Here is a 124,547-nt window from a genome sequence, read left to right as displayed (position 1 = left end):
TTTTCTACAGTAGCATTTCAAAGGTTTTTGATATAATAGAAAAACTCAACTTAGATACTGTTACTAGAAAAACTGAATCAGCTGTAAGTTTTATTGTTTCAGGATTTTAACTTATTCAGATAATAAAAGTTCAATTGTATAATATGGTATAAGAATGCTAACACGGAGATCTGTTCTGTTTTAATGAATTATAGTCTGCATTATCATTTCAGGTTAAGAAATATGTGTTGCTTTCATCCTATTTTACAGGCGTTTCTTCCTTTTTATACTCTGTTAAATGCAAAAAAAGAAGAAAAAAACAAATGTTGATTCGATTCATTTGTCTTTTTTATCGCACTTTGGCAGCCGATTCCTGTGTAGATCCAGATCTGAGTTGTCTTATTAGTAAGCCTAATTTATACTTTTGTAGCAACACTATTTTTATATTATATAATGGCGAAGAAAGGGTTCAGTGTCTTTTTTTTTGGTTTTGTTTTCCTGTGTCATATATGGCAGCGCTGTTCAATGTTTCTTGAATACATTACCCACTGTAGTATGTGATGTGTGAATAAACTCCAAATCTGTGTCAAAAGCGTGTACTTGTATTTGGAGGAACGGTTGGCGAGAGAGAGGAGGAGCGCTGGAGGGAAAGTATTTAGATACCATAAAAGTTGAGTTTATTCCTGCTGAAATGTGTACACAAGGGCTTTAGAGTGAAACTAAAATTAAGTGTGTGCCCCCCTTCACCCCCCCCCCCCCCCGCATTCTGGGATGGAAGTAGTTTTCATTCGAGGCGTAGTTTAGAAAAACTGTTTCTCTATTTATTTCAAGAGGTTATTTGACCACTTTTCCTGTAAAAGTGAGACTGCTTGCTTATTTGAGATTGGAAGAGGACTCCCACCCAGAGAGAAATGAAGCAGAGCTTTCCACAGTGGCTGAGAGGTCAAAAATGTAGGGCCTCGTGTGTGTGTGTGTGTGTGTGTGTGTGTGTGTGTGTGTGGTGGTGGTGGTGGTGGTGGGGGCTTACATAAGGGCAGTGCGATTAAAGACCCACAAATGGAGAGTGAATACACAGGGCCTGCTTTGAGGTGCGTGCAGTTGCTCCCCAGGGGCCACGGACAGGGCGACATCGAAAGACAAAGAGGGAAGGAAGCAAGTGTTCATCACAGCCTGCTGTTATTTTTTTTCCCTTCCCTCCCCTCGTACCCGGGTCAGTCGGCCCCCAAGGTGCAACTGTTTGCAGCCATGCAGAAACGCTCTCTTCTCTGCCACCAGTGCCTCCACAAGAGCTACGTAGCACAGCCTCAATTTCAGCATGTGTCTCAAGTGTGCTTCCTGCAGAGCCCCACCAACCTCTATACACACACACACACACACAAACTTCATCTGTCCACCGCACCCCGCCTCTGAAGGTGACGTTTTTCTAGGAGCTATGACGAAAGCGAGATGCTAAGTTTGTTTTTGCTCATAGCTCCAAGTGTTTGTGAGCTGGCACTCATCACAGTTATTTATGTAAGCAAAAAGTGGGGAAAACAACTCACCCACTGGACAAGCGTTTATGGAAAAGTTGCAGATTTGCTTTTCATGGAGGAAATTAAGATAATAGGAAGCATTTTGGGACTGTAGAACAACATAGGAAACATGGGCTGTTTTGTGTAAATAGATTTTCTGAATGCCATTGTCCAAATTCTTGATTTTTGTCTCAAACATAGATGAAGAGAAGGATTCCCTGTATGTACAGGTAGAAGAACACTAGGTGGCAGTGTCTGGCTTTTTATCAACTGCAGTATCACCTGTGCAGTATTGAGCTGCACACTACATAAAAGTTCTAGTAGATTCAAGGAGCAGCTTGGACAAGAATATAAGTACGTTTTTAACTTCTCCTCACCAGCAGTTGTTTTTGACTCAAAAACCATTAGGAAGACATAACTGGAAGTCCTGGAGTCCAACTCAACAATGAGAGAAGGCTTTGTGTTCATCACCTCACTTCTGTTGTCCAAGACGTAGAGACCACAATTTCCCGCTAAGATTCACACCAAAGCGCATGGCAGCAGGTGGTATAGGTTAGGATTTCCTCTAAATGGATAGCAGACAAACATTTAGATGAATATATACTGGTTCTTTTATAGTTTACGAACTGAAGGATTTGTAAGTTTGGATTTCCCAGAGCACCGCAGGAAATCACTGACAGCTGGGAAACATAAAACATTAAAAAAAAAAACCCAAAGTGAGTCAAGGTGACAGCTGTAAATCAATGAGCTACTATGTAGCCCTGTAATGTATGTTCATTTACTCAGCTACTTGTGCTCCTTCACCATTTCAAAAAAGAAGCCTGAAACTGGCTGTTAAGCTTAGCGGCCCACTCGTAGCCGTCCAGCTCAATTTACAGCTACAGAGAAAGTTCTGTAGACTTCCCTTCGCCCTTGGCTGTTACTCAACTAAAACAGGCATCCAGGTTTCGTTTTCCAAGCCCAAATCAGGTGGTGTCATGCAGCTTTGCTCCCACCTCTGGCACTGACAAGGTTGGCACCTTCACCCCTGTCCAACCAGTAGCCATCACAGCTGTCCTGACTTGTCTGCTCAGTGAGCGATAGAGGGACAAGGAAGGACAGGCGGAAGGAAGTGTTCTCATCCTCTCCTTGTCCTGTATGGAGGACCCGACGGCACCGGTGCTGTAGTTTCTCCTGCTCAGCAGGTGCTGACTTTTATCAGGAGTGACGTGAATGTACAGAACTGCCAGGGTGCATCCACCCAGTTGCTGTCAGGTGTCGTTCCTGCTAACACTCCACCTAGCCCCTGACCTCACAGGCACCCAGTGCATCTGTCTGTTCACCTGCCTGCTCGGCTCCCTCTGCACATCTGCGCAGGCACGCATATATATCCACACACACGCACACCATACACTGATTCACTCTTCTCTCAGAAAATCGTGCATCTCTCAGAGTTTCTGCCCAAAGCCACAGAAGATGAAATATGATTTGCACAATGACGCTTTCACTGGCACGAAGGATGAGTGTCCAGGTGTTTTTGCACTCCCCCTATGTACTAGCACACAGGTGCTGCCAACATCCTCCCCGAATCAAAGCGCACGCATTCTGTGAAGTATGTGATGAGGAATTTCCGAGGTAGAGCAGCATTTGAATATTTCATATCCAAGTCCGAGTTATGGAATGACGGGGAAGTGTGAAAATATGATGTTTGACTCTTGGCTTCAGGAGGGCAAGTGTGGTCACTGTGGAAAAGGAGGTCAAGGTTAAATTTGTTCTGTGGATATAAATAGCCCTTCAGCGATGTCCCCCTGATCTCTCACCGTTATTATTTATTTAACGCTGTCATGATCCGGCCAGCGCATCCAAGCCTGACAATGCAATTTCAGCCAGCTGAAGACAACGATGAGGGAGGAAGACATATCCGAGCTGAACTATACACCCTTGCAATGTATTGTGGGATTTAGGGATTCATTTCTGCATGTTTCTTCCTTTTTCATTTGTTTTTGGGTTGTTGTTTTTTTTGGCACAAATTCTGCATGAAACTGTGTTATTGGCTGATAAATCTCTAAGAAAAAAGAAACTATTTCTGCTCCTTCTATCATTCCTCCTCCAAAGAGTCTGCACAGTCTTCCTTTTACTCAAATTTCTGTTTTTTTCCCCCTAGCACAAGAGTTGTCGTCCCTACGGCTGAGTTGACATCTCACTAAGCTGTCTATCATGTACTTGTAAATGTAGTAAATCTAAATCCAGTTCATGACCTGTTTGTTCTTCTATTTCCTCTCTCTTCTCTCTATTTTTACTGTGAGAAGACGTATTAACACCTCTTCGGGGACTTCAAACAGTTATTCTTTCCTGTTCCTTTTTTTTGATAAATCTAAAAAGGTGTGAATTCAGATTTTGGCTCATTGAATTAAAATAAGTCATATTTTTCTTGCTAAAACGTGTATAAGATGTTTTGGAATTGAAGCATCTGTATTTTCTTTGGTGAACACAGACATGAAATGGCAGCAGTTTTTTTTACGAGTGATTTATTTCTTCTGGCAGTCCAAGTGTCATCACTTAAGTATATTGCTCCGCCTGATTTTAGAGCATTCAAATTGTGTTACAAACCTTTTAAATCTGTTTTATTGCCACATGTCATGACTGTATTGTTAGGATATTGCCCTTTAGTTTTAAAAGAATGATCTTTTTACCACAGACCAGCCCTGGTCATGTCTTTATGCTTGGATCTCAGCCAACTAATATAATGTAAGGCGTGTCTCCGGAGCGGAGGTAAAGAAAGTACATTTTTAATGATTTAGCATTGAGTGCTGCTCTATTCTATATTCCATCATCTCATTTCCATGATTTGTAACTACTTTGTGGCTGGAATTATTCCTCAGGGAGAATAATTCCTTGGCACAGAAGCCGCCACTCAATTGAAAATACACACTGGGCAATTTTAATTTGAGGGGATACTGAGAAATGACCCATTTATTAAGTTTGATAATCAAAGCTAATGGATAATTTCAATTTCCTTAACTATACAATTGCTAAAAGGAAATGAAGCCAGACTGTTTGTGTCTTGTAATTTGGATATATGAAATGAGGTGTTTTATAACTAAATGGCTTTTGTAATCATAAAGCTTAATTCCCCCCCCCCCCAGCTGATTCAATTTATACTTTTTACAATACTTAAAAAGATCACTGCTACTAAAGAAGATGGTCTGTGTGTGTGTGTGTGTGTGTGTGTGTGTGTGTGTGTGTGTGTGTGTGTGTGTGTGTACTATCGGGAACTGATCCCCTACGCCAGCTAGAGATCTAAATCTCTCACAAGGTGTCTCAGATCTGGAGCAAACACAGCAGGACCCAAGGGCATTACAGGTGAATCACCATGACGCACTCCCCTCATCAGTGTCCTAGTCCTTGACAATGTCATTCTGAACGAATGAAAATGAAGTCACTTCTGGGATCTGCTCAGCAAGGTGGGCTTGTTTCCTTCTGTTCTTCCCCCTCCTAATTATTTCTGGCATTATTTGTCTCATCTCCCTTCTTCTAATTGGTGGAAATGGAAAGACATTGATCGGGCAAGGGGTGTATTGATCAAGTTGATCCTCTGCCATGACCCTTGACCTACTGATTGACAGCAGACCCTATAATGAGGTTTCAGAACAGAGACCGTAGGACAAGGGGTTTTGGGAAGGGCATCTGCAGGGAAAAAGAAACCCGAGGGAATGAGTAGCTTACACACACGGGCACACACACACACACACACACACACACACACATACATACACACAGCCCAGCTCAATAAACTTGGTGCCATTGTTACATTGCAGTGCCCTCGATAACCCCAATTTGCATAATCGGCTTTTGCATTGTTTGGCCCAGACACATTAAGGTGCGGCATTGCATTGTTGACTGCAAATCAGCATGTTCCCATTGTTTGCTCATCTCGATGTAGCATTATGCATTGTTTACTTGTGCTGTAGCATGTGTTTTTCTGCTTACTGACTTTACCATTGCGCTAAACACATTAGGGTTTCTTTCCCAGCCAGAGTAAAATATACACTACATCCTACGCGACACAGTGTGTCAACAAATATGTTGTTTGAATACTCCACATGGAGGACTTTGATTATTTACGACACGCCCAAAGAGCGCAGGTTCTTTAGAAAGTCCTCCGCATTAATGCTGTTTACCGACCAAATGCTAGACATTCCACCCATTTTTCTCTGGGTCGTAGTCATTTCGAACTGCACCTCTACTTTCTCATGCTGCACCATGAGGCGATTCATGCGAAGGAGGGAAGTTAAAATTCAGACTGAGACACCAGGAGAAACACTGCATTCCATCTGTGAGGCTAATCAACATACTTTAACACACAGTTGCTTAAAAACTTATAGGAACACATCAACCTTTTGAGAAATACTTTTTTTTTTTTTGCAAGAAGATAGTTACCCATCACTCTTCTGGGGAGCCCAGACCTACAGAGACCCACAAACTGCTAGTTAGCTTAGCATAATGAAAGTTAGTGGACGGGCAGGCTAGCATAACTCTATCTTGCCTGCTCAGCTTCGAAACCTGCGTAATTCAGTTCAGAAAGCTAAGGTTTTGGATCTTTGTATATCTAGAAGTAACCCTCATCATCCTCTAACAAAGTCAGCCATGTTTAGTAGCATCAGTTGCGCTTCACAACCATTTTGTTAAGGCTAGCTAAAATTTTTAGGTGCTGTGTCATGTTATTCGTGGCAATTCCAAAATTATATTTTACATTTTTATAACAATGCTGTTTCTATTGATGTACGGTAGGCAAAGACCATTACAGAGAAGAACTGTTGATTTCTTTTGGAGCTGCATTACACAGCCCATCCGCTATTCATTACGCTAAGCTACCTAGCTCACTATGCGTTTCAGCTCCCTAATACGAGCACGGAGCACAGGGTCTGTCCTCTTGTATTGCTCTGAGGAGGATGGCATACAAGCATATTTCCCAAAATGCTGGTGTGGTCCCTTAAACACAGTCTCCCTCCTAACTTGCGTGGGTATTTCCATGCCTGCTTACAGGTAAACACACCTCCATCAACCATCTCCTTGTGTCACTCATACACAGTGTCACTCATTGTGAATGCCACTCTCTGCTTGGGGAAAATTTGTCGCATATTTGACCTTTGATTCTTAAGATGAGTGTAAATATGCTTTGTGAATTAAACACATGACATCAAAGCTATTGAGCGATGAGGTTTGGTTGTATCAATAAAGGGTAAACTTTAATAATGCTGAAGCTTTCAGATATGAGTACAAAGAATACTTGAGGGAATGTTGACAGACTCTTTTGTTGGGTTTGTCCAACATTGTGGATGTAGTTTGAGTTCAGCTCAGTAGCAAATACAGAACTATATATGACATGGACATCCAGTGGTAATTGTCCTCCTCTTGCTATAATTTCAAAATGTCCAATGTACATGATACGCTGACTTCCTGACCTCCTCGTTGCAGGTGTTTCCTGTAGGAGAAAGTGAGCTAAAGGATGAGGCAACGTTTATGTCCACTTTGAGACCAATTAAATGGTGGTGTACTGTTGTTCTCTATCTCTCATCTGGAATGTTTGTGGTTTTTGGTCTGTAGTGCTTCACTGTATAACTGCGCTACTCTGTGGTCACTGCTGTCAAATTTGATTCATCCCCAAACAGCATCTGCGCAGCTTCATGCAGCCGGTGTATGTGTGCAGAGTGTTTTAATTCATCTCATATCATGCATGAAATATGAGTAGGGGGTTGTCATCGTTGTCGAGGTGATAGATGTCATTTTGACCCACCATCGTCATTTTCAAATAATAGTTTTGTTTTTGTTTTTTGGCCGCTGAGGGTGTGAGAAAAAACCTGTGAAACTTGCCTTCAAAATCACTTTCTCTTTAGATCTGTTTTTCTCTCCACCAATTCTGGGGGGGGGGGGGGGGGTGTCTCTGACTCGTTAGCTGCTAAATGCTCCCTCAAGCACATAAACTAGTGGCTAACTGCTAATTTGCACTTGGTAGACAGTGTGCAGTGGATTTGGTGAGTGTTTTTGCTGTAAACGTCTGCCTGATGCATCTGGAAACAAGGTTGAGAGCGGTGAGAGTGAAGCATTTGTTGTGAAATCAAAACAATTAGTAAAGAGATGCTAAAGCTACGTAGCACCGTGCCACTGCAGATTTAGGTGATGATTCTACAGTGGTTTTCTACACTTTTGACAAACATTAGGTTATTGGATCCATGATTAATGTAAAATATTGATTATAGCATGTAACATTAAATTGAGGGGCGGCATGGTGGTGCAGTGGTCAGCACTGTCGCCTCACAGCAAGAAGGTTCTGGGTTCAAGCCTGCATGTTCTCCCTGTTCCTGTGTGGGTTCTCTCTGGTACTCCAGCTTCCACCCACAGTCCAAAGACATCAAGAGGGGATGAGGCTGATTGATACTCTAAATTGACCGTAGGTGTGGCTGTGAGTGTGAATGGTTGTCTGTCTCTATGTCTTGGCCCTGTGATGGACTGGTGACTCGTCCAGGGTGAACCCCACCTCTTGCCCGAAAGCTGCTGGGATAGGCTCCAGAACTTAGGAGGTTTTGGTGTGCTTACGTAAATGGAGAACGTGCTTTATTTTGTGCAAATGTTCCTGTTGTTCTCTCATGCCAGCATAGAGCTGGACTTGCCTCTACAGTAGGTGTTGGATGTGTATGGACATATTTTAAGTCTACACCTTTATTTATCAGCTGAGTTTGTTGCAAGTCAGGGAAGGAGGGTATTAGTTTAAGTTCAACGAGTTCAACAACTTAAAAATTCAGTTCTAACACACAGGGAATGACATTCCCTGCCCCAAAGCAAGCCTTGGGTCACCTTCATTCTTTTAAATGAGACCAAACCATTTTTCTTCCAATGGGCCATATCCCATTCACCTTACCAGACATTTTTCCACTCTTCCTTACCCAGATGGATCAGACTACCTCAAGGAATAGATTCCAAAAATCCTCTAAGAAATAATTTCTTTCCTCATTCCTTTTTTGGAACGTATACGCAGTTTCAGTCATCCTTGGTGAATTGAAGGCTTGTGCCAAATGGTTGTGAGTCCTGGGGGCTCGATGCCTCAACCTGGTTTATACCACTGCAGAAACCACTCTACTTTGTGTTTTTATGGACAAGCGTCACTGCAACTGTATTTCAAGTAGGCCGGCTAATGAGCTTTTTAAACATCTCCATATGGACATGCTCTAACGTCTAGACGGAGGGGCAGTAGTGGTCGCGAGCAGCGGTGTGCTGACTGTGCCGTACTTTGCACCCCTGCACGTATAATTCTTCCCCACAAGTAGCAAAATTAAACCGAGGGCAAACCTCAGTTGTGGTTGGGGAACTATAATGGATTATTATTATTTACCACGTTTACTCACAACAGCAACCAAAATCCAGGATGTGACGAAGATAACAACTTAGAGCCTCCTTTTTAAACTATTTTATTCTTTATAATTGTCTGTTTTGGGTTTTTGTTTTTGTTTTCTTTGGTAAAATAATTGCTCCAAGAACTCCAACAATGCAAAAACACTTGCAAAGTTGGTGTTACTTCCAGTTATTAAGAGGCAAAGCTTGAGATCCAAACAGGAAAAGTATAATTCCCACACCATTTAGGGAAAATTGTAAGTCTTGAGAAGAAATTCAAAAAGTATATCAACCATGCAGGAGTGACAAGAGACTGAAGTGTTGTTTTTGTGATTTGGGGCCCTTTTGTCCCCAGCTACAAACTCTTTCTCGCGCTTTTCAATTTTAGAGGTCTTGCATTGATTGCAAACTTAAACTCTGAAGAATAATTTCGATGTGAGACTTCTTCTTACCAAAAACACCATGAGTTCACATTTGAACCACGTCTGCTACCTGGACTTTGGTGCCAGTACCCAAATGTCTCTTTTTTTTTTTTTTGGGCTACTTAATTTTCTCAATAATAAAAAGAATGTAATTTCACTTGTGAAAAACAAGTCCAACTCCATTTCCAGGCCTGTTGCTAAGATGAGCTGCAGCTGCTTCAGGGTACTCGTCTTTCAGGCTGTCATATACAGCTCATTATTCAACTAGATATATATTTTGTGTTTGATCTGGCGTTTCCTCAGCTTAGATGTGTTGCCAGGATCAAGTTTGCATTTCACATCAAAAATATTGCAGACAGCATGGCCTGCATAAAGTTTTGAAAAGCACAACTACATTTTTTGACTTGGCATCGTCGTTTGTTGGGCACGAACGCGTTGCAGGAGTGACGTCATTGCTCCTCTGCAGATGTTTCTTTTACACACTAAAATTTTGGACTGATTGATTTTAGGTCCATAATTCACACCAAACCCTTAAAAGTACTTAGGTTGGCAAACAATCCTTAGCATCAAGACTTGCTTGTATTTATTTAACTCAAATGAGCACTGTAACCTGGTGAAACCATCAAGATCCCAAAGTTGCATCTGGGTCACTTCCTATTTACAGCTATGGGAGGGTACGACCAGCTCCTTCAGCCAATCGGTGTAACCAAATATGTGACGCCTTCACTCGCCATATCCAATCAGAAGACTGCCACGGAGAAACGTCTCCATTCCTGTTCCATCTCCAACACTGTTAATTCTCCTTACGGCTGTATTTACTCCACAAAAGTTAACATGAGTTCTTCAGCAGCAAGTCAGGAGCTACTAAACTTTGTCTTCACCAGGTTACCGTAGACTGCAGACGGTATGGTTATTTGTTAGTCCATGTCGCAAGAACCGAGCCTGGGCGGACAAGTTGTGGGCTGCGTTGTCAGGGTTGTCCATCCACGTCCTTCTGTGACAGCAACACAGGTGATCAAGACATTACAGTGTGGGTGCGACTCCTTTTCTATCTGCGCATCTGCGATTTTGTTTCTTACTGGAAACTTTGAAGGGAACGTAACCGTATATGTTACTTTGGTTTGCTTTCACGAGCTGTTACATAACTTTGTGAGGTGTTGTGTGATTAAGTGTATAACCATTGAAGTAAGAATGCATTTTACATTGCAATATTCCAAAGATTAAATGAAGGAGGCCTGCACGTATAACCACACGATGACTCGAAAAATACAAATTAAAACGCGATGTTCCAAACGTTCCTGTTATAGTATGCAGCAAAAAAAAAAACAACAAATAAATAAATAAATCTGTCTAAAAGGTGCAGATGAGACGATAATCTAAGAATGGAAGGATTTTCTGGCGTGAAAAGATAGAAGGAGGAGTATTACATAGTCACATCCTGCCTCCTCATGCTTTCTGTTTCTCTGCAGCTGGAGGCTATGACTAATAAATGATGCAGCACGTGGAGAAGGCAAGATGAAGTGGCAGACTTTCAGGGAGCGATACGTATAGAAAAAAACACGAAAATAGGAAATAACATGATTGTATGTTGGACATGTTATTGAATAGGTGCTAATTAGGGGCGAACGATACAGCATTTTTGGGACCGATAGCGATATGACATGAGGAATAATCAATCAAGGTATCATCCAAAATATGTATTTGATTTTTTTTTTTTTTTTTTGAAGAAATGTGCTGGCAGGACAGTTTGCAAAGCAGTATCACCTTACATGGTAACCAGAGCTCGACTGATACTAGGTGTTTTGGGGCTGATCCGGGTACAAATATAAAGGAATCAAAATAACAAGAAAAATTCTAAAATTGCTGTATCAGCCAATATTATATCTGCAATGATCCCACAAATGTAGTTATTAAAAACACTTACCAAAAATATATATGTAAGGGAACGCTATTTTATGATTTAAAAAATAAACTTTATCATCCAAAATGCATTCAGTGCATCGAAATAATAAAAATTCCTGTGAATTTGATCATTTAGAATGATCAAAAGTCTCTTTCCCCCCCCAAAAAAAATGATGTGAAAGGAAATAAAAAGTAGAAAATACAACGTTTTAATATTGGCACAAATCAGACAACAGATACGGTGACACCTGTATATCTATGATCGGCTGAAGTATCGGTGGATATTATCAGTCAGGCTCTTGCGCCGTGCTTCACAGCGTTCCTCCGTCTGACACGATTGAATTTCTCCTGATAGATGAACGTGAATTTGAAGACATTTCACAGATTTGCTGTCAGATCAATAATCTCTATCTGATGCACCGTTCTGCCTCCTACTCAGACTGTTTTTGATGATCAAACCTTGACACAATAGCCGTCTCTGTCTCCGTCACAGTCCGCCACTGTCCAGTTGAACTGGCTGCCCTTCCATGCTAAGCGCATATAAATGACAGCTGTCAAAAGTATTAGAAAAGATTAAACCCGATTTATGCGAATGTATACGTTTTCTGTAATCTTTGCGATTTGTTTAAAAGTAACAAACAACACCTCCGTTTCATTTCTCTTATCGGGAGGTGGTTTCTTTTTCTTTTTTTAAATAAATAAATAAAAATTATCATTATTACCAGAAAGTGCCTGCGTGACAGTTTTCATGGAAGCTCTGAAAGTTCGACCTGGCATGATTTTGTAGGTAGGATTATACTCTTAAGGGCTTTAATGCGTATTCTCTAACGGCATTATATTTAGAAAGAGCCACCCTTACAAGGTTCTGGCTACAAGCATGGAATCCTATTGTGGCTACTGCTTTGCATAACTGCTTTTTTAAAAAAGATGTCTCTTTAAAAAAAACAACATCCAGAACAGCTCAATATTTATTGTAAACCATCATCTGATTTATTTGCTCCTGTGTTAACATTGTTGACACTGTATCTTTTTTTATTCCCCAGATCACACACACACACACACACACACGCACGCAGGCACGCACGCACGCACGCACACACACACACACACACACACACACACACACACAAATGAGGCAAAAGCATTTAGGTTTGCACTTTAGAACCGCCACAGTCACAGATTAAGCTCGGTGCATTAATGGATTATCGGACAATGTTTTTTTCCTATTTATCTCGTACTGCTCCGCTGTCACTCACATGACGTCGTGGGATTATTGTACTATACTGCAACCACTTTTCTCTCTAAACAGAAGTGATCAGCAACGGCGCGTCTACAGTTACATGCCAACTTCAAAATATCTTGATTTATGATTACAAAATAAAAGAAATTCCCGTTTTCTTATTAGATTCGTCGCTGCTGCGCGTCTTCCTTTTTTTTCCGAGCCTTGATTCTGATTTTGAGGCGTTGGTGGTTTGTTTTATTCGCTGTTGACGCCTGAATGTGGCTGAATTCTGCTGATGAACTCAGATTTGTAGACTTGCACAGAGGCCCGATGACACCAAGCACCACAGGTCATCGGGTTAAGACGGGATGTTGTCTTCCTGGACCATCAAATCCTGGAATAACTGGGAATCAGCTTGTTTTGATGAGGAGAGATATTGTGACACTCAGAGCCGGGCAGTTTGAACTTTGAGCATGTTGATTGGTCCGTGCCCCGAGGGGTCGGATGGTGGGTGCAAGACTACACTAAAACAATTAAACTCAATCTCCTTGCATAACAGAGGGATGGTGGATGACCTTTATGTAGGCATGTTTCAGAGAAGGTTTTCTTTTCTTTTTTTGTTCCTCTCTCTCCTCTTCAGTCTGTACATAATGTACCAACCTGAGCAGATCCTGACTGTAAGACATTAGGTCATCTTTTCTACCTTCAGCACTCATGTTCCTTCAGAGAGAGAGAGAGAGAGCGAGGGAGGGAAAGAGAGAGAGTGAGAGTGACAGTCGTCGGTGAAAAAGCGAAGAATGTAATTACAGGATGGGAGAAGTCTTTCATCTTCTGTCATGAAACTCTGGCACCTTCATTTTCCTTCAGCGTTAACTCCTGATATCATGTTAGTTTTATGAGTTTCCAGGTGAACGGAACATGACAACATTTGAATATAAATCCCATCAACAGGAAAAAAAAGAGAGAAATGTACACGTCGTTTGGGAACAGGAAGTATTTATGGAGGGAAACAAAAATTAATCGAATGAATGCAATAGTTTCAGTCTGACTGGATTTGTGTAGGAAAACAATTCCAAGAACTCACGGATGTTTTTTCCCCTCCTGCATCGCTTCTCTTTGACTCCAGAATGCAGAGAGAGCCGGCCGTGCATACATTTAACCCGGAGCTGACGGTGATTGACAGCTAACAACAGGAAAACTGTGGACCCAGTAAGATGAGCAATAAGGATTACGTGCACTTTTGAGTTCGTAAAGTGGCATTTTTGGAGAGTTTTTCTGGCGTTAGCCTTCAGTATGCGTTCGCTCCAACATAAATATACGTGGCTGGCTCCTGCTGCATTCTGGAGTAACAGAGAAGTATGGAAGGAGGTTTTAAAAAAAAAAAAACACCCCCTACTTGTGAGTACTTGAGAGGCAGAAATATTGCTTTAATCTTAACTGGAAGCACATTCCTTCAAAAGCCTGGTATTGGACCAGGACTGGCCTCCAAACTGTGACGTCACTAATCGCGCCTGTAGGGCCGCCTCTTGAAATTGCAACAAGCACAGAGAAAATATTTTCTTTCATCGCTGAACGTGGAAAAAAAAAAAAAAGCCTTTAAGAGTCAAACCGCATCATTTAAGACAGCGAAGCTCAAACATTCAAGCGTGGCAACAATGCTTTTCACCTCTTACCTTTGTAGTTTACATCAAAAGCAACACATTCAATCGGGAGCGAGCAGCTCCGGACAAAAACTCCTCCAGAGAGTCGCAAGTCTTGCCACTGAACTGAATCTGAAAGTGTTTTTATCCACCTGCCATGGGAAGTTTTGGAGACACAAAGTCCACTGTCTCCTTTTTTAAATTTGTTTTCCATGTGCTCCCTTCAAGGTTATACACCTTTCAATATGTCACCCCCACCCCCAACCCCCGGGGCTCAAGACAAAAGGAAATATGTGGCTCTAAGTCGCAACACCATATGAAGAAGAAGGAAGCAAATAGTTAACGTTTGTTCCCTCTGTCCTTTATGGTAGGTGGCAGGTTTTGGCTCTTTGAACACACATTTACACCAAACAAGCACAGAGGAGCTGAGGACATTCCAGATGAGTGTCCCTAAAGCCACTCTGATCAATTCTGTCTCAAAAATGATTATGAGAGTAACAGGCTCGGTTCATCTCCTTCACTCAGCCGCTCAGACCCATGGAGACTTTGTCACCGGTGTCCTCAGTACGGAGGTTTTTGAACTTTTACATCAATCCGAAGTGGCGTGTGGGTAAACATCAGGAAGCGTGAGTCAACCTGAAACCTAAATACTTCCCTTAAATGTTCATGGAATTCATTTCATACCTGAAGAACCCCCCCCCACACACACACACACACACACACACACACACATAGGTAGGCCACGCACAATTCTACATCTCAGAAGAAGAAAAGACATATGATCCATCAAATTAAGTTCTGTCAAGAACGGACCAAAACTGCTATGACTTTGCCGTGGCTCTGCCATTACCTCTGTGATCGACTGCTTATTTCATTTGGAAAGGACATTAATGGGAGGCATGACTTTGACTTGGTGCAGTTACCTTCATATTATAGGCTATCATACTCTGTCAAAGTTAAAATGGAGGACTTTGGACATAATCTTAAAGTTGTTTTTCATTGGTATTTGAAGCTTATATATTGAAGCCTGGGCAATAAAATAAAACACGCAGGGAAATGACGCCGTGACAGAGACAATACTGATAGTTGTGTTTGAGGGGAGAAATGCAACGTTCGCCTGCATCCACTTGTGAGGCGGCAGAAAGTTTGTGGTTGAAGCGAACTTTTTTTTTCCCCCTTGTGATCTTTATTGTTTAAAAGTATATTTTAGCTTTTTAATTTTTTTTAACCCCTATAACACACACACACACAGATCTTTTTATAATCTATAAATATAAACATCAAGGAGATGGCAGTCCATCCATTTAACCTCTGCAGTAAATTCTAAGTCCTGTCAAAGTCAGAGCCAAAATCTATCACTTTAAAAATGATAGACACTGTAAAAGCTTCTTTCTTTCTTTCTTTCTTTCTTTCTTTCTTTCTTTCTTTCTTTCTTTCTTTAAAAAAAAAACTCCAATAAGTCGACGGGTCCTTTCATGTCCTCAGACTGTCTGATTGTGCTGGATTGTTTAAATTGTAACCACTAGAGGGATACACACACACCTTCCAAATTCACTAAACACCATCCTATCGCTACATGCCGCCGAGAGAATTGCCGTCAGTGAGACTTACCTACCTGTGTGACTTCCCACTTTAAAAGAAAAAAAAAAGAAAAAGAAAAAACAACCCTGGAACATTTGAAACATGAGTTGTTCTTAAAAAGACTTGGGGGGGGGGGAGGGGGGAGGGGGTGAGGGGGGGGGGGAACTGGCAGCTCTAAAGCGGACGGCGAGCAGCGACTCCTCCAAGTGTTTCTGCTCCAGGCAATCAATGAGGACCGCGATGCTTCCTCCTGCAGCTCTCTGCCCCTCTTCCTCTCCTTCGCCTCACCAGATATTATAGTCCTATTTCAACTTTTCTGCAGGCATAGTCAAAGGGAAGTTTGGATGCATATTTTTTTCCCTAAATATTTTATTTTATTTTAAAAAATTTTTCTCTCTCTTTTTGTGGTCCACAATTTACCTCTTATTCCCTGTAATAAATATGAGAGGTGGATTTGTTGTCACTTTTCTTTGGAATTTAATATGTGAAATTTCTTATGCTGTTTTACGGGTAGGATAAGGAAACAACAAAAAGGTGTGACAAGAGCTTGGCGGACAACTGTGGATTTCTGCGAGTAACTCCTACCGTCCAAAGGGGATGAGGGGGGCATCGGCCGGACCCCCCTCTTGATTGATTACTTATTAGTCATCCCTTTGGCTAAATGGGACCCATTGAAAAGGCACCGTGGAACACACACATGAATCAAATATGCCTGTGTCCCCTGAATGTCTCCAGAGTAGTTTTGCTTAAGAGAGGGGGTCGTGGCTTAGCAATATAAAGAGAGAAAAACAGCATAGCTTTATGGGTTTATTTAGAGAGTTTGTACGGTTTGACATTGTACCGCTGTAAAAACAGAGAAGGGAAAACTCGAGAGGATTCCAAAGAGAAGAACACTCTGGACATAGATTTTTCTAGTCATTCCGTTGTTTCTTTTTAATTTTTTTCTTCTTATTATTTTAGATATTTTTGCAATTTCTTATCCCGAAAAATGAAACTTTGGACATCTCCCTGGGTGTCTTGCCTGGTGATTCTCATCTTGTGCTTTGGATCAGAGTGCGGGATAGTCCGTAGAAAGGGGAGATCCAAGAGGGAGTTGGTGCGCATTAGGGAGGCGAAAGCCACCATCCCAGGGGCTTGTGCCACACGTCTGCCCCGGGGCAAACGCTCTTTGCCCGGCTTGGAGCGACGGGGGCTTCGCCAGCGTCGGCGCTCCTCACAGGCGGAGGTGAACTCTCCAGACCGGGGGAAAGCTGTGTATTTTACCGGCAGAGGAGATCAGCTACGACTGAAGCCTGGCGTGGAGATACCCAGAGGAAACTTCACTCTGGAGATGTGGATCAAACCGGAGGGAGGTCAGCGATCACCCACAGTGATTGCAGGTAGGATATCGTCTTATTTTTTTTCTTTATTGTCTAACTGTTGAGTTCCTGGACGGTGCGAGCTGAACATGCATGTGCAGAGAGCACCAGACAAAGCAACATGCAGTTTCTGCGAGTTGAGAACGAGTTCATCTATTAGACCAGACAATGATGTAATGCTCTGAAAAGTACAGTGGATATTCCAGGTAGTGCAATGAGGATTTTTGCTCACATTTAACTTTGCCACCTTCAAGACAGACACGCTGCCATTATTGCATGCGCACATTTATTTCCTTCGCCACTTTATGATTTTTTTTCCTTCTTCCTCGTTTCACGCTCATGAAATAAACGAGGAGCGTGAGCAGCAGAGAACCGCATCACTTGACCGTCAGCTGATGTCACTGTGCGTTAAATGTAATTTCTCAGAGCCGACTTGGCTATTTTAAAACTATGATGTAATGGCCGAAACTTTGGCGAGCGAGCACGTCACGGCAGGCACAAAATAAGCGGTACAAAGATGTGGAGGCGCTCAAAGCTCGCGATTCAAGCCGCAATCTTTCGCGTGTGCCCCCCTCCTCTCCCTCCCTCCCTACAAAAAAAAAAAAAAAAAAAAAAAAATCGACACCCTTAGATTGGCTGTGAGTTATGAGACAGGATCGAGGGTTTCCCTTTAACATCGGTCATGTCCTGCTTGTGTTTACACAGCGGTGGTGCGCTTTTATAGTCGGGGTGACCGGATGTCTCTCTAAAAACAAACAAACTAAAAAAAAAACAACAACAAACAACTTGTGTGAATCGATGACATTTATCAGACAGTGATGATGCATCTTGTAAGAACTGAGTGTGCAGAGGAGGAGACACAATTAGGAGCCGCCTGTCGTCAGAGGAGGAGGCTTGCCTGCCGGCTCTGCAGCCATGCGTAAAGGAACATCAGAGAGGTGTTAAAACTGTTCTGCATCATCTCCTTTGACCAATAGCGCTTCTGTAGATGACAGTATAGGACGATGTTCGCTGCTCGGCTTTGCCGATAGGGAGCGTTGCACACATTCCCTGCTACAGTTATTGTGCAGATGGCTGCCTTTGAACTGAACTGAACTGAACTGAACTCAGTCCTCCTCAGCCTCCAGAATGCCAGTCTGCACGTTTAGGGACCTAACCAACCATATGATCAAATTGACTTCTTCCTTTACTTTTCTATCTGTCTGGCCTCCCTCATCCCCCAGACGCACAACTAAACAATCACTTTGTGCACGTGTGTGTTGAGATTCAGTAGACTCCTCTGGCCGGTTGGCATGCTCTGTTAAGCCTCTGGAAGTGACTCAAACTGAGGAAGAGGGGGGTTAAAGGGTCTGTGGTGACCTGAGTGACTCAGAGGATGGACACAATAACAAGAACATCTGTAGTGTGTGATGCAGTCTAGTCGAGAATAAACACAATCTGACCACAAAATGTTTTCATATCTTTTTCAAACATTTATATCATGAAGTGTGTTCAGGAACATGTATCCAACCCAGGTATTGTTGTTCCCCGTCTCTGCCTTGTAGAACACGACTATTCATGCTGATTTTGAGTGTGCCAGGGGGGCCCTAAAGCCAGTGAATATGATGATCAAACAAATTCAATAAAGCCTAATCTTTTAAATCTAATTTAGGCCTCAAAAATCCCAGTGCCTTGCAAAATGCCCCCATCCCCTTGTTTTGATTCACCGTGTTGTTTGCAGCAGCTGTTTTTCTAGACTGTGTTGTTTTGACCGCTGCTATTTCTCCTTCACTCTCTCTCATCCTCCTCCTCCTCTTCCTCCTCTTCCTCTTTCTGAATTTTCTAAGTTTGTGACACTAATTTTTTGTGTTTTTTTTTGTGTTTTTTTGCGCTTAGAGGAGAATGCATGATAACACACTCACACGCATGTTTACTTTAGTCACTTTGGGGTATTTACGTCGAGTTATATTCATTTCCTGTAGACTTATCCTAACCACTACTTGCCCTACCCTAAACCTAGCCACCATCTCAAACATCAGCGTTTTTACTAATTGGGGACACAACTTTTGTCCTCAGTTGCACATTCCATCCCCAATTAACTGTTCTTAAGACTGGCTTGTGTTCCTGAAAGTGGTTTGAGTCAAAGTCTAATTATAGTGCAATTTTATGGATCAAATAAATATTACAATTCCTTATATGAATGTCTGTGGGAACAGGTTTGTTTTGCCTCTTTTGGGTGAATAGAAACTGTTCCAGGATCAATAACCATCAATTAATTCTTCCTATTGATCACGCGGACGGTCTTTTGCCCTTGTAAGTGGAAAAACAATAAAATAAGTGCTTCTTGCTGATTTGACCGTTACACATGGTCCGAATTGATCCCAGGTGTTAAAGCATTTGAACCTTTGTAAGAGTTTACAGTGTGTGTGTATATATATATATATATATATATATATATATATATATATATATATATATATATATATATATATATATATATATATATATATATATATATATATATATATATATATATATATATATACACACACACACACATGCTCATATACACACATGCGCATGCACACACACGCACACAATCAGAACATCAAGTTCTGTGTCCAAATGTTATGCAAACTTTGTTGTGCCCTATTACCCTTGTATCCGGGTCATGATGGGTTGTCCTGCATCAAAGGAAGAAGAAAATAAATCGTAGAGGGGAGCTGAGGCTTTCTTCCATGACCTGCCGGGGACAATTATATGCAGACGTCGGCAGATAATTGCTGCGATAACAGATATCTTGATGCTGTCATCTAACAGAGTGATGATGAAGAGGAACAAAAAAACAGAATTGAATTTGTTTAGGCTACTTTTTCCCAAACGCTTAAAAACTATATCCATTTCATGCTTCATTATTGTCAGGTATACCTGGAATACTAAGAGGAAGATGAATAATCTTGAGAGCATGACTTTGTAGAGGGCAGTCAAAGAGCTAAGTCAGCCAAACTCAATGAAAAATAATGATATTTTTCCAATGTTCAATCTCCAAATGTAATGGGTTCTTCCTTGGCCCGTGCTACATCCCTTCACCAAGTTTGGTGAAAATCAGCCTCAAAGCTTTTGTGTAATCCTGCTGACAAACAGACAATCTGCACTGAGAGCATAACCTCTTCGCTGGAGGTAATGAACCATCAAGTGGTTGGAGTTCCAGAGCTGAGTTAGTTAGCCAACATTATTTCTACTAGAACCATCTCCATTTACTTGACGCATGTTGTGCCTGTGTACAATTTTGGAAAAGTGCTTTAAAATGCCTCAGAACAATAGTTTCTGTCCTTGTGTCTAATCGTGAGGTTGTTTTTGTGACATCATCGCCACAGTCAAAGTTTCAGTGCAGAAAAAAGTGGTGTTACATCACCCGACACTCATTTGAGTGAACCATGAATTTAAACAGTCAGGCATCAACAGTTGAACTAATTCAAACCGGACAACCAAGTTTGTGCTTTTACGTTTCGCGATACCGTTCTTATAACCAATATATTTGATATGTTTGTTGTTGTTGTTTTCAAATATCAATGGAATTTTCCATTGTCTTTTCAAGGAAACTTCTGTCATGGTCACTTTGGTATGACTATGAAAAGTGCCTTTCTTTGACCCTTCAGAGCCAGAAAAGCTAAAAAGTAAACAGGCTCTTCATTGTTCCCTTCCTCCCTGCTTTTTATCAAGTCCTTGTGACATTTTTCTTTGTGTGTGTTTTTGTGTGTGTGTGTGTGTGTGTGTGTGTGTATGTGTTTCTTTACTTTTTCTTTTTCCTGAGTGTGTTTTTCTTGGAAGAAGACAAATGGCAAGTGCGAGGAAGGTTGCCTTTGAACCTGACAGGAAAAGCTCTCCACCGTAGCATATGCAAATCCCCAGTGTGTGTGTGTGTGTGTGTGCGCGCGCATTTCTGAGTGTACTGCGTGTATAAGTAGAGCATGCATGTCTGTTTAAGTGTGTGTCGGTTGTGTTTGTGTGAGCCCGGCCAGTCACAGTGCAGGGTCTGGAGAAGTGTAGTATGTTAGATTAATTGAGCATGGCAGAATTATGACAGCTGTTTACACTAGGAACCCTGCGAGCATTTTAGCACACCTTTTAGCCTTGAGTGCACTAGCTGACAGATGGAGGGCTTTTTCCTTCCAGTGTAGTGAAAAGCCTGAAAACGTCATACACCAAAGGCCTGACCTTGATGCTGAACTCAGCTCTCACTCTTTGAACGCTAGTCCATTGAAATACCAAGTTAATGAATGCATACTGGAGGGTGCATCTAATGAGAAACAGATCAAAGTTAGCAAGATGTCAGTGGAATCACCATTAGCTAGCCACTTAATTCAGTCTCAGGTAGCCTAATCGATGTGGAACAAAGGCGTGTGAAGTGGACAGGTTAAAGCAGAGATGTGTGTGTAATATACGTATCGTTTTAGACCTAGAGAAGCATATTAAAGGGCTGTGATGAGGAGAGAAAGCAAGGGCACTTTAAACATGCAGGTCACACACTAAGTGTTGTATTGGAGATGGATGTAATTGCCAGCTCATAGTTTGAAGTGCTTGGAAATCTGAGGGAAGTATCGTTGCAGCAGCACTTGAATCATCTGTGAATTTTATCGTGTTAAGATGGACCTTGTGAGACACGTCAATGCGCTTTTGAATCTAACCCACAAACTCCAGGGCATGAATATATGCAACACAGTCACGAACCTGCGTTCAGAAACCTGAACTTGTGTGCCTGCACATACGTACCTCAACAAGCACTAAACAAACAAACATTTAGCATTCAGAGATCCCCTAAGAAGTGAAAACACATTACCATGCTGAAGCTGACATACGTGGTCCAAGTGAAACAGGAAAAAGGTGTTTTGGTGCCTCTACAAAAACAAGGCTTCAGCAGAAAACTAACCTTTTCTGGCTACCTCACTGGCAAGGGAGATTTACACGGACAACTTTAAATGCACTCAGTGTTCAAGAAAAGCCTATAGAGAGAGATTTCCATGGAGTCTCCCTTAGCTAAACATGCACTTCAACCCAATTTCCAGGACAACACGCCCTATATATCATATTTATACATTTGCTCCCTAATCTCCACTACATGCTCAGTCTCTCCCTGGAAATACCACTTTTAAGAATATTCCAGAAGGATCTATTGGATGTTTAAAATAGGTGGAGATCTGGCCCAGAAGTGAAATAAGCAAGTCAGATATACAGTACTTTGCAAAAAACAATGGCGCACTTGTGAAAAAAACAAAATGCAGTAAAATTATGTTGTTTCAAGATGTTTGGCAGGTAGGTTGTTCCAGCACCTCTGAGCACCAGGTCATCTCAGTCGCTTCTGTCTCCTCAGATAATCTCCGAACCACAGTTTTGTTGATAGCAGGACGCTGTCATGGTCACAACATCTGTTGCTGTTGCTATTTTATTTGTTCTTTCACTACATGTTAGAAGCCACATTTCATTCTCTGGCGTTGGGTATCTGGGGTCTTGTATAATACATGCTGTGTCCCCAGGAAGACCATAGACACGTCCACTGATTAGTCTGGGATCAAAGCACATTTCATGTTTTTTTGGACACCAATATGTGTGGTATATCCACACAGAACACATAAGTGATAGCTGCAGAGTGAGCAAAAACCTTTTATTTAGCTCACTGGTAGCTTGTTTTTGCAAGAGCACTCTCCGTGGTTTATAAACTCTCTGTGGCAAAAGTTAATTTTTTTCAGCGTAGATTAATGGTACAAGGAGCTTTGCAAACACCTATAAGATCACCGATAATACATTTGGATAATAACATAACCAGATCTTGAAATGCATCTCTTCCACAGCAGCCTTATCGTTTTCCCATTGATGAACTAACTCTCTTACAGTTGAACAGAAAATAATTGATTTTTTTTTTTCCATTTTCTCTCCTCAGGTCTTTATGACAAATGTTTCTACGCCTCCAGTGACCGAGGTTGGCTGCTTGGCATCCAGGCAGTCAGTGAACATGGGAACCGTGATCCCCGTTTTTTCTTCTCCCTCAAAACTGATCGTGCCCACAAAGCGACCTCCATCCACTCCAATACTCGCTACATACCCAATCAGTGGGCACATGTGGCTGTTACATATGACGGCGTCTATATGAAGCTGTTTGTCAATGGCGCCCAAGTCGGTGTCAGTCGGGAACAATCGGGGGATGTCTTCAGCCATCTGACCAAAAAGTGCAAAGTGCTGATGATTGGGGGGAATGCACTGAATCATAATTACAGGGGGGCGGTGGAAAGGGTGGGTCTATGGCGGCAGGCTCGAGGTCAGAGGCAGATTATCAGGGATATGCACGGCCATGAGGATCCCCAAGATCTACCTCAGCTGGTCATCCGTGAAACATTTGAGCACCCGGGCCGGAAGTGGCTGACTGTTAAAGACGGCACCTTTCCTCAGCCTGAGCAGCGAGGAGGTGGGCGATTAGGGTATCTGGGTGGTGGTGGAGCTGGAAATGCTGAAGGATTATTGGACACAACGCTGGAGCCTCCAACTTGCGGTCAAACTGTCTGTGACAATGTTGAGGTTATCAAAAACTACAACCAGCTGTGGAACTTCCGTCGGCCCAAGAAAGTACGATATCGCGTGATAAATATTTGGGACGACACACGGACAAGACCAACTGTCTCAGACCACCAAATCAGCCTGCAACACCAGCAGCTAAATGATGCCTTTAGTCCCTACAACATCACCTGGGAGCTCAGCATTCACAATGTGACCAACTCCTCCCTTCGTAACCGACTGATTCTAGCCAACTGTGATATCAGCAAAGTTGGCGATGATGCCTGTGACCCAGAATGCAACCATCCGCTGACAGGATATGATGCAGGGGACTGCATGTCTGGGCACCGGAGCCGCTGCCCTGAACACAAGCAGGGTAATGGCGTGTGTGACCCCGAATGTAACTGGGAGAATTTCTTCTATGACCTTGGTGACTGTTGTAACCCCAATGTGACGGATGTGACCAAAACATGCTTCAACCGCTCTTCTCCACACAAGTAAGATCCCTTTCTTTGTTTTCAGAGTTTTAGAGTAATTCTATTTGGTGGTTGTTTAGTTCACCAAAAAAAAAAAAAAAAAAAGCTTAAAATAACCACAACATTCCTTGCTTAATTTGACACATTTCTGGTAGACATGATTGAATAATTTTGGTAGACCAAATCCCCGCCATGGCCTCTCATGCCTATAGTAAATCAAACAACAAATCTTTCCATACACATGCTTCAGAAGAGAGGTTTGGATGTCTGGTCCTACTGTTTCCCGACCATTTGGGCTGAGGCTGAGTGTAACTCAACTCCCAGCCTGTGTGGCCTGGGAAATCCTCCGGGGGCAGCTCGTCCAATCTAGCCTTGGCCTGGTTCAATCAGTGTTCCACACTTAAGCAGGGCAAAACAAATGCAACAGGATGACTTTCCTGGTAGCAAATGCACATGCCAAACGGTTCATTTTTGTATCAATTTTTCAACAAGTCTCTCTACCTTTTTTCTACTGTTTCCTATATCCAGAGGCCTTAATTAAGCTGTCTTGATTGGAGAGGGGAGTTGGTTTGGAAAGAGTGAGATTGTAAACAGTGTGCAAGAGCAAATAGAGGTCAGAAAATAGAGTCCAGTATGGCTGTTGCTTGTAGCGATGGAAATTATTTCAAAGACTCTCTCCAGGAAACCAGAGAGAGACGTGTTTCCTGGGTAGGCAGGTATGGGTCGCTAAACCTGGGTGCCTGATTTTCCATGAAAAACATTGAAGTTTACAGGAAGAAGATCACCGTTAGTGAGTCTCACAGTAGTACTGTACATGCAGCAGGAGATTGTGGTTCTCTGTGGCTACTTTAAAAGAATACAGAGGCCTTCATGAATGCAGGCAAATTTTTTGTTTTTGTGGTAACCTCATTGTGGCTTGTAGATGATGAGTAAAAGCTGGCAAAGGAGAATAAATCTTTGGAATTTGCTATAATAAGGTTTGTGCCAGACCTCCACTACCAGGATTGTTTGTTTTTTGGTACACTGAAACTCAACACGGTAGACTGAGACATGTTTGTGGACAATGCAGGGAGTCTTTATGGTTATGCCAGAAAAAGAGACAAAAATGACAGAAATTTAGATGTTTGTCTGTATTTCCTGCCACTGTCATGTGGGGACAAGTGAAAGGGAGAGAAACCGCCAGACTTAGTGTGTGGGATTGTTTAGAGCTGTCTGATATGAACAGAGGTATCAAGGATGCTGTTTTCAATCACAGTTAAGCTGGAAGCATTGTCTGTTTGGCACTATCCTCTTGTTTAAAATAACCGCTAAATAGCTAAATAACGATATCTAATTAGCAACATCAGAGGCTAAAAGCAGGTGGGTTAGCCATTTCTTCCATCTCGCAATTCCCACCACATCCCTTCCAGCTTAGTCATCATTAGAAGCCCATTCATCAACTGGTGGGCAATCTAGTTCATTTAGAGCAATTGGCAAAAAGCTTGAAATGTTCAAGTCACCCCACAGGTATTTAAAAAAAAATAAAAATGGGCGTGTGAATGGAAGGATACCAGCACGAGAGAGAAAGAGACAGACAGAGGACAGGAGTATTCCCAGTCAGAATAGATGTAATCTCTCCAAGTGGTTGCTTATTTTGCTTTGATTATGGTATGTCTGGAGAGACTCGCAGAGAGAGTGGCACTACAAACATTTTGACATTCCTTCTTAATTACGGAATTCGGCATGAACAATGCGCTTGTATGCCGGGGAACAATGGATGTGAAGTCTTTCAGGTTTTTTTTTTTTGTTTTGTTTTGTTTTGTTTTGTTTTGTTTTTTGCAGCAGCAGCACCAGCATTTGTTACCACTTACGTGTAGTGTTTTCAAAAGTCTGGCTAACATAGGACACAGCCAGGTCTGTGGTCCTGACTCAGTCTCTCCTCTGAAAATACCATAGATAATAGCACCCCCCCCCCCCCCACACCCACCTTCACATTTGACACAGAGGAACATTTTGGATTGTTTTCACAGCCTTTGTTGTTGAAACTTCTTATGGTTTTTGTTGGTATTCGATATTATCTGCCTGCATTTATTCTAAGGCTGAACTTTGTCTGGAACTGGGGACATTATTGCTGTAATTTATACAGCGAGAATTGGATCACAAAAAAAGCGCGCACGATTTTGCACGTGTACGTCATATTTCCACGAATGTATTTAAATGCGCATTTTGAAATACCATATTAGAAGAGGTTGATGGAAAATTCAGTTTTGCCCCCCCAAAAAGTTTTTCGTGCTAACTTTGGGCGGTTTTTGACTTTTTGAAAAAGGAAAGGCTGAAAAAAACTTACATACTTAATCTTTAAGTCACGTGACTGACCAGCTTTTCTGCTGCTGTCCAAACTTCGTCTTCGTCAACGTGTAACATGAGCGACACTAGCTGGCACCAAAAAATGAGGAATTCTTCTGACGGAAATATGCATTGCCCAGTTTATTAGCTCTAAGCATGAAAAAATGCCCCCAATTCACGTTTCTTTAAGTGACATCACTCAAAATTTGACACTTAAATGGAAACATGACTTCTTTTACATCCAAATGACTGCATAGAAGTGTAGTCTCCTAAAATAAGCTTCTCAGAGTGAGCAGGTTTTTTTTAGCACCTGTCCCACTCAGTGACGGCCACTTGAATATGCTCACCAAACCTGTTTTGAAATCATGACTTTGCGCACCTGAAATTAACAAGCTGTAGGAAAGATCTTCCAAACTAAATCAAGATGGATACACAAACTTCGGTAGGTGGATGGCAGGACCTTTCCAGTTTCAATATGTTTTGGGAAATGAAGTTCTGGCCCAGCTTTGTCAGAGGCTAATAGGTCATTCGTTTTCCCTTGGCCCCTGTCTCTCCTCCTCTGAGTCAATACCCCTCACTGTGGCAGGTTGATGGATGGACCACCCTTTCCCTCTCCTTCGCCCCCCCTCCCTCCTGTATTTTAGCTGAGTGCAGAGAGCTAATCTCCAAGGCCCTTGACTTGGGTGTTTTACAGTTGGTCGTCTAAACCATTAAGCCTCAGTCCCATAAAACATAATGGAGTGCTTGAGCGTAAATACCAGGACTTTGCACTTCCCCTTTAAAGCCATAGCACACTTATAAAGCACCTGTTGTCGAGATTTCACCTGTGCTCTCATGGGGTCTGATAAAAGGCCTCCTGCATAACTAGGATCTGGATCTTTTGGCAGACGGGGGTGGGGGTGGGGTGGGGGGATAGTTTGCTCTGATGGGATAATGTATCACCAACTAAAATCAGTGCACTGATATAATACGCCGGGATATTCATTTGATCATAGGTATTTAAAATCGGTGTTTACATCTGCATGGACATTATTATCCTATGAAAATATTACTTTGAATGAGACTAAATTTCTAGCGACCGCACCTGAAGAAGTTCACTGTCTGAATAAGCAGTACTCAGATTAAAACGTGGTTTATTCTGGTTTTAGGCCCATTATTGAAGTGTGTTATAGTCAGAAGGTCAATAGTCAGACTGTTGCCGTCCATGTAAACGTAGCCAGTGATATTTCTGCCAGGTATGGGAAAGTTCAGGAATCTCAGTAGGCCACAGTTCTTACGCTTGTGTCTTCAGTGGAAGGAAAAAAATAGGAGAAGGGCCGAAAGGAGTGTTCAGATGTTGTAATAAAAGCAGGGATGACGGATGGCTTTAGGGGCTGTGGTGTCGATTGAGTTGATGACAGGGAAGCTGAAGGCCCCCTCCAATTTTTAAAAGTTTTTCATGGCTATGAGACTATCATTGCCGTTCCAGTTCACCCCTGCTTTCACTCTGTGCAGCCCTAGACACGTGTATGTGAGACAAATTGATTGGTTTATATGAATTATATATGGCTGTAATCCCTCATTTAATATGTATCAGATATTAAGGCATTAGCGAGGCGGTTTGAGCTGCCACACATATCCCTGGATCCCCCTCCAACAGATGCCCTGCAGTGAAGCTTGAAAGCAGTTTTCTTACCTTTCCCTCCCCCCTCAAATTTTCTCCCGTTTCTATAAAACCATTTTCCCAGAACATGTCTGAAAAGTGGTGTGGTTGAATGCATGGAAAATCCTGTCCTTCCCATGTGGCTCATCTTTACTATAAAAAAGTATGCCGATGAGAAGGGAGAGAGGGAAACAGGGGCAACGGGATGGGGAAATAGTCGAGGGGTGGAGGAGGGAACACTGGGGGCGGGGTAAAGTGGGATAAAGGGTCATTGGAAAGGGGGTTTGAGTAAGATGTGGATGGACAGATTCGTCGACAGTGTTTGAAAGGCCCAAACTATTTATGTTCTGTCTACAAACACCATCACAGTGAAGTCAGAAGGTGCCTCCACAAACCCTCGACAGTGGCAGCTGATCAAAGCTTTGACCAAATCTTTACCCGCATGTTTATTAGACAATAGTTCGAAATCAAGAACATATGCACACATTCAGCAAACGTGGGAACACAAAGGACCTTCTAAAAAAATCTAAAACTCTCCCCGGCATCAGTCATTGCATTTTTGGGCCAAGGGTGTTAGAATAAGTCCAACCCTCTGGAAAATTGCGATTCTTTGATTGCAAATATCAATGTGAAATAAGCCAAAACACTGTGGAATATGGAGAGGCTTGCATATTTTGAAACTCCTTACACTTCAGTTGCAATTAGTTCGCATTTTTTTCTGCAAAAAGTTCGGAAATATTACATTTTTCATTCCTGCGCGAGTTGCCATTTTCTAGAACCGATGTCAGTTCGTGGCGTGACCCACCTTTGCTGCATGTGAGCGTTCATGTGAAAGCAATAAAGAGAGCAAACCCATCTCTGTCACCACATGAGATTTACACAAAATCACAGTTGTGAGAGATTGCGCTCTGCCTTTTGTGCGCACAGTATTGCGGTTAATCACATCGGTTTCATTAGAAAACCTCTTTTTTCTGTAGATTATTTTTTTAAAAAGTTATCTTATTCTTTACAGCAGGGTTTTTATTTGCAGTTTAGAAAAGGGTGCATTTTTTTCAAGAAATTGCAACTTTGGCACCAAATCACAATTTCGCCTAGTACTCCTATTGTACTGGGGAAAAAAAACGACAAAAATTCACAGATAAATCCTACGACTTTGTTGCAATTTTTAAGAAAAGCCACCGTAAAATCAAGCTTCTTTGATCATAAAAAAACCAACCCAAAACTGTGGAATCCTGGAGAGACAGATAAGTGAACAGGCTTTGTCCTCACAATAGAGTTGCCTCTCTTATTCAATGCTGACTCAATCATTTCTACATTAAAACTCCTTTGACCCCCCTGAGGCATGGCCAAAAACTCAGCATAAATATTTTCTAAGGAAACAATGAAATTCCTGAAATAATCAGGGGGAGAGACTTTATGTCCTCGGTTCCTCTTTCTCTCCTTCTACCTGCCCCCAGCATCTGCCCCCGGTTGCGTTCGCATAGGCTTGAACCCCTTTTGTCTAAAACGTGTGTTTGGAAGCAGACTTGTTCAGCAGAGTTTCCGTCGATGTTATGAAACATTTTGTGTCGCTGCATATGAAATGTGCATTGGTGGTAACCTTAGCAGGATTGTCGCGGAGGGAGGATTTTCTCACTGGTGTAAATTCCTCCAGAACACTGCCAAACACCACTGTTACTGACTTTTAAATTGCTTCCTTCAGGCTACACTGAACATACGCTGTGAGACAGCTTGGTTTTACATTCAGATTTTAATATTTTATGCAGACACTGGCTTTTCAAACATAGAACTATTAACCAAAAGAGGAAAAATGTCACAGCTGGCCACATTTAAAGTGCTTTTTAATGACATGTAAAAATGATGAGTACATAATACATTCTGGATGTCTAAACATGTAGGTCAACTTCTGAGTCTAAATACAATCAATTTTTTTTAAATTTAATACAATATAAATGCAACAAAATACAAAGATAGTAAATGCTTGATTCATGCAACAGAGCAAACTATGTAGACATGGTCATGTTTGTCTATAACACTGAACTTATAATTTGAAAATTAAAATGTTTGAACTGTCATGTTTCTTGCTATTGTACTATAAAACACCAATCTGATGTATTCTATATAAACAAAGTCATATGACAATGACGAACCAAAAGACGTGACCTTTAGGACCCCTTCTATTTTATTTCAGTTGATGTTATTTTCAATTTTCAGAAGACTCTTCACGTTATCCTCAGCCCTACAATCGAGTTAGATTCCACATCTTGGCTCCCAACCTCTATTCATTCACCCTCAACAGCCGCCTCACCTCTCCATTGTTACGAGCTCTCAAAAGTTGCTCTTCCAGGTATCGACTCCTTTCATCTCGCGCCACGAGAGTGGAACGAGCTGGTGTTCCAACGTCCAAGTCGCTGCGACCTCTGGAACCTCCGTAAACCAACCCTTTCTTCTCATTTCTTCTTGGGTTGAGGAAGTGCTAGGTCTCAATGTCTTGCTGGTAAAACGACAATTTGGCCTTTTGGCCAGAGCCTATCCCAGCTGACACTGGGCGAGGTGCGGGGTTCACCCTGGACTGATGGCAAGTCCATTGCAGGGCAGCCATTTTCATTGTATTCCAACTATTCTGAGAAGATAATTCCTAAGAAAGTGTGTGAGTGTTGACAGTTTGTATTTTATGTTCCCCAGTGACAGATCACACTGTATTACTTTACCAGTTAGTACACATTTCAACAGAGGACGAACCAGGAAGTGAGTGTGCGTGCTGTTGCGTTTGGAGGTCATGTCTTCTGTCACCTCTCTGAGCTGTAAGGGGTCAGGTGCTATAAAGACATGTTATTTCAGCCTCAGTTTTGTTGCACTTAATCTTATGATCCAAGAACATACACCATCAGAATAATGAGGCAGGCAAGTGGGTCACACAAACTCGGTCAAAACATCTGTGATAGTAAGGCCACTGGGTTTTTTTGTATAACCCTGTTTTGTGTAACCATTTTTATATCCAATTCCAAAGCTTTCTAAAGCCAACGGAAAGGAATAAGCTGATACTTTAGCACATGCAACAGATCATTGACTCTTTTAAGCTGTGACTGTTTGCCAGGGCCACCAGCCAGGCTTGTAGAGAACAATGTGTTTGATGTGTTCATACAGTGAATGACAGTATCACTGCTGGGAAGGTATCTCATTGTGCTGAATAGCCACAGTTATTAATGCTGCATTTAGTATTCACAGGGGCCAGGATAAAAATATTATATCACAGACTGGAAGTCATAAGAATAAATGAAAAAAATATTTGAGTTCTCAGGCTGATCTGAATGAGATCTTGTTCAATTTTGTCTCTCGGGTAAAGAGGATTTACTTCCAGCTCCCGTTTGCCATGACATCTCACACTGTATGTTGAAATAAAGAATGATCAAGAGGATCACATAAAAAGTAGCAAAATAATGGAAGAAAAACGTTTTATTGTGCGGCTTATAGAATGATTCACTGTCTTACAACATCAAACATCTGCCACATGTAGACAAAAACATTGCGGTTTGGCTTTTGGTGTCTCCACAAACAAGAAAGATGCCCATAGTTGCATATTTTGGGTTGCTGCACTGTTTATTTGCTTCCTGCATTTCCAAGACAACAACATCAACAACATGGCCTGTAATTTCCTTTCCATTACACAAGTGTAAGTGAGCAGTGAAATTTTACTGAATAATTATTTGGTTTGTCAAAAATTGAAAACCCCCATTTACACCCATTTGTATGTTCTTATTAAAGGAACATGACAACTTTCTTTTTTATTTTTATTTTTAAGTTTTGGAAATACATGTCTTCGCCATCTACCCCAGAGCCAGACAAGAAGATAGACACCTTTCTCTCCTCTGAGCATGAATTTGGGAGCTGAGACCCAGGGAGACCAATGGACCTTGAGTTAGCTTAGCACAATGATTGGTAGTGGATGGCGCATCTGCATCAAAAGTCATCAAATAAACTCCGAGCATAACTAAGGTGGTACATGATATTCGCTACGAGTTAACAATTTAAAATAGATATTTTCATTTTTCAATCAGATACAGTCTGAACAGCTCCCTTGACCAAACTGCAGCACCCCAAAAGCCTGAAACAAAGTATTTGTAGAACACCAGAAGAGCAATTGTCGCTACGAAACATGACCAACTCTGAGAGGCAATGAGAACGATTATTGAAAGATTCTGAACCTCGTATTTGACAACCTTTAACTGAGGTATGCTAGCATGCTAACACTTCCCCCAGTATCATGCATTGTGCTAAGACAACAAGCAGTAAGCTTCTCTCTGTGAGTCTAAGCTTATTATTTTTCTGCTTTTGGGGGAGGATGGCAAATAAGCTAATTTCCCCAAAAAGATCTTTTAATTGCTGTTATTAATCATCAGTTGCAGCAATGTGGCTGCAGATTCTAGTCACAAAGTTAGAAATAATGTTTTGGTCTTGTCTCGTTGTTGAGCATAGAGATTGTCTGCGCTGGCTTGCATAGTCAAGAGAAACAAAAACAAAGATTTTTATCTGACTTCCAAATTACAAGGGGGATTATAGTAACTGGCCATTCTTCAGACACCCTTAGGCAGAGCAAGGAGCAAGACCTTTATTGAGTCAGGCATATTGGTTAAAATGCCAACTAGTTTTCGAGCTCATGGAGTTAGTCATTCTTGGTTTAAGGACCATTATTATTGCCAGTACGCTTAAAAAAAATACTTCAATTCAACAGGAGCCTAATTCTGAACTGTTTTCCTGAGAGATCACGCTACATAAGCTCTTTTTGGCTGTTGCTATTTGAAAAACTTGGCTATGGTTAGGATCTGAATTCATGAGAAAGAGACTATCCTCATTGTAGAGCTATTAACTTAATGTGAAAAACTGTTTTTCTTTGTTTTTTTGTTGTTTTTTTTATTTCCCAGAGCCTATTTGGATGTGAAAGAGCTTAAAGAGATTCTGCATTTGGATGGCTCAACTCACCTGAATGTCTTCTTTGCCAATTCCTCTGATGAAGATCTGGCAGGGGTTGCCACTTGGCCCTGGGACAAAGAAGCCCTCACACATTTGGGTAGAAGATAAATAAAAATGCATTGATACACACTCATATGCACACACCACTTCTTTAACAGTGCAGATTGTTGATTTTGAGTAATTGCAGTTCAAGCCTCAAGCAGTTTTTATCTTCATCACAGCTCTAAACAGGAAAGGCGATGATATCGAAGCTGAAGTGTACCATTAATAATCCATTACTTTACCCTGTCCACATTGAGAGTTCATATCATGTACTTGTACTTGCGTCTCTGTATATTCTCAGGTGGAATGGTGCTGAACCCTTCCTTCTATGGTACATTCGGTCACACCGATACAATGGTTCATGAGATCGGCCACAGTCTCGGGCTTTACCACGTGTTTCGTGGTATATCCGAGATTGAGTCGTGTAATGACGCGTGCTTGGAGACGGAGCCCTCCATGGAGACTGGTGATCTATGTGCCGACACCAACCCTACACCCAAATACAAAGGCTGCCATGATCCGGAACCAGGGAATGACACCTGTGGCTGTCCACATTTCACACACACGCCGTTCAACAACTACATGAGTTATGCAGGTGAGTGGAATTCTTCCATGAGTGTTTTGCTATTTACCTGCCCAAATACCACAGATACTGTATACTTCTTGGTACCATGCATAAAAGGACACCAAGATCTCTGCTGAGGAATTTTTTTGATGCTGTGTGCACACTGAGACAGGTGTGGAATGTAACAGGGACATGTTATGGGAAAAACACAGCAGGGGGCACATCCTTTCATGTCACTCATTTTGTGCACAAAAAAATTATTATAATTAGACATAGAATAACTATACAAGTGCTTTGTGTTTATATAAGTGATTTGCATATGAATCCATTTTAACTACCTGCCTTGCTTTTCTGCAGATGATGCCTGTACAGACTCTTTCACTCTGAACCAGGTGGCTCGGATGCATTGCTACCTGGACCTCATCTACCAGACCTGGCAGCCAGACTCCAAACCTCCCCCAGTGCCGATGCCTCCCCAAGTGGTTGAGCAACATCATAACTCCATCACACTAGAATGGTTTCCACCGATTTCTGGACACTTCTACGACAGGTGAAATGAGCTAGATAAGTTGCCAAACAAATGCAGTTGTATGGTCATATAGTTGGATGTTGCATGAACTCTTAAGTATTTACCTTTGCCGAGGCTAATACGCTGCTTTCTGTTGTTTCATATTGAAAAGATCTACCCCCCAAATGTAAAGGAATTCTTCTTGACCCAAGTGCCACCCTCCTTCAAGTTTCATGAAAATTGGCCTTATAGTTTTTGTATATTCCAGATGGGCAATTGAGCATGCAGACCTTCAGTAATGCTTAATTGAAAGTTAAATTAAAAGTAAAATTGAATGCAACATCCCCCAAAAGGAATGGGTATTTCTTTAGACTTTCCTACATCCCTCCACCAAGCTCAGTTAACGATGGCTATATTTTTGGCTTTATCCTGCTTTAAGACAGATAAACAAAGCAACAGATCGGTTGGACGGACAGGTTAAAAGTAGCCTGCTGCTATTTCAGGGGCACATGCATTTTAGCCCAGTAGAGGTGCTTCTCATTTGAAGAGACTGACCTACTCATGCACCAGGTGAAGGTGCACGAATGCGTCTTGTGCTTATAAAAGGGAGCAGCAGGCATCCACCAAAGCCACTGGTGAAGGTGAAGCAGGCCTGGGAAGAGGCAGAGGCCAATGTTTTCACATTTCTGGTATCAAGAGAACCACATTGCAATGCCACACATCTGCTCAACTGATTGATGTGGCCTTTGAATAGCACTTCACACATAAGGCCACTGACCAAAGACCAGCCTGTTCTTGGTTGATGCTGCAAAGCTTTTCTTGTGTCCAAAAAATAGCAGCATGCTATCATGTAGCCAAACCACGCCTCATTAACATACTACAGCACCTCCCGGTGCAGATGGAAGTTCATGTTCTAGTTAGAGGGAGATGGGGCTTGGCATGAAAATGTCATTTGCACTGGCTTGAAACTAGCAATGATGCTTGTGTTTGACCAAGTGCCAGCTTGCACCATGCTTGAAATAGGGCCCATAATGACCTTGGCAGAGGTAACTATGTTTAGTGGCACAAGTTGGTGCAGTTTTGAACAAGCTTCAGGTTTCATACCAAATCAATCACATACTACCAGAAAATTGAGAGGTCCATCCCTCATTTAAAAAACAAGGAAATGATAACATCCTTAGCTAGAGCTAAGGTTAAAACTCTACTTTAAATTTATCATTACAATTTGATTAGTCTAATGCTTTGGTAAGTGCAGTCAAAATGAGTGTCTTTGATTGGATGGCTGGTGGGGACATCTGGTTCCTCACCCTATGCCAGGGCTCAGGTAGCATTCCTATTTTCCCAGAGCTCCAAAGAGAGATCGTAAACTCCATATGGGCACAATTGCAGCTCCTCCATGGTATAATTACTCTCCATAAGGGAGGGACGAGCCCCGGGAAGAAATCAGAGAAAAGCTGTGGCACTGTTCTTGAAGATTAATTGCACTGTTCTTGCAGATTAATTGGCATCAGACAAGACTGACTAGTGGATACTGGCTTGTTCATGCTGTTAAGGATGACACTTTTAACAAATCATTTTCTGTTACAGTCATCATTGTATATTGCTTTTATAGATTATGTGTCTTTGGTCTGTATCTAAGTTGGTTGCTGTGTCTGACTCTTGGTTTCCTAGAGAAGTGGGATCAGTATGCGATAAATGCACTGAGGGTAGAGTTCTACTGCAGTATGCCTCCAACTCCTCATCCCCACGACCGTGCGCCCCCTCTGGACACTGGTCTCCACTTGAGGCTGAAGGTATGATACCATTTGCCATATTTATTGAGTTTTAAGCTTTGTGGTCGTAGGTACTGCTGTTGTAAGGTAGGTGGTTTGAAAGGTTGACATGAGACTTCCCTTATCCTTCATTCTGCAGTCTTAAAGGAGCAGTGTGTAGTATTTAAAGGGATCATTTGGCAGAAACTGTATTACCTTGTAGTACCTTGTACTAAAAATTGTGATGTTTGTGTTAGCTTATAACAATGTTTGTTTTTAGAATGCATTTGCACAGCAATTATTGTTTGAGCAAGCAAACAATAAGAGTGGTTAATCTAGCCGGCCAACCAAGCTGGTGATGACTGCAAGTGCAGAATTTATGAGCGTGCAAATGAGGAGCAAAGCAATGAGGGAAAAGAGATGGACTTCAAACCATCATGGGTCAGTCCAAATTGTTATCTTGATGGAGCTATGTTAGCATTATTTTGACTCTATTATTGGAATCAAATTTAAATAGCAGCCAGCGTATCCAGCTTCTGGTGAAATCAGGGCTGTGGCACCACCGGCAGAGTTAGATTTTATTGCAAAGGCTACTTCAGATTATTACCAGGACAACAGCAGCTCCCTCCTTGAGTGAGCCATCCCAAAGGGATCAATAAAGAGACGTCTAGGTCTTTGTTTGTACTGGCCATTGTCAGTGGAAAAAGGCGCTGTATATCTACATGGAGGTAAGCTCCTGCTCCTCTCCTATTTCCAACATCAGAGGGGCAAATATACACAGTTACATGCTTTTTCTAACAGTGTTTGAGCAATTGTAGGCTAGTGTAGGAATTTTCCTGCTAATATCAAGGAAGTTTTGTTTTTTGTTTTTTTTAAATTCTTAACAAGTGGTTTCTGGTGCTGGCCAACAACTTCTGTGTTGAGAACCCAATTTTGAAGAATCAGTTGGGTTTTCCTAATGAGTTAGGGGCTGTAATACTCAATTAAGCCGCTAGATGTTGCTAGATGTTACACACTGATCCTTTTGGTCAGTTTTCTTAATTACAATTACAATTTGATATAAATACTACTAGACCTAATCCACTGTGTGCAGCATGATTTGAGGTTTGACTTTTGTTGGTTTTCTGACTCAATACAACAATATGCAAACATTTTGGTGACTGACTCATCCCTAAAACATGCAAATGACTCATTGGTTTGATGACACTTGGGCCGTGGGACAACACAGAAGGATCGAGGAGGTCAAATCCCAGTAGGTTGTGGTGTATTTCACCACAAATCCCATATGAGGGCTAAAGCCCAAAACCAATGTCAAAGGTCGTGGAAGATGTAGTCCATGTTTTTAAAGATCCATTTAAAAAGTAACTAAACCCGCTTTTTCAGCTGAAACCTATGTATGTGGATATTATTTGTTTGGGTGCTTACCTGATTTGTGGCCAAATCTTCCCTGCAAAGATCTACAGGTATTATAAATTTTCTTGGTGACCGTTTATACCTGTTGAGGTCCTGGCTATTGCTATTGGCTGAACTGGTGGCAGGTGATGTAATGAAGCCAGCTTTCGTCACCAACAAAAGCACCTCAAACCCTCTCCTTGCCATAAAACCAACATCTCTACTGACTCTCTTATTTTCCCCAAATCTATTATATATTTTCTGCCTTTCCCTCCCATTTTGTCTCCACAATTATACGCGGTCAATACACCTTTCAAGGCTGCCCTGGTGACTGTTCACTTCCTCTGCCTTGAATGCCATGAATATGATTTGCGAGTTTTTAGTGTTCACATATGTTACATCTGAGAGATAACTAGGGATGCCACACTGAAACGATTGCCTCTCTCCTCCCCTCCACTTTGGAATAACAGAAAAATGTTAATGTTAATGTAATTTCCATCCATCCATCCATCCATTTTCTACCTCTTATCCTGTTAAGGGAGCCTATCCCAGCTGCCTTTGTGCGAGAGGCAGGGTTCACCCTGGACGGGTTGCCAGTCCATCACAGGGCCAACACATATAGACAGACAACCATTCACACTCACTGTCACGCCTACAGTCAATTTAGAGAATCCAATTAAGAAAAATGTTATTTTACACAGAAAAAAAGTGTTACTTTACACAACGACTGGGGACAGAACATTACCAGGCTGGAGCCGACGGCTCTAAATGACATGTCAGCTTTAGGGGAGTCTTGAGAGAAAAACCCATCACAAAACAAGTGATTTGATGTCTCTCTGCCCAAGCAGATCATGCCCCACTGCCCTCTCACCCCCACCTCTCCTTCGTTCCTCCCTGCATTTTGCCCATGTTTTACCATTTTTCAAAATTATGCCGTGGGTGGGGTTTCACTCAGACCAGCTTTTAGTTACTCTTTAAGGGATTTGAGTGCGATAAATGCTGACGGTAGCAGGTTTTTGGCTGCTTTCTTTACTTTTGTATTCATGTCCTGATAGTGATCATCCCTGTTATAACAACTTAACAGGGATGAGGTATTTAAGCTATAAAAATAGTTGTTGTCCCATCTGTGCACCTCTGATCGCTCTGTGGTTCTGGCAGCAGCAGTACTATCAAGTCTACAGCTACAGCGATGGATGAATGCTGTTGCTCCGAATGCAGTTACATCAGTGGGAGTAATATGGTTTTAAAAAAACCTTTCATCCCACATTTTACTCCATAGGTCACACACTATACACCAGTAAAAATTTTAATTAAAAGCCTATAATTTTATAATGTAATAAGATTGATATATTAACTACCACTATATAACTATCAGACCAGATTATGGGACTGCTAGTCCTGCTGCCACACTAAACACGGGTATAAGCTGTACTATTAATTACATATTGTAACTCCAGATTTTACGAGACTAGGTGTAGCCCTCTATAACATAGAATACGCTGGAGACCTGTGCAACTCATTGTGTCAAGCATGGCGTAGTGGGGTTTTTAAGCTGCTGTACTGCCCACCCCACAGCAGAAACTTAGCTGTTTCTATGGAGATTTTGTAATATTTAAATGGATAGAGCACTGCGTTACATTACAAAAACAAAACATAGACCTGCTTTGAAAAAAGAGAGAATGTGGTTAGAGCGGCTTCTCCAATTTTTTTATAGTGATCTCTGATCGCACATTACATGCTGCGGACAGACCCGGTATATTTCCGTTTTTTCAGAGTTGTTTGTTATAGTGAAAAGTTTATCGGTTGTGCCTGCAGTAGGCTAAACTCTAATCTCAGAACAATTTATAATTTCATTGGAGCAGAGGGCCTTCATAGTTCTATACATAACTAATGTTCTACCTCATATAGGTTTCTCCCTCTAAGAGGTGTCACTAATGGGTGGTGATGTTGTCACTGCCCAATGGAGGACTACATTCCCGAGGCAGATGACATACGTCAGATCACAACGCCACATTAGAAAGCATAAAGGTATACAGAGCGCTGCTGCATCATGATAAACACCAACCCTGACAGACAGAAAGAAGGGCTGAGTAATGACGTGTTGCCTCATACTGCCTTTTACAGTTCAAAGGGGGGGAGGAACAGAGATAACAGATAGAATAATCCTCCATGCGCTCAGCAAACCATCAAGATGGGATTAAGAGTGCCCTGTTTGTCATGTGGATAAAATGTCAGGCTTGACCAATGTGTCATCTGCTGTTAACCACACATAAAACTGAATGAGTCAAGCAGGACTCCAACGTATCACATTGATAGAAATGGATGAGTGAAACCCAAGACTGTGCAGATCCCTGTCACTGCTGTGGATGAAGATGAGGGTCACCCTGAGTGAGCTTCAATACCCGGGGGGGCTCCATTTGTACTGCAGTGACACATGTATGATGGCATGACGGATGTTAAGCCTGACCTATACTTATATGTGCAAAGGACAAATCTTGTTCTGCGCTGAAGGCATATATGATATCAACTGCAGGGTATCCAGTGAGCCACCTCCATAGCATGAAAACAGATGATGTGCCTAACATCAGCAGACACTGGGCAGCGTCCACTGCCTCTGTGGGGAGGCTGGACCATATATTACATGTAGATGCCAAATCATTAACTACCAGCCCCTGGAGAGAAGTTAATATGAGAGGACATGGCATGAAATTGAAGCCTCTCTCCACTAATCAACAGCTGACCATCTACACATTCTATCGGACAACTGCATGTAATATACTGACTTTTGAGCCAAGACAGTCAGCAGCCACGCAGAGTTACAGCTGTTGACCTAACATGGGGAGGTGGAGAATATGGAAATGTGACTCCGGGGCTGCCAAGGCCACTGTCTTTGTTCGCGATGAAGCGTATCTCTGTTAATTGAGGCTAATGGAATGTTGTCATATTCCACCGCAAAAGCTGTGAGTGTGTGTTCACGGATATCCCCAGGGACGCCAACACCTGACGTACCTAACAGTCCAGAACATCCCGCAGATGCTCAAAAAGAAAATCAACAATATTTTGATGGCCCGAGGTATAAGAATGGGACATGGATCTCCCTGGTATCCCACGTCATTCATGATCTGCAGCTGTTTTGGGTTTCCATGACAAAAACCACCCCAGACCATGGACCACTCCGCAGACAACATTCACATCTGCAGAGGTGAAAACAGCACTGAAAATGTTGGCCCTCTGAAATCTGCTCGTCCTGTGGGGAGGACAAACCCATATGAGACAACTTCTCTCAAGTTGCAAACTAACTGTGCAGAGATTCCCTGGTTGTTAAAACCACACACCTCATCAGCTGCATGAGTAGCTGAGACCACGGCTGATCTTTTATTGAATTGACACACCACCCTGCATTTGTTTCCCTTTCTCTCTTTTGTTCAGGTTGAATAAAATTAGCAGTCCCACTAGTTAGCATGTCTTATCATCTGAATCTGTCATCTACTCCAGTCAGCAAACCAAACTATTGTGTCTGTATTTCTGACTCTGTGTTTGTGTGTGTGTGTGTGTGTGTGTGCGTGTGTGTGTGTGTATGATCTATAGATAAGAAACCATGCCTTAACACTGGTTATAGTGTGTATACCAGAGGCAAGTCTGGGCTTGTCTGACATGGTGTGTGTGTGTGTGTGTGTGTGTGTGTGTGTGTGTGTGTGTGTGTGTGTGTGTGTGTGTGTGTAAACTGTACTCAATTTTCCTTCTTGGAAGTGATCCCTGTTTGTGTCAGCTCCCCATTCCCTTTTAACTCTGCTTGTGCCAGAGTCTCACTGGATACACAGCTGCCGTTTTGGTGCATAATGTGTCCTGCAGTTTAAACTTCCAGTTGACGTTCTGGAAATGCAGTAACTCTAAACAACTCTCTGCAAAGTAAACTGTATTTGTATATAACCCATTGACACAATATTATTATATTGTCAGATGAGCAAGGTTTCGTTACTTGCATGTGTGTCTGTATTCATGATCATTCCTGCCAGACATAGCACCTGCTATCTGAGGACTTATGTGCTGTATCCTCCCACTACATGACGAGCAAATACTGGCGTGGTCAGAAAGAGCAAGAGTACCTCTCATAAATCTTTACTACTCTAATCCCTGGAGAAATATGCCTGGAGGAAAAATCAAGAATGAAAAAGAAAATGCAAAAACACACATGGATATGGATTCAGGAAGGAGGTAAGAGAGGTTTGGGTGGGGTGGAAACCACCCAAGATAGTTAAGAGCATTGCGTGTGGTTAGCGTCATTCACGAGGCACAATCCTGAGTTGATTGAAAACAGCAGTGTGCATGAATGAAAGTCCAGGATATGTACTGTATATTTGCCACCATACAGTATGTGCCTAACACGCTGCTGTGCGTTGATTTTTGTGTATCCACTTCCATGTGAACTTGTAAGTTCACATGCTGAAGCCTTATGCCTTTTGTAGGGATTAGTATAAAAATCTGTAAATATGTAAGGCTTTGGACGGTGCAGTGGTGCAGTGGTTAGCACTGTTGCCTCACAGCAAGAAGGTTCCAGGTTCGAGTTCCAGCTTGGGTACGGGGTCTCCATGTGTGGAGTCTGCATGTTCTCCCTGTTCCTGTGTGGGTTCTCTCTGGTACTCCAGCTTCCTCCCACAGTCCAAAGACATCAAGAGGGGACGAGGCTGATTGATACTCTAAATTGACTGTAGGTGTGACTGTGAGTGTGAATGGTTGTCTGTCTCTATGTGTTGGCCCTGTGATGGACTGGTGACCTGTCCAGGGTGAACCCCGCCCCTCGCCCGAAGGCTGCTGGGATAGGCTCCAGCCCTCCCGTGACCCTTAACAGGATAAGTGGTATAAAATGGATGGATGGATGCTTTGTACTAATGTTGCTGTTGAAATTGTTATGGTCCAAGGAATTATGAAGCCTCTTTAAAAGAGGCATAGTTCAAAATCTTGCCAGTTTGTGTGATGGCATAAAGGGTCCTTCTGGCTAAATTCATTCAAGAACCCTGCACGTGCAAAGTCCTTCTCTTTATATCTTCCAGCTTGTGCAGTAGATTAGTGGGAAGGACTACATTATTGCATTTGATAGCAGTGTTTCCAATGTCAACACTCAGGTCAGTGGACAGTGACACAAGATCATATGAGCAGGAGGGTTGGGAATAAGGAAATAAAAATACAGGCCTGATTACTGATAAGCTGATTTTGAAATGCTTAAACAGCAGAGTGGTGGCAGAGATCAACCTTCAGCAACAAACATGCTTTTATTATAGGTTTTGATTGTATTCAATAGAAGTGCCCATTTCCATTTAAAATACAGGTATTAAGATGTGATGATGATGATAATGACAGTTATATCATCCAGGCAATATAACGATGGCTTTATTTTTTCTTGAGGGGACAATTTCTTTCATTCTTGTTTTTGTTTGGTTTTTTTAAATTTTTCATTCATCGGTCCAAAAATCAGCAGTGATGTGTATCCAAAAGTAGCAACCGTGTCATCTGCACCATAGGCTATATTAAAAAAAAAAAAAAAGAAACAAACACCAGATGCCAACAGCTATGACGGATTAGCCTCTGAAATACCCTGAATGCAACGTGATGTGGCATGGATTCCCCAGCTCTAGAGTGTCTATTACTTCCATAAAGGATGTCTGTGAAGTATCTCTCTGTTTGTGTGTGTGTGTGTGTGTGTGTGTTTGTGTGTGTGTGTGTGTGTGTGTGTGTGTGTGTCTGCGCAAAAGGGTTGGAGGGGGTTTATGTCTGCCTTCCGAGTGTGGAAGTGTGTAACAGTGTGTGACAGTGAGTCATCGATAGTGAGAGCCAGAGCTAGACACTTCTTAGAAAGCATAAAGTGTGCATGCCCGGACATATCCCTCTCTGTTTATTCATCCGGCTCTCTTGACTTTTTGTGGATCAGTATGATTCTCCAGAGCTGACGGATTATGACTGCATGGTGGGAAGGCACTAGCATCTATCCTGAAGTTATATTTCACCAACCAGCCTTTTTTTTGTCTGGATTTCCTTAAGTTATAAACAAACATTAATCATATCCATTCAGCCGCTAAACAGCACAGTATATGTGTTTCCCCTGGCATTAAAAAGATATTTAATTGCAAAGCACATTTGCTGATTATTGATCTTTTACGTTGTGTGATCGCTCAATAAATTCTTGATTTTTGATTGAGGACAGAATGAAAACTCATAAAAGCATCCCAGCAGTGTACAACAACACCAATTCTGATCGAAGTAGATTTTAAAAGCACTGATCGTATTGTCTGAAGGTGGGATGTGTGATGTCGTCGACAATGGTCTGAGCATCAGCGCGTCTTCTGTGCTGAGAGTATAAAGCAGCAGCAGCTCTGTAGCTTGATGTGGCACAGATGCCACACACACTCTGCTGCAGCACTGTCCAACTGAAAAAGCTGATCTCCAGATTTATAAGTGAGTGGCACGTGCAGAAACGCACGGGATCTGAAAAATGCAGAGCCGAAAAGATTTTTTTTTTTTAAATCACAAAGGTAAAATGGGAGTAAATACAGTTTTGAAACATTATTTTTCTTTACTTTGGCATTTATTTGGTGGATAATATAAGTTTAACTTAGACCCCATTCCCAGCGGACATACTGAGCTATAGAAATTCCACTCCTATCGGCTCTCTGCACGGAAGACACACTGACTACATATACGACTATCTCATACCAGCACACGTCACTAAATCCAAACTATCGCTGTAATGATAGAAGTGTTCACTCCAACCCCTTTTAGCCAACATAAAATGTACATGAAACAATTATAAGGATAGAGAAGTACTGGCATTGTTAACCAATATGTGTCAAAACTTGAAAAAAGGAAATAAATATCCTTTCACAGAAAAGGCTGAATGATATTTGCCGTGCCAAACTAAACATTTAAAAATTTGGGGGTTCCTTTTATAAAAATATTCATCATATTAATATTTAGTTGCATTAATAATCATTTTGGCAGAAGGAAGAAGGGAGGAAAACTACTAGGATATCCAGCACATCCACTGCATCTACACCACATTTTCAGTCCCCAAGAACAGTTAAGTAGATGATTACCTACAAATACTTTGATTTTGGTTTCAAACTCTTTGGTTGCACAGATTGTACTTCCAGAAGTAACTACTCCTTTGCGTGTTTGTAATACAGTTTAAATTGCTTTATTACAGAGTGGATGACACTCCTATTCCCAACCACATTAATAGCAGTGCCAGAGCAAGACGAGCACATCATAACAGCTGACGTTACAAAATATTTTCAGTTGGCTGCAGCTCCTTTACTCTAACTCAATGATTTACCCACAAATCTAGCAGTGGATGAGAGGTGGTTGACAGTAGTTTATGCATCATTTTGGCCCCATTTTATTTGGCAGGTCATGTGATAACTCTGGCCCGGAAAGAATTGCCCATACGAAACAATATGGATTTTGGTTTCTGGATGGAGACACATTTGCTTATGTTGACACTAGTTGCAGTCAGGGGGTGCCCAGGTAGCGCAACCATCTAATTTGTTCCCTACCAACAAGGGGGGTCGTCGATTTGGTTCCCCATCTTACGTCTCGCTCGGTTTGCAGAGACACAACTTGCTGTGTCCGCAGACGGGAGGCTGGAGGAGAGCATGTTTCCTGATCACTGCACCTCTTCTGGTTGGTCAGGATATGTTTATGGGGGTGAGGCAAATTGTGGGGGGGGGGGTAATAATATGATTCAGTGGCTAGCACTGTAACCTTAAAGGTAGAAGGTTCTGGGTTGGAATCTGACAGCTAGCTGAGGCCCTTCTGTATAGCGTTTGCATGTTTTTTTCCAGTTCTGCTTTGACAAAAACATGCAAGTTAGGTTAATTGGAGACTCTAAATCGTCTGTAACATGCAGCCTGCCTCTTGTCCAATAACCACTAAGTGTTATAGACAATGGAAGGATGAATGGAGTATAATCCGTCCTGTACTACGTCCTCCTAGTGAAACTCCTGCTGCCTGGTGAAAGGATGCAGCTGTAGACTCCACATGTGACGGAGGAAGCATGTGGTCGTCCACGAGCAACAACCAAGGAAGCTTTGAAGAGTGAATTTCTCATCGGATGTAATGTTTCTCCTGATGGATGAATACCATCAGCTCATATTCAAGGATCTGGATGGCTCAGATCCCCTCTCTCTGATTGACAGGTCAAACACTTCAGTGCTCACAACATAGCTGTCAATTTTACATAACCTGTTGCAGGTAGCTGCCATGTCTACAATTACATCTGTAAATGCTTGTGATTTTGATTTAGGGTTTCAAACTCTTTGGTTGCACAGACTGTACTTCCAAAATTAAATGCAACTTTGGGTGTTTAAAATATAGTTTACATAGCCTAAGATTACAGAGTGGATGACACTCTGATTCTGCCTACACTTAAATCTCAGACCACATTAGCGAGGGTGCCAAAGCAGGAGTAGGGCCCATCAAAACAGCTGACATTACAAAATATTTTCAGTGGCTACAGCTCCTTTCCTCAAACTCAATTAAAATCTACCCAGAAAACCAGGAGTAAAGGAGGAGGTAGCTCGACGCAAAGCCAAGCTCTCGGAGTACCTTAGGTAATTCACGATACCATCCTCCCCCCTCTTTGTCTTTCTCCTTGTCTCACTTACTTTCACCTCTACTCTGGCCACACACACAGTTACAGTACAATAATAAATGTGTTGAGATAATGTGGCTTGGAAACCGTATTCAGTCCTCACTTGATTAAACACTGGAATTTTGCACCGTGCCCAGAAATGAGGTTAGCAAATGGCTTCGTTGGTTGCCAACTTGGAAATGCACAAAAGGAAATCGAGGGAGAACATAGCGTCTGCCGCTTTCTGGCCTCTAAAAGTGCTTGATGAATGTTAGCGTACGTCACTTTGGATAATGCAAGTTAGCTGTGTGTTGACTCCAAATATGGCTGGAGTGTGACTGTTAGAGGTTGTAATGACTGCTGAAGTGAGAACCCTGCACAGGGCCCCTCGTGGAAGGTACACACCTCGGCTCTGCCTTTCCTCTGCAGATGGACTCACAATGAACTCTCAGTTTCACCTCTACCTTGATGTAGCAACAAGTCAAACACTAAAAAGATCGTTATCCTTCACTCATAAAAATGATATAAGCTTTATAATTTAGTTGAAGGAGCACCAGCTATGCAGAGACCTTTTCTGCATCCTCGCAGGGTTTCAGCATCACAGGATTTTTGTACTCATATTTATATACCTCAATATAATTTAACCCATAGAACCATATAGATGCAAATCCACTTCCCAGAATTCTGTGGTATTATGGATGTAACATGATATTAAAATCTTCTTCTTCTTCCTCTTCCCAGGTCAACTGTTAATGATTCATATGTCACGATTTTTAGTGACACTGTTTCTTTGTGCCATCTGTTTTTACGTTACAGCAAATATCTGCATCGTCTCTAATGTCAGAAAGACATCGTATCCAAATAAGTGCTTATAAGTGAGTGTATTGGCTTTTTATTGCAATGATTCAAAGGTTGCGGTTAAGAGACACTTCATCTTTGCGCAAGTACATTCTTCTTTTTATGATTCTGTGAGTAAAATACATTTATTTCTGTTAGCTTACCAAATATTTCATTCCAATTGATAAGTCACAGAATATCCCATCATCATGGTTCAGATATTGCCAGGTTCCAGACAATCTCCCCAACACAATATAAGGAAAACGTATGGCTGCTTTTCATGCATTTACAGAAACGATTTCATTTCATTCGACGCGTTCTTTTTTTCCCCCCTCAATACTATAAAACAAAGGAAGTGCTATCCTATCAAAAAGTTTAAAAAAATGAACAATTACTGCAACGTTGAGCATAAGAGTCGTAGAATAATCTAAGATGCTTCCAAGAAAAGTTCAAGATGACAAAGCACCTCGGCATTCAGAGGAATAATTACGGTCAAAAAACAAAAGTGATTGATGGCAAACGCAAACATGGATAATAATTGGTTTAGCTTCGAGTCCTTGTTGGACAGTGCAGACATTTTCTCCTATTGACGCAATCATTCCACACGATCTCCTCCTGCCATCTGAACTCTTATGACTTTATTTCAGGTAACTGTCCAACATGTATCATTTCCAACTCCAAAATGATCTCCTGGAGTTCAGTTGCCCTTTGTTTGACATAAACAAAGAATCTCAATGCAAAGGAGGCTCAGGTAGTGTTTCCGCAGTACAACGCAGCCACAGCGAACGTTCATAATGGTGTAGGGCATTTGCAGGGGCTACGGTGTTTTTTTCTGCATTCAGGTGACACGCAACTATAAATCATCCTTTACTGCTCATAGACAGGTTGGTATTTGTAAAAAGAGAGGAAAAAGATGAATGTCTGCACACTGTATTCAAACAGCAGTTCACAATAAATCTCTTAAAAGGGAGCTACAATGTGTGGACTTTCATCTTTTTTTATTCCTTTCAGTTGTGTCTCTTGGTTCGACATTTGATTGAATTTCCTGGGATGTGCACATCTACTTCTTTTTTGGATGGTATTTGTAAAAACACAATTCTTTTGCTGAAAATAATCTACAAATAGTTTATTACCTCTCCTTACATCTTCATTATTTGACATTTTTACCGCTGTCGTTATTTGCACAAGAAGATTTTAAGATGTTCCTGGAAGTTGGGGGGGGGGGGGGGGGGCAACACCTCCTGTGTGCTCATGACATATGCAGTAACCTGCATGCATCTTATGCATATGCGGACAGCATGATGAGTGTTATTGTAATTAGTCTTTACTGCCAAATGGGGAAGACAGAAGTTGTGCACTGCAAGTTTAATGTGATGTTGATTGTTTTCTATGAATTACCTGAAGCTTCTTTTATTGTCTACATGTTAGGTGTAACAATATGTCTTCTTTTTTTTTGTAATTTTCAAACACAGGCCCTCCAGATGTTGAACAGGCTTGTGAGCCAAGTGTACGCACCTGGAGTCCCAATGCCAGGATCGAGCAAGGCGTTGTTGGCCTCTCGGAGTGCCCCCTCCAGGGCTGCATGCTCCAGCTGGAGTTCCCCTACCCACTGGTTCCAGACTCCTTGACTGTTTGGGTCACCTTCTTCAGCCCTGAGGAAACGGCACTACCGGCTATCCACAACATCTTGCTACTAACTGTCAGTGGGAACAACATTTCATTGGGTCCCAGTAATGTCTTCTGTGACACGGCGCTGACTCTCAAACTGGACATAGAGGAAGAGGTTTATGGGGTACAGTTTTTCACTATGGAGCAACACCTAGAGATTGATGCAACACTCTTGGCATCCAAACCAGACTGCACACTTTGTAGGCATTGCCAACCACTGCGGTACCGCCTGCTGCGCCAGCCACCCTTCACCCATGCACCACAGGGTCTTATTTTCAATGAACCTCTCCGCCGATATGTAGACAGGTGAGTGACCTGGTAGGTGAATATTCTTTTCCACAGCATCAGTCATAATTGACTTTGGCAGCACTATGCATAATATCCCGTATTTTTTCTTCTGACATACCTAAGTTGAGAAATAAAAACATGTAGAACAAAGATTTGGCTTCTGGAAGACCATCCCTCCTGGCAAAGGAAGAAAGCTGCACAACCCTTTATTCAAGACGGTGTTTTTCTTTCTTGTGGAGTTGAAAATAACTGAATGATTTTGCCTAATGCTTAAATGTGTGATATAATTAGGGATTTTTTTTTTTTAGACCAGACATTGAGTAGATATTTGTTTATCTGTGGAAACTATCTACAAAAATATGCTCTTGTTATACCAGATATCCCTTTCAATACCCCCAGGAGTACTAACAAGCCAGCAAATGCTTCTGCAGTTTCAAATCTGCGGTTCAACATTTATTTCCTAAGTCACAGGTCAATTGTTGCCCACATTTGTTTTTTCCCATGTTCCATGAAGCAAGGGCAAACAGATGGCTTGTTGAAAGTATTATCTGCACACTGTGGTGAGAGTTTGATGCTTTGCTTTCATGGAATGTGCTGACTCGTTAAAGATTGTGCTATACATGGCACCGCTGCGTGTTGTGCCATCTCGCTATCGTGCTGTCAGCGTGGTTCACATGAGAAGGAAAGTGCTTGATAAGAGAGGAAAGGATGAGTATGCATGTTATGCAAGATGGAGTGATGATACCCATGTTCCATAAAATACCCTCACACAACTTCCTGGCAGTGTCTGTGGAAGGCTGCCTAAAGTGGGATGTATTTATTTGACACACTACAGTGATTATTGATGTACTGTAGGTAGTTTTACAGCTGTGGTATATTTCACTAGCTGCGGTTGAATTCCAGTGGTAGTGGTCAGTGGCACTGGCGGACTATTTACTGTTGTTAGAGCAATCTTGTCTCTGGTCAGAGAAGCAATGTGTGTTCTAGCCATCAAAATCTGTTATTCATTTAAATGATTAAGTGTAAAAACAACACTATATATATATATATATATATATATATATATATATATATATATGTATATATATATATATATATGTATATATATATATATATATATATATATATATATGTACACATATATATGTACACATATATATATGAGCTTAATTTATCAATTTATCAAGTATTTATCTTAAGAAGTATTTCTAAGAAAAAACATTGTATTCTGTCACACTGCAAATGTAGCCTTTGACATGGTGTTGCAAAGAGCAAAGTTCCCCCAGATGTTCTGTTTGATCGTTTGATGTTCAGCTGCCAAAGTGCTTTTGTTGACCACACAGCAAGCTACTGCTGCCTTTGCTGCTGCTTCTTCTTTCAGGACTGGTGGGTGGGGGTGAGGGGGGTGGGACAGATCTCCCACTGTCAGGCCACTGGGTTTTACCTGAGCAAGAGTTTGACATCTTGGCTTCTTTGGCTCAATTCATGGGTGGTGGTTTGTTTGGAATGGCCTGGGGCAGAAAGGTCAGGGAAAGAGGGTAAATTATGGTGGAAACTAAGAAGGCCGAACTGAAGAGTGAATGCAGGGGTGGAAGGTTGGACCGTCTGGGGTTAAATCATTGCAAGGCTCAGAGGGGGTGGGCAATAGGTGATGGAGGAGAACATTAGGGGGTTGAGAAAGTATGAAGAGAGGGTACCAGGATTGAGTTAGTTTGACCCCCAGTCCACTGAGGCACCCCGGTCTGGGCTAATCCTCTCCCTGATGTGGGTTTCAGAGCTGTCATTGAGTCAAAGGCAATCTCAGAGCTGAAGTGAAGAGACCTCCCAGAGAAAAAGAGCGAGTGCAACTCTCCTAACATCATTTCTACCCCACACCCCCTCTGTAATTGGACTCTACCGTGGTTGACAACACTTCCCCATTATATCCCGCCATCCATCCCCTTGGCTCTTCTGCTGACAAGTCTGCTGCTTGAGAACTCCGTGTACCTAACTATATGTGCTTTTATTTTATGCTCCAGCAGTCATCATTTATGGGTACCCTCATGCACAGCTAAATACATCAGCGTACTTCAGTGTACACCTGCAGCGTAGAGACATTCAAGAGAAAGAGAAGTATCTTTCTAAAAAACAACATTTACTTGCACTTTCTGCAGTTTGAGCTTCTCCATCAAGCTCAGTGTTTCTGGTCTTTGCACAACTGTTTCTGTCATTTGCCATCAGAGAACTACTTTTGAATGAAAACCTGAACAACTTTCAATACTATTTACTTTCTGGTGTAGCTCAGCAACATAAACAGCTTCAGCAGAGCTTGCACTTAAAACTTTATATAGTCGCGTATTAACTGGGACAAGTTTGCTTAATTCATCGAGTATTTAAAAGTTACATTGATTTCAAAATTTGCAGACTAACTTATAATAAAGTAATTGTAAAACAATATATATCCCAAATAAACTGTAGAAGTTTTTGGCATCACTTTTAATATCCCTATTACTTTTCATTCCCTCTCATCATTTATTATTTTACTTATTAAATTGTTTTACTTTTCTAAGTTGGCTGGTTTCTTCACTGCAGTATCCAACACGCTCTGCTCAATAGAATGTTGGATGTAAAAACTGAGCCTTGCGTAATCCTTCTAATATAAAACATTGACCATTCATAAGTTGTAGACAGAGGGAATGTGTAGCCTTTGTAGTGAGTCCTTGGATCTCAGTCTGTTCTGTATAGACAAAATTATTATATAGAAATAGATATCTGAGGTGGTTTTGCATGAGTGTGGTTGTTCATGGACAGAACATCTTTTAGCATTTGTCGTTTTTCCCGCACAGATAACAATAGAGGCCTTTATATGCACATGAACCTTCTAGAATTGAAGTTTGTGTTTGAAGTGTGACACAAAGGATACAAGTGAAGGTTTGGAGTTGAATGCAAGCCTCGCTCAGGATTTCTATTTTTAGGTTATGTAAATTCCATCCATTACGCTTAATTAATATCACAGAAATGTGTGCTGATTACACTAAAGCAATTATTGTCAATAGAAACACCGACTCCTGTGCATATATTCCTGTATTTGACCAGCTCCGGCATAAATACTTCTGCCTCTTTAAGGTAGTACATTGTTTGACATACCGGAGGTGTAAAATTAAAAACAATGAAAGCTCAAATGCATATCGTCTTCTACACTGACAAAAGAACTACTGGCCTGTTTGTTGTTCTTTCAGGCTTAATCCACAGTAAGATTTTTTCCCCCCTTAACTTCCTTAAAATTTATCTGTTTTTCTCATCTGGGATCTCTCAGCCAAGACCAACAGGCACATATAGAACGGAAACACATCCATATGCATGCTCACACGTAAGCTTAGTGCACAGAGTATAGTGAAGGCATGAAAACACAGATGAGCACACGCAGACACACACACACACACACACACACACACACACACACACACACACAGTCTCTTGATCTCAGGAGCACACACGTACATTCACACATGTGTAATCACCTCCTGCAATCAAAACACCTTTGAAAAGCATTATGGCAGACTTTGAGAGCGAGCCAAGATAAAAACAAAAATTCTATTCCTCCAGTCTTGAGAAGAATATCTGGAGCCACAAAGAAGCACTAATGATGAAATCTTATCTTATCAGGAGCGTCGTCATGGATGGCCCGTTTCCCCATCAGCACATTAACACATCACACAAACAAGTGTCAGTCACAAAACGACTATTCCTTTCTTTTTCTATCTTTCATCTATACATTTCCATGACATCTCTGTAAGGGATATCGCTACTGCCAAATTACAAACCAAAGTCACATGAATGAAAAACTTTACTCTCTGGAACAAAACTACAAATATTAATTCCAGTTTTGGGAGAAATTTTGTCACAGTGTGCTTAAAAGAACGGCATAGTATATAAAAATTTTACCGCAATGTTGTAAAATTGATTCCTGTCAACTGCAGGATTTAGAATGGCTGCTCATGCGTATGCATTTGTTTGACAGTTCTGTTCTCTTAGAAAACGAGCACCTTGTTAAGGGAACATATCTTTAAATTAAGTGTAATAAAGAATTTGAGGAGTTAGTCAATGTTTTTTTGCAGTTAGTTTCCTGTCAGGTCTCTCTAGGTTCAGTTCGAGTGTTCATTCTAGACGACCGCTGCACAGTTGCGCCGTTTGTTTGGCTGCACGACAACTGCTTTTGAAAGCGGTGGGGACTTACTGTACTATTATATTATTTATAAATCTTAAAACATCATATTGGAAAGTACATCTATCTTCATTTTGATTTCTTTTGGCAAATAAAATGATCTCTCTTTGTACCTGTAATCTGCTAGAAGACAAAGGAGAGCAGAGGATTTGGGGGTATTAAAGTTAAGAGAATGATCTCCATAAAGTAAGAATAGTTGATTTTACCGTAGAATGACCCTTCATACCTGCATGGCCATTTGAAATTGAAAAATATGGCAGCACAAATGCACCCGTTAGATGAAAAAGCAAAAAAAAAAGATGAAAGATAAGACGATGGCAAGGAACATATATTTTATGGAACCGTTCATCCAAAAGGTAATAAAATATGTTAAATTAAGACATTAAGAAGAAATCATTTAAAAAAGATAAATTATACTGCATATAAAAAGGCAATAAAACGACCATAAAAATAAAAAGTAAAATCATGGGTGAAGCATGAATATATCCAGAAAGAGGCCAAGCTGACTTGTTAGTATCTAGATAGTGAGTCAGGAACGTGAAGCGCAGTTCCTCTGATATAGAACGTATCAGTTTAACTCTTTAAGGGTCTTCTGAAATGACATTTTGCAGAAAGTCCCTAGTCAGATAATTAGCGTTTGATTTAGACACCACGTGAGGGAAAAGAATTGAATATTTTAGTCTCTTGCTGACATTAAACACCGAGCTTTCCTCCACATCATTGAAAATTTAAACTTGTCCTGGGATTGTACAAACTATTACAGTTCATTTAACCTGAGTGGGGGTCTGTTCTCTTGCTGCCAAATTAACCCATGGCCTGTAGCACCTGACTGAGGGCAACCATTCAGTCCCCCCTGAACTGCTGTCCACCACCAAGTCAGATAAAACACTGAGGTTGAGACAGTGTGTAACTCCACCCGTGAACAAAATGTCGATGTCACCTGTGTTCAAAACCACTCTAGTTAATCTGGCCTGTTTTATCCACCTAGATTATGCAAACTTGAAAGAAATTATTCAACACCATAGGCCCACTACATGCTGCTGTGACGCTCTACAAGCTACTTTAAACATGTTTTTATGGTACCAGATGCACTACAGATCTCTCTGTTCAGTTCAGAGTGCATACCTCTGCTGAGGCCAATGTTCGAAAAAGACAATTTTTCACTCCAAAATGAATGGCTTGGCCGTGTTAGACCTCAACACCAGGTTTTGTACATAATTGTTAGTTATTTTTACAAATTCGCCGCCTTCCGGTCTAGTTAATATAAAAAAAAGACTTTTTCACGTGTTTATTTTCAGCAGACCCTGCTATTGTAACGGCATCTTCACAGTTCTTATTAAAAAAAAAAAAAAAAAAAAAAACTCGATCAGACATCTTGGGCTCATATAGAATGCCAGTGCCAAAGTCCTTACTAACATCAAGAAAGGAGAGCACATTACACTGGTCCTTAAATCACTACACCGGCATCCTTTATGTCAACGGATAGATTATAAAATCCTCTTACTTGTCTATAAAGCACTAAAGGGTCTCGACCCTAAATACATCTGTGATTTACTTGTACATTAAGAAGCATCCAGATGCCTCAGGTCATCCGGGTTTCATCTGTGTTCTTGGGATCAAAATCAAATAAAGTCTACACGCCACACATGTGGGACAAGCAAGAATACCTGAAGAACTGACAGCTCATTTAAATCATTCTTCATCTTTCTTACTATTTTTTTACTCAGGTATTTCTATGCCTCTGTAAAGTACCTGTACCTTTCCTCGCTTTGCATTATCACTTGACATCTTTTCTTCAAATCACCATCGACATGTTATATCATAACTAATTAGTTATGGATGAAGGGGGGGGGGGTATTATTGTCAGATGACTCCAAGTACATTAAAATCCTACTCATCAAAAAGGAAAGATAACTCCTAGGACTTGGATACATCCCTTAGTCTGTCTCCTTCCTGCGAAAAGCACTAGCAAACACAACGCAGCCACCCAAGAGATGTCAGGAGGGATCCAGCATGCACCTAATTGGGACCAGGTTGAAAGCCCCATTTAAAGCAGTTGTGCTGTGAAGAGTAGCAGTACTCACCCTGTTGCCTGGTGCATTCAAGGTGCATTATGATGCTATGAACATATGTTGTGTAGCTGCCCGCTAGAATTGTCAGTGAAGCAAAAAAAGATTTTTTTAGAAATCCTTTTTTTTTACCTCAGCATGGCTCTTCCAAACTCCGTGACCAACAAAAAGGACCACTAAATAGCCTTTTGTGAAGCCTCTCGGGTCGTGCACTGTGACACAGCTGCTAAATGTACGCTACTCAGTTACATATTTGATAGGAACTTCAGAAGAAGAACTGCTCTGATGTTCTGGGGGAGCCTTTTTCTTAAGAACACTGTATATTTACTTTGCAAACTAGCAAATAGCGACCAGTTTAATTTGACTAGATGACGACACTTCTGGGCTTATTGTTCGTCACAACCAACCATTTTACTGTATCTGAAACCACAGAGAAAAACCACACAGCCCTGTGATGTGGGACCAGGCAGCGGAGAACACACGCAACAACCCTGACAGGATGAAGGAGCTGCTTATTTGGTCAAAGCAGGTAGTGATTCAGGGGTCAGACAGTACTAATTCCTCAGTGCAGTCTGGAGAAACAATTTAGATGCTATTCGGTTGACTTGATCTGTTGGTGAAGTACAGCAGTGGACCTGAAAAGTAAGGAAAGTAGTGAGGGTCATCAATTCTCAATCGCCCTTAAGGGAAAGTTGTGAAAAATTTGTTGAAAAAACAAACAAACAAAGGAACTCAGTTATCAATCGAGTGTAAAAAGATCAGATGAAGATCTGAGCATAAACATCATCTCACGGCAGGCTTCACGAAACCAGCTGTACCTGGACGATCTCAGAGCTTCTTCAACACGCATATTGACCCCTTCACATTACCAGATCAACTGTACAGACTAGTTTTATTTGACAGGCAGAAAAGTGAAATAATATTGTGCTGCCACTGGAATAGTCACATAAAAATCTCATAAAACTCCTCTGGCTGACTGATCTCCTATGTTGTACCACGAGGCCACGCTGATTTGAAAACTTGAGTTTTCACAAACTGAGACGTGACATGGGATTTGATTGTAGGCTCAGCGCACGTCCTCATTGATAGATGCCAAGCTTTGCATGGAGACCATTAAACACTTTTTGCACAAACATTCCCTTTTGTATGTTTGTTTGATAAATGAAGAGCCAAAGTGTTTGTGGTGGGATGTTATTGTCAATTCTTCGCATTACTAGACAAAGGAGAGCTCATGAAATATGGATGCAAATCACAACCTGTGGTCTCAAAGACGGTGGTTTTGTGACCATATTTGCAATCATTTTTCTTTGTGTTGATTATGTTAGCAAATTATTTTAGCTCTGCTTTCTCTTTAACCATAGTTAAACTAAATCAAGAGTTTTCTTGCTGCATAGTTGTATCTGTTTCTCTCTCCTACTTGCTCCCCTCAAAAATAAAGTCTCCCACAGCTTGACGTTTCCAGAGGCTAAACTAATTGAATTAGGGGGCTTCATACTTTCTCATGTTTGAGTGTAGCCTGGAGTTGCACCAGCATTAGCCAACATCGCAGAACAGGACATACTGTTGCATAGAAGAGGGTCTGTCGGGTCAAACATTCTGTGTTGATAAAAATAAGGCCAACATAAATATCTCATTCCAGGCACAATTTTTGCTGTGGTGAAATTCATTTTTGTTACTTGATCTTCACATCCATTGTTTTTTTTTATATTTGTGCATCAGTGCTGATTTGAACTTTAACTGTGTTTGTCTGATTGGAATGTGATGAACGAATACAATGGAAATGGAAAAATTAAGATTAGATGAGAAATTGGGCTTGTCTTGAGAGTAAATTCTACGATCTTGTATGCACAAATGCTATAGTTCCTCTGTGGTCGTGTAAAATATTTGTGCATGGGGATTAAACATGTATTTAAGGAAATCTAGGCATTATAATCACGTTTGCATTACACAATGTCATCAACATTATTTTTGCTTTGTGACATGAACTCTACACGGTGCATTGGTGTTTAAAAGCCATAGTTGGTGGGGAGTGTATTCCCAGCAAACGCATTGTGTTTGTGAGTTCCTGCATGTATGTGTACACATGTGCATTGCTGTGAATTGGAATCTAAATATGTCCTGGTACTCATTTGAACAGCATCCTTATTGCATTTACAACATTTCAGAGGGCACTGCAAATGTAGAGCCACAATACTTGATGGTCCACATGAAATGATCTATGGCTAATGTACCCTCATTTGCTGATATTGCCCCTCACCCATACACCTTATGTTGTGTGCCATGTACTTCACCATTACTTCCCCTGATTATACAAACAAGTATGCATTCCTATCCCACTATGCACTCAATAACCTGGAGAACATAAAACAGCAATTACATTCACTTCTGTAAAGTGCCACAGGGATGATGTATTTTTGGAAGCTAACCCAGACGTTAGCATCGCATTAGGTTCCCTTGGCCAAAAGTCAACTGTGTTTTTGTATTACATTTTGGATTATTGTAGAAAATAACAAACACTTATAAAACTTGCATGTTTTGTCCAGAAAGATCATTTTCACAAATGAACACCAACTTTATTATTCTTTTTAAGTGTAAATGCAATAAATTGAAATACAAAGCTAACGTTATGCTATCAAAAAAAACCTACATCAGATGTTTAGCTACTTGTTAGCAACCACCGTATTTAAGACATTAAAAAAAATCACGAGTATGGTTTTACCGACATATTTTATGTCATACAGCAAAAAATTTAAATATCTTAGGTTTGTCTAAAGCAGACCTTATTTCAGAGACAAGGGAACCGCATGTTCAGCAATTCCAATTTCAGCACCACTCTATTTTGCCGTCTCACAGCATTTTTTTGTGTGTTTTTCAAACTATAAAAATATTACTAGAATCTGTCAGTTTCAGTTTTTTCATTCGACATTAGCTCAGTTCTTTTTAACTTTTTTCTTATGTATGCAACTGTCACAAGAGCACATCACACCCATGACAGTAAGATAGTCATATAGAGTACAAAATATTTTTTATCAATCACATTAGACGATCCTTAATAGATTTGAGAAATAGCAGGAACTCAATGGGATTTGTCATGTGATATAACAATAATCACTGCTACTACTACTACGACTACTACTACTACTACTAATCACAATAATGTGTTTTTCAGATAAAATTTGAAGTGTGGTGAGCCGGTGTAGTTCTAAAGACAAAAACCCACAAAATATTTAATGAGAATCATCAAACAGAATGAGTCTGCACCTGATCAAATTTGCACCATATAGCTAATCAAATATTTTTAAGCTTGGTTACCAGTTCAAACACACACAATTTAGATTACAAAAAAAACCATAAACGAGAAACCACGTGCATAAGCGACAAATCAAAACTATAAATGATTAACCAAAACTATAAGCAAAAACAAAGAAATAGTATTAAAAAAGCTGTAAACAACTTGCAAGTGAGAGTGCTGATGTGAAATCAGTTATCGTTCGTAAATAAACATGTTTTTTTGGTTGCCTTTACATGGTTAAAATCTTTATTTCAATTTATTTCTAAATATATTAAATTTTTAAAGAAATTTTGTGAGCACGCTGTCCCAAAATCTGGATTCATAGGAACTATACTTTTTTGTGTCCCACACTCCACGTCTCTGAGTTGCAGAAGCAAAGCTATGTTAGTCACATGATCAGTGGTTTAGAGGACCCAGTAAGACTGACCATCAATCAGATTTAAAACAACAAAATAAAATAAAAGACAATGTAAAGGCAAACAAAGGAACAGAGAGGAGAATAACCTATTTGACAAAGAACCAGGACAACGACAACCGATGTCACGACAGCACCCTCTCTTGCACTTTTGTTGTTTCTCATTGACAGTTTTGTTGCTTTGCTTATGGTGTCGGTTTCTCATTTACAGCGTTGGTTTTTTTCGTTTATGGTTTTTCGGTTTTCTCATTTATGTTTTTTTTGTTTTCCTTTCAGAATTTTTTTTTTGTAGGCTTCCTTATCATGATGACTCAAGGAACCATCAGGGCGACTTAACACCAGCAAAGTGAGTAGTCCCCAAATATTTCTCCTGTCCATTGTGTGTTCATCATGATGGTTCCTTGAAACACTATGATAAGGAAAAAAAAAATTGGGCTCAACCCAAAGCGGTTACACTCAGCCGTATCACTGACTGACTGGTAGACTGGATGTTGGTAAATGTGCGGAAGTATGTCTGCTCAGACAGATGTTTTTATTTGTGTTGGCTTGTGATACTTCAGATACGAAAAGATTCCCACAACACACACTTGCTAGTTCTAACCAATTTTCCACAGGGCTGGTCCGAGACTCTTTTCTCAGTGTATAATCTTTTTGTCCTTCCTTTATTTGTGGTTCTGTGTCTGACATGTCTGCAAGGCTTCCCATTCTTCTGAAATACATGGACTTATTGTGATGTTTGCCACTCTCTGTGCAGGGATGTGGTGCCGCATGTTGTGTACACATATCAGGTCCAAACTATCTCCAGCCGCAGCGAGAGTGAGCCCTCGCCTGCTCTGGTACATGAACTTGGGGCGCCCTACTGTGGAGATGGGCGAATTCAGAGGTAACATACATCATCACACAACATACAGATGAATCTTATCTAATTATCCAACTACGAATACAGGAAATCTCTGGCTGTCACTCACTTATCTTCGTAAATGTCGATTCGATCAACATCAAAACTTGCCCTGTGCACTGCCGCTGCAGTTGGGTGTGAGATGACACCTGAAATACACCAAGGATTTTTAACATGCAACACCATCTCTGCTTACTTCTCCCGGCCTCTTGTTCTTTGGAGTTTCTGTCACTTTAAATACTTGGAAGTTTGTTGCGTGTTGAGGAAAGAAAGAAGACCTGTCACAAAATTAACTGTTATCCATTGTGAGGTCACGTGCCTGTCTCGCACCACAAACATGGTCAGTGTGGGTGCTCCAGTTGATGACTATGCAAAACACAAAGAGTTTCTACACTCATGCGCCACAGTCCGACCTGGGACCCGTTTGTCTCCAAAAGTCTAGTTCATTATGAATGGGATCTTTCTGTATGGCACCCAGGCACGGTACGCTCAGGGCATATGTGGACAGTGACCCAGTATCTTGACTGTACACACAACGGTGTACAAATTCTGGCAGATGGAGAGCGTGACTTATCCAGATAGAAAAAAGTTATTCAACATACACTTTTTGTTGTCTTTCACCCCGTTTGCTAAATCAAGTAATGAACATACCGTCATGATCCATCAAATTCGAGTTGCATTTTTTTGTGGTCCAGCTTTGAGGGAACACGTCTGACTTTTTATCGTGGACTTCCTCGAGTTGGTCCGCCTTCGTCTCGTGCCTCGACATCGTCCTCCTTTGCAGCTCCTCCCTCGTCACTTGACCCTCCGTCCAAGCCCCTCAGACTTTGACTTTGTTGGATTGTTGTCACAATTCCTTTCGTCCTCCCTATGAAATCCCTGTTTTTAATTTGTTGCTTCAACAAATTACCAACTTGAATGCCTCCCTTCTCTCCATTTGGTTTCTGATTTCTCAAAACCTGACGTTGAGAGTTTTCCGTGGTAACTTTTGGCACAGAGTGAACAGTAGAGCCTGATGGGGATAGAATATGTACTGACTGAGATAAATATAGATCATTTTGGCACTGAACGGTCTCGGATGAGAGTCCGAATTAGAAAGATCAAAGTCAGAGATCATCATGGAGGTTTTATGACATCCCACACCTCATGGTCAGGCCCCACAACAACAGCCTCTGCACTAGGATGGAGGATTTTTTTTTTTTTTTTTTTTGGCCAGGCTGTTGTAAACATTATCTAAATATTGTCTTCTTGCTATTTTAGTTCCAAAGGAGAGGACTGTGATGATATGAACACCATGAACGGGGACGGCTGCTCCAGTCAGTGCAAGAAAGAGCCATTCTTCAACTGTGTTGGTAAGTCAAATGCAACCAGGTGCCTTGAGGTTAAACGAGGCTTTGTTGCAGGTAGAGGCTTAATTCTCTACATTTTGGTTCAGGAAAATACTGGAAATCAAATTGAGTTCATAGAAAGTCAGCCCAAGAGCACTTTGATCAAGGTATTTATCCCCTGATTTATTAAGATCTTTGCAATTGCCAAGTGGTAGAAGGATGTGGTTTTGATACAGCCTTGTACCAAAGTACTTAATGTTTTCTCAAAAGAATAAAAAGGCTATTAGATATCATAATCGTTTTGACCTTCCTTAAAAAATCTGGAAATCATTACGCTTTGAAAGGGTGAGTCATCTTATTTTACATAGTTGAGTGACTGGCATCTCCTACGCTGCTTTGTTTTATGAATAGATGGATGGTTTCCTGTGCTGCTCTCCTGCTGTCTGACAGTCATTTTACCCCCCGTTGTGATAGTGTGTGTGTTTCTGCATGTACAGTACATGCATGCATGCACACACATGTGTGAGCCTCTGTGAAGTGGCCACTTAATCCCTGTCAGATTGCCGGATGAATGCATTGGCTGTGCTGTTTTTCCACCAACTGCAGCACTTGAGTGTGTGTTTGTGTGTGTGCGTGCGTGCATGTGCGTGTATATGTGTGTGTGTGTGTGTGTGTGTGTCCTACACTGTGTGATATAGCTGTAATTTTGCGCAGAAATCGGACACTATAATGACGGGACCTTCTGTCCATCTGTCTGTATGTGTGAGAGAGTGCCTCTTTGTCAGTGTGTTGGATATAAAAGAGTTGGGTGGAGAATTGACACCAACAGGACCAGTCTGGATGAGGTTTTATAGGCTATTCACAAGAATAACCTGAATTCTATCTGCTTTTAAAGGAATGATCAAATTCGTTTTGCATAATCCCACCTGGCATTACAACACCAGTATAAGTCTAGGGTTCTCAGTGCTATAATAAAAAACACAGGGGCAGAAAAAACACAAGATCTGATATTAAATGTTGTTAAATGTAGCTTGCCGTGTTGTCTTGGTAAAAAAAACAAAACATTTTTTTTCAAAAAGCCTCTGTAATTTTCTTCTCCCTGTCCATATTTGTTCACCTCATCACTCTTTCTCCAACTCTAGGGCTGTTGCTCCTGCACCCAATGACCTTTCCACATTTTCACTTATCTGTTAGTTCCATCTCTGCCCAAATTCAAATAGCAATTCTCCTCTTCCTTTCCCTCCCTCTTCAGCTCACACTCTACCTATTACTCCTGCAGCTTTCATGCGCCACTGTTTGAGCTTCCTCTTGTCTCCCTCTGCTTCCCTTCTTCCTCGCCTCTGTTCCCGCTGAGTGAGTGGCGGGGGCGGATTCTGTATGCCCCCTCAGTAGCCCCTCGTTTCACCATTGCCAGAGTACAGAACTGACTTTAGTTTTTTGGCTGTGCTGGGGAGGGCTGGAATTTCGAGGAGGAGGCCCTGGCCAACTTGGCACAGAATGCCGCCTTTCCCCCTAACAGGAACCCCACCGGCTGACACTGCTTTAGCTGAGAGCAATGAGGCCCATGCAACCTCCCTGCTTTGCTCCCCTCTCATCCAGCCCATAAGCTTCCAGTCCCAGACCTTAACTCCGGGTGGGATGTCTGGAAAAATTACTGCTGTATCTTTCCTTACCTCTTGACTTTGTCTGGTTCCTCCCTTACCCTCTCCCACTCTCCTGTTGTCACTCTCCTTCTTTAATTCTTTCCTTTTGTTTCTTTCTTTCAAGTCTTCTCATCCTCATATGCTTATGAATTTATCCCTCACTTCTCCTCGCTCTGCACCCACTTTCTGCCTGTTAAACTTCCAAATTAGTCAAGATAAGGTTCAAAAGTATGTCCCCAAAGGGGTCAGAGGGCCTGTCCTATAAAAAAAGGATGAAATAAGCAGAGGGAGCCGTAAAAGTTTAGACATATGTCAAACTTGTACGGCTCTGGAGGAGCAACCGGTTTTGATAGTTGTGTTTCCACTATTGTGTTTTGAAGTGAAAGTTTGATGGAATTGGCAAAATAAAATAAAATTAAAAAAAAAAAAATCACTCATTTGGCTAAAATGATCTCTGCTCCATTATGACTGGTTTTGTACTGCTGAGGTAGATGAAGTGTTACATAAATAGAGTCCATTTACCAGTGAGCATTTGAAAAATTAAAATAAATAAAGCCGACTGCGAAGCTGCAGAAACTGTAAAATGGGCATGCCCTGGGAGTTTCAAAATAAAGGTGCACCTAAGATGGTGGATTGCAATATAAATGTGGATTTTGCAATATGTTTTATGTGGGACATAAATTTATATTTCGATACAGTTTCTCACTAAACCAGTTGATTGAAACACTGATTCATCTTTCTTCTTGTTAAACATTTCCAAACATTGATTATAATTCACTCGATAATAGAATGGAAACGGTTTAATTAATCCTCACCTTTTTACTCCACAGGCCTAGCACAGATATATTTATTATGATGGAGTCGAAATGACAGGTTTTATTGTCCACTTTTCACCTACAGAGGAGCCGAGCATGTGTTACTACTATGATGGAGATGGTATTTGTGAGGACTTTGAGCGAGAGACGGGTGTCAGGGACTGTGGCCTCTACACCCCCAGTGGCTTCCTGGACCAGTGGGCGTCCTCTGTTGAAGTGTCCCATGAGGATAAACCCTACTGCTCCGGTGAGGTGGCTGCTGGATACCCTGCAGTCACGAAGGTAAAGTCACCAACGCTTTTTAAAACAGGACTGCACTCTGATGTTTCGCTTCCTCTGCTTACTGGTCCATATATCAATTATAACAAGCCATCTTTTTTTTTTTTTTTGGCCTAACACTTGGAAGACAACCTATTTGGCTGGTTTGACATTTTAGAGATGCGGACGTTTTATTCGATTTTCTCTCTGGGTGGATGCAGAAGTTTGCTGCTCTCATTAAAGTAATGCTTCTTGAAGGCGGGACAAGACGCCATTGATTCCACCTAAACGTGGTGGAAGCATTGATCTTTTTCCATTGCAAAGCAGAGAGAGACTGATTGTACCAAACATTAGGGTGATGCATACGTTAATTTACACACAAAAGCCTCGTATACGTAGATGTGCATTAGGTTTGATCCTAATTAATCCCCACTCAAAACTACGGCACATTGAAATATACTATCTCCTTAAACTTCCTATTCATCACTTTAATGGGCTGAGGTAGAGTGGCCAAGATGTAATCACAAATAACAAGGTATTACTTACTCCTGAATGTCTGCTTCCTTAGGTCATAGCAAAAGAAACTAATTTTTGGGGGAAATACTCTTATTTGCTGCCGTCCCCAGGGTCAAGCAAGAAAATAGATACCCGTCTCTCCTCTGTGTGTGTGCAATAGGGAGCTGAGATGGTTACAATGAATGGTTGTGGATGCGCTCTGTAGGGTAGCTCCGTCAAAAGTCACCAGATAAAATTCCCTCTGAAACGGCCTTTGCCGATATCATTAGAACTCTTATGTGTAGCACTCACAACAAAATCATAATTTAAAATTGTGAGATACTGTAATTTAAGAATCACACACAGCCGGAACTACGTTTCTGACTGGGATTAGTGATTTGACACCGTACATTATAATTTAAGGAGACAAAAAAAGTATGCTGATGACTAGAAAAGCGACATCAACTATCTAAATCTGAATCTAAATGAGAGGATGAAGGATTTCCCTCTTACTACCGTTCATAGCGCTATGCTAAGAAGCGGCTAGCTGGTCTCATCTCCCCATTGCATAGGTACGAGAGGAAAATGCCCATGTGGCAAGGTTTTCTTCCACGAATTACATAACATTTATACAGAAAACACTTTAACTGAGGAGAATAAGGGTCATGTGATGAGACCACTTTGTTACAAGGTACACTGATGCACAAATGTATGCACACTTTTGGAAAACTGGCAGGTGAACCATCTTTTCAATATCTTTATCTGCCTCTCATCTCTGCATTTCATTTTGTCTTATGTTCTCTCACTCTCTCATCTTTTCAGCAAAGTACACATGTAGGTACATTTTTAAAAAAAAAGAAAGAAAGAAAAACGACCCTGTGTCCTCAAAGCCCTTCACCGGCATCAGTACATGTTGATGTAATCACTGACATTTATTTTTCCACTCTAGCTTCATGCACGACAGCAGCATCAAATAGCATCTCTTCAACTCCAAATGAACTTTGATTACACTGTCCTTGCAGTTTCAAGCATTCGCACATAAAAAACCCACATGCACGTATGTACACACACACACACACACACACACACACACACACACACACACACACACACATACATACAGGCTCACAATTGTGCAGACTTGGATATGTCCCCCAAAATACAAAAATAAGAATACGTGCCCTCAGCAGTGAGCTTGTCTGTGGACTCTGTTTAAATGTGGTCACTTTAGAAAACATCCATAAAACACTATAATAGCTAATCAGAAGAAAAACAAATATTACCTGTTTTCAGGAGCTTTCAGTAATGTCCTCTGGCATCTGGATTGTATGTAGTGTACTTCCTTTTAGTTGTCTCCGTTTTTTTTAGGGGAATTGTGTACATAAAGTGTTTTGATTTCCTCGGGGGACTTTGACAAGTTGATCTATGATCTTTGTCAAGATTTTAATCTAACTTGTCAGAGCGATTTAGTTCGCTGGAAGCATTTTGCTGACACACACCCACATATTTCCCTTGACAAGGATTCAGAAACCTGTTGGGGTAGTAAACTTCTTGGCAACTTTATGATGAGTGTCATCAATATGTTGACGGTTGAGAAATGGTGTCGGCAAAGCTCTGTTTCTGGATTTACCAGTTGAAAATGCTGAATTTGCCTGCTGTGGACTTTTTATTTTATTTGAACTGAAAAAAGATTATGAACATATTACCTATGCAAGTAATAGATGAGAAATTCCCTTGGGAAGTGTGGAAGGATATAGATGTGTTCATGAGGAGCATCAGATTGTTGTCTTTTTGTGAACTGGCCTACAGAAAGATTCTGCGAACTCTTTTTTTTAATGTTCTTGACTGTCACCTTTGCACAAGTTTGTTTGTCGCTGATTTATTTTGCAGTTACAAAATCGGTTAGTTACAAGAACTCATAAGTCCTTCATCTTCTCAGATGTAGACATTTACATACTCTGATTTATATGACAATTCATGAGTGGGGGGAAAAAAAAAAACTTTCCTTGCCAGAATCCACAAGTTGGAAAACATTAATTAATCACCCTGTTTGATCAATTTGCCAATGCCTCACTCCCTCTTCGTGATGTCAGTGATTAAGTGGAACCACGCTGCAGCTATGAGTGCGTGCCATGTTGCAACATGGTATCTCTTCTCTAGAAACAACAGAAACAACTGTCGAGAGCATTGAGTGACCACGCATAAATGAGATTAAGGGTGACTCTGCCAGGGATTTAAGCTGCCATTGGACTAGCTGTTGGGTGGAACGGTTACATTTACGACGTGGTTAAAACACTCATTTTCAGTCATTCCACCCAATCCCTGTACACAAAATGTACAAACCATTTTTCTGCTTGACTGGATCAGTAATGGAGATATGGGGGAGGGGCACTTGTCATTTCTTGTTGGGGACTTAAGAGTTTCACTTTGATCTCAGCTAACCACATTCCAGAGACAATACCATTACAAAGCCTACATGACAGCGAAGGTCTCTGTTCAAGTTGGTTGATCAGGTTAACCTCTAGCATACATTTATCATTATTGTCCTTCCAGGATTTGTTTCTGCTCAACAATGATTGCATAACCTGGAAGAGCTCATACTGCAAAGGGCAAATACAGTGGATGAAAAGTGAAAAAACATCAACAACAACAACAACAAGCAATAGAACATGCAGAGTCTGCAGCAGTGCCAGGAGAAAGAAGCAGGTCCACATACTGTAGCTCCTTATTTGAAAAGATTTATTCAAACAAATAAATCTAAAAAAAATAAATAAATAAAAATGGAGCAGCAATGTACTGACTTTCATCTTTTTTCCTCTCAGCTTTGTCTCTTGGTCCGACACCTGATTTGATCTCATGGGATCATCTCCAACTCTTCTATGAAATTACAGAACACATTCTCCTAACACATTCTCTTGCCTTGTTAGTAGGTGATTTTGTGGTTTAAATTTGGGCTGGAGATCTTCTTTAAACTTCCTCTTAAAATTAGAGTGACAATTTATTAAAAACAAAACAAAACAAAACAATAGGGGAGTTTAACTTGCTAAAATTGCCTTTTGAGAAGATTGTGTCAGGACACAAATCCAGAGATGAACTGAAACAGTCAGGAACTGATGAACTTGAGTTTTTTAGGGGCAATTAAAACCACAAAACTTCTTGCTAAATTGCTAAACAAACTGGAAAACACGCACACACTCACACACATACACACAGGCAACAGCCAAAACAAAAGCAAATCATAACAGAATAACCAAAGAGAAGCTAAGACTGACATGAGTAACTGAACTATGATACAAATTGAACTAATGACACGGCGAGAAACAGGTGGGAGAACACAAGGTTATGGGAGAAGCTGATCGGGCGAGAAACAAAATCGCTGCGTCCGAAATTCCATACTTCCACCCTATTGAGTATGCAAAAACAGTATGTGATATTTGCCCTATCCATAGTATGCCCTGTCCATACTTAGTCCGGAGAAATGTCTTAGTGTGGATTGTTGGACACCAGCCAAGCAGAAATTTCCCACAATGCAATGCGGCAGTGTTATGTGCCAATGCGGTGCATGGTAACAACTCAGCAGCAGGAAGCAGGAAGTGTAGTACATCTGAAATGATGCATACCATTGAGATTAACTCAAAACTGTGTCACACTTAAGTATACTGTTTGAGTATATAGTTTTTAGTATGGCATTTCGGATGCAGCAAATGTCTGAGGCTGACGAAGAGCGATTAGCTAACGAGACACAGGTGAAGACAATAAACAGGACATGAAGTAAAACACAAAATAAAGACATGTGGGAGTTACACTTCAAAAACAAAGCAGGAACTTACGAAATCATCAAGATCAAAATAAGGAACACTTTGGGGAAAAACATCGAACACAAAGATCAAAACAAAAGAATTCATGACAAAATGTAAGTCCAACAAATGAATTTCCAGAATGAAATGCTTCAGACCTGTTTAGAGTGTTTGTGGATGAAATACATGTCGTTGAATTGCTCAAGAAAACACACAACACTTTGACGACCACTGCAGAGTCACTTGACCTGAGAGTAAATGCCGATTTTGCAATTTCCAACTTAAGACAAAACCCAGATGTTAGTCCAGTGTGAAAGGAGTGTATGTGTTTTGTGTTCTCAATGTGTCGTTTTTTTTTGGGGGGGGGGGGTTGGATAGTACATCATTTTCCTCAGATCTAGCAAACAAGCCCTGTGTATCAGTGGTGTTTGATGTCTCAAGATGGCGTTGATTCTATGTGTGCTTGTGTGTCAGAGTGGGAGCGAGGCGGGCAGTGATAGGAATCTTTGCGGATGCAAGAAAGGCAACAACAGCACAAGAAGGCACTTGAGGAGAAAGAGATCGTGTGTCTGCACGAAATCTCAAGTGCTCTGTGTGTGTGTGTGTGTGTGCGCGCGTGTGTGACTTAAGCCAATTTTAGGTACACAACCCAGACCTAAGAGCAGTTATTTGGAGATGTCTTGTGCAATCAGAGACAAAAGCTCTACGTGTCCCCGATTGCTGATTTGTGGGTCGGTGGTTAGGGTTAGTTTTAGGCAGGTAGGGGTGAGCCTCCAGGAAATGGGTGTAAGTCTATGTAAATACCCCCGAAAGTGACTTAAGTAAATGAGTGTATTTGTGTACCCAACAACAAAAACAAACTGTATTCCTACTGTGAAACAAACTGATAAAGAAACACGCTCATTTATCCATGTTTGACACGGCGCACCATCTCAAATGCAGCATTTGTGCAGTAAAGCCAAGTTCTCCTTCCTTAACGTCTAAACTTTCATGCACCGCAGCAGGGCCAAAGATGAGGACTGCCCCAGCATTTCAACCAGGGAGGGTTCAGCAAAGAGTAAATGGTGGATAGAGCTGTAAAAACAAACCGACCTTTTGTACAGTGTGGCCTAGTAACCTGCAGTCCACCTTACAAAATGTAAATATGTGCTGAAACTTTGTAAGAATGGAATACATTCATTTTTTTTTGATCAAAGCAAATCCCAGTAGCCAATTGTTGAGTTATGTACACAGTTAAAGTAGAACGGTATTACAATTAGTAGAGCAGGACTATTGCCTTGGATTTAGATGTTATGGAAAAAAAATATATGGAAGGGAAGCTGAGATCTGTAAATGAAAAAGAAAAAAGAGAGACCACGCAGCAGCCAAGGAAGTATGAGAAACAGCAAAGATACATTAGGTCTGCTGAGTATAAAGTAATGTAAGGAGTCAGACCCATTGACAGATGGTTAGTGGTTGTAATTTAAATTAGTTTAACTGACAGACTTATTGCATTCAAACGAAAATACATCATTGAATAAAAACTGTTTTGGAAATGGAAAATAATTCAAAACCGTTTTGGTTGGCCATCTTAAAATGTCCTCAAATGAGCAGTGTGATCCAATCAAAATACCATATGGATACCAGAGAAGGTATGAAGTTAATAAAGTTCAGACGCATTAATGATCTCACACACACACACACACACACACACACACACGTAAAAAAAAAAGCTGAACCCGTGATATAATATTCCAGTCAGATTTAAAAGTTGTGTTCGTTTTATTTGTAAACCTTTCTCTTTGTTAGACCCTCAACAGAAAGAACTTCTCATATGAGGTTACCTGTAAGAGGAAGGTAGCTTCCGCTTATTTAAGCTCATACACAAGGTACACTATCACACACACACACACACACACACACAGCCGACTCCTTGCAGGATTATAGGGCAGGTCCATTGGGGACTGAAATGTACTACTGCTGTCTTTGTGGAGAAGAACATAATGTTCCCCCACTACCACACCATGGAATATGGTGAGTTGCTCAACTTGCTCCGGGGGGATTGAATTGCAGAACTGGCCCTAGCAACTAACCTGTGTATGTGTATGTTGTGCCCATTTGCATTTATTTGTGTTCGTGTGTGTGTGCCCACTTTTTGCCTTCATGTTCGTGTGTTAGCGAAGGAGCATGCGTGTGCATTCAAACTTAAAGATCAAACAGTAAACCAGGTGATTTCTCTAGAGAGGGTTGCTGCCCAGGCAATCTCTGACGCAACCCCTGGGCACCCCTGGAGAACACTCCCCTTAATTATACATAAGCAACAGAAGGGATAACATTTTAGTTCTCTCACGCTGCAAGAAATTGTTTATATATGAAGTTCATCCATCTTGAGATGTAAAACAAACACACGTGTATGAGGTCTGGGATTAAATAACCCATCTTTAGGTGAGTAATGCGTCAGAGGCCAAGGATGGGGATAGGTGAGGTATATTGAAAGAAACAATTTTGTATTAACAAGGGGACAGTCCATTCTTCTTTATGCAACTGAAACAATCGTATACCTCGGGGTATCCGTAGTCCCATGGTGCACATGCATGCTACATTTTCCTCTTTTCCCAAATTCAGGAGATTTCTGAAACATACATAGACCGTAAAATCTTTCTTTACCCACCTTAGTATGTTCATTTGTTCCTAATTGGACAATCCTCAGTTCACATAAAGAAACAGCCCAGTAAAACCTTGAAGGTCAGCTGAATTGTGGGCAATGTGCAAACCAAAAAAAAAAAAAAAAAACCCAAATTTTCCCGTTTAGTGTGTTTAAAATGATCAATAAGTAGCTGTCATCAGTTAATATTCGATATTGTGCAGAATGCAGCAGCCCGTGTTTATTTAACACTTTTTGGGAATACGTATGAAATCTTTCCACCTGCGGTGTCTCAGCCATACTTAAGTCTCGGAATAGACACCTCCCTTTCAGTAACACTAAACCGATGTGCGTCAGCCAAAGAATGCGTCAGTTTCTGGTTACAAACCATTTCCTGCTGGGTCTGAAGGTTGTGTTGTCATAATCCACGGTAGTCCTGAACACTTCATTAAAACTTTATTTATGTTGATGTTCTATCAGAATAGAACACGAGCAAGCCTCACCTCCGCCGTGCAACACGAAAGAGTCGCTCGTTACACCTCCTCCTCCCCCAGATGGTGCACCGTATCATGCATTATCACATGTTGTATAGAATTCTATAGAGATGGCCTTGAGTATTCCACCGCGGCCCTTTCTTGGGCGTGCTGAGCAGCACTACCTTAGGATGAGCAAATAGTCATCTTGAAATGAAGGTAATCATTTAGAAATTATCACACTAACGAAGCCATTACTAAAGCAGCAGTACTGAAGTGAGGAAACCATCACACACAGGTAGACGTTTACTGGCAGGTGCCTTAACTCGTGCCTGATGAAAAATGCCCCGTCAGTACTTTATCTTGCATTGTTTGCAAAAAAATAAAATAAAATCTTGTATTTTTTCCCCTCAGTCTTGATTTTGTCCCTAAATTTAATGGCTTCTTCCTTGGTCTGTGTGTTATCCTGGCAGTTTTTGCATCCTGACAAACAAACAAACAAACAATAAAAAAAGAAATGAATAACTTCATTGGTGAAGGTAATAAGTGGCCAAGTTTTGTCCTGCAGTATCCAAAAATACCAGCGGTAGATGTATGTGTACTTAAGTGGGGGATACATACAGAGCGCATATTCACACATCCGACAAAAACAAAAACCCACAAAAAAAAGTTCCTACAGTAGCTGAGCTGCTGCTTTTAGTAGTACAAGAAAGCCAGCTCCTCTGGCACTGTCTCTCTCACCAACATTCCCCCCCCAAACCACACAGACCTCGTCAGGCACAGCGCCAGTGACATAAGCGTGTGGTAACATTAAAAAGAAAACTCTGGGATGGCGTTCCTTTTTCCCTTTTACTTTTCCTGTTTCAATTATTATTGTGGTTCTGCCATGTGGAAGCCTCAGTGTGGTAGGTGTATTTTTTTCATGGCACTGATGACCCTCCAGTAACATTTTCAGGCTGTTAATATGCACGGTTTTGGCCTCTGCTTTTATTGAGCATAGGGGGCCACTGACTGAGGGACATTTACTCCTCTCCCATCTGTTTTCAACTTCTTGGCATTCAATGCCCACCAATCCTTATACATTAGATTGCGGTCTGCGCTGCCTACCACCCAGTCATGTCTGCCCTGATGAGACGGGGATAGGTAAACGGCGTAATTGCGCTCACTCACTAACTTTAACAGCCCCATTCTCACTAGGCCATGAACATCACCATCATTAGTTGTGGACCAATGAGACGGTGAACTTCAGTGGGTATGGGTGGGACTGGGTGACAGGACATTACCTCACACACCAGGCGCTCACCAGCATTCCAGTAAACCATGGGATGGTGCTTGGAAAACTCATGCTAGTTTCTTCTCGGTTGCTCCTTCTCTCTTTCCCTCCACAAATGCCTCACAGATGCTCAGTCCGGCTCTCCATACTCAGGCTTCAAATTCAAATATATGGTTTTAACAAAGAGAGAGAGGAATGGAAAAGAAGAAAAATAAATACCTTTTGATGGAAATAAACATGTTTTAGGGGTAGGGGGCTGTGGCAGGATAAATATTCACTTAGGAAACTATTTTCTTAATGTGTATGTGTCCAAAATTTCCATAAATCTAGAGAAAATCAAACTAGGTGACGGCCTGACCTTGTAGACATTTCACACAAGGCGTAGAAACTAATGATGTATTTGATCATGCTCAGCAGGTACTCTCCTCTCCTGGTGGAGAAGTACTTCTACAAAGTCAAACTAGAAACCTCTCAGAGAGTGTGTACCTCCGCCAAGGCAAACTTTTGGTGCTCAGTCCCTATTAAAAGCTGTAAGCAATGATGAGCAGGCACTCATTCCCCTGCACGTGTTGCAGTTCTGTAGAGCGAGAACGTGGTGAAACCTGATAATATTTGGATTTTTGCGTGAAGGAGCAGACTAATGCATCTGCTGTGTGTGCAAATATCACTTCCTGTGTCCATTACGTGGTGTTGGAGAACACACATTTGCAATATGGTCTGTTGTACATCACATGAAGACAATGCAATGTAATTTTGATGTCAATCAAATCATGTTTGTTCCATAAGGTTTATTTCCTGTAAACACCAGGCAGCACTATGTGAAACTCAGCCTCACAGTGTTCGTAATCCTGCTGTCAGACAAACACACAAACACTACAGAAAACATGACCTCCCCAGCGGAGGCAATAAAGTCATTTGATTTATGACACAGAATAAATTAGCTGTAGTAGCATGAAAGCAAATGAATGCATGAAGTCAAAAACCACAAAAAATATGGAGATTTAAGAGGATGAGGTGAGAATCATTCAGTGAAATCTGTGCTTGCAAATTGGTGCAGACAAGGGGGACTGCCAGACACTTGACAGTTGTAATTTACTGACTGTTTATGAAACATTATGTTGTCACAATGGCATCCTCATGTCGGTCTGTCAACTCAACAATACATAACTGAGGCTTGGGGCGGGGGGGGGGGGGGGTGACGTAAGGTGTAGAACTTTAGCCTCTTGCAGGACGCCTACTGATGAACAAAAACAGATTGTCTTATAGCTGCTACATCTCCGCGCCGCCTTCGTATCGAGATCGCGGGTGATTTGTGAGGATGTTGGCACAGAAATATTTTCTAGTTAATATATTACAGTAACTAGCTTAATTATTGCCTTTGGAAGGTGTGGCCAGGGCATTCTATGGAAAGAGCATGCCAACATGAAAAATGAGAAACATTTATCATTAAAGAAAAACAATCTCTTTCCCTGTACTGTGTGTGGCTTATTTGTGTTGGGTTCCGTTCAATACAAAGTACAGTAAAGAGACCTGGGTGAGGGTTAGAAAATTCCTGAGTTGAGCCAAGATCTTCATCAGGCTCCTGGGCTGTCCTCGAGTGTTTAAAGGATACACACTACACACAGGGTCTTTATGGGGCCTCCTATACGTCTGTGGGCCATCTTTGTATGCATACGGGGGGTTTATTGGCATGAATTGAAAATCCAGATGCTTCAAAATCAAAAGTTTAGGTGTAGGTCATGTCTACGTTCATATTTGAGTAGATTTGTAATTGTGAAACATGGGATCATCCCTCTGCGGAGGTGATCACCCCGGCACAGAGTCTCCATCAGAGTTGAGATGTTTTGCACCGTTGTTATTATTAAAGTGGCTGTCATTACTAAATGCGCTGCTCAATGTTTTCCCCTTTTTATGTTTTGCTTGAGAACATTCCCCCGCACAAACATATTTTCAGGGTAGTGGATCTGACAGTGGCAATCTCTCTGTCTCCTCACCTTTAGCTCCTTTGGTTTCCCCTTGGCTCAAGATACTTAGTTCTCCTTTTATCTAAAGTGGTGATTTACAAACACTAGTGTGTGTCTATCGACTGGGGTTGGCTGTTGTCTGCCCCTCGGACTAGCCAGCTGGTACAAATTAAGACCATGTGTTTGTGTGCATGTGTGTGTGAGTTTAGGAGTTTTAAATCATCTCCTGTGTTACTGATATTGTTTCCAAGGAAGGTTAGAAATGTTTTTTTGTTCCAAATGGACATCTCGACATGGAACATTAACTGTTAGGGATGGGTATGGTTCGATTTATTAAAATGATGGAAACTGCTTGTATTGATATTGTGGGTACGCAGGGAGGGGTATTTCAATCAAGAATTATTCTTCTATTCTTCAAAGTACTCGCCACCCATCCACCCCACCTACTAAGACCCATTCCCCATTTTATGGATAGTGTTCTTTAATGACGCAGTGTTGGTCTGAATGAGATAAAATCATCAAAATGCTAAAATATGAAACCCAAAAACCCTCTAAACACAGGGTATAAAGAACAGTGTCAAAATAGCCAAACAGAACGTTCCACGTAAATTTCACTGGCGCCTATTAATGCTCTGTGTTGACAGATGACGACGAGTTATGCTTTGTTGTTGATTCTTGGTGTCGTTCTCTCATAGCTTTTACTGTTGAGGTCATCCCTCATGCTCACGGACAATTGTGAAGGTTTTCTTTTATTTCCTTGTGTTCACCACAGCTCCCGGGCATTAAAATGATCACCGCGTGTGACTCTCTTAGGATCGGCTCTCACTTTAGAGCCCTTTATGCAATTAGAAAAGCTACGTTGCTTTCATTTGGAACATTTTTAATCAATGTAATTAGCGAAGATGGATTGTATTTACACTGACGTTTTAACCGTATTTAGGGCGATACCATTTTATTTTGGATGAGCTAGCTATGTCATTTACATGTCGAGAGAGGCATAAGACTGGGAGGCTTCTTGACAAACTATAACGAGCAAATAACACAGAAATATGTCTTCCATTTCTAATAAATTGGGACAAATAAAGCATGAATTCAAAACAGCAGAGCCTGGTTCTGTTCCTTGGAGTGTTCCTCACAAACCCAACCAAGGTAGATGTGAGATTGGCCCATGATATATCTATGGGCTTTTAAATTGATTAGAGCTTTGTGATAATAAGCTACATTCTTGTGCTAGATAAAGGACATTAGCAGTTGCAGTGGTCCAGGACACATTTGCATTTGCTTCATAACAGAATGTGGTCACCGTGATTAGATCTCACTGTGTTCACACGTGTAACCGGAGCTGTCCACTTGTGACTCTGAGGTTGCATATTAATGCCAGGTCTGAACAGGGACTTAGCATGGAGGGCTACACTTGTTATCTGCGTAGATAATCTCTCACTGCCATCCTTCTGAAGACAGCCATGGATGAAGATAAGGCTCCATTCGTGCCATACTGATACATGATAATATGATGGAGTCTTGACTGTTTTCAGTGCTCACAACAGCAAATACAACTGCTGCCACTGATTGAAGTAGCCTTTGTAAATTAATAATTGGAGCCATATGTTGTGAACGTGCAAATTCTCTCTAAAATGATCAGGTTTTGTTCCATTAACCTGTGATAAAGTGAGTGCTATAATTGTTTCTGGGCTCCTGTCCCTCTCTCCTCGGAGCATTAATCAATGCACGTGCCTTTTACTATCCTATGGGACGTACTTTTGGGAACACGCTCACCCCGGTCCTTAAATAACACCTGATCATAGCACAAAGAAGCCACAGGAATGTTTATCCATGATTTCCAGTCGTCTACATTTCTTTTATAACTCCCATTTGAAAGAACTGAATGAACGCATGCACAAGTTTTTTTTTTTTTTATATCACTATTATATCAAAACTTAGACTGAACATGAATGACTGAACTAAACTGAGACTGGAATATACTCTCATAATAGGAATATATTAGAACAGAGAAAAAAGGAATGCAGCATTAAGGACTGGCACAAAATTGTTTAGAAAGGTCTGAGACCGGGACTGGCCAGCTGGGGAGTTTTCCATGTTTGCCCTGGGCCTTTGTGGATTCCCTGCAGATGCTCAGATTTCCTGTCTGATACCGCATAGACAACCTTTCCAGAGTGTACACCATCTCTTATCAAATGTGCTGGGATTGGCTCCAGCCCCATGTGACACTGAAGAGGACGTATAGATGGATAGATGGATAAATTAATCAAATCCATAAGTGTGGAACTACGCTCGCCTTGCATGGATAAGTACTTGTGCGTGCAAATGTGCATGTCCATCACACTTCCTTTCTTTTTTAATGACTGAATTTAATCATTGACAAATCCATTAAGAGTGCTTTGACCATCGCGTGGTGTGGAGGTTGGAGGAAATGTAATGAGCCTTGTGAGACTTGTGAATTGCATCCTACTAGGGTGATGCTTTACAGGGGATGAAGGTGGTGGTGGGGGTTGCTCGAGGGCAGCAGTTTTGGCACGTCAAGCAGTGTTTGTCTGTCTCAAACGGTAGGCTGTTAGAAAAACACACCAGGGGATGAGGAAGACGGGCTGAGAAGAAGTGGAGGAGGGGAGGGGGGGTAGTGCCACCTGTGTTTACGTGTCATCACTTTGCACACGGAAAGAGTTTAGTCACTTGCCATGCTAGTGGTGGGCAATTGAAACTATTTCCTGTTGATTTCAATTCTTTATCAGACCAAATAGTCATTTTATATCACATTGTTTTGGGAGGTCACACAATCGTGGGGGAGTTGCTCGTTGTTTTCTTGTCCAGCCCCAAAAAAAGCCAGTGTCAGTTCTGCGGTTTGACTCGAGGGCTGCTCACGCTTTCAATTCAGTATTCTTTACATGAACATTCATCAATAACTAACGGCCTGATTACTGCAAAAGGATATAGAAATCTAACAGCATTTGTGTCTCTACAAAAAAAAAAATTGCATTTGCATTGCATTTCTCATTTTTCTGCCACTTCAGCTCTGCACAAAAAGGTCACGTCAACAGATTCAGGGGACAGATATATGGGCAGATAGGTGGTCTGGCCAGTTTTCCATGGTGGCAGGATTTTTACAGTAGCCTCTTTAGCAAAACTCTCATGTTACCGGTGTCTCATTTCACTAGCTCAGGGGAGTGGGCGAAACTTATCGTCCTTGGGTATCTGCCCTCCCTCCCCTGGTTTGTCTGTGTTTATCTTTGCTCAATAGTCTTTTGTCACTGTGTCTATTTGTCATTTCTATTCTCTCTGTCAGCTACTTTCCCTCCTATTTAGCATCGTCTCTCAACCACATCTTCTCAACATCCTCCTTGTTTCTCACCCTCGCATCTTATCAAACATGGCTCATTATCCTAAAAGAGCTCCTGATGTGTGTGTGAGTGTGTGTGTGTGTGTGTGTGTGTGTGTGTGTAGGTCCTTTGACCTTCTGAATGTCAACAAAGTCAAAGTAATACGGTGACCACTATTTACAGAATTTCAGTTTACAGCTCAACAATCATCTCTGTTTCTGATAAGATGAGAGATTAGGGAAGTGGAGGATATAGCAGCCAAACACCAGCTGGTTTTAACTTGAATATTCCACAGCTGGCTTGCAGCAGGCAGCTCAAATGAAGACAATAAAAACTATATTGTCATATTATGGTCGTCTACTTCCCCACATGTGCCCCAGTCTGTGGTCACAGCAGGTTTTGGAAAGGCATCAGAATATTAGTCACATACCCAAGCAACTGATGACTAACTATGGCTAGGAAGACAAAACTTCAAACAACCTTACCAGTGCTGCAGCTGTGTGACCCAGGTCACTAATTCAGGTGCTTATCAAGACGACTCTTCGAGGCCGCCTAGTGGGCAGGTGAGGTATGACAAGGTGGAGTGCACAGATGCAAGTACAGGTGAACAAGAACAAGGAAAATAAGAGGGTGTATGAAATGCATGGATAGGGCTATGACATAAATAATTGGTACCATATAGAATATTGTCTTCTTTATTTATGGGAATCAGGGCTATGATCTGAGCGCAAACAGATCATACAGTAAGAATATAGTGAATGCACATGGCTGAAGACCAGCGTGCAAGAGTCAGCTGCACATCAAACCAACTGACATATATAGAAGTAAAGGGGTGGCAGCATTAAAACTGAAGACATTTCATAGTTATGAACTAGAAATAACTTTTTAACAGAGCCGGTAAGTGAACATACCATCTAAAAGGATTTTGTCAAGTGTTGTTGCTCGCTTTAAGTGATCATTATGAGCACAATCTATGCTCTGTTCAGCAGATGCTGTCTGTGCAGTACATATCGGGGGAGGCCTCACCGCATTTTAGGACTTAAAAGAATCGCTAAAACTTTGCAGGATAACAGGAATTGCGCTGCTGCCTTTTAAAACAAGCAAGACAAGAAGATAAAGAAGTTCTTCCAAGTCACCCCTTTTTTTCTCCCCTCTTTGTGATAAATCGACTTTCTCATTTTCAGATTCTTTATTATTTTTCATTTTTTGGAAAAACAGTTTTTCCTTAACTTTCCCCTTCATTTATTCTTACTCCATTCAGAACCGGGGACAGCGCCACGTGGCCCTATGCAAACAGCATGAACTTATCTGTCTCTGACATGCCAAACCAGCAGAAAAATAAACCAGCGAAATTCCGTCTTGCCTCTCCGCAGCAGAGTTGCAGCCTCCTTGTTTGTTTGTTGAGCTTCCAGCATAAGCGATCCTTCAAGTCGACTTCATCTTGCCCAACATTTTTGTTGTTTTTGCAATTTTTCTATTGGGTACATAAAAAAATTAAACTTGGTGGGGCAGAAAATACAAGTGAGGGGCAAAGCCCACTCTTGCCCCCTCGTGGTGTCAGGTGTGTGATCTAGAGGAAGGTATATAAAAGTAATTATTATGTTCTCTTCCTCTTTGTTTCTCTGTAGACATGTCAGTCCAAGGTGTTTGACCTGTCTGACGGGGTGTCCCAGTATGCATGGTTCCCCTGTCGTGAATCCCACAAGACATCCTGGGGATATCCTAACTACTGGCTCAAGGTAAGAACTGTATTCACAGAATAGATGCCAGCATATTAGACAGGTACAGGGTGTCCTATGTCTTATGACACTTTTTTTTTTTTTTTTTCAGTACCTGTCACTGAGTCTTTTGACTAAAGACAAAATTAATTTTAGAGGCGGGATTATCAGGAAATCTAAATGTTTCCGAATTGTGTAAAAATATTTGCTAATTTTCATGACTTTTATGAATGTTCGTCAAAAGCATAAAGGTGAAAGAAAACAATGGGGAACCAACAGACATTTATGTGCCATCGAAGGCTTAAGGAAACACACAAACACACATTGTTGGCATGTCTTACACATCTGTGCTGAAGTGAATCGACACAAATGGTCCAGTAGTTAAATTTAAGCTAATTAATCCACTTCTCTTTCTGTCCCTTTTGAGTTATGGAGTTTCCAACTTTCAGTCAATGGCAATCTATACTGGGATACCATCCAGTAAATTATTATATAATTGCATCATTATGGTAGCTGGTAGAGCCCAACTCTCTTAAATTTGAAAAGCCTGAGCCAGAGCAGAAGAAATATGCCCCAGTAACAATGTATCGGATGCATGGAATGTTTTTAATTTTGGAAAACAGCAGGATAACACACCTACTGTAGGTAACGTCAAACATGCAGTATAAAAATTGAGAAAACCTACAAGTAGCTTTGAGGAAAATATATGAACTTTTCAAAGAGAGCTTTATGAGATGATACAGTTGATAAAAATGTTCAGCTTAATCTCTTTGAATTCCCGCCTTCAGGCTCACTTCTCTCATCCCATGGTGGCGGCAGCAGTGATTATCCACCTGGCTGCTGATGGGACCGCCTACATCGACCAGACTCAGTGTAATATCACTGTTCAGCTGGTGGACACCAAAGAGGGCATCCATAGTTTAGGTGAGATGTCATAGATGGGTAGAATGCAACTTCTATGTCCTCCACCCCTGCCATGTTACAGCTCCATTGACATGATCTCTGGAATTGTCTCCTCAGGTGAGTGGCGCCTGAGCTGCCGTACCAATCCTCTGGTGATTCCCGTCAGCCATGACCTGTCAGTGGCCTTCTATCATACCAAATCCATCCTGGTCATGTTTGCCTCCCGTCTGGTGGCCATCTCCGGCGTAGGTCTGCGGTCCTTCCAGTCCTTTGACCCCATCACGATAAGTGGCTGCCAGAGCAATGAGATCTATAACCCTACTGGCCAGAGGTGAGCATTGGTGTGCACGATGCCAAAATGTGCTGTACACACATCTCAACCAAAGATAGAACCGTCCACACAAGCGACCAAATATAGCATCACAAATATCATTATAAAAATGTCGGCGCAGATGTTTGATCTGGTTCACATTTGGTTTTGAGGTTTTATGTAATTATAAAAACACAACAGCTAATTTCCTTAACATTTAAAAGTGCCATATGACATGAAATGCAGAGGGATTTACCCGGCAGCAATATGCTTGATTTTTTGGACACCGGCTCGAAGGTAAAGGACGTTCATTTATATGTAAAAGTTACACACTATAGTTTAAAGAAAAACACAACCAGTACATGAGCTGTGTAAATGTTGGTGCCGGGTGAGAAAATGACAGCTGCCAAGATGCAACTCGATGGCATCGTTGGCACAAAAGAGATGAGATGCTAAGTAAGTTTATGTGTGTGTTCATGCCAGAGTGAGAGGCATTCATTAAATAATGATGCCAGCATCTGTGTAAGCTAGACATCTACCAAAGCTACAGGTATAGCATTGCAATGTAGGAGATAACAAATAACGCTGAAAACTTACAGGACTGGAAAAAAGTTCTGTAAAATTCAGACAGGTGACCTCATTCGCACGGATACTCCTCAATAACGCGGTAAAACCGACCTCCTCATTGTGACGCTTTCCTTGTTTACACAGACACAAATGATGCTCGTGTTAAATGTGTGAGCTCCACCCCTCCGTTTCCATGTACTTGTATACAACCAGAGAAGAGTAACATCAGTGTAATATCCCCACCTTGAAAGAATTATTTGAAAGGGGCTATTGTGTTTGACAAAAGCACATGCTGCATTTATTTTTGTTGAAAAGTCCTGCAAATATGGACATGTTTCTCCTGTAATTACTTTTGCATTGCTCAACCCTCAGGTTGTCAGTGGCTGTTTCCTCAATTTGAACTAGTTTATTAAATAAATGACCTGACAGTACAGCATCAAAGGCAATACTTAGTGCAGAACTGAATTCCAAATGTTGACAATTTTGTAAGTGTGGTGAAACAATTGGAAACAGCTGAAAATCCATCATCCATTCTGAGGAAATGAGTGAGATCAAAGTCAAAATCGTCAACAATTATTGATTGCACTGCATTTCGCTGTAATTAAGACTGATTTAGTTAAAGAAAATTGTCAAAATTTGAGTTCTAGTACTTCTCATTTAAACTTCTGACCATAGGATGCCAAGTCACTCCTCACAAATAGAGCTACATCAGACCACACACGCGCACAAAATAAGTCACAATTTACCAATTTACCACACCACTGTCATGCATGAAACAATTCATACTGATGATGGTCCCACGGGCCTTTCAACACCAAACGCACAAATAAACACACAATATACAAAGAATGGGTTGGTCATGGGATCTGTGTGGAGAGATAGAGCTGCTTGTGGCTTTTGTTGTGTGCCAGTAAGACATCCAAGAGCACGTAAATAGATTAAAACTGCTGTGTATCCTCATCAGCCAGGAAATGATTTGCCACCATACACACACTCACATTCACACACACGCACACTAGTTGCTTTCAACCATTTCTCGCTGACTTGCCTTTCTTTCATATTCTCTCCACTTCATCGAATTTCCAGACATGGCTTATTATCTTTAGAGCCTTTGACTTCAACGCACCACAATATTGTAATATAGTGGGCCTATAGAGCATCTTTCCCTCTTTACATTGTCAACTTTTCATCCCCGTTCTACCTCCCACAGTCTTCTCTTATTCGCTCCCTATTTGCTCCCTTCCTTGCCCTTCATCCTATCTTTTATCCCATGTTGTCCTCTCATTCTCTACTTTCACGTCATCTTCCTTTCCTTCTAAGTATTTGCCATCTCCTTCTTAATTCTCCCCTTTCTGTGCCTCCAGCTCCTACTTTCCCTCTCTCATTCTCCTTGGCTGTGCAGCACATTTCCCGTAATACTTATGCCTCCACAAAACACCACATCCCTTTTCTCTGAGTTGTTAACAACTGCAGGAGCTATTAACATTACAGCGTCTACACTATTTTCTTCCTTTGTGTTAGATGTATATTCAGTTGTACTGTATTGTTGTATATACTGTACCTTTCATACAGGGAGGGGATAGTTTTCCAGGTAGTTAATTGTAATTTATGTCAGAAATTCCAGAGCGACTAGCAGAAAACCACAAAGACATTTTGTTCCAAACCAAAGTGTACACAAAAAAAGTGTTCCTAGTGTGTCCTCAGGAAGCCTAGATGTAAGGGACTGTTACTGCTCAGTGAATGTTCCTTACCTGCTCTGTTTAGCCCCTTCCTAGTCTCTTTATTGAAGAAAAATAAATAAATATGAGCTTTACTAAGAGTTCATCTGGTTATTACTTTATTTTAGTATCATATGGCACTATAGTAGGAAAGCTGGTAAGTATATATAAATAAGAATATAGAGAATTTTGCCCCTTAAATAATTTAAAAGGAAGAACAGTGTTTCCCCACACATGCAAGCATACTTTCGACTTCATAGGGGAACCCTATAATGTAGAATGTTGTAAAAAGGTGCCTTGGGCATCTGAGCATTCCAATAGCATTAAATGCATTCTCCATCACGCTGCCAACACAAAGCTGTGGCCAAGCCCTGCCATTGTAGCCTGCACATAATATATCCTGTTGCTCTTATTTCACAAGTACACTCTGCATCCTGCATTCACACACAGACACCCCTTTCATGCACATAGAAAATATGGCAATCTTTTTTCCATGTGGTTTATTGATTTGATATATTAAGGAGTCATTGATGGATGGATGTGGTTGGTTAAATGCATAGCTTTACTGTTTGTGAGCAAATGTGCGACTCCTTCCATGTTTGAGTAGCTGCAGTGTTATTTTATACTCTAAATTTATGGTGGTTGTAACTTTGAAGGTGGTGTTAAGTTTCTTTTTCTCTTCATGTCTCTCCTCTCTCACTTTCTTTTATCACCCCCACATGCACACATGCTCCCTCATAGTTGTGTACATTATTCGTGCGAAGCCATTGACTGCCAGGAACCCTTAATCCGCAATGCAGAGCTCAAATGCAGTAGCCCTGGACGCCACTTCTACAATGGAGACCGCTGCACCATCTTCTGCAACTCTGGATATGTTCTGCAAGTCCACCAGGACGATGACATCATCAAGAGCCAGGTAAACACACAAATGCACAGCTCACACTTCTTAAACACACACACACACAATGAAATAGCTCATTGGACAAAGAGGCACACGGGTGCATCAGTGTACACATGCTAACGCTTGAATGCCAAAGCATCTCAACAGCAAATGGGAACATGCGTGCAAAGGTAAAATCGTGAATGCACACACGAACATGCAACGATGCAAACTTCAGCACACGGATGGTCATGAGAGAACAGTGGTTTTTTTCCCTCTGCTCTCCTCTGCATCTCTGCACTTATTTTGTCACCTGCAAAAACTAGGCTTCGCACGGCAAGCCTCCAGGGAGAATGACATCATCAACATACAGGTACTGTAGATGAGTGCTGCACTGAGGAGTGGAGATGTCCCAGTTGCCTCCTCTTGCTGGCTTGTTACACACACACACACACACACACACACACACACAAACACACAAACACACACAACCCCTCCAGCCCAAACACACACACACTCACCCAAACACACACACACACACACACACACACACACACACACACACAAAAACACACGCACACGCCTCTCATATTCTGTACAAGCACAGACATAATAGTGTTTAGTCTTTTGCTGAGCATGCTGCACCATCACCTCAAACAGTCACTTTGTATTGCTACTCCACCGGGACGATGACATCATCGCAGAGTGTCTGCTCTCTCTTTCCCTCTCTCTCTCTCTCTCTCTCTCTCGCTCTCTCTCCCTCCCTCACTCCATCTCTGCTCATTTCGCACACACACTGAAGTCACTGTTAAAGGGCAGAGATTTGCTACCGTGCTCCCACAGCAGCACACATACGCTAAAGTATAGACAATTTCCTGCATAAACAGGACACCGATACAGTGTACACACAGATGCATGCACGCCACGAGTAAACACACAAACGGGGTTGTTGACACCACATCGTAAACCTTTTGGATTTGGGCCAAGCTGCTGTAAAGGCCATATAAATGCTTTATCCTTCTCTGTGGCTCTGGAAAGCAGTCTGCAAGACAATCCATCATTACTTTGATAAAAGGTTCAGAGAACAAGGTAAATGGAGTCGTTACGTGTAGCTTATGTAAGCACGTCTGTGTGTATTTGTGTAACAGAATTCATAGAATTAAAGGCCAGAAAAATACTGACTTCTTTGGTGTCTTGTCAGGATTCCAACCTTAACAGTGTGTTCTTCCTCTCATCTTTCACGTGCCTGTCGCTGGGATCAGTGACTTGATGTGATTGGAGCGTTTCAAAGCTGCAAAGTCTTTGAGCTATCCCTCTGCCCTCCAACAAATGACCTTATTTATACATGTACATATATCTGCACACAGGAATAATTACAACAAGTGTGAGTGAGTGAGTGAGTGAGTGTGTGTGTGTGTGTGTGTGTGTGTGTGTGTGTGTGTGTGTGTGTGTGTGTGTGTGTGAGTGAGTGTGTGTACAGACACAGAAGCAGATTTACATCTCTATACATGCATACGGTATGTACAAACATAGTTCCCCATTGAGTCTGCACAGACTGCTAATTGCATTAGCTTTTGATTGACAGTGCACTATGTGGCTATTCATCAATGCCAATTCATTTAGTGATAAATTATGCTTTTCAGAAAAGGAGGGGTAGGAATGTGGGGTGACGGGGGACAGCAGAGAATAGAGAAGCCAGTGGGGCTGTGCTGAAAAACAGTTTTTTTGGGCTGCAAAGATTTTCAACAAATGATGAGTGACAGTTCAAGGGTATTTGGAGGACCTGTTTATGAAAAACTTTCCCCATCCAATCATTTTACTGAAAGACATTCAGCCATTTTTTTTGGGGGGGGGGGAATCTAAAATCAAATTAGCATTTATAGTTTATTGAAAGACATAATGCTTTGCATAATGAGATATCTATCTATAAAGCAAGAAAACTCTTAATGTACTGCATGTTTGTACTATATATATGACTGGGGCTTGATTATCTCAACAACTATTTATCTGACTGATGTCAAACTCGCCCTTGGAAGTCCAGTGCTGAATTTGAAGTTTGAACTTTTAAGTGAGTCTGGGGTCTTAGATGACAGTCAGGATGTCTAAGATCAAAGTCACAGATTGCTAGTGAGTTTTTTTTGTGTGTGTGTGTGTCACACAACACATGGAAATGCCCCACAAACACTAAGCACTACAAGGCGTGTCTGCAGTAAGTTAGTAAAGTTACTAAAGTCAGAGCCCAGAGTTCCCTGTGAGAACTCTGAACTCTCTTGCCGCTTTATTGCTTGTTTTTGTCCATTTACATGATTTCTACAGTTAGAGCAGCTACACTGTCAATGAAGAAAGTGTATCGAATCGAATCGAATCGTATCGTATCGTATCGTATCGTATCGTATCGTATCGTATCATAATATGTTGTATTGTACCATATGGTATCGTATCGTAATGTGTCGTGTCGTGATCATGTTGTATCATATCGAGATCACAGTCTGAGCTTAATCAGGGGGGTTTTGTGACCTCATTTATTTAGTTTATTAAAATCCAAACTATGTATTTTAGTGCATTAGATGTCAGGATATAAATATTTTAAGAGGTGGCCACTTTTAAAAACTATGCATTTGGCTGGAATGATAGGAAACTTTGGCCGTACATACAGTACAAACCTACATAGCAGACGTGATGGGTATCTCTCCGGGAAGACTGTTTCCCAGTTCCAAAAATCATTTGAAACACAACCATGTCAAGTATATTATTGCACTGACATGTCACTGTTCACATGCAGCTGATGCTGCAAACTAGACATGCTGACATAAAGATGTTTATAATTACAATAACAAAATCCAATCTTGTATAAACTGACCATGTGTGCTATAGAAGGAGTGCCTTCTATTAGCTTGTTAATTAACTCCAAGTCTTGCCTTTCAACCTAAAAGACAGAAACAGTTCTCTGTAAAATTAATTTAACCGCTGTGTCTGTGTCATGGTTTGCCACACGCATGTATGAAGGTGCAGTATACCAGGAAATAAAACAAAGACTGGGGTAATAAACTGGATCGAACCCATAGGAACGGCAGTAAACAAGTGGCATATTTGTCTACCATTCATTGTTTGGTCTCAGTTAGATTATGGCAAGGATAAAAACAAATCTACATGTGTGTAGGGTTCAGGTTCAAGGCCTGCTGCAACAACTTAGATTCAATTGCTGGCAGCGATAACATTACTTATACAGTTAACAACAGAGAGGGAGAACGCAGAGGGCTGTACTGGTGCAGTTGAATGGACATTGTGGCTCACACAAAGGCCTAAGGGTGTCCTTTTTTCTCCCTTGTCCCCCTCAATCATCTATTTTTACCATCTTCCCCTTTTCTGTTTTGATTTGAGAGTAGAATGTAACCTTTCCAAGAAGGTTTGTTGGAAGCTATAAAATCTAGTGGGATATAGAACAGCAGTGTATGATCTCTATGACTATTGGAGCAGCGCGGATGTGACTAACTGTACGCTGAACAAAGGATCACCCATTCTTCATCCAAATGTGAAAAACTCAAGTAGTTCATTGGAAGATAAAAGGCATCCTTAACTCGGGTTCTCCTCATCTGTGCTGTGTGCCTCTTAGTATTTATGTCTTTCCCTCTTTTTTTTGACACAAACCTCCACGCTTATATTAAAAAGCATGTCTGCTTTCATTAGCCAGCAGTGTTCTTGTTTCAATGATGTTAAATGGTTCTGGGAACACCACCTTCTAGGATAATTCTATCCTCAGACAAAATCTGTTTCCCTCACTTGATTTTTACATGTGTATTTTATTGCTGTCTGTTTTCCCTATCTCCCTCTTTGAAGTGGTTAGGGAATGCTGAGTACTGGCACTGGAAAATTCAATTCTGCAGTATTTCATGTAGGCATTTTCTTCATCGGGTCCTTTAGGCTTGATCGCTGTACAGGGAGCTGGAAGTTGTGTCTTGTTGATCTGATTAATTACAACAAGCTCCCCAAATCATTTTGTCTTCAATTTTTGGGGAATGACCTAAAGACCCTCAATGTAGGTGTGTGGACAGCGCATGCACATGAACTGTGTATGTCTTGGACCCTGTCAAACAGTTACATTCAGTGGGTTTACATGCACTGTTGAGCAATAGTTATAGCTCAATTAGGCCATTTAATTGCTCAACAACCAAGTACAGAAGAACTGGGGAAGAATCGGTTTATTGACGGAAGAATATCCGCCTACGGAACTGTAGGTGGTGGTACGCCCCCCCACCAACAGTTGCATACAGACCTTCTTCCAGTTGACCTTTTGTGTCAAAGCCTATTAAAGGAAAATGGTCATTTTTACAGCTCTGTACGTTTCTCCTTGACTGTCCAGAAATGTATTTTTTTTCACCCTATCACCTATTGTGAGGGTGCATTGTTTGACTTCTGGGCTAAGTACCATTTTAGGCTCTATGGAACATGCAGAAAATGCCTATGCTAATTTGGAGCCAATTAATAATTGAAGCATATATAAAGTAAGTAAATCATACAGTGTGTTATGGACACAAACAGGCTTGGTTTTTTTTTTGGGGGGGGGGGGGGACTGGTGAGCAACCTTAATTTTATAGATCGGTTCCCATCTTGGAACACTGAATCTATTTTTCATTTCAACTACGGTGTTGTGTTTGGATCTTTTCCTCGACCGCATATGGATTTTCTGAGGGCGCTCCAGTTCCCCCCCAAATCATCATCCATCTTAGGCACTGGAGAGATTTTCTTGCTGTTGACCTTCATCATTGCACAGGCCAAATATGACCATGTTAATTTAAAGGCACAACTTAAATCAATGAAATGACCTCAATCTCGGGTCACACACCTTGACTCCGTACCGGGGAAGACAGAGACCTGCACCTTTTTATGCCTTTAAGCAAAACTGTACAAAAGCAATGGCAGCACATTGAAATGAAACCTATTTAAACACATACTTTCTCCTTTATCATGGTCTGCCTGTTGCTCCTCTAGTGACTGACTTGGCAGATGCTGAGTTGGGAAGCTTGCAAGACTGATAGGAGAGATTAGCCACAAGGGGAATTTATTGTGGCGCCCTGCACTTGAAGTTTAGCAGGCATCACAGTACTCTATACCAATACAACTTTGTTCTCAATTGGACTGTATTCATAGCAAGAAAAGGCTTGCCTTTTTTTTTTTTTTTTTTAATATTCAGAACCTTCCCTTAATGGATGCTCTTAATGTTTCCACTCAAAAAAAAGCACTCTGATGGTGGTTTTTAACACCCTTGGCTGTGTGGTTATCATAAAAAAAAAAAAAAAAAAGAACTCCCAGATTTTTATGTATTCAGAAGCATGACTGCTTATCTTAAATTCTCAGTAACACTCAGCCACGTGTTTCTGTTTTGAACACATTCTTGTCCTGAATCATTTCTGGATCTGTAAAGTTTCTCTTCCAGAAAATGTTCATTTTACAGCCAAATGAACCATTACTTCATTTTCTAAGGAAAGCAGATATGTGTATTCTTTTCAAAACAACAACAACAGCAACCAGAAAAAAATATTTACTTGATGACTTGACAATGGTAAATCATACTGGACCGCAGCACTGAGTAATACTGTAATCTAACAGTATATACAAGTGCTCCCGATATATTTCCCATGTGCCCCTGTGTTTGTATGCTGTCTGAGTTGAGGCAAACCCCTAGGTTGAAGGGAGACTCTTACTGCCTGGCTTGAATTAAGCAGAGTAGCCAAAGGTTGTTAAAATCGCTACTGGAAGAGAACTAGTCAGCTGTAAATTTTTTAAAGGAAGGAAAATTGCCACAAATTTACACACACATTGAAGTACACACAACCACACAGCCTTAAACCTGGTGACCACAGAGGGTTACATGCGTGATTCAATGCAAAAACAGTTCATGGGAGATGAATTAAATGTGAACGTGTTTGTGTATGTTAGTACGCTTGACCACAGTTTTGCATACACATTTTTAAGGATTGGCAACACTGTGAAACTATTTCACAACCTTTTTCAATACTGAATTTGCACGCATACATATTTACTGTGAATATTTTATTACTAAACAGATCCTTCCACTTTTTCTTCCATGCAGACTTCACAGCCTACCTGACTCATTCAACCCGACACCATTTTTCAGCAGGCACTCATGTGTGTTGCATATGTTACTGTGCTGCCTCTCCAAATGTGAAACGGATTGTTTATTTTCTGGGGAAACTGATATTGTTATGCACTATCTTACAATGGGATCAAGATGAAAGATAGAAATACATGGGATGAGAGAAAGGGTCATGAATCAACAGCTATGTAATGCTAAGTGAGTCCAGCTTGTTTGACCTTTGATTTTGGCCAGTCTTTAAAGCAAAGAGAGGGACTGAATGTAATTCATGGTAAAAACACCGGTTTCCCTGGGTTTTTTTTTTGTACAGAGAAGAAAACGTTATAATGATTAAGCTCTCCCAGCTTTTGTTGTGAGATGTCTTGGCACAGTGAGCGATTTAAGCATTCCTGTTGTGTTACATGGTCCTTTTTAATGGAAGAGGATGAAAACAGTTGAGGTTTGGATGATGGAGTGGCTCCCATTTTGGTCTCATCTCCACACCACAAGCCAAATAATTTACAGGAAACATAGTGTTTTCTAATAGGAAATGGACCTAAGATCAGGAAATTTTCTGGCAAGTCTGTGAAACAAAACAAAAAAAAAGGAACAATGGGAGGATGACATTTTTAAGAATTTTTGGAAGCCTTCTGGTTGTCCTATCTGGTTCCAGGAACATACCAGCAAATATTGTGTGATGAGTCAGTTTTTGTGGATTTTGCATGTTCTCCCCATGCATGGATTTCCTCTGGGTTCTGCTGTCTCCTCTCACATTGCAACAACAGTTAAGGGCCTAACCGCACAGAAAACACTTTTGCTTGAATGTGTGGGACAGTTTAACTTGATTTTCAGAAGCCATACAAAAGAAGAAGCACTAGAGCTTAAAAAGTGCCTCGTGTTGCCTTGAGCAAAACCCCAAATTGCTCCTGATGAGCTGGTTGACACCTTGGATAGCAGCCTCCACCATCAGTGAATGAGTGTGTGTGTGTGTGTGCGTGCGTGTGCGTGTGTGTGTGTAAATGGGAGCACAGATAGAACATTAATCCATAGAAGACGGTAGTGGAATTTTCCCTTTAAGTTTTTATACTCGCACCAAAGTCAGTCGGCTTTGTGTTTTGGGCTGATTGTGCAGTTGTTGGATATCAGTTGTCAGAGTGGCATGATTTGACCTTACAAATGCTATCAGCAGTTACTTGAGCTGCTGAGTGGCCTGTGAGCTTTACTGACACACAGTAAGCTAAGCCCGATCAAGCTTTGTTAGGTTACATGCTGATTACAGACTCGTTGGACTGAGTGCTGAATTGCTGTCGTCAATTTTGTGTGGTAACATTCGTAGGATGTGTGTGTGTGTGTGTGTGTGTGTGTGTGTGTGTGTGTGTGTGTGTGTGTGTGTGTGTGTGATAAATCTGTCATATCAAACTGCAGATGAGTGATCATAGCCTACTTGAAATCTTTGATCTGTCATCTACTATCAGACAATCACATATGTTTATTATTATTTTCCAGTCGGACTCTTCAGTGACGATAACATGTGCGAATGGGAAGTGGAACAAACAGGTGTCATGTGAGCCTGTTGACTGTGGCCTGCCAGACAAATACCACGTTCATCCGGCCCATTTCAACTTCCCCGAGGGGACTACATATGGCAAGAAGAGCACTTTCCAGTGCCGTGAACCTGCCCAGCTTGTAGGTGAGATTCACAGGGGAACAGGAGCGCACTCGTGTACAGATATTTTCAGGTTGCCCTTGAAATAGTTGTTTTCAAGATGGAGTAACTTTTCTTCTTTTGTTTTGAATTTTTACTGTTTAGAGTAGATTTGCAATTGAAAATTGTTGATTCTTCAATGACAAATCAAAACCAATGCAAATCCAAATCTTTTGTTTGCTGTTGAACTTGAAAGATATAACGCTCCCTTTTGGCTCGCTTCTTTGCAACTTTCACTCCAGTTGACATATATTACATATTTCAACACAAGTTCCTCCTATAATCACCAGTTCAACGGCAAACATGTGTTTTCATAAAAAATACTTTTTTACCTCCTGCATTACTTTTTTATGTCTCCAGAATACAAAAAAAATCCCCCAAAACAGCCACATTAGCTTGATGGTAATGGCGACTGACAGCTAACAACAGCAACCTTGTCTCAACTCTCTTTTTCATAGTGGTGACAAACAGTAATTGTTCTGATAGTTACATAGTGATAGTTATACTGGAAGATGCGCTTGACAGTTTGTTTGTTGGCTATCAACTGCTACTAGCTTCAAGTTAAATATGCACAGCTGTATTTCTGCATTCTGGAGTCACAAATAAGTAATACTGGACACACAAAAAAACATCTTTGTGAGCTGAAGACACCTATAAGTGAGTACTTGACAGCATTTAACAGTATGTCACTACACATTTTTTCATTCACTGATCAATTCTCAACTTCATCTATACCTAAACTGTCTAATTTTCCCGCTCAGGTACAAACAACACCCTTACTTGCTTGGAAGATGGTCTATGGTCCTTCCCAGAGGCTCTCTGTGAGCTGCGCTGCCCGGCCCCTCCTCCTGTGCCTAACGCTGTGCTTCAGACCAAGCGTTGCAATGAGACCGGCCTCAAAGTGGGCACCCTCTGCAAGTACAAGTGCAAGCCAGGCTATCATGTCACCAACAAACCTAAGAGGTAAACAGAAATGATCGTTCCAGGCTGCAACACAGAAAACCTGAATTTAACCTCACCAGATTTTTACAAAAGCAACACATCTAAATATGAATAAATGTTCTTTTTAGGCGTGCATTTAAGCGCCAGTGCACCGAGGATGGCAGCTGGTTAGAGGGAGCTTGCGAGCCGGTGACTTGTGATCCCCCGCCTCCCATCTTCCATGGCTCCTATCACTGCAGCGACGGCTTTCGCTTTGACAGTGTCTGCAAACTCAACTGCTCTGATCCTGCCGGTAATACGGCTATTGCCGTCACAGGAGGCTCTGCCCATACGGTGAGGCTGCTGCACGCTCCATGCAAGCAGGTCTGTCCATCTCTTTCCTCTCTTTCTGGTCTTACCCTAGCTATGTGTTTGTCTCCTGTCTGTCACATGTATATAAACTAGATATTCTCTCCTTTTTCTGTCTCCTTCACATACTTACTGTTTATCTCTGTGAAGCTCAACATGCTTTGATGGCATTGAACTATAAGTGAATAAAATAATTAGCCTTTCTTGGATTATTTATCATATTTATTCCTAAGCATATTCTATGTCTAATATGCTGGTATATGCTAGCTAATGAGATAACATGTACCAGCAAAAATATCCCCTGCAACAGTTTGTAGAGACCAAGAGTAAAAGTTTTGGGACAAAACTTTGGGGGGTTGCAAAAGATATGCAGAAATTAAAAATGTTTTGAATTAAAAAAATAAATATAAGTACTTTACAAAGAGCAGTTAAATTCTGAATTTATGTACATCCAGCTGTGATTGGATAGGCCTGCCAGTGCATGCTACCTTTTTACACCTCAACCACGTCTGGGGATATTGGGAGTCACGACTCTCTGGGCAAGTTTATTTTGTGGGTCCTAAGCTGCAAAATTTGGGACCCCCTTGCCCATAAACACTTCTTCATCTTTTATCAGGTACTCCCTCCACTGCCCTCGCTTTCTGAACGCTTGCCTCTTGATGCCTGTTTCTCTCTCTGTCTCCCTTAGCCCTACTCAATTTGATGCCATTCTAATTAGATGGCTATTGATTTCTAGAATAGTCCTGCTCCCACAGACTTCTGAAATGTATACACCTTTTAATCTGCTCTGCCTCTCAGGCATTGTGGGTTGGATGCCTGATAAAAGTTAGATTGTATTTCCCCCTTTGCAACAGGATGCCATCTCAATGTCCTTGATCTGCCAGCTTGTGTGACAATGTGAGTGTGTAATTGTTTGTGTGTCAATATATATATTATTTTCAGAGCGCTGGGTCCAATGTGATCCGATGTAGGAAGGATGGAAACTGGACAGGGTCGTTCCGCCTATGCCCACACAGCAAAGGCCAGTGTTCTTTACCTCAAAACCTCCATTATAGCCTTCAGTACTCATGCAAGCGAGGACATGGCATAGGTCTGTATGCACAATTTTACAGTTTTTATAATTACAATTCAGTTCTTACTGCTGATGTCATCTTTCATTATTCCTATTACTCACAGCTTTTGTTAAGTGTGCTATTATTCCCCATTGCTCGCATTACTCATTCCTTTTCCGTTGGTACTGTTTACAATCACTGTAATGTGTTCTTTATGAGAGTCAACAAAATGAACCACAGTTATGTAACCTAAAACTTTGAAAATCACACAATATCACTATAACTCACTGGGTAAAAGAGGAATACTAAGCAGTACCAAAGGATATGTCGTGATTTTGATGTAGACACGGTTTGCGCATATTGTTATTGGTCTCAGTTTTCGGTCTCTGTCTTGCCTGCCCACACACACACAGGTGAGGAGTGCGAGTTGACGTGCAGAGAGAGTAACAATGACGTGGTCATCCTCCCTAGCAACATGACAGTAGAAAGTGTACTTAAGGAGCACTGGAGAAACCCGCACAAAGTCAAGGTATGTTTGTGTCCGCCTCATCGCTCTGACAGACGCACTTCACAATGTTCTGTGATCTGCAACTCTTCTGTACGGAATTTCCCGTATAGTGTCTACATCCTGGCTCTATCACTCACAATGCAAAAAAAAAAAGAAGAGAGAAAGGCCAGCATATGCCTGTCTTTTGTGTCCAATGCCATGCAAATATTTGTGTTAGAAACATGGCAACCCTTCAGACACTCTCAGTCTATTTTTGACTGGAATTGCGAAAACACGCTGGTCTCCTCATGCATACCTGTCATCAATATGACATTTTAACCACTTTTTTGGATGCAAAGCATTCTTCTGAATTAAGTGTTCCCTTGTATTTGTCATGCTACCAGAAATAACATAATGGAAAAACCCCAAACAATTCTCTGTTCCTGCTCCAGGATCTTTGTGAAGCGTGGGGCCCCCACTACTCCTGTGGCCAAGTTATAAAACTTTATCAAATGGCTAGTCATTAGTAATCACTGTAATTGATGCTCAATGGTTATTGACCTCATTTTGAGTTAGATATAGCTTACAGCTGCTGACTGCACTGATTGCTTAAACTGGCGGACAGAAAGACATGGACCTTAAAGGCTATGTGGGGAGGGGTCATTTAGCACGGAACTGTATACCTTGTCCCCATGGGGTGACTCTAACACCATCAGGGTGTCATTTAGGATTTTAATCAGGCTTGTAGGTGCTGTCAAATATTGGCAGTGGGGGCTTGGTGTGTGGCTATGTGTGTTACCAGATACGACACCTACACTTCTAATTTTACTGTCACTATTCATCTTAGATAATGTCAACGATATGCAATCAAGGGTTTTTGTCAGCTGAATGTCCTTTTAGCTGTAGAGTCCGAGCAGGGCATTAACTGGATTGCATCAAGTTTTGTAACGAGTGATAGTCGAGTAAAAGAACACATTGTGTTTCTTGCTGTGTTTTTTTGCCTACAACTTCTTTTGTTTTGTTTCACAGTCACGCTGAGTCAGCAGCTTTTCTTTTTTTTTCGGTGGATGTTGGCAGAGTGGTAGCTTGGGCCACGAGGACATGAAATGATCTGTTTTTCATGGATTTGTGTAATTGATATGATTTGTGCTCAGTGGTAATTTGAGGCTTGAGCCTGTGCTGTTAGGGGCAGTGGATAGCATAAGAGAAGTCAGTGAAGAGAGAGCGGTGGGGTGAAGGCTCCAGAGAGGTGAGTGCACTGGGCTTAGGACATTGGATCAGGTAGTGTTTGTGCAGGTAGTGTGCACTTCTTGCATATTTTTCTTGGCCCTTAGTAGCCGTGTGTGGAGATGTAGGTCGTGCAAGGACACGAACATATCCAGGGATACACATAAGAATAAATTATACGGTTTTCCAAAGTTACAGAAATGATTAACCTGGGTGCTCAGGTTCTGCAGCTGTCTTTTGTGTTGTCTACCAACCTGGGGCTGCTGGTTCAGGTCCTTGTGTTGCCTTCAGCGTGTTCGGGCATCCATACTGCAAAATTGGTTGTGTCTGCAGGTGCGTGCCCAGATGAGGGTGACTGGTTGCTGCATTTGCTCCACAAGCGGCTTTTCGGGTGCCCCGACCAACCACACCTATATGTCTTCAAAGGAAAACGATTTAAGAAATTTTTTTAAAAAGCCTTAAATATCGAGAGCAGACATATCTTTGCCAGCTCAGTGGTCTACCCTGAGAGTCCTTTTTAGTGAAATCGAACTGCAAAATTATGCAACAGGAAATACAAGGCACAGGGCAGAAGGAAATACTCAGTAAATGTGTGAAGGAGGTTAGGGGTTGGATTTAGGTGTGATTACAACAAGTCTGTTGGTACAAAACAACAACAGTGGCTCTTGAAGAAGTTACCATAGATCAGAACTGGAGAGGATTTTTTCTCTGAAAGAAGTGCAAAGGATGCCAATGAAGTCTTTACTCCATGGAAAAGATGTTTTCACTGTTGTACAAACTGGCTTCGACCTTTAAATCCGTTTGTTGATCTGATTGGTTGAAGAAAGACTGTGATGGACAATGATCGATGGCCCGTCCAATCACCTGCCAAGTACTTTTTGAAAGCATCTTCCCTTTTCCAAACAGTGTCTGTGGTTCTGTGAAACAAACCATTTGACATGTCAGGATTAGAACTGACTAGGACGAGAAATGAATAATGGTAATTGAAAGCTGGGGGAGTGCTGAAGGTAGAAGCACACATCATAACTCACTTTTAAACGCTGCTCTTACGTGGAAGTCTTCATATATCCATATAAAGAATACATGTCCACAGAATGCACTTTCTAGTTCTACTTTGCTGAGTTGGAGGTTAATGTTGCCCACCTTGATAAGTGATGATGATTTATAGTTTTTAAACCAGTTGTATTTCGGTTCTTAGTATGACCCACTTAGAATTCTCTCCTGCTTCTCTACCTCCATCTCCTCCTCCTCTTTTTCCTGTCCCTCTATCTCTAACGACTCTGCGCCCCCAGCACCCTCCTCCCCCTTTATCAGCAAAATTAGCCTGTCGGGCTTGCTGTGGAATTAGTCATTTTCTATATGACATTACATCGTCTGGGGTGGCGCTGAGATAGGGATCTATTTTTATGTGGTATCAGTGCCCCAGGAGGCTTCAAAGGGTGAGGATCCCATACATAGTGAGGGGTGAGGCCAGGCAACGATCATGGATTATCATGATTTACAGCCTTGGTGAGTGAGGAAAAAAAGAGTAAGAGAGAGAAAACGAGTTAGAAGGAGAGAGAGAGAGAGAGAGAGGAAGAGGAGTTTCTGGATGACATCATCATAGCAGAACCCGAGTGAACAATAGTACAGTAGTTGCAAAAAGTTTCAGTTCTAAGACAAATAATGTGCTTTATCTTTCACTGTACAGCACTGCATCCTAGCCTGCACTTGTGACTTACATAGCTAAACCACTGGCTGCTTTCTGCTGCAGCACTACATAATAGTGCTGCTTCTCCGCTAGCTCCCAGCTGTCCTCAGATGTTGTTCTCTCTCTCCATGTTCGTCCTCCCATCTTTCTGTGTTTGCATTGATTTGCTGACAGTGCTGAAATGATAAATACCTTAGTTTGCGGCAACAAAAGTAAAGTATGTCAACTTTGTGAGATAAAGGGACACAAGGGGGTCTGAGAATTGGTTCATCTGAGGTCAGCCAGCTCTTTGCTGTGGATGGCGCTTTTGATCATGTGCAGCGCTATTCAAGTCTTGTGACAGTACAATAGTGTTAGAAATGAAAAGCTTCTCCAATTTCTGTCATACCTTCTTGACTGTAATACATCAGTTATTTGTGTTAAAAAATGTAAAAGCTGAGCTGCTGGCTTCACTTCTGCAGCAACTAATGGGTGAGGCACTCGTAGGTGTGAATGGGGATTTGGCGTGTTACCCTTTTTAGCCCTGTTGAAGCAACAACATGTCTGTGTTGGCTGGCAAAAGCCAGAATACTTCCTATCAAGTTATGAAGCCATCTAACCATTTACTAAACCACATCCTGTTCAGGGGCGCAAACAGATGAAGCTCAGGTCTGTGACGTAAAGCCCATAAGATGTGCCTTAAACCTACGTTCTTTTAATGGCCAGAAGGAGGCAATGTTTATGTGTGTGTGTGGGGGACGACGACACGATTCTAATAAAGTCTTTAAGAAAGTGGCGCTACTTGATTTAGACTACACTTGATTCATTGAATAATTAAATAACCTTTATTGGCCTGTAGGGAATTTGCTTTACATAACTGTTGTAATGAGGTAAACTTGACAAATAGATAATAAATCAGTTGATTGTGTGATTACCATATAAGATTAGGCCACTAAAAAGGGGGGGGTGGGGTGGGGTGGGGGGGGGGGGTTGGTGGTGAATGTCTTCAGCTCCGGTTGCAAACAAGCCAGGATGGCAAAAACACCAAATTTTATCCTTTAAAACCTGAGACCCAAAACCAAATGTTAATATTTGGCCCATCCACTTCGTAAACAGACTATGGTTGATCTCTGTATCAGTTGGTAGAGACCCAGCTGGCGCTGCGCATCAGTTTAATGTGAGAAAGACGTTGGAATATTGTGCATTAGACAGATACTCATATATTTGCTGATATTATCATACCCAGTTATCCAATATTGTGAAGATGCTGTCATTGAAACATATTTTGATTAAAAACAAACCAACAAAATATCAATGCCAGCAATTATCAGTGTACCCCTTCCATCTAACATCAAATTCAAATTCCCTACATAGAATTTACTCTATAAATCTACATTCAACCAAAATCCAATTCCAACAGCAACGATGGCCAGCAGGGAAAAGAAGTGTCTTTGTATTTGACAGTTGGGAAAATCATACTTGAGCTTTTTAAATATCGTGGTATACTGTAAGACCTTGATACTAACATACCACTTCTTAAACTTACCGAGTGAAATCTACAAAATACCAGTTTGCCCTCACAACATGAGGAACACCTGGTGAACGCACATTTACAGATCTACTCACATACATGCCCATTCAGAGTAAAAAAGATGCATTGTCATGTTCCTACTCATTTTATGCCTACATGAACATATTTGTGCACGCAGGTAGACATTCCAAGCACATTGCTGCCCACCTCCCCTGAGCCCTGTTCTCTGTTGCATTTTAAGGAAGAGCACAGTGGGATGGGATTCCGCACATTCTACAAGGATATTTGAGAACATTGTGCTCTTTACCTTTGCGTGTTTCCCTCTCTTTCTCTCGCTCTTAACTCTCTGCCCCCCGATGGGCTGTGGCTCAGTTATGAAAAACACCCTTTTTTTATCAAGGAATATCGTGTCAAAATCCATTTTTTTCAGCTTTGTTCTCAGGTGAGAAAGGTCACTGTAAAGCCAAGAAAGCTTCACAATGAAGGGCTCCGTGTGCAGTACACGAGCCCCTTTGATAGCCCCTATGTTTCACAGTGTTAAGTGGGTATGTGTGCCAGGGACTTTAGTCTGAGTTGAGGTTATGTGGACTGAAGTGCAGTTAAATAGTCTTGGCAAAGCTGTTCAAATGCCCAGCAAGGGAAATAAAATGTACACAGTTTGAAAGCACCAATATCTTCTTTCTCTTAATTATCTTAACTAATTCAACCTTGCTTGAACTTTAATTTTATAGAGTATTGTCTGTACAATGGGACTGAAGTGGTATCCACACCCAGAATTCCTTCATTGCATCAAAGGATGTGAGGTAAGATTTTAAAGTTTTTTTCAAATTTGTCTCATCAATCACATCACATTAAGACCTCCACCTTATTAGATACATGAGATCCATGTACCATAAAGCTATTTATCAATGCAGTTATCCATAAAAAAAGTGTTCAATCTGCAGGTGAAAGCTTAATGTCTTGAATTTACAAGTCTTAGTGTACTTCCAGGTTGGACCGAGGTGATGAGATCAAAGGTGAAAAATTGTTTTTCCTGTAAAAATGCTGCGTTTACATGTGAAGGAATTCCACAGCGCTGAATGGAAGAATGATATCATGAGCTCAGTTGAGGCCAATTGGATAACCTGATTGCTAACCCAAGTGGCGAGGGCAGGGCCAGCCCCGTAAATCACCTGATTGGAGTGTTTTGTGTAGTGAATAGTTTATGATGTCCTGAGTTTGATTTGTGGGTCTGGCCCACTAATAGCCTAAAAAGTCACATTGAAAGATGAGGGAAATTTAATGTATCAGATCCATCAGTAAATGTATCCAAGGACTTCTGAAAGGCCACACACTGCAGAGGAGAAAACCACCAGTAGAACAAAATAGTCCAGTAATTCAAGGTTTAACCATTATAATCATCATTGTCCTCTTGTTAGAAGATACAGTGTTTCTGTGTTTTTGTCCAATTAAAATGTTGCCTCTCATTCTGGTTTAGCCATTCATGGGTGACAACTACTGTGATTCAGTAAACAACAGAGCCTTCTGTAACTATGACGGAGGAGATTGCTGCCAATCCACTGTCAAGACCAAGAAGGTCAGTAGCATTTTTGTTCTTCACCCTAAACTTCACCCTTCAAAGAGATGATGAAAGACTTGGTTTAGGACATTTGAGTGTTTCTCTTGTGTCTAACCCTCTTGGATTCATTTACCTTACCACTTTTGTGCATCTTTTTGGAAATGGCATGCGTCCATTATTAAGGTTTTAAATATATAAATAATATGTGTTATCTGTACAGGGTAAGTTTAATGGTGACAACACATTGAAACATTCTTCATGTCTCATTTCCAGCTACATATTTTTATTTAGCAACTGCATAATTCACTCCCTCTCACTGCAAATGTAAGACATTCTGTATGTTTTCTTACCTGTTTGTCTTTGACCCGAATAAAAAAAATGTTCTTCCAATCAACGATGAATTTGGCGTGCACAACGCTGGTGCCCCAAGGAAGTGCAGAAGAGATCAAAGATGAAAGAATGAAAATGACTGAAAGGACCAAGAAAAAAGACTGACAGGAAAATCAGTGTTCAAAATTAGAGATCATCAGGGGTGTTTGTGAAATCACAAAACCCATGGCCCCGCTCTCCGAGCTGCAGGCATTGCCAAAGGGGCAGGGCATTTACTACAATGTCAATAAGCACTACCAAGGTCAGAGTCAGAACTGTGATATCAAAGTCAGAGATTAAAGGCAGAGCGAGAGATCAAAGTGAGATCTCAGAGTCAGAGATTAGTCAGGGATGTTTTGTGGCAACACCCAACCCAGGCACCGCACTGGTGTATCTTTAAAAGCACACTTATCCTGAACGCTTAAATCAATCTTTGTTCATCCGTCAAGGGGCAGCAAGCCTTTGCTTCCTGGCCAAGCCATGGAGCAGCTTACTGTAGAAAGAGATCTGGGACTAGTTTACATCGACTAGACTTGAAAGTAAAAGAAAAAACATTGCAAACCATGGATTCAGAGCAGTCTGCTCACAGGAGTTAGTTTTACATAAACTTACCATACCATTTGGAACTTTGTCCTCCTTTAATGTGAACACCTGACACGGTAACAATATATGTGCGATAAAAAATAAGGAACTCAACACTTGGACCATCTTTAAACAAAACCTTTCCCTTCTTTTCTGCGTCCAACCTGAGATTACTGGTAGACAGATAACAAACTCTACGATCCAACAGAGGGGAAGATTTTAGACTTCATCAGGGGTCTCTGCTATTTGGTTACCTCGGGTTAAACAACACTGAAAAATTCTTCATTGTGCAGGTGCTTTTTTGTGAATTCTAAAAATTAATGTGTTATTTATTACTTGCGGCACATATTTTACCTGCTCCTTCGATACACTACACATTTGTGTAACATGTCAACTGTGTGACATTATTAGGCTGTGCAAGGTAAAAAGTTTGGTCCTTGTGGTAGTAACTCTCTTGATTTATGGAGAGGCTTTGTCTGGCTTACACTAACCAGCTGCTGGCAAGAGATCTGATTGGAAGTGTATCGTAGCTTCTGCGCTGCAGCATCTGCTTCCCTGGCTTGGCCTTTCTCTGTGAGTCTGGCAGGGGACATTAGTTATACTCCTGGCATATCAATCTGTATGTCTGGCTGGATTTACATAGCAGTCTATGCGTCTGACTGGTTGTGTCTGTGTGCCTGTCTGGAGAGCCTCTTCACTTGTTCTTTGGGGGGAAAGGGCATACAAGGAAAATCCTGCTGTCTTCCAAGGTCCAATCAGAGATCCTGTGATTGCTTCTGGTGCACATCACATAATCTGTTACGCACTTTTTTGTCCTTAGCCACGAGGACAGGGGGAAAAGGATCCACAGCAGCTAAGATTATTGCGATTGGGACAGTTTATTTGTTACCGTACATAGATGATGACATTTGTTACTGTATAGGAACAAAGATTTCAAACAGTACCTTCATTTTCCCCTGAAGGTTTAATATGAAATGAGAAGCACTGAAGAGTAGCCTGTAGTACCATACCATACATGTAGTAGAACATCATGACCTACATGTGTGTTTAAATTGCTTACGAAAGGAATGTCTAACCTCAAGCAAGTGAGGCATTACCACCAAATGTCTATATTTCACACAGGATTAACCGAGACAAGGCTTCCCTCTAGGAAATAATGTCTTTCTAAATGGTCCATCAGTGAACTGAACATGGCCTAGCAAAGAAATGAAGCGAAACTTAGAAATAGCCATGTGCAGTTTTGATTCCGCATTGTTTTTTGTGACGCTAGAAAATTCATCGATCCATCTTCAACCGCTTATTCTCTGACGTCCATTTCCCTGGCCACATTAGCCAGCACTGACTGGGGGATCCCAAGGCGTTCCCAGGCCAGCGTGAAGGTAAACCCTCCATCTGGTCCTGGGTCTGCCCCATGGCCTCCTCCCAGCTGGACGTGCCTGGAAAACTCCCTAGGGAGACGCACGGGAGATGTCCATTCTCATTTCACAAAGCACCTCAACTGGCTCTTTTCTGTGCAATGGAGTTAAGGCTTTAGTAGTCTCAGTCCCTCAGGGTTGTGCTAAAACAGAAAAAAATACAAATGAAATAAAAATTTGTTCACAGTCACTGTCTATGTTGAAGTGTGACCGGTCTGTGGGTCAAGAAGTAAATTATGGACAGAAAAAAATACCTATATGCGTGTGTGTGTATGTGTGTGTGTGTGTGTGTGTTTGTGAGAGAGTGTATCTGTACATACAATATCTGTATATAAGCTCACATCCATCTCTAAAGTTCAGTTCAGCCTCATTCATAACTTCACTATCAAGGCATTGAAGCTTGTGTTTAGGGAAGTTACTTCACTCCTGAAGTGGTTTTACTGCTGCTGATTGACACTATCTCATCTTTTGGCCTCATCCCAGACCGGCAGCTCAGCCAAAACTTGCATAACTTAGTTTTATTGACAAAAGGAGGCTAGAGTCCATTGAATTACTTCAGCAACAAGAGGTTGAATTGAGAGGCCATGGGTCTTTTTTGAGATGGTTCTGATGGCTTGATTCCACCGAGGAATGACTGCAGCCAATCTTGACGATTACTTTGATGCCACCAGGTTGCATAAGCATCACAAAAGTTACTCTCCTCTCTGCTTTGCTAAAAATATTCTAAAAACCACGTCATGCAAACAGCAGGTCGAATGCGACAGGAAGTCAGAAACGGGAGAGGCATACATCATCGACTCAGTTTTCAATATAGAGTCGAGCTGGGAGGATATTCAACATGGGTGGCAACATATGGACTTAATGTCCTCTTCAAATTAAAGAATAAGAAATTATTATTTAAAAATAGAGAGCAAAAAAGAAGCAACTGAAATACATAGCAATCACCTTTAGAAGAGCCAAAACCGAGGGAAAATCTGGATTCTTCTTCTCATTCATCTGTGATATACAGTTGTTTAACTACCTTTAAGAAAAGTACAAGGCTGTACAGATTTTAACATTTGTTCATAAAGAGTGTTACGGATAGTCCAAGGCTTAAAAAACAACTATATACAAATGATCCTCTCAGATTTGTACTGATGGAACAATAACTGAAGGTACACTGACAGCCGTTATACTCAAATGTTAAGTACTAACTTGTGTCAAATGGGCCATCAGCCTAAAGTGCAAGTATTTTGTCATATATGTCATGTAAAATGGGATGTGAACAATTATTTGGCCACTCTGGCGCGAATGACTCAGATTTCTGTCACCCAGTTCGGAAAATACACTGCTTCATTGAGCTCAGATGTGAACAAATCTGTTATCTCTCCTTTCAATTTTAATATTCACAAAGGGTGGTGGAGAAAACCTTCAGGCAGCAGCTTCTTAGTTTTAAAAATTTCTCACTTTTACAAAGGACAAAACATCACTGGTTGGCCAAAGAAGCTTCTGGTGTCAGTCTGCACATACCTGTGGGTCTACACTGAAGAGTAGCATGAGCAAGTAAATGTACTGTAAGTTTACATTGATTCTTTTAGAATACCAGACCAAATATCTGTCCCAATACTGAAGGATTAGGGTTAAAAGAAAAGAACTCCCTGACTGAAACAGTGCTAGTTTGATATAGTAAGTGGCTGGACTCAAGAACTTCAGGCTGCTTGTCAAACTCCTTCTTGAAGTTATTTTGCCTTGGCATTATTTGAAGAAAACAGTCTGGCTTGTTTTTTCCACTGGTAGGTCCCCTGGAAACCATACAGAAAGAAAGAAAAAAAAAAAAAGCTCTGAAATGGCCAATGATAATTTTGGTTCATCAGCTGCCAGGAGCATGGGGTGATGAAGGTTATTCTGGGTGAGAGACAAAAAGGAAACTCTAAGGAATTCATTTGATATGTAAGATTGATATGGGAGCAGATGAAGGCTGATATAATCCCTTTTTCTTGTTCCTTTCTATGTCTGTAGCCTAATTGCTTGCTTGTACACACGCTTCCTAATACCCTGGCTAACATTTACATGGAAGACAAATTAATCTTAACATCCAGTGATAATTTTGGTTCATTAGCTGCCAGGAGCATGGGGTGATGAAGGTTATTCTGGGTGAGAAACAAAAAAGGAAACTAAGGAATTCATTTGATATGTAAGATTGATATGGGAGCAGATAATGACTGATATAATCCCTTTTCCTTGTTCCTTTCTATGTCTGTATCCTAATTGCTTGCTTGTACACACGCTTCCTAATACCTTGGCTAACATTCACATGGAAGACAAATTAAGGTCAACATCAGTTTTACATTATTTGCCGGACAACCTTCCTGACAACTTTATGGTTGTTGTTGTTGTTTTTTTATTGCACTTGATTTTTTTTCAAATCCACATTAAAATGTTCTCCATATTTATTTTCGTACTTGTACTTCTTCTTTTTTTGGCTAGGCATATGGATTTAGTTGTTCATCCTTGCTGACAAAGATGATCCTCGTAAGTTATCCCTATTTGATCGACTCAGCCGAAACATAAAACACAAGGATTCTGCACACGATTTCTTATTTCCCAAGAGTTCTCAGGTGAACAAAGATGGAGTTAGGCAACTTAAAAGATCTTTCTACAGTTGACATAATATATAGCCTAAATAGACAAGTGCTCAAGTAAAGAGTGAAAAGCACATCACTTTACTGTCATAGCGCCTTGAGAGAGAAAAAGAGAACACTTGCTAAATCCTGACAAAGTGACGTCCAAAATCTTATCGCAGTATGTTTCCCAGTCCTGTCACGGACGTCTTGATACAGTCTAGAGACAGCACACCTACAAAGTATAAAGACACTGCCCCTTGGCAGACTTCTGGAAGCTGGCCAATCAGAAGGCAGTGAGTTTGAAGGACGGCAGCTGTAAAGAGAGCTACTACTTTTGTCTCAGACAAAAGACGAACTGAGGGGCTGTATTTGGCCGATGAAGTAAATAAGGATGTTTTCAACATGAATTACACAGCGTTATGCAGTCCTACAGTAAAAGTATGGAGGTGTGAATGAGCAGCTCTTTAAGGGCAGGATTGACTCATTTTTGGTATTTAAGTGGGTTTCAGAAACAGAGCATCTTAATTTGGATAAGAATGATTGCAAAACGTCAAAATACTTAATAGAGTGGTGTAGGAATACACAGTTAGCGTCGTTGAAAGTCAAAGGCAGTGGGTTTTGGAATTGGCTTGATAGTAAATTCCACGAACAAAGACATTCGGCTCACAGTAGTTAAAATATATTTAATGTTTTCTTTTATGGTCTAAAATAAGACAATAAAAATCCCAGTTCCAGAGTTCAGAAAGGCTGAAATATGATTAATAAAGTTTTTTTTAAAAAAAAAGCCAGATTCCTCGAACCAGTTTAAATGCATTTCTTAATTCCAATATTACATATGTACTAAAATACAACTCAATATAGGTTAAGATATTATTTTGATCAAATTGATATGCAGCAGGTTGTCCTGGCTCCAGCACAGGATCTTTCTGTGTGGAGTCTCCATGTTCTCCCTGTTCCTGCGTGGGTTCTCTCTGGTACTCCAGCTTCCTCCCACAGTCCAAAGACATCAAGAGGGGACGAGGCTGACTGATACTCTAAATTGACTGTAGGTGTGACTGTGAGTGTGAATGGTTGTCTGTCTCTATGAGTTGGTCCTGTGATGGACTGGCGACCTGTCCAGGGTGAACCCCGCCTCTCACCTGAAGGCTGCTGGGATAGGCTCCACCCCCCCATGACCCTTAACAGGATAAGCAGTAGAAAATGGATGGATGGATGGATGGATGGGTGACATGCAGCACAAACTGAAAACCACTAAACAGGAAAAACATTCAAAGGATCAACTTCAGAAGCGTTTTGTGAAGACAGCGAACATTCAATGTGTATCTTCAACCTCAGCGATAGAAATCCTCCTCAGGGCACCTTCAGATTACTGAGTAGTTATACTTTCACTTGTTGCTTGGTGGTGATGTAGTTCATGCATTTAAAAAAAAAACCCAACTATTCACATGTACACTTTCATACACTCTGTACTGCGTTTGTTACCTTTTGTAACTTCGGAAATTATGGTTAACAACAGCGTGAACAGAAACCTCCCGCCCCCTCTCTCACACACACAAACACAAACACACACTCACACACGTGCAGCACATGATCAGTCACACCAGCCACAAGTTGTTATGTACAAAATTTCTGCTGACTCAGTGGGAATGTTGCTCAGCGTTGTTGTCCTTAGTGTGTTGTAATAATATCTGTGTCTCTGCCAAAACCTTTTACATCCTCCGTCCCTGTGGAAGTTAGGTAAAGGAAGGGGTTCACAAAAACTTCACAACAATTTTCCCTCATCATTTTTGTTTTTTTTTGGTGTCACAGCAAAATAGGAATCAATTTAAAGCATCATCTTTAATTGATATCAATGAAATAATAATGATCATCTCATCTTATGGCAAAATGGCACACTCCTGAAACATCTGCTCATTCTTCCAAAATCTCCAGTGACGTCTTTACAGACATTGCGTGACTACTATTACTGTATATCCCGGCATCAAACATGATTCCTCTCAACTGTGAAATAACTCGGGACAAAAAAGAAAAAGAAAAAAGAAAGGAAAGCTCGAATAATGTTGTAATGTTGTAAGAGCAGATATTTTGATTGGCCAAATCTGAACAGAATTATTCAGAAATGTTGGCGGTCCAGTTTTACCAAAGTGAGCACTGTTGATCTAGCATTGCTGCCTGAGAAGCGCGGCTGTCATTCACAGCTTCTACGGAATATTCGGATGAGCCACTCTAGCTTTCATTCACGCGTTTGCAACACACAACGCTGCCGATCACTCCTGTAGTCCAGAGACCAGCAGCGGATCTCACTCTGCTGGTCTAACTTCAAAATAAAAAAAAAACAAAAAAACAACCTTTTCCGTGCATATAAAATAACAGAAACAGAGGGTGTTGAAAATGGATTCAAATGAATACCTTATTATTTCAGAGTCAATGCTCGGCAACAGTTCAACCACGTGGGTTTTTTTCCCCCCATTACATATTAACATAAATAAATTTAATCAATGTGTATCCAGTGTCTTCTAGTTGGAATGATCAATATACATGCAGGGCAGATGACGCTATCAGCTTTTGTCAGCTGCAGTGTAAACAGTAGGAGAACACTGAGGCTACATCCCCTCTAATGAGGTTTACCTTATCAAAACGTGTAACTTTGTCCACATTGGCGCCCCACGTCCACACAGCTGTGGCATTTTCATAACCCAAAAGACACAGACCTTTGGAAATGTGGCTGCAACCGGTGTAAGTTTGCAACCTCGAGCATGAAGGTGCAGTTTGCAGTTGTCTTTGCTCGTAGCAGATTATTGATGATTTAGTTCCAGCGAAAAGGCAAGTAAACTTTTGAATGTCTCAACCAAAACCACTCAGAATCACAGGCAGTTTAGCCACGAGGATGTTTGTGGAGTACCCTGACTCGTTTCAGTCATCGGACGAGTCTGTGAGGCTCACTCCATCTTCTTCTACCCTGGTTTCATTCAAACACAGAGCCTGAAGTAAAGAGGGCTGACGATCTGCTTCCTTTTTACATCGGCACTGAGGCATTTAATTCTGATATGGTACGGAATCTTACATGGAAGAAGACCGTGTTCATGCCTGTGTTTTTTAAGTACACCCCTCAGCTGAAGTCCAAAACAACCTGAAGATAGAGTGCCACAGGTATGACGTTTTTTTTTGTAGGTCAACCAGATCTCTTGGCCCAAACCAACCGCTGTTTTTAAGAAAAAAAAACTTCGGAAATCAGACGTTTTGTATTTATCTATGATCCGTAGAGCAAAATGCTAAAATTAAGCTTGTAAGACCCATTGCCTTTATTTCTGGCATGCCACTAAAAACCCATTCAACAAAATCTCATTGACTTTGAGATGAGGGAACCGGACCTTTTTTTGATTCCCATGTACAGAACCACTCAGACTGGACAGTTAGCGGAGCGTGCAGGAGATATTCTTGAACTTGACAAAAAGTGTATTAGATTACAATCGCTGACTCCCCCCTTTAAGGAGTTCTGGATGACTTGCTGTGTATTATTCCACCCCAGGAGCTTTGAGAGTGCAAGGACTGGCTGCACGTAAGGTCACCACAGGATCTACCCTTAATAGTTGCAAGCTGTTTGCAGGATTCAAGAGAGTCATAGAGCAGAGTAGGAATGGGTATGGGGTAATGTCTTTTTGAGGGTTGCCTGCGCGAGACACTTTTTGTAGGTCTCCACACACACACACACACACACACGCACACACACACACACACACACACACACACACACACACACACACACACACACACACACACACACACACATTTTTTGGAAGGAATTCCTCCCTGGGATGCTTGAAACAGTATGCAGAGTACACCAATTATATAGTTATATGGTTTGGCCCCTCTAAAACAACCTCTTCTAAATGTGTCTATATGTTTTTCTGTCTGCTTTGGTGGTCAGGTCTTGGGTTTCCTCCCAGTCCCTCACTCCTGTTTACAACTCTTAGTCTGGCACAAGTATGCTCAGTACGTGATTTGCAATGTGTAATGATTGATGTTTGTGTCTAAGCTGATGGTCCGTGATAACCGCTGACCATCTACTGTACGTCTCTCTCGCTCTCTCCGCCTGGGATTCAAGTTGTCAAAGCTCTATGCTTCCTCCTGTTGCAAATATATCTTATATATTTTTTAGGTTTTTTTTTTTTTTTTTTTTTTTTTTACTGTTCCCACATTTACATTCAAAGATTCCTTCAAAACCCACACAATTGGAATAGCAGACTTTTGGAGCAGCATCAGATAGATGGATGTAGATATAGTGGATGTTACAGAATGTTTTATGACAGGAATAATGTAGATTCTTATCTCTTAACATATGAAAGCATTTAATTTTCTGTCTTGATATATTATTAAACATTTTCATAAATAGAACCCAAAAGTACGTGCCATAAATTGTCCTTTTTTTTCTCCTTTATTTTATTTCTGAGGTCAAAAACATTGACTTTCCAGTAGAAGCGGCTCTGCAGGGGTAACTAAAGAGGGATGAAGGAGCCATGGCTCAGAAGTTTCCTCTAACTTTCTCTCACTGCAATACAACATCATTACAAATAATTAAATAAGCTGCATCTTTAATTCCGATTTTTTTGTGCGCATGGGAAGAGGGTGGAGAGGCATTTAAGTGGCACAGGGGGAAGGATAATGTGAAGGGAGGAGCAGGGCTTTTCCACACAGCTGAGCAAAGGTAGTTACACACCAGTGGAGACACACTCCCCACAGTCTTTTAATGTGTTGGCTGTTTGCTGATGTTAAGTACTTGCACTTACGTAGCCAAACACATTTATGTGTGTGTGTGTGTGTGTGTGTGTGTGTGTGTGTGTGTGTGTGTGTGTGTGTGTGTGTGTGTGTTCACTCTTAAGTGGGCCTTTCTCCGTCCTAACCTCATGTTAAAACTTAATTATCTTCGTTCCTGTCTTACTCGTTTAAGCTTTGTACCTATGGTGCCGTAACCAAGTCATTTATATGGATACAAACCTTTATTTTTTTATGGATATGCATATATTCGTAATAACAACCGTGGTAATGTGATCAAGATATCTCATAATATGCTTCACAGACTAAAATATTAAGTTATCATTCACTCTATTAACCATGGTGTGTTCTTCATCCCTAAATGCTAGTTCAGCAAGTCCTTCCCTCCCCAGCAGGCCTCTGCCCCTTCTAGACTTTCTCGCCTTTAATCAATGACTGACACACACATACTAAACACACAGAAATGAGAGGAACTCTTGTGTTATTTTGACCTCTTCCTAAGATGGAAAGATGAGGCTCTGACAAGGTCTGCGTTCTTCACGAGGTCTTTCATGTTGCAGTTAGTGGGTGTCCCCCCCAGCCCTCCTCTAGCCCTGGGATATGGGGCAGCATGAGGGCCCCTGGGCCCACAAGGCTAGCCAGCCATTTCCCAGCCACCCTGAAGAGAACCTCAAGTCAGGGCCAGATGTGGCAGCTGGCCCAGCCACCCTGGGGGTCAAGGTCAAAGGAAACCATGTCAAATTTGCCACCCACCATCATTCTCTAGATAGAGAGATAAACAAAAGTGGCCTTGGAGGGAAAGCGAGGTGTGGAGGGGGAGGTGGGAGGGGTAGTGTGTACTGCGAGAGTGGAGTAACAAAGTAAGTTAAACTGAGGGTGTCACTCTAAAAAAGGTGAAAGTGTGAAACTGAGAGATAGTGTTAGAAGTGAAGAGCTCAGGATTACTTTTGGCTTCGAAATGCCTCAAAAACAAAAAACGCTCATTCTGTTGACAGCTGTTTCTGAAGTGTGTCCGGCCCTGGGCTTGTAAAGTTGTCACATGTAGGCCTCATTTTCTAAGAGGACTCAGGGCACTGCCCACTCCCCACCTGGCCCTCACACTAAGAACCCCCCCCCCCCCACACACACACACACACAAACAACTTATTTTACACCCCATTTCAAAGGGGAGCCTGCGTCACTGCTCCTCAGTGACTTGCATGTTCCCTCATGTCATTCCACAGACCTGCGGTCTACAAAAGCCCTGATTCTCACAAGCTCGGAGTGCAGTTTCCTGAGTGTCGCATTAATGCAACCCAGAGCAAAATGACTAATTTCATCACGGTCTTTTGAAAGAACATGGTCAGTTGTAAAAACAGTAATTAAATAATTATTTTAAAAAATGCTGGAACCTTTATGGCTACTTAAAAAGATTGCACGCTTTGCGGATATTTTAAAACTAGCCGATATTTGCTAGTGTCTTTATTATTTGTATCAAAACAAGTTCATTCAAATTTCGCGTGCACTAAATAACAAATGTAAATACTGTGAATTTTAAGTTTCTTTCTTCAATTCCTGCATAAAATCTGTACAACAATCTGGATCCAACACATACCTGATACACACCGGATGTACCGTTATTCAGTCTTACTAGATGAGCTTTGATGTTAAGTCACTCAGGAAGTGGGCCACCTTTGTTGCTGTGCATTATAACAGACACTACTCTTATGAATGTATCATCCATTTGATGGGAAATTCTTCTTTCTCAGTCATTCTTTGCTAATGCACTCAGTAATTGCCTGACTAACCCTCCCTGATTGTATTAGCTCATGATGCAATTTATTTGATGGCATTACAGTAGTAGTGGAGGTAATTATACAGTGTCTGCGTTGTGACTCTCCCCAGGAGACAGCTTTCACTAATAGCACTGAACTCATAGCGATCTTTGGCATTAGGTGTGCTGTCAACTTTGATTACGGTGGTTAGTACTGTTGTTACATTTACATTGTGTACTAGAAACCACTGTGCAAAAAAAAGGCACTATCACTTAACCCTAATAAGAGAGAGAGAGACACTGGCAGCAGGCCCCCACAGATTGATCTGATAAGTCACAACTGCAGCCGCCACGTCCGTGGTCTGCCGCTCGCCTTCCATGACTTGGACCACATGTGTTCCTTGTTTGGCCCGGAGAAGGGGGACACATTTTGTGTACCCAAGCAGCTGAAGCAGGCCCCCCAGAGAGGTGAGCAGACGAGGCAGTGGCAGCTGGTGCCAATGACGCATGGCCAGCGTTATTCACTGACGTCAAGCGTCGAAGCCACGGGGCCACTGATGGCGTCTATCTGATTTCTCTTTGACATCCGATTGTTTTTTTACCTCAATATTGGTTTTATTGAAAAATAACTCAACATATTTTCTTGGATATTCTTAAATACTTCATACTTACATACTTTTGTTGATAGTATTGCAGATTGTTAAAGTGATGCAGCACACTAGGAACATTTTTACTTTAGGAATGAACCATATTTGTCAAAGAGTATCACAGGGATGACGTGTTTTTGTTGGCTAACCAGAAGTTAGCAAAGTTGAGCAGGTATTTACATGGGATTTTGGATTATCATAGAAAATAAACTCTGTGGCAAATTTAAGTTTATAAAACGTACACTTTTGTCCAGCGAGATAATCTTCACCATTTCAGAAGCGTTAGTATGCAATGACTAGCGGCAAAAAGCTAACATTAGGCTAAGCTACCTTCATGCTTCTGTTTTTGCATTTGGCATTTTGGTAACGTCTGTTGTCTCATTTTGCCACTTACTTGTGATCGCCATTTTGAAGATACAAAAACACTTAATATTCATGGTCGCTGTATTCACGAATGTATTTTTTGTCGAAGATTTTTTTTTGTTTTTTTGGAATATGTTAAACTTGTGTGACCCACAGACATTTTTTCAGGAATTTTCAAAAACGTATTCAAAAATGAGATTGGCTCTGCAATGAATGAACCAAACGTTCAACGATGCTCACTGATTTCCAGGTCTAAGGACTCATTCCTGCACCAACCTATAATCCATCCACTGAACCATTTGTGTTTTACAGTTACAGTCAGTTCCACTTTATGAATAAATGTATCTGTGTCTCTTCTGCTCAGGTGATTCCATTCCCAATGTCCTGTGACATACGGGATGAGTGCTCCTGTCGGGACCCCAATGCTATAGAGAACAGAAAGGATGAAAATGTCCATTCCCTGGGGTGACCAACCTTCCAAGGGACCTCTGCTCAACGTCCCAGGACCCTTGCTCCGACAAAACACAGCCAGAATGGCCGAGGCAGACCCCCCCCCCCCCCCATCCTCCTCTCGGCCTCCAATTTCCTGCACATGCTGCTTAACAGGCATACCTCTCCATCCCTGCAACCCCGAACAGCTGAAACGCCTCTACATCACCGAAAAATTGAGAAAAAGACGATGGGACTCATGAGACTTCACAGAAAACGTCATTTCTCCGCTAAAAGGAAAGTAACCCCTGCAATACATCCAACTAGAGTATATATACATATATATATAGCCAACAGGAAAAAAAAATACAGGACATGGGCTTTTTTTTTTTGGTTAATAACAAGACAACAAACAAAAAATAATCAAAAACCCCTAGGTAGCATGTCTTTTGTTCCCCTTTGTGCTGGCTTCAGTGTCTATTTTAGTGCCCTAGTTTGACAACGACAAGAACCAAAAGTAAATTAAAACATGTAAGCGGGCGACTGTCTTGTTGTAGGATCTATGGTTTCCAAATATGATGGAAAATAAAAAATTTAAAATACACACACACACCTATATATATCTATATATTTATATCTATATCTATATATAGATATAAATATATTTGACACTCTGAAGGCATGAAGGTTAGCAGAAGTGGTCAGAATTTCTCTCTCTCTTTCCTTTTATAGTATGTTTCTTCTTGGGTACATCAAAGGCTAGCACCTAGCTAGCTTGGTGGGGAATGATACAGCCATATTGTTTAGTCTCAAGCCACAGATTCACCACAAAAAACAAAAAATTAAAATTAGACACAGAAACTCTTAAGTACTGCCCTCTTTTAAGACAATATTATACTTGGATCTTAATTCACATTTAATTTTTTTTTTTTTTTAGCATGGCTTCTGCTACTGTGTTTGCTGCTATTTGCCATCTTCAGATTGTAATATCTTAGAGGGTTTTACAGCTTTGTCTGCCTTGCTGCGTACAGAACCTCTTTGCAACACTCTGTCACACATGCATTGCATGTTCGTACTTATACCTTCGGCTCACATAAATAGAAAATACCACAACACGTTATGGAATGCACTAAGAACTTTAAAAACCCCAGAACCTCACTTTTAATTCCCATTGTCCAAGCTGCCGGTGAAAAAAAAAAAAAAAAAACAACAACAAAAAACTTCATGCATTGACCACGACTTAAAGAATGTCATTGAAAACACCTCACTTTGGGATGGCGTGATTTTGATTTCAGTTTGAACTTCTTCCTCATGGCGCTTGATTAAAAACATTGTTAGTTCAAGCACCAAATATTAAAAAAAAAATAATAATGGTTTAAACTGAAAATAAAATGGCCTCAGCCCTGTTCAGAATGTAGCTTTTTTGATCGCACAGTACTGCACAGCACAGTCACACAAGAGTGGAAAGGGCTGGATGTAAAACCACGGCTCTTCATGAGAAGGCGGAACAAGACCACATATGACACACACTCATGCAAACACAAACACACGCACATCCGAGAATGAATGCATACACACATATTTTTAATTATCTCCCCTCCTGCTAGTATTGTCTCCTCTCAGCTGTAGGTCTGCAGGCAACAATGTTGTACACGAAAAATGACAACACAGCATTTACCATCACGATATGATCCCCCGCGTTTCTCTGCTGGTTTCAGTGATTATTGTCGTGAAGAGTACACTCCTCATCAACACTTTTCATGATCGTGAACTTTGGGTGTCCTTCCCCACCAATTAACTTCACCTGTTTATGGCTGCTACAAGAGCTTTGTATTTTGTTACTCTTCATTTCAGACACACACACATACAGTATACACTAATTTTTTCATGCATATTTGATAATGAAGGCTGCTTGGCTTATTGGCCCAAATATTTGCTGCTCTCGTTCGGCTGCATCCATACAGTCATGATTACAATCGGCATGACTTTTCATTTCATTTGGGCCAATGGTACAGTCCCTTTGTCTCATGTCAGGCTGCTATAGCATTCCAGTTTGTCCTCACAAGTGAGGGAATCAATGTACGAATGGCAAGACCAAATTTATTGAAAGCAAAAGTCAGTACAAGAAAAATACTGTGCAGAGAAAGTCGGAAGGTATTATTTTCCACCAAATAAATAAAATAAAACAAAAAAATTGTGTAAATATTACTAAATGTTTGTGATGGACAGGAGCATTCTTTTTTTTTCCATGTATTTGTTTTTTTTTTTTTTTTTTTTTTACAAAATGTCATATTTAATCAGTGTGTGTATTATTGACCTCAGTTACTGCACTTTTTAGTTGCCATGTAAGAGAAAAAAAAGTATATCTTTCAAAAACCATTTAGAAGCTGCTATTGTCAGAGTGGTGATCTGAGACAAACTGTATGATATTTGGTCATTTGACTTCATCTTATTAGATTTTCTTTCATTAGTGTTATTAGACCCTCGATTCTTACTCCCAACTAAACTGGCTTTGCGTATTCTTACTATCACCGATACAATCACCCAACTATCATCCACAGAGGCTTCAAAAGTTCACCAAAATAGGTTACGCGCCATTTCATATATGAAAAGACTATTTAAGGTCTGGCTCAACTGCAAATTATTATTATTTTTTGTTTGTTTGTTTTGCCCTGGCCTTGGTTCAATCCGTAATCTAAAGTTGAAGTGTAAATTCTACCAGAAGGAAAGCTTAAATGAAGAAAATCCCATTTGTTACTTTTATGGAAAAAAAACAACAACTTTGTAAGGATGCTGTAAAGGCTACATTCATCTACAAAAATTGCATTTAACACTTTATATGAAAACAACATGTAGCCCTGGTTTAAAAAACAAACAAACTTGTATCATTTTGATATTATAAAAGTAAATGTAATATTAGTACTCCAGATACCGCTGCTCTACACAGAACTGTCACCAGTGAGGAGAGACTGAACTGCAAGCGCTACACTATGCCAATGACATGCAGTACTGTGGTTCATCGCCTGCCATTGAGGTCACTGGAACACCATTCCAGCCATTTGAACGGATGAATCTGTCATTGGATCCTTCCCTTCATTCTATAAACTGGGTTTTTTTTTTTTATCCTTTTGTTGCTTTAAATATCCTCCTCAGTAGTTATTTGTATCATCAGTCAATGTCTGGATTATCAGAAAGGGGAAGAAGGCTTGTGACAGCATGTCAACTTGAAAAAAAAAAAAGAAAAAAAATCTTTATATTTGATAAGGTACCCATAAGCCATAGCTAACCAAAATATTCATGGAAGGAAATATAAGATTGAATGAGGACATCACCTCTATACTGTAGTCATCACAGGATCCCTTGCTGTACCTCATGCCTGTAATGTTTGCTGCTTCTATATTTTTGGTATTTTAGTGAAATTTTTGCGTCTCATAACAATGGTGTAAATAGTAGAACTATTTATTGAGAGTGTTATACTTTTTTTAAGTTATATTTAATGTCCATGTAAGTTATTTTTTACATTGTTCTTACAGAAAATGAGTCGGTTGGTTGTGAGTCATTTTGTCTCTGTCATCACAATCTTGTTCCGGATCATTGCTGTCAAGCATTGATACCACAACCACAAAACAATCTGTCTCATTGGTCATTAAGTGTAGACGGACACTGCTTGCATCCAATGAAGCTCCACCACATGTGTAAATGATACTGAGTGCAGTGTATCTTTTTTGTTTTCCTTTAAACAAAACAGAATGTAAAGTTTTTTTTTTCTTTGTTTGCTTATTTTTTTAAACAGCCATACATACAAAGACTTGTAAAAAAAAAAAAAAAAAGGAAGAAAAAAGGTATATAATGGTAAATGAATCCAGAATATAGCAAAATATGTGTGTGGAGAGTCAGTGCGCAATAAGAATTGGGGAAGTGGAAAGAGAGGGATCCAAATGATGGAAACAAAGGACAGGAGGTCAGAAGGCAGTACCCCAGATAGTGTTCTTGGATGGGAAAAAAATATAAGGTGCACTGGGGGGGGGTTAGGGATGGGTGGGCTGCTTTTCCTGGCGTGTCTAGTTATTTGTCCAGGTGTGAAAATGTGTACTCACAGAGGCTGCCCCTGGGCCAGGGGTTGCCAGTGCTGACTGGCAACTAGCCGAGGCCAATGAGTCAGATTTTCTCCTGGGGGTGGCAGCCATCCCTCTCTGGGACTCCGACCACCCCTTCTTCCCTCCACCGCCTCCCCACTCCTTGACACACTGCCTCATCTGTCACTGTCAGGTATGCCTGCACAGGGCAGCCAGTGTCGAGCTGGCCCTGTGAAAATGAGAGAGGATGTTTGCCCAGCTTAAAGAGCCTTTTGAAGTTAGGCTGAAGGAACACATTTCTCCTCACCTAGAGCCTAGCTTATCGCATACAGTAATATGATTTGTATTGCAGTCATTTCTGACAGGCTTTGATATCTCTCCACAGTTTTCCACCAACAGTTGCTACTCTGTGTCTGATTTAACACCTGGTTGTTGCTTGTTTTTAAAAAGAAAAACGAAAAAAAAAAAAAGGTTTGTGGTGTGTAACTCATTGCAAAGAGACGAGAAGTGTAAGAAAGAGTGTTTGAAGCCCTAATGTTTTTTGCTCAGTTCATTGTGGAGAAAAATACTGATGTGCCATCTTGTTGAAAGACATTTTCTTTGTGTATTGTAACAAATGAAGTACCTCTCACGGGCCTCTGGTTATAGAATAGTCCACTTACGTCTTTCTCCTTATCCCTCAATAAATAAAAAAGGTGAATTGTCCTTTTTTCTAAGTGGGAAGTACAAAAAAAAGTGTATTTACATATTACGTGGATATCTAGTGGTATTACTGCAATGTTTCGTACCCAATTGCTCAACAAATATATTTTAAGATGTAAATAATAATACTATATGATGATTGTATTTGCAAACAATGTACTAACTGTTTGGGAGTAGCTCTTGGATTGATTTTTATCATAAACTATTATACAAAGAGATGAACCGTGAATATGTTGTATATTGTGTCAAAGTATCACCTGCAACACAGAAAAGAAGAAAAAAAAAAAAGACCTGTGATGCTTTGCCACACCACTCACTGTCAGCATTTATTTGTTCATAATGGCTCAGTAGAAGCACTGTTGTCAGCCAGCGAAACCATGAAGTTATCCATTGAGTCATAAACTATTTATTTGATGTCAAGGTGAATAAAATCATTACGGTCATTTCTGGGTCTTAAAGAGTCTATTGGAATTGATCCTCATAACCAAACTTGACTGCTTTTTTTTTTTTTATTATACATACGAGACGTTTATTTCGAATTTTTGTCTCTGGCATCGAGCGACAGCTTTTATTTCTCCTTATACTGTATATTGAGTCTTATCCCTATGCCTTTGAGTTTGCTGAGAACTTCACCAACACTGTAAAGGTTGGCCATCAGACTCAATTATTTCTCCCTCTCTCTGATGGCCTCCTCTCTCTTTGGTTCTAATACAGTATGCACTTTTTCAGGCACATATACAACAGATTGGACTTTTATGTTTTCAGTTGATGTTTGTCTCTTTTTTTTCACAGTTGCAATTATATATATTTTTGGTGCTCTGGTACATGGCAAAACATGTCTGATGTGTACTATATTTTCATAAGGAAGAGTCATAAAGATGAGTATCATGTTCATTTTGCTGTCATTTATTGTGTAGAAATAAAACACTGGTTAAAGTGAACCTAAGTTGGAGTAGCGTGGTCTGTTCTTTTCTTTTCTTTTTTTTCCCCATTTCCAAACTCGTGAATTCACGTGTGCCTCTATCTTTCTTCCTCAAGTCATTGAGGTAACCGCAGATTTATTGTGAACACAAAAGTACAAGAGGAACTCATTCTTTAAGCTATCATTGATACATTGGCATGGAAATAAGAGTGCTGTTCCTGGCACGCCAATGACGTTAATGGCCTAATTTGTGAGAATGAAAATCAAGCTACTGATTTTTAAAGTGCACTTAATGTTGCATGACTGGAAAGAAACTGGATCTGAGCTTAAAGGAATAGTTTGTTGAGGGAGTTGGAAAAAGAAAATGCTTCCCAGCAGCTCACATGCAGAGAGGCATACCCACCTTCAGTTAATGATATAAATTAGAGTAATTCATGGGGGATAGCTGTCTGTTTGCTCAGTGACTGATTTCCCCTCTTTCTAGCTCTATGTCAATATTTTTCATCAGGATTCTGTGGTAAAACCTCGGAAATAACAGTATTTTGCTGCATTCTTCAGCTGCTAACTCAAAATTTGATCGCAATCTCAGCACAGTAGTCGGAACTTTTCTTCAGAGAGATGTGATTGGTCCAGACACATCAGCTGATCATCAGCTTCACCTTTTTGTCTACCTAACAACAGCATGGCAGCATGCTAATATTACCTAACATTAGCATGGCAACATAACCTTCATAAGGATGTCAAAATTAAAGCAATATTTCACCCAAAAAGTGGATTTTGCCTTACAAGCAATCACAAATAAAGTTTTGTTTTTTGTTGTTGTTGTTTTTTCACCTGCATCATCTTTTTGTGGCACCACAGTGCAGGAAAGTCAAGTTCCTAGGGTTAGCTTGAAGCTAATAGCAGCTAACAACAGCGAGCAACAAAATAATGGCAAAAATCCCCGGAAATATCTGTTTACAAACTCTCAAGCTCATAGTGCCGTAACATCACATTTTCTTTATCCAGCCTCACGCTCCGAAATCCACAAACACTTTGATTAGCATGGAGAAAATATTTTAAAAATCGCTTTTTCGGCTAAGAAATACTGCGAACAAGCGTGACCAGCTAGAACATTCTGTGTAACCAGCTCACTCACACTCGTCTACACTTGTTTTTAGTAGCGCTGAAATTAGTTTGTCGATGACTGAGCACATATGGACAAAGAAGACCTGGATGACGCCCCTGAGAATTTGTAAATTGACATTTTTTTTGGACACTGTTGCTGTTGTTAGCCGTCAGCTACCAATTGTTCCAAGCTAAATAAACATGGCTGGCTATTTCTGCATTCTGGAAGCTTTAATGCTTATGAAGAGAATGCTAACAAGCTAACATTAGCATGATAATCAACATTTAGGCTGCCATCGTCACCATGGTAAATGAGTATACATTTGTACTTGAGTAAAACCTTACATTTTCAAAAATATTCAGCGATCACAAATTCAAACCTGATTGTCTCATTTGACAGGAAGCAAAGGATTTAAGAATTAAAGCCACCGTCCAGAGTTTTGTTAGAATCATCACTATTACCAAACTTCACTGTGTGTCATTGATGCCTTAAAACTGTGTTCAATGCATTTCCCTACTATATATTAACAATAAAATAATCAGCTTTGTTTTTCCATCAGCCATCTTTATTTCAGACTTCTTCTTTCCAGATTTCCTGTTGCTGTTTGGGCTGGACTGGAAAAATCTTTCAAGCCGGGAAATACTGTGTAAAATACTGTGTAAAATATAGCCCCAGTCAGGCCACTTTTTAAGAGCAGGTCACCCACCACGAAGATTGTATATAGGCTTATAAATGCCTCACTCTGGTGTATTGAGAGTTTGTGAATCCCAAACTAACGAGCCAACAACTGCTTGGTAGAATGTACCAACAAGTAGCCTACTATTATACATAAGGTTAACCATTCTCTCCACCAGAGTGAGAACAAAATACCAAGGGGTGGGATTTTTGACATAAATGGCACCTATTGAGCTCTGAGGGTTAAAGAGATGGTTCGGATTTTTTTTTTTTTGCCTGGTTAATTATGCTCCTCACCAATGATGATGTTAATGGGTAGAATTCTTTCTCAGCACAATCCATCCAGTTCCTTTTAATAGCTCTGGAAAGTTCTGCAAAAACAAATGGAAGGTCAGTGGGGTCATTGCTCCGCTATGTATGTACAAGCTGACTGAGGCTCTCTGAAATTTCCTTCACAGTGCTCACACACTGAATGCCCAACCTTCCAAAGCTATTACCCGAAACAGCTGGTCAGTAAAACCAGGTAAATATTGGCTACATCAGAGCTTATTTGTAAAAGGGGTTTCCGTCTCCCCATCTTTTTTTTTTAATGCATATTTATATTTTGCTGAAAAAGGCATTAACCACCTAAACCAAACCTGAAAAGTTTGGCGGAAATTGAGGGATTTCAACTAGCCTTTTATAATTAAAGACTTTTAAATGTCCATCAGAGTAAAGGTATGTTAATTGTAATCTGACTGATCACCTGAGCTTTTAAAGGATGCTAATTTCTTGTCTATGAGACAAATTTATGGCAAGGAAGGAAAGGAAAAATTATTTACGTTTGACAACAAATCCCATCGCTCCGATTTGACAAAGAAACTGACTCAAAAGCTATTTACTTTTTCAAAAATACATTATTTGTCTTGCAAACACTTAGTAGTGGGCATGCAGCAGCGGAGAGCTCAAGTCGTGCTGTTCATGTGTTCTAACGGGCTTATGATGACAATGATGGCGTGTTAGTGTTTCCTGCCTTGCTTCTATGAGCCACCCAAGTACACACGTGCACGCTTTTCTTTCTTTCAGCTTGTGGTCTGCAGGCCATTTCACAGGTCAGTCCGTCAGGAAAACTCCCGGTGCTCCTGATGGCCATCCCGGGTCTGAGGGGTCTGCAGGACTGTTTTTCTTGGCATTGCAGCCACCTGTAGACGGAGTAGTGTTAAACTGTTGCCATGACTGTGTATCACATTACCTGTGTGTAAGAGCATGTGTGTGTTCGTTTGGTGGACTTCTTTAAAAGAAAAAAAAAAAAAACTTTTCGAGAGTCTAACTACAGGTCAGAAAATCCACTGGGTATTTTAGTGGGCTCACCAAAGTCAGTATAATTCATCCTGATCGACATATGAGAGGCCATAGCAAATTCCATGGGAATTTTCATGAAATAGTTGTTAAATTGTCAACCTCATTGTGGTGTTAGAAAAAAAAAAAAAAAAAAAAAAGTCAGCGGCTTTATCTTCTTTTTGGTCCAGCTACAAAGTTGTTGAGAAATTTCAGACTGGACCAAAGTGATGAAACAAAAAAAACTAAAAAAAAACTAAAAAGATACAAAAAAAGAAAAAAAAAAGATGATGCTATAGATGCGTTGAGACAAAAAAAACTTAATATTGTTGAACCCCAACCTTCAGTTCTACATCCTCTAATAGAAAAAAACATGTGCTGCAGTTCATTGATTGTGAAGTCATGAATGCAGTTCGGTTTTGGATGTGGGTGTTCCAACATGTGTTAGTACTTTCAAGTTGAAGCATCAACAAGCAGTTCCTCGGTTTCTTCTGATATGAGGGTAACACACCACATGATGAGCTGTCAAAATTAAACCAGGGAGAAAGGGGGGAGGGGTACAGTACTGCAGTATCAAAAGGGCTATAACGAGCACAATGACTGGTACTGTGTTGAGAAGACACGTCACTTTTTTGTTTCTTTTTTTGTTTTTTTTTTAGCAATTTCATTAGAAAGCAGAACCTGATGCAAACTCTTGTGATCACGATGGCACAGCAGGAAAATAACAAGCATGTGGAACATCGCCAATAATCATGAAGATGGGGAAGCTTCAGAGAAAATCATTAGTTAATACATGAGGAAAGCATTTGATCCACAGATGTGGATGTGGTCAACAATTTTGGAATGTCTTGTGTTTGCTGGGGCAGATGGATTAAATTGCTGTGCCACTTGTGATGCTAAAACTAAAAGTTGAACTACTCGCCGGAGCTGTATCACCACCCCCCCCCCCCCCCCGCCCAAACTAATACAACATTCCATTGTGAGTGATGAACCAAATATGTTATGATGTATATACATTTTTTTAATATTTCACATTCTTCAGAAAAAAAAGACAATCAAAGCCACATAATACAGTTTTTTTGTTTTTACAATTTAAAATTTACAATATAATAATTTATTATTACAATTTATATAACATGAGATGAAGACATGGGGGGGGGGGGGAAGGCATTGTCTATCTTCTTAAAACCATCCACGGCCTTGAAGATAATGATTAAGATAATAACAATGATCGGAGGATTAAAAAGGACCACACAGGTGAGCCCAACAATCACCAACTCTTGACAATTCACTATCCAGGATGTTTTAATTGTCTCAAAACAAATGCCATGGAGAAAAAAAAACAAAAAAAACCTGCAGTACACATAAATTATTAAATATAAAATTCTGCCATGAAGGAGGAACTTTTTCTAAATTTATTCCCTTTTTCTGGTCGGTACGGTTTAATAGTGCAGATCTATTGTCAGTTTTATTTCACAGAGCCTGTCGCTGTTGATACGCTTCTGTTATGATATCAAAATTCACACTGTACCGAATTAAGGTTTAATTACGAGTACATTAGACACGGCTTTGCGGAAATATTTATGATAGCATCTGTTTTTTAGAATCGCAACTGTTAGGAGTTGCATACCAGACCCTTCAAACTATGTAAAGCATTTACTTTAAAGACTTCAGTGTGGCAAAAGAATTTTCTGGCGTGCGTAATACATCTGTGTTCAGGTCCCATTTCTTTGAGGTTTTTCAATTCCAGCGGTGATTCTAGCAATAAATTAAATGTTTATGAGCGATTATTATGTTTGAATAATGCCAGTCTGTTTTTCTTTTTTCTTTTCTTTTTTTTTTTGTTGTTGCATAATTTAAACAAGCTGGTAGTTGCGTATTTGTCAATCGTGTTACCACACAATGTCTTGTTACTTCGAGTGAAAAATCCAAAATCAAATGAAATAAATAAAAAAAAAAAAGACTAACAACACCCCCCCCCCTCACTTATTGGTTTTAAATTCATGAAGCAAAAACTTTTTTTTTTAAATTCATGTGTACCTGAAAACAAGGTAGGTGATGTTCAAATGGCTTTTAACACATCTTAATTGCTCCTTTCAAACGAAGGCAAATACGTAACACTATTGATTTTTCCTTTTTTCTCTCTTTTAAGTGGTCCAGGTAAGCTTCAAAGCACCGAAAAGGAACTACAATATTACATTCAAAGTATTTAAGCCAAACCACTCTATCTCTTGGCTGAAGAATATTTTACATGTTCGCACTGCAGTTTCTCATTGATATGTGCAATCGCTGGCATTTTGCAGTTCAGAAATGTGTGTGTGTGTGTGTGTGTGTGTGTGTTGTTGTTTTTTTAATTCCATCTTACAGTAAAAGTAAGCCACAAAAAAGAAACAGTTTTTCAGTAGCTTTAACATGATGTCCAGTGAAGTCTGAGGTTTTTTGGCTATCCTGGTTTGCGAAGTACACCATTCTCTTGGGGTATACCTGCTGCAACACTGTCATTTTGCAGGACAAAACAAAAACAAAAACAAAAAAAAACCAAAAAACAAAAAAGGTACAGCTTGTCTCCATTCTGTTGTCTCATCGGAGTTTGGTGTTGCTATATGTGTTGCGCTGTACAGAAATG

The 124,547-nt window shown here is 40.9% G+C and overlaps 2 protein-coding genes across 4 annotated transcripts in view; one reads left to right on the top strand and one right to left on the bottom strand.

Moving 5' to 3' along the window:
• The first annotated feature begins 15,850 nt into the window (after positions 1-15,850).
• On the top strand, positions 15,851-119,012 carry pappaa (pregnancy-associated plasma protein A, pappalysin 1a). The gene is made up of 22 exons (XM_086186987.1): positions 15,851-17,004; positions 22,901-24,005; positions 32,874-33,019; positions 33,266-33,559; positions 33,887-34,079; positions 35,709-35,830; positions 48,113-48,614; positions 59,331-59,459; positions 60,735-60,826; positions 63,346-63,542; positions 79,107-79,217; positions 79,985-80,120; positions 80,217-80,430; positions 83,436-83,610; positions 91,175-91,358; positions 92,135-92,336; positions 92,444-92,648; positions 93,606-93,753; positions 94,129-94,244; positions 99,361-99,432; positions 100,107-100,205; positions 113,057-119,012. The coding sequence occupies exons 1-22, from the start codon at positions 16,614-16,616 to the stop codon at positions 113,159-113,161; spliced, it is 4,938 nt and encodes a 1,645-aa protein (XP_086043113.1). The 5' UTR covers positions 15,851-16,613; the 3' UTR covers positions 113,162-119,012.
• A 3,925-nt stretch (positions 119,013-122,937) lies between these two features.
• The window catches only part of astn2 (astrotactin 2), a 285,748-nt gene continuing 284,138 nt past the window's right edge, over positions 122,938-124,547 (bottom strand). For all 3 annotated transcript variants that reach the window (XM_086186408.1, XM_086186406.1, XM_086186407.1), the window contains exon 23: positions 122,938-124,547. This exon is cut by the window's right edge and continues 192 nt beyond it. In XM_086186408.1, the coding sequence (XP_086042534.1) occupies positions 124,502-124,547 (46 nt within the window). In that variant the 3' untranslated portion in view covers positions 122,938-124,501.

Source organism: Aulostomus chinensis, chromosome 19, assembly GCF_037954235.1.
Source record: "Aulostomus chinensis isolate RoL2024-O1b breed Wild chromosome 19, RoL_Achi_v1.0, whole genome shotgun sequence".
NCBI lineage: Eukaryota > Metazoa > Chordata > Actinopteri > Syngnathiformes > Aulostomidae > Aulostomus > Aulostomus chinensis.
Note: the sequence above shows the minus strand (reverse complement) of the source record. Positions and strands in the feature narration are given on the sequence as shown.

Bases quoted from the DNA above. Each gene is read 5' to 3' on its own strand.
- pappaa (XM_086186987.1), top strand. From the start codon at position 16,614: ATGAAACTTTGGACATCTCCCTGGGTGTCTTGCCTGGTGATTCTCATC. The intron at 59,460-60,734 runs GTAACATACATC...TTGCTATTTTAG, and splicing joins GGAGATGGGCGAATTCAGAG to TTCCAAAGGAGAGGACTGTG. The intron at 83,611-91,174 runs GTAAACACACAA...ATTATTTTCCAG, and splicing joins ATGACATCATCAAGAGCCAG to TCGGACTCTTCAGTGACGAT.